Genomic DNA, 105,395 nt, shown 5'->3' with positions numbered 1-105,395 from the left:
TTCAAAAAATGCGCAAACATACCTTTATCTTGCCATTTTTTTCTGCTCTTCCTCTTTCTTTCCTCTGGTACGAGGGATATGTCCTTTTTTGCAACATTGTTTTGCCTCCAACTACCTGCACTTTGGATGAGCAGTGCACACCGGAGCTTTGACATTAAATAGAGGCAGTAAGAATCACTAGGCTTACATCAGCAGCAGCAATCTGTTGACATACAAATTTGTTTTTGTACAATAATATATATTTGATCATATAGAAAGCATTAATCAAAATATTAAACAAAAATATATACATATTTTTTGTTAATTGCTCTTGGGGGCCCCCTAGTGGCCACGGGGCCCTAAGCAGTTGCTTAGTTCGCTTATGCCTTGGGCCGGCTCTGCTTGTGATACATAATGGTGACAACTAGTGACAAAACATGAACACAGATGAAACACGTGTGTCATCCATTGAACACAACAATTCAAAATGAATCACACTTGTTTCTCATCATGTCAAGACAACATTTGGGATAATGTTAGTTTTCACCATGCTGTCAGAGTGAGACAATGGTTCAATATGAATCCAAATTTCTGTAACCTATATTAGCCACCATACTCTCCATTCCTCAATGTGATAGAGGAGTTTTTCTCCACTGCATTGTAGGCTTTTTTATGCAATCTTTCGTGTTTACTGGGGGTTTTTTGTGTGGTTTTTGGTGTGTTTTTTCTGTGTTTTTTGCTAAAAAATAAAATAAAAATAAGATCTGTGTGTGTGTGTGTTTATTTTTGTTTTTTGTAATTTTGTGTATGTTTTCGTTTCTTTACGTGTGTTTTTTGTATTGTGTGTGTGTGTGTGTGTGTGTGTGTGTGTGTGTGTGTGTTTATGTGTTTTTTTGTGTTTCAAAATGTTGATCCAGTAAGTCAAAATGACAAAATAATAATGAGGCGAGGTTGTGCTGAAAAAGATGATACCAGCATGGCATGGTAATTAGGGCTGGGCGATATGGCCCTAAAACAATATCACAATATTTTAGGGTATTTTTGCGATAACAATATTCTTGACGATATTACAAAGTACTGAAAAATACACAGAAAATATAATTTTTTCTTTAGTCTGTATAAATAAAAAACGAAAATCAATCATACATCTAAAAATGTGGTGTAAATTGCAAGTCTCAACAGTTGCCAAATACAATTTTTTTTTACTTTTGTCTCTTGAGTATTAGGAAATAATTAAGAATAACCATCTATCGGATAATTTGTTTTCATAAAAGCCCAATTTTGGTGCCTCTCACACATAATGCCACTATTCCATCATATACACTGATCTTAATCATTGCATATTTTAATTCATTATTTCAAAGGAGAATAAGGGTTTTAGTCTGTTTTATTTAAGGCGTCTTATTTTGACAGTCTGCTGAGCAACGGCAACACAACGCAAAATAACTTTATATTATGAATAGTGTAGATATACTTTCAGTAGGTTGAAATGTGACGTTAGTGCAGCACATGAGAATAATTAATAACCCCTTATGCCACTACATCAAGAAGTAGGAATGTTGCCAATATCATGATATATAATTTTTTTAATCATAAAAAAATATACCGATATTATCGTGAACGATACGATATGGCACACCCCTACTGGTGATCATTATTTAACTTGCATATACAGGCAGAATGAAAAAGAGTCAAAAACCAACAAAATAGCCCAAGACTCCATAGAGTTAAATTCATTGATTGATATCAGACTTTCTAGTTTAAGCCTTTTCTGTAGATTGTTCCATTCCCAGGGTGCTGAGTAAGAGAATGCAGTTTTTCCCAGTCCAGTTGAAACATGGGGGACATTTAAGCGTAACTCAGTAAGTAAGTAATTGTGACCATGGAAAACTTCCTCATAAACATGCTGATGGAGTCCAGCAGGCTCTGTGGGGTGTGATTCCTGGTTTCTACCACTGGGTGGTGCTGTAGTTCTGCTAAACAAATCAGACTTTGTGAAAGGAGCAGGCACAGAGGAGGCTGAATTTGATTTTGACTGAATTTTTTTCTGTACACTGGTCACAAAGTGGGATTACGTCATTTGCTCAGTCATCAGTGAGCGTGTTCAAGCATTTTGGAAAGAGCTTTTCTGGGTAAAAATAGACTGTTTTAATATTAGTATGTGATAATTGGACAGATGTAGAAACCTGTCAGTGGTGGAAGATAAACTCTACAAAAACTATACTACAAGCACTACATATTACATAATTACAATTGCTACCGATGGTTTTATTTTTAAAAATAAAGTCATGTAAAACTATTGTATTTTATATGTAGGTCCTCCAAATGTCCATAAAAAAAGTTTTAACATGCATTTTTTTTATGAAAAACGAGTGAATTATCCTCATTGAACCATGATCTGAGAGAGGTAAAGAACACCATTGCACTAGATATTGATTGAAATGGTTAGTAATTGAGTTATTAATGAAATAAACCCATTTTTATTGGGATTTTTTAGTTTCTGACACTTGAAAACTTAAACATGCAACATTATTGTTGTTCCTGAGAAACGAACGTAACAGGAGAACAGGTTTAAATACATCAAACCTCTAACAACAACTCAATGAACTTAAAAGTCTTCATAAATTCAACAAAACAGTAACAGAGAATGTTTCTGTGAGGTCATGACTTTTTTTTTGTCGTAATTTCTGTTTCTCGTTTTATTTTGGTACTCACTTCATTTCTCTCAACTTCCTGCCCTTATGTAACTTCCCGCCTTGTGTGATTGCTTGCCCCGCCCCTCATCGGGTTCACCTGCTCCCAATTACCAGCCTCCCAGTGTGTTAACTGTGTGTCTGTCTCAGCTGTTCCCTCATGTTTCTCTGTGTTTGGACTCACTCCATTTTGGGGATTTTGATTGTTTTTGTATTTTTGCCCTCATCTCCTGTTCTGCTGCAAACCAAGACTTTCTACTACGACTCTTTGTTCTGAGTCATGTTTCTCTGTCCATTTCCTCTGCTCTAAGCCAGCTATTCTCAACCTGGGGGTCCCGACCCCAATTGGGGTTGCGAGATGATTTCTGGGGGTCGCCAAATCATTTTTTAAGTCAGCTCTGTCTCCACTGTGTTAAAGTGATCATGTGTTAATGTGTTTTAGTCTTTTTGGTCATTTAATGTCTTTTTTTGCCCGTTTTGTGTTTGTTTTTTTAAGTAATTTTGTGTCTTTTTTTAGTCATTTTGTGTCTATTTTGGTCATTTTGTGGTCAATTTGTGTCTGTCTTTGGTCATTTTGTTTCTTTTTTGGGCCATTTTGTGTCTTTTTTTGATCAATTTGTGTTCATTTTGTGTCTTTTTGTCATTTTCTCTTTTTTTTAGTCATTTTGAGTCTTTTTTTTGGGTAATTTTGTGTCTTTTCTGACAAATCCCAAAGTATCAAGTTGTTACTTTCCAAGGAGTCTCTGGCTTGAAGCTGACTGTTACACACTCAGGAGGTCAGAATGGACCTTTAAACTTACAGCAAAGGACTTAGATTAAAAGTAACAATAAAAAATATATCTAAATGCACAGACAGAGAGATGTTTTAGTTGTTGTCTGCTTCATTATTTGTCCAAAATTCGTCGTATCAGCTGAGTTTGTATGATCTGAACTGTGAGATTGTGTTCAGTGAGACAACATGCATGTTAAATTGGGGGTCGCCACTCAAAAAGGTTGAGAACTTCTGCTCTAAGCAGTCAGTGTGATATAGAGGTGGGGGGGAAATCCATACAGCGTAGTATCACAATATTTTGCATGGCAATAATATATCAATTTATGGCAGCCAAGTATCAATTTTTGTTTTTTTTCGGAGGCCTTAGCGGGCTCACTTCTAGGAATATAGTGGAGATACTGGTATCATATGAAACTATAAGATCTAAGGAATCTATAGGCATCCATATAGTTTGAAATAATTTATATAGTCATTGGAAAAAATATTAGACCATTGTTTTCTTCAATTTCTTGTTCATTTTAATGCCCGGTACAACTAAAGGTACATTTGTTTGGACAAATATAATAACAGAAATAGCTGATAAGAGTTTAATTTAAGAGCTGATATCTAGACTATCTAGATTTTCCATGGTTTTCTTGATAAAAACCAAAATCATTTTCAAGAAAACCATGGAAAATGTCTAGATATCAGTCAAATATTCAATAGTGTCAGAAACAAAAAAAATACAAAAAATAGCTCATAGGAGTTTAATTTAAGAGCTGATATCTAGTCATTTTCAAAGTACAAATATTGGACTTTTACTATGGAATATGGCTAAAAAAACACAGTAAAAATTATTTATTTTTCGATTGTTTGAAGTCAGAGATATCTTCAATTCATAAATCCAAAATGAAGACACGCCTCTCACAATTAATTTTCTATTTTTTTTGTAAGTGATACAGGTAATGTTTTATATTTCTTGTGAATATAATTGAAACTTATTTCTATATACTTGTTTAGTACAGCTTTAGTTCAGCCAAACATTACACGTAATAAAAGTTTCTGTTTTTTTGTGATAATGGGTTTACAAGCTCGTTTTCACAAGATAACAACATATTAAACTTGTGATCTTGAAATAATGGTGTAAAATAAATAAATAAATAATAAATTCCAGCAAGCCACAGCCATTCTCCGCCTCCGTAGTATGACTCATTGATCCCAGCATCTGTAGAATGCTCAATAAACTGTATTCAGCTGCTGCAGAAAGAAAGCTACCGTATAGTTTCTCACCACGAGACCCTCATCAAGTCAAAGAACACACTCGGTCACCACAGCAACCGTTTCTACAGCGCAGAGCCAGGCCCAGGGCCTCAGGTATGTAATCACACTTTTATGGAGCGCTGGATTCAAGGTAGAAGACAAGTGTGTATGAGTCATATTTAATAAGAACTTACTCACACACACACCTACCCTTGAATATGCCTATCAGCCCTATAGATAGGCAAATAGATAGATTCCCTCAATATTATTATTGGTGTGAACAGATTGACCTGTGTGTAATCCACAAATACACAAATGGATTTTAACCCTCTGGAGTCTCCAAAAGCTCCAAATCCTGACTTGTTGCCTCCATCCAGACTAGAAAACAAAGCAGCGTGGAGCCCTACTGTAAATTTACCTCTAAAGTTCTGGCTGTAAACTCCATGAGGCCAGTTTCAGTTTGATGATGATATACCAAGTAGAACTGGAGACAAGCTCAAATATATTTAGTATAAAATGATAGGACTGGATGGAACCCTCTTATATGTTAGATTTGACACCTTTGTTCACATTTGCAACATTTCAAATTCTTTATTGAGCATGATAGTGTTTTGAAAGTTAAAGTTAAAGAAAGTTAAGAAAAAAGACACAAAATGACCAAAAAAGACACAAACAGACTAAAAAAGACACAAAATGACTAAAAAAAAGACTAAAAAAAGGCACAAAATGACCAAAAAAGACAATAAATGAGTAATAAAAACAAAAAAAGTAGCAGATATATGAGATAAAAGTGGCAAATCTAGGAGAAAGAAGTTGCAGATTTATGAGAAAAAAAAAGTGTCAAATCTAGGAGAAAAAAATAGCAGATTTATAAGAACAAAGTGTCAAATCTAGGGGAAAAAAGTTGCCGATTTATGAGATTAAAAGTGGCAAATCTAGGAGAAAAAAGTAGCAGATTTATGAAAAAAGTGGCAAATCTAGGAGAAAAAAGCAACAGATTTATGAGATTAAAAGTGGCAAATCTACGAGAAAAAAGTAGCAGATTTATGAGGAAAAAAGTGGCAAATCTAGGAGAAAAAAGTAACAGATTTATGAGATTAAAAGTGGCAAATCTAGGAGAAAAAAGTAGAAAATTTATGAAAAAAGTGGCAAATCTAGGAGAAAAAGTTGCAGATTTATAAGACAAATGTGGCAAATCTAGGAGAAAAAAGTAGCATATTTTTTTAGATTAAAAGTGGCCAATCTAGGAGAAAGAAGTTGCAGATTTATGAGATTAAAAGTGGCAAATCTAGGAGAAAAAAGTAGCAGATTTATGAGGAAAAAAGATGCAAATCTAGGAGAAAAAAGTTGCAGATTTATAAGAAAAAGTGTCATAGATGTAACCAGTGATATCCTTGCCTCTGTCCATTGCATTCTGAATAGGCCCAATTCACGACAATGTCTCTTCAAAGTCCGGATACTTATGAAAATATGGTGATTCTGGGCTGAAACCACCAGTATTTCCTAATTGCTAAATAGTTCACAGAATGCAGCAGCTTCTGTGGTGATAAAGTTCCTTGAAAAACAAAACAATAGACGATTTTTCAGACTTTTTTTTCTCATAAATCTGCTACTTTTTTCTCTTAGATTTGCCACTTTTTCTTCTAAAATATTTTTTTCTAATAATATACACACATTCTGAATTTGAAATCAAGGTTGTATTTTATAAAACTCTGCAGGATGCAGCCAGCCCTTAAACAATTTATTCTTACAGCTCATGGTGAAAAAAGACAGTTATATAAAACACTGCATGACTAAATTTGCTCCATTAAAGCAACAAAACAGCTGAACACCATCCCCTACAAAGTGTCTTTTAGTCAGTTTAAAATCATGTTTAAAAGACAACAGACAGTCCAGGTGCCACGTTAATATTTATTATGTAACAATAGTTACTGTACGCTGTCCCTGTTTAACATGAAGCAATAAATGGGAATAAAATGACGTCTCGGTTGGAGGCTTTACCAGAGTTGCTGGTGCTCATTTAGTGATGTAATCTTGTCACGTGTCTATGCTGTACTTGCATAATACCAGCAGATGGAAAGTCATTTGCATTTTATTTCGTCATCTTTTTTTTTTTTGGAAAAGACATTATGTTGGTCACATGACTTGACAGTCTTTAGGGGAAAGCACTTACACATTGGACACACAGCACTCTGCATTATCCTAATGCAGTTTATGTCACTGCTGTCCCACTGCAAATTTACACTGTTGATATGGACTCGCATGGATTATATGGCATTAGTTTGCCCAAACTAATGCCATATAATCTCTCTCTCTCTCTCTCTCTCTCTCTCTCTCTCTCTCTCTCTCTCTATACACATATCTAAATGTAAACAGTAGGATTTCTTCACACTGCAAAAAACAACTAACAAAAAATAAGAAATAAATAACTAGAATTAAGCAAATACATGCTCGAAACAGTGAGTAATTTTTTGTTGTATATATTTATATTATATAATGTTATTATTACTTATTTTATTCACTGTTTTTCTTATATTATCCTATATTGGGATTGTTTTTGTTATGATTTTGGAGGTTTTGGAGCAATCTGGAATCAGATTGATAATTAATATTATTATTAATAAAGTTCTATCTTATCTTATCTTATCTTATCTTATCTTATCTTACCTTACCTTACCTTAGCTTAGCTTAGCTTATCGTATCTTACCTTACCTTACCTTACCTTACCTTACCTTACTTTATCGTATCTTACCTTACCTTACCTTACTTTATCGTATCTTACCTTACCTTACCTTACCTTACCTTACTTTATCGTATCTTACCTTACCTTACCTTATCGTATCGTATCGTATCGTATCGTATCGTATCATATCGTATCTTACCTTACCGCAAGGTGTCTTTTTTTGGTAATTTTGTGTCTTTTTTTGTAATTTTGTGTCTTTTTTTGCTCATTTTGATACTGCCTCCAGCAGCCCCCAGGTAATATGAGTTTGAGACTGCTGATCTAGACTGAATCATGCAAAACGCTCCATGTTCATTTAGCATTCTGCAACCATGCTCCAATACAAACTGACCTACATTACCTCGGTGCATTGTTTCTGTTGTATTGTCAGTTTTACACCATGACTCAATGTGTTTGATGCAATTTTGACCTCAAATCAACTCCATTTGTTTGCATTCTGTTCTCTTCCCCTCTGTACTTTACCTCTCCTCCATCACACCCTCCTCTTCCATCCCCTCTTGCTCTTCGTCCCTGGAGTGACTTTGCAAGCTGATCTCCTCCAAATATAGAGAAAGGATTCAAACCCTGGCTACTGAAATAGTGCAGAGAGCAGAGACATAAGTGCTGTGGAGAATCCCCACAGGGAAAGCCTAGAAGGAGAACAGAGCTGGAGAGAGTGAAGCAGCGACCGACACTATTGATCCGACATCAGGACCAAATTACATCTCTTGTGTACACAAAGGAGCAGAGAGGAGCACGTCTTCTTCATGTGCAATACTGGAGAGAAAACATGTACAGCAGGGGTCTCAAACTTGCGGTCCGCGGGCCAATTGCGGCCCTCGTGATGATATTTTGTGGCCCTCACCTTGATATAAAAGTTTAATGTGAGTTTTATATGAATGGCACTTTACCGTGTTGTGTGTGGAAGGTCCCTTTATTTACTTTTTTTGTCTTTTTTTTTTTTGGTCTTTTTGTTTTGTCATTTTGTCATTTTGTGTCTTTTTTGTCATTTTGTGTCTTTTTTTAGTAATTTTGTTTCTTTTTTAAGTAATTTAGGTTTTTTTCTGTCATTTTGTGTCCTTTTTTGGTCATTTAGTTTCTTTTTAAAGTTTTTTTCCTGTCATTTTGTGTCTTTTTTGTGTCATTTTGTGTCTTTTTTTTTTAAATAATTTTGTGTCTTTTTTTTGGTAATTCTGTGTCTTTTTTGGTCATTTTGTGTCTTTTTTGGTCATTTTGTGTCTTTTTTAAAAATAATTTTGTTTCTTTTTTTGGTAATTCTGTGTAATTTTAAAGTAATTAAGTGTTTTTCCAGTCATTTTGTGTCTTTTGTCTTTTTGTAATTTTGTCTTCTTTTGTCATTTTGTGTCTTTTTTTGGTCATTTTGTGTCTTTTTTGAGTAATTTATTTGTTTTTTCTGTCATTTTGTGTCTTTTTTTAGTAATTCTGTGTCTTTTTTGGGTCATTTTGATACTGCCTCCAGCGGCCCCCAGGTAATTTGAGTTTGAGACCCCTGCTTTAGAGTGTGACATTCAAATTACGATTGTTTCGAGCCGCCACATTTATCAACAGCCAATCATTCTTATCTTATGCTGTGATTGGCGAGATACGATCGTTTGATAAATGAAAATAAATGATATACACTCAGATCTGCGCTCGTTTCTTCGCTTGTTTGATAAATGAGGACCAGTGTGTGTGTGTGTGTGTGTTGTTCTTAAAGGTGCATATCTATGAGCTACAAAGCCTAAACATGATAACTGTGGGAATACAAATCGTCTCAGGTCTGTGGGAAATACGAAAGCTACGGTGGGGAAATAAAATGACATAAAATATAACAAAACCGTTAAAGTTGTATTCCTAGCAGTAGCATATTGGGTACATTTCCACTTAAAACACCTGCCTGATCCTTCAGGTGTCTCCAGTTCACACTGAGGGTTTATCCAGTTGTTTAAATGGTAAAAAGTCATCCCGTTAACATGTTAGAGAAACAGTGAGAATATTTGGGCTTTTACAGCACTTAAATGACATCTGCTGACAAATCCATCCAGATGTAATCAATTCTCGAGGCTCACAGTTCATGGTTTACTGTGCAGTTGAAAAAATAATCTCCTCTTACTTGGTTTTTCCAACTCCACACGCACAGACAAACACACACTCAAAGAAAAAAAAATGACACTTATCTCCTTTGGTATCACACTGTCAGCAGCTTTCACTTTTTTTCTGTGAAGTTCCAGAAAAATGTGTTCACAACTAAAGTCTCCAGGACCGACAGGACAGATATGTTGATGTTGAGAATGATAAATAGAAATAACTTTTGATGGTGTAAGTCAGGGGTCTCAAACTCAAGTGACCTGGGGGCCACTGGAGGCAGTATCAAAATGACCAAAAAAAGACACAAAATTGCAACAAAAAAAAGAAACAAAATGACTGAAAAAACACTAAATTACTTTTATAAAAAGACACAAAATGACCAAAAAAGACACAAAATGACAGAAAAAGACACAAAATGACAGAAAAAAACAAAATTACTTAAAAAAGACACAAAATGACCAAAAAAGACACAAAATTATTTTTAAAAGACACAAAATGACCAAAAAATACACAAAATTACAAAAAAAAAAGACACTAAATTATTTTAAAAAGACACAAAATTACAAAAAAAGACACAGAATTACCAAAAAAGATACAGAATTACAAAAAATGACACAAAATTATTTTAAAAAAGACACAAAATGACCCCAAAAAGACACAACATTAAAAAAAAAGACACAAAATGACCCCAAAAAGACACAAAATGACCCAAAAAATATATTAAAGGGACCTTCCACACACAACACGGTAAAGTGCCATTCATATAAAACTGCTTGAAATCGCAATAATATCATGACTCAAGTATCAGGATAAAATAGTATCATGGGGCTGATACGCTGATTCACACCTCTAACTTCAGCCCATGGTTACATATAGTTATAGAATGCAGCTTAAGGCACTTCCTGGTTTGCCGCCCTGCTCAGATCAGGAGGTTGCCGCCTGGTTTGCCGCATGGACTACGAGCTGCATTAATATGTGGAGCAATTTTACATCCTAGGACATAAATAATTAAAAAAACAAGCTTCAACATTATATTAAAATAAAACCTGTGTCTGTACAAAAAGTGTCAAATTGTAGCTTTTCTAAACACTTAATTTTCTGATCTTAGCTTGTCTGATTTCATGATTAAATCTGATTTCAATAAATGGAAACATGTTTGCCTTATAGGTTTTACAGCATGAAGGGAAGTCTGATTTTACACTTGCATCATACCTGACCTGCCTCTCTGCAGACTCCACACACGTGCACACACACATGGACACACACATGTGTTTGTAGTGTGATATTACACCTGCCTTTGATGTGTTGTTAGTCCAGGCATTGTCCTGTAAATCATTCCAGGATTCCATGTTTATTCCTTTCTGCGTGGACCATTGAAGCTGCTCCTCGCCTCTTTTGATCATCAGGGATTTGGTTGGTTAACAGTTAAAAGGATTTTTTCCCTCATAGAAGAAGACTGATTAGGTGTGTTTGAAGTTCATTACGTGAGACACAGAAGACGGACTGAGACTCTGTCCATACAGCACACAAATGTTCATGATTCATTGAAACTTAAAAGCAATCTGTAAAAAAAAAAAAGAGAGAGAAAAAAACCTTCCTCCACTCTCCAAAGACCATCTGCTCCATCAATGAAAATCTGGACGGAGAAATAGTGGATGAACATCTCTCACTTTAATGTCGAGTTGTAGCAAAAGTTGAAGAACACGCAGTGAAATGTCTAATGAATACAGTTTACAAATTACTTTAACACTGAACAATCATATTGTAGTCTTTTCAAATAAGGTATTACAACACTCACTTCAAGAGAATATATCTAAAAACAATATATACCTCTCACATTCACACAAAAATGTGATAAAAATAGTGGTAAAATTGTGAGTGAGTGTGTGTGTGTGTGTGTGTGTGTGTGTGTGTGTGTGTGTGTGTGCACTATATTAAGTATGTGTGTATATTTATGTTATCTATGTAGGCTGTGTGTGTGTGTGTGTGTGTGTGTGTGTGTGTGTGTGTGTGTTTGTGTGTGTGTGCATGTGTGTTTGTGTATATGTGTGTTTGTTTGTATGTGTGTGTGTGTGTGTGTGTTTGTGTTTGTGTTCATGTATGTGTGTGTACTATATGAAGTATGTGTGAATATTTGTGTATATTTGTGAGAGCAGCTTATTCTCTGGAGCAGAGGATGCACAAAAAAACCCAAAAACGAACAGGTGTGTGTGTGTGTGTGTGTGTGTGTGTGTGTGTGTCTGTGTGTATTTTTTTATATTTTAATATGTTATCTGTATGCACCTGCCACCTAAAATCTCCCAAGTACATCATTGAGTGCACTCAGGTGTATCTCCATCCATGCCTTCTGCCTGTAAGCACTCGGCACAGCATATTTGTGTGTGTGTGTGTGTGTGTGTGTGATGTGTGAATATAAACAAGAAACCTGAACAAAACGCTGGGTAATCTTCTTACAGAGGACAGGATATCCATCCAGAGGACAGGAGGGATTTCTTTAATAAAACCTTTCCTGTCTGGACAAGCTGCAACTGCTGCACACTCACATATTTACATGTTTAAATGTGATCTCTGCCTCCTCGTACAGTTCCAGGGTGAACTGGACGTAAATGCAACAGCAATGCTAGAAAACTGACAATTTGTCCTGGGTCTTTACCAGTTGTTGGATTAAACATGTTAAGTCTGTTCCATAATGTCGTAAAGGTCCTAAAAAAATTTTTTTTAAAAGAGAGTAACCCTTTGGGAAAGCAAATGTCCTCATCAAACATCATGGCAATCTTATGGAATTCTCAAATTTGTATACACAATTGTACCTCTCACATTAACAATTGTACCTCTCACATTAACAATTTTACCTCTCACATTAACAATTTCACCTCTCACATTAACAATTTTACCTCTCACATTCACAATTTCACCTCTCACATTAACAATTTCACCTCTCACATTCACAATTTCACCTCTCACATTAACAATTTTACCTCTCACATTAACAATTTCACCTCCCACATTAACAATTTTACCTCTCACATTCACAATTTTACCTCTCACATTAACACTTTTACCTCTCACATTCACAATTTTACCTCTCACATTCACAATTTTACCTCTCACATGAACACTTTTACCTCTCACATTAACACTTTTACCTCTCACCTTAACAATTTTACCTCTCACATTAACACTTTTACCTCTCACATTAACACTTTTACCTCTCACATTCAGAATTACATACTTTACATAGTACACACACACACACACACACACACACACACACACACACACACACACACACACATATAGCCTACATAGATACATAAATATACACACATACTTTACATAGATATATACACACACAGACACACACAGACACAAAGACACACAGACACAGACACACACACACACACATACACACACACACACACACACACAAATAAAGATGTCTAATAATAATAATAAAATGTATTATGATCAGGAGAATGCGATGCTAAAGATGTGACTCTTGAGGTTCTTTCGGTATTAACAGATCTTGATGAGCTCATGATGCTCTAGCAGGAGACTCAGAGGAGCAGCTCAGACCCTAAACGCTGCTGTCTCCCTGCAGCTCTTTGTCCTCAGACAGGGAGAAACAACTACAAGCCCAGTGACCTGAGTGAGTTATAACGAGCTAAAACATACACGGTGTGGCCTGTCACACTGCAGCATTAGAAAACAAAGCAGCGTGGAGCCCTACTGTAAATTTACCTCTAAAGTTCTGGCTGTAAACTCCATGAGGCCAGTTTCAGTTTGATGATGATATACCAAGTAAAACTGGAGACAAGCTCAAATAGATTTAGTATCAAATGATAGAACTGGATGGAACCCTCTTATATGTTAAATTTGACACCTTTGGTCACATTTGCAACATTTGAAATTCTTTATTGAGCATGATAGTGTTTTCAAAGTTTAAAAAAAGATTCAAAGTCACATTTTATGTTGGACTAAAGGACTAAAAAAGACAGAAAATGACCAAAAAAAAAGACCCAAAATAACCAAAAAAGACTCAAAATGACAAAACAAAGACACAAAAGGACAAAAAAAGACACAAAATGATTTTAAAAAAATACACAAAATTACTAAAAAAAAGACACAAAATGACCATAAAAAGACACAAAATGACTAAAAAAGACACATAATCACCAAAAAGCACACAAAAATACACAAAATGACCAATAAAAGACACAAAATTACTAAAAAAAAGACACAAAATGACCAAAATTGTTACGCTTTTTTACGAGTCGCACTAGAATAAAAACCAGAGTTGATGACAGGATCACACACAATCACAAGATTGTGACACGCATTTATGTTGGTTTTTCTTTGTTTTTTTTTTGGTTCAAAATGTTTTAATCCAGTAAGTCAGAATAAAAAATCAATTATTATCAGGTCATATAGGTGGAAAAAAATAAACCAACATGGCATTTAAACATGTTTGAAGTGGTGAATCCAGGCAGGATGAAGAGGATTCAGACTCCATAGAGTTAATGTAGACGAGATGATCTCATGCAAAACATATTTTAATGCCCTGCTGCTGTCAGTTACAACAGTAAAACAACCAAGAGATAGGTGGAACAACAACAAATGACTGTTTTTTTAAAAGAGCAGATTTAAAAAAAACAACATGTAACTCTGTTTTTTTTTTTTTTTTTATTACCCGAAGGATGAAGAGTAAAAAATCCCTGGCTGCTTCCTAATCCAGCACCCTTGATGTCATTGTCATTGTCTCGAATCACGGCTGTCAGAGGCTATTGCTCAGGATGAGGATTATGCCCAATCCGTCATGAAGGAAATGTGTGTGTGTGTGTGTGTGTGTGTGTGTAAGCACGGGCCAAGAGGCTGTGGGTGTAATCTGGTAGCTCTGCCACACTGCCTTCTATCTCTCACGCGGCATTATGGGTCTCCAGTTTCTGTCCTCGCCGCGATGACATCATCACACACATTATCAGTGGGAGAAACCAAACAAAGAACCTACAGAGTGATTTTTTTTTTGCACTTTACACGTGAAAGTTGTAATGGAAAGGTAAATGTGAGGGCTCGATTTCAAGTGTCTTTAAGTGATTTTTCTCTCCTTCTGGAATCATATCCATCGACTGTTTCATTACAGGGGGGTCAGGGGGTGTGACCTTTGACCCCGATCAGCTGATTGAGTGCCTTTGAGAGTGTGTGTTTATTTTGAGGGGGAAAAATCATTATTTTTAACGATAATGTTTATAATAGCTGTCCTCTTCAGAAGAGCTTCCATTGAGCCATTGTTACAACACACTTTTATTACTAATACTATTATTTTTTTCTAGAGACTTTCTATAATATAACTGCTGTATTTATTTATTTATTTAATTTAACTGATTTTTTTTTGTTTAACTATAAATATTATAAACACTGTGAGTGATTAAATACATTTAAATGAGACCTGATAATCTTTTCTTTGTATTAAAGCGTTTTGCTAAATGTCTTTCTAGTTCCTGCTTTTCACACTTAATAAATAATATGAGGTATAAATGATTTATTATTGTATCATGTTCCTCTTTTAGTTTATTTTATTCTCTGTAGTACTTTCGAATTGTTGAAATGTTAAGTGCAATACAATTTTTTAAAATAATATATAATAACAGTAATAATACATTTTAGATAAATAAATAAATAAATAAAATATATATTTTTACATAAAGACCATTCTAGATTTATGCCGATATTATAAGTGGAATTAAAATAAAATATATAACAATAATAATAATAATAATAATAAATAAAAACATTTTTACATATTCTAAATTAGCTATTTAATCTCAAATGCAATAAAAAAATAAAATATATGATCATCATAAAAATAAATAAATAAATAAAAATAATAATAATAAATAAATAAATAAATACATCTTTTCACATAAAGGTCCATTATAGATTTATGCTATACTGTCATAAATAAGGAAATAGGCAGGTCCATTTAAATGCTATTTTTTTGTTATTTTGTATAGTGTAAAATGTGAAATAAAAAGAATTGCATTGAACATTTGAAATTGGGATTACAATATTATAGCATAATAATAATAATAATAATAATAATAATAATAATACATTTTATTTATAGGCGTCTTTCTTATCACTCAAGGTCACCAAAAAACAACAAAGAATAAATAACAAATAATAATTGAACAATTTAGTAAACAGAATTCGGATGTAATATGAGATTTTAAGTCCAAAATACCACTTTATATATAAATATATACATATACATATTATTTACATTATTTCGTATGTGGACTATTCCGGTTACTTCAATTCTCTACAATCCAGTGTACACATGCACTAACACGCCTCCCTGTGATTTCTGTCTGCAGCTCTGAGGCGGAACATCCTGAAGCCTCAAGTTCTGCGGCGCTTCTCTGCGACCATCAACGCTAAAAAATAATAATTAATAAATCAACGCTGATGTAGCGGATCGTTGATCCAGGAAGCCCGCCCTCTGGCTTCAAACACGGAGAGAAGAAGGACCTGTGGGCTTCCAGCTTCACCAACCACTGAAGCCCGTCAAACGCTTCAGAGTTATCTAATAACAGGAAGCTGTCCCTTCAAAGTAAAAGCATATAGCTGTTATAACGTGGTTTTGGTGTTATGAAACGTACACTATAAAAATGTCTGTCTAAAATGTAGATTTTACGGTGAAAAACTGCTAAACCATGACAGTAAAAGACCGTAAAATGATAAATGGGTTAATTCAGTTTGAGTAACAATGAAACACCGTTCAGTATTTTTTTTTAACATTGTTTATTTTAAAAAATAATTTAAAAAAACACATTATAACATTTTTTGTACTATATTAACAAATACTTGATATGGTATTTAAAATATTAAATTGATTACCAAATGAAGAAATTGTTGTTAACGTTTGTAAAAAAAAAAAAAAAAGTACTGTTATACAAGCCATGACTTTAAATTTGCATTTATTTTTTTGCAAAAATACTTTTTTCTCACTGTTAAATGTACTAAACTCCATATCTCTAACAAAAATATACTGTAGTTTTTAATGGTAAAATCTTTAATTTATGTGGCATTTATAAAGTATTTTCTTGTCAATCATGTGGCAGAACAGCGTTTCTTTTGATGGAAAAACTTTTTATTTTTTACAGTAAAATATTGAATAAAATGGCAATCTTCAATGTGAAATCAACAGTGCTAATATAATTTTACCGTAATATTAGAAAAAGTTGCACCGTAGTTATTATGGTAAAGTTCTGGCAACCAAAGCTGCCTCTTTTTTTTTTACCGTAAAAACAACAGTTTGTTTTTTTACAGTGTACATGTATAAACAAGTAAATAAATAAATGTTTTTTTCACAACGTTATGAACAAGACATTGAAGTAAAACCATGGAAAATGTCTAGATATCAGCTCTTAAATTAAGCTCTTATGAGCTATTTTTGTTGGTATCATTATATTTGTCCAAACAAATGTATCTTTAGTTATATCAGGCATTAAAAGTGAACAATAAAGTGAAGAAAATGGAAAAGAATGGTGGTCTTATGCTCCATTAATATGTCTTCAATAGCCTACAGCCAATCATATCCTCATTGAACAGGCTGTCAATGATAAAAATAAAAAAAACCCAATATAGATCCAAATTATATATGTATGTATATATACAGATATATCAGATTACATTATTTGTCTTTATGGTGCAGCCACTGTAATCAACAAAACAAAAATAATAACAATCTGTGTACCCACAATTTCACAAATGTTATGAACAAGAAATTGAAGTAAAACCATGTTAAATGTCTAGATATCAGCTCTTAAATTAAACTCTTATGAGCTTTTGTTGTTATTATTATATTTATCCAAACAAATGTAGGCTACCTTTAGTTGTATCAGGCATTAAAAGTGGACAATAAAGTGAAGAAAATGGAAAAGAATGGTGGTCTCATGCTCCATTAATGTCTTCAATAGTCAATCATTTCCTCACTGAACAGGCTGTCAATGATAAAAAAAAAAAAAAAAACCTGATATAGATCCAAATTATGTATGTACACAGATATATCAGATTGCATTCTTTGTCTTTATGGTGCAGCTTTTTGCATATCAGTGCACTAATGTAGAGCCACTGTAAAGAACAAAAAAGAGCTATTTTTGTTGTTATCATTATATTTGTCCAAACAAATGTACCTTTAGTTGTACCAGGTGTTAAAAGTGAACAATAAAGTGAAGAAAATGGAAAAGACTGGCGGTCTTATTTTGTTTTTTCCATGACTGTAGATGTAAACATGTGTCATTAATATGTCTTCAATAGCCTACAGTCAATCATTTCCTCACTGAACAGGCTGTCAATGATAAAATAAATAAATAAAAATAAAACAATATAGATCCAAATTATATGTATGTATGTATGTATGTATGTAGCTTTTGGCATATCAGTGCACATATGAAGAGCCACTGTAAAGAACAAAACAAAATAATAATAATCTTTGTACCCACAATTTCTCACAATTTCCCAAACGTTATAGCTTTTATTTTGAAATTCTGAGACCGGACAGGGCCAGCTGTGCAATGTGGTTCACTTTACAAATGCATCCACACAAGCCAGTCATATCTTTTCTCATCGAGGAACTTGAGTGCCCATACAGCCCTCCTCTCCGTCTCTCCTCCTGCTCGCTCCACGCTCCCCCCCGTAGCTCTGCGCCACCACCGGAGCTTCCGCCGGATCGCTCGCCGACAGAGGAGCGCCATGGCCCGCGTGGTGGTTGAAGGGATGCCGGAGACGGCCGCCGGAGGAGAAGTAGTGATGCTGCTGAGGAGCAAAGGCAGGCGGAGAAAGCGAAAGGAGTTGTTCGCCATCCAGATGTGCTTTGCGGGGGTACTGCTCGGGCTCGTCGTGGGGCTCAAGTCCGTGGCACAGAAAGCAGGTGAGGTGCAATTTAAGACGTCTCTTTTTGTCGTTTTCTGTCATGAATCGCGTAAAATGTTTGTGAAGAAGAAGAAGCGTGCAGCATGCATGCAAGTTTGTGGCATGCAAGAACAACAGGCAGTTTGGAGGCAGATAAACATACTGTCCATGGGTATATTTGTGTTGTTTTTGCATTTAACCCTCTGGAGTCCATGAAAGCAGCTGCACATGACTTCTTCATGACGCGAAGACATAAAAATTAAGCAACATTGAGTCTCTCCATCAGCTTCCTTCTAAAGTTCTGGCTTGAAACTCCATACCAGATTTTTTTTTGGTATGATATTCGGCCAAGTAAATTGGAGATAATGTCAAATATATTTAGTATAAAAATATAGAACTACATATTATCCTCATTGTACCTGTGATATGTTATATTTGCCACCTGTGTTCATGTTTGCAACATTTACATTTCTGTGTGCGAATCATAATTTTCAAGGTCAGATTTTATGGTTTCCTTTGTTTCTTTTGGGTTCAAAATTTGAACAAGTAAGTCAAAGTTAAAAAATTAATTATCAGGACATATAGGCGAGGTTGTGTTAAAAAAACTGATACCAACATGGCATGGTAGCATATTTTTTCAAAGATTTTTTAACGGACATAATAGCCCAAGATTTCAGAGGGTTAAAATAAAAAAAATAAAAGCCCTATTAGACAGCTAATAGATCTTAGACTGCAAAATATACAGCCAGTGTATCATATGGAATAACATCATTATTGTCTAGATACAGTAGATCAATATAACATAAACACTTACATAGCTACAATAAAATATAGTCATGGAAACAATTATTAGACCACCCTTTTACTTTAATTTCTTGTTCATTTTAATGCCTGGTACAACTAAAGGTACATTTGTTTGGAGAAATGTAATGGTAACAACAAAAATATCTCATAAGAGTTTAATTTAAGAGCTGATATCTAGACATTTTCCATGGTTTTCTTGATAATAACCAAAATCATTATCAAGAAAACCATGAAAAATGTCTAGATATCAGCTCTTAAATTAAACTCTTATGAGATATTTGTGTTGTTGTCATTATATTGGTTGTACCAGGCATTAAAAATGAACAATAAAGTGAAGAAAACAATGGTGGTCCAATCATTTTTTCCATGACTGTATGTTGTTTTTACATTTTATTAAAAATAAAACAAAAAGAATAGCCCTATTAGACAGGTAATAGATGTTAGACTGGAAAATATACAGAAAAGGTATAGGCAATGCATCATATGGGATAAAAATAATAATGATTATTGTCTAGGTAGCCTACAGTTGGATCAATATTGACTAATAACACAAACGCTTACATAGCTACAATAAGATAGATGTAAAAACGTGCCAATAATATGTCCAAATATACAGTCATGGAAAAAAATTTTACATTATCTAGACATTTTCCATGGTTTTCTTGATAATAACCAAAATCATTAACAAGAAAACCATGGAAAATGTCTTGATATCAGCTCTTAAATTAAACTCTTATCAGCTTTTTGTTGTTATCATTATATTTGTCCAAACAAATGTACCTTTAGTTGTACTAGTAACTTAGTGTTAAAAGTGAACAATAAAGTGAAGAAAATGGAAAAGAATGGTGGTCTAATATTTTTTTCCATGCCTGTAGATGCAAACACTTGTATATTTTTATATTTTATTTATATTTTATTTATTGTCACACTGCTTTTTGGAGTCAGCTTTCAAATGTCATTGTACATGCGTATAGTGACAATAAAGGCATTCTATTCTATTCTATTCTATTAAATACATAAAATAAAATGTGGAAAGGCTGATTAGTATCTTTGAAAAAATAATAATCTTTGTACCCACAATTTCCCATAATTTCACAAACGTTCTGAACAAGAGATTGAAATAAAACCATGGAAAATGTCTAGAAATCAGCTCTTAAATTAAACTCTTATGAGCTATTTTTGTTGTTATCATTATATTTATCCAAACAAATGTACCTTTAGTTGTACCAGACGTTAAAAGTGAACAATAAAGTGAAGAAAATGGAAAAGAATGGTGGTCTTATGCGCCATTAATATGTCTTCAATAGCCTACAGTCAATCATTTCCTCATTGAACAGGCTGTCAATGATAAAAATAAAAAAAAAACAATATAGATCCAAATTATATATGTATGTATATATACAGATATATCAGATTACATTATCTGTCTTTATGGTGCAGCCACTGTAATCAACAAAACAAAATAATAACAATCTTTGTACCCACAATTTCCCACAATTCCACAAATGTTATGAACAAGAAATTGAAGTAAAACCATGGAAAATGTTTGATATCAGCTCTTAAATTAAACTCTTATGAGCTTTTTTTGTTGTTATTATTATATTTATTTATCCAAACAAATGTACCTTTAGTTGTATCAGGCGTTTAAAAGTGAACAATAAAATGAAGAAAATGGAAAAGAATGGTGGTCTTATGCGCCATTAATATGTCTTCAATAGCCTACAGTCAATCATTTCCTCACTAAACAGGCTGTCAATGATAAAAATAAAAAACCCCAATATAGATCCAAATTATATATATATGGATGTATACAAATATATCAGATTACATTCTTTGTCATTTTGGTGCAGCTTTTTGCATATCATTGCACTAATGTAGAGCCACTGTAAAGAACAAAACAAAATAATAATAATCTTTGTACCCACAATTTCACAAACATTATGAACAAGAAATTGAAGTAAAACCATGGAAAATGTCTAGATATCAGCTCTTAAATTAAACTCTTATGAGCTATTTTTGTTGTTATCGTTATATTTATCCAAACAAATGTACATTTAGTTGTACCAGGCGTTAAAAGTGAACAATAAAGTGACGAAAATGGAAAAGAATGGTGGTCTTATGCGCCATTAATTTGTCTTCAATAGCCTACAGTCAATCATTTCCTCACTAAACAGGCTGTCAATCACAAAAAAAACCCAATATAGATCCAAATTATATATGCATGTATGCATCAGATTACATTATTTGTCTTTATGGTGCAGCTTTTTGCATATCAGTGCACTAATGTAGAGCCACTGTAAAGAACAAAACAACAACAAGCCTCCTTGTGGCTCAACATCTGTAACTAATAATCCCCTGGAAGTGGTGGTGGTGGTGACTGTGCTGCTGCTCTATGTTGCTTGAATTACTTAACAGATTGTAGCTGCACTGGATGAGCCGGGCAGAGCAGAGAGGTGTGAATTTGTTGTAGATATGTGGCGGTGTGTTGTGACACCGGGGACACTGACTAACTGACAAGCTTCAGGGCAGCATTCTTTAGTTGGGAGTAGCATTTAAATAGTGAGAGCTAAGCTAACAGGGATTTTCCGTTTTTATCCAGTGCGGATCAATGGGCCGTGTTAGCAGCTCCAGACTTCTGAACAGCTTTATTTATCACCACCTCAGAGCTCAGCCAATGTTTTGGTGGCTGTTGCCAAGTAGATCTTGTAAATTATCAAGTCAGCAGCCCAGTTAATGTTACTGGATACTACTCATTCTCTGTCAATTTTATTTTAAGAGCCCAGAATAGGGCTGGGCGATATGGACCGAAAGTCATATCCCGATATATTTAGGCTGAATAACGATATACGATTCACACACAAATATACTTTTATAACATGTTCATTTTTGTTTTTTATTGTTTTATTGTTGTTGTTATTATAACTTGTTGATGTTATACATATGTTTTTTTCTATTATCAGTTTATGACTTTCTAATAACTATTAAATTTTAGGTGGAGGCTTTAAATAAGCCCATCTGGGTTTTCTGCCTCTCCGTGCACTCTACACTATATGTTATCTTTGTCATCTTATGTAATTCTAACTGTGCAAATAAAATAAACCTAAACCTAAATAATATATATCCCGATATTTTTATCGCAAAGTGAGAGCAAATGTTCAGTCAGAGTCAAATATGACATGTCACAAGTAGTTTTATTGTAACTGTTTATTTAAGCGACAAAAAAATACTGTATAACAGGAGAACCTTTTTTTTTAATTAAAGCTCCATAAAGTGCATATTTGAATAAAAGAATATCCTAAATAAAAAATAGCCTATGAAATAAAATATGCTAATATTTTTCTGAAATAAATATATTTATATGAGAAAAGAATAATGGACATTACAAAAGAACTAAATATGACAAACCCTAGTACGGGCAGCATTTATATATAAAGAAAGGAAAAAACTATATAAATATATGCAATATGGTCTAATTCCATATCTAATTCTATATAATTAAAAATATATCAATATATTTTTTATATCTATATATCGCCCAGCCCTAGCCCAGAATCATAAATCACAAATTTGCCTCAAAGGGGCTTTATATATTCTGCACAGGTTGTTGTCATCAGGATGTAAACAAATCAACTGTTGCAGCTGTATAGAACACACAGGGACTGAAATACCTTGAGATGTTTGTGTTTTAATATCTATATATTAATATTTTGCGTATCAATATTATATAGATTCATGGCCGCCAAGTATCGATATTTAGCGTTCTGGCGACTGGCAGTATTTTTCGCCTAACAAGCATCACCCTGCAAAATGCTTTTATTTTGAAATACAAGCACCACCCTGCACTTTATTTTAAGATAGCGTTGCTTTAGGGCTTTTATTTTGAAAAACTAGGTCTGTACCTAAGTCCTTCTAAGAATATGGTATCAAATAAGGGGATTTATTTTGAAAAACAAACAAACAAGTCCTTCATTTTTAAGATTATAATGATCTACTGGGGCTTTTATTTTAACCGTACAATGACATACCATACATACTGCTATGATGATATCAGTTTTATGAATATACTGGAGATACCGGATACCGGATCAAAAATATTGTGGGCAAAATCAACCCACTGCTTGGTCCACTAATATTCCAGCACCATGTTGTTATTTAATTTCATGGTAGTTGTCTTGGATGAGCTTCTCTTATGCATTATTATATGTGCATTAATGTCAGTTGAGCTGAAATAACAAAGACTACTGTCCTTCAGGAGGAACAGTATTCATGTCACAAAGCCTGAGTGCCACAGCTGAGCAAACAGAGAGTCATCCAAATTTAAAGGTCTCATCAGTGCCCAGACCTGAGACATTTCATTAAAGTGAAAAGTGCCAATGATGATCATTTCTTGCTTTCTCAATTCAGCATTGGAAACATCTGGCGTTCTCCATGTTAATATCATCTTCTCACCTCCTCTAGAAGCTTTAGCATATCAGAGGAAAACTCAGTGAGTCGGTCAGCTGCCAATTAAGTGAACAATTAGTACCAAATGTAGAAAAATGTACTCTCTATGCTAGGGCTGGCCGATATATCGATATAAAAATATATATATCGATATATTTTTAAATATGATATGGAATTAGACCATAGATCGATGTAGTTCAATTTTGGTTATTTATTTATAGTATATAAATTCTGCCCTTACTAGAGTTTGTCTTATTTAGTTCTTTTGTAATGTTCGTTATTGCTCCCGATGCTGCGTTCATCGGTGTGAGAATGAATTCCCAATGGTGGCAGGTGGCACCGTTTAGAGTAGCCTCTGCCACCAGTATGAATGTGTGAGTGAATGGGAGAATGAGCGCAGTCTGTAGTGTAAAGAGCTTTGAGTGGCCGCAAAGCGCCTCGAAAATCGATATATAAGTGCAGGTCCATTTACCATTTACCATCATTGTGTCATTTTTATCATGTAAATGGAGGGAGAAAAGGCAATATCGGCTTCAAGAATCGGCCCAAAAAAATCGGCCCCAAAAAATCGGCAGCACATATCGGGGATCGATTAAAACTGATGTTAAAATTATCGTTATCGGCATCTGCTTTAAAAAACCTGTATCGGTCGACCACTACTGAGATGTGGATCAAGTGAACCTTGAGTCAAAAAAAATTCCGTCAAATCCGATCTTTATTTTCTTATTTACCTTGGTCCAGAGGTTTTAAAAGGTTTTTAAAATAACGATTAAGCTACTCACCTCAGTCCCATAATCCACAATCAGAATCGGTATCGGTATCTATACTGAGCTGTTCTGATGGAGGAACGAGTTCAGAGTTTGGTGCTAATTGACAGCGTTTTCACATGGAGGACCGGGACCTCTTCTCATGTCAGTAATAGTTGCCCCGGGGGCCACACCAAGGCTCTCAAGGTCTTGGACACACAAACACACGTGTTAGGTGTGTGTGTGTGTGTGTGTGTGTGTGTGTGTGTGTGTGTGTGTGTGTGTGTGCATTCCCTCATGTCTTTGCCCTGCGGACCGACACATGGTGGTGCACACACACACACACACACACACACACACCTCTCCTCACATCCCCTTGTCCTCCATCTGTCCTTATTTTCACAACCATGTGTCTAAGCTCATCCGTCCATCTCTCACCTCTTAAAAACACAAAGTAATGGCCGGAGCCAGGACAAAAGCACTATAGATGGAGGATTATCCATATGAGCAAACACATGCCACTGCCATCATCTATGAGGTTTTAATATCATTGAGCCTTGCTACTCAAGTCGATAATCCATCTGTGACAAACCTAAAAGATGTATGCACCGGCCAGACAAAAGGTCATGCTATAGAGGAGGCCCTAATGGCTGCTTGGTATATCTGGTGTACATCATTAGTCTCCAGATGATCTCATTACATAATATAAAGCTCCAGTCTTATGGTCGGTGGTTTTGCTTCTCTTTGCACGCTAGCAGAGAACAGGACGGGACGGGAGAGCAGCACAGAAGGAGCACTTTGCACTCACAAAGCCTTGGGACTCGGAGCGGAATCAGACAAAAAGGAAAAGAGACAAGAGTGGAGGGGAAATGAGGAGGAGGAGGAGGGGAGGTGGAGGGGAAAAGTGGGAGCAAGCCAGGACAGCAGTGGCAGTGATGGAGGAGAGCGGACGGAGAGAAGGAGTGAAGTAGAAAGTGGGAGGACGAGGCAGACAGAAGGGAGAGGAGGCTGTTGGTGTTGGTGTTGATGTATTGGAGATGACAGTAAAGGTAGTAATGAGTCGGAGAATTGAGAGATGTCAGGTTATGTAATCAATGTCTGTTTGAAAAAATGAGCAATAAATACACAAAATGACCAAAAAAAAGACACAAAATGATCACAAAAAAGACATGAAATGATCACGAAATTATCACAAAAAGACACAAAATTACCAAAAAAGACACAAAATTACCAAAAGCACACACGAAATGACCCAAAAAAGACATAAATGACCACAAAAGACCAAAATGACCAATAAAGACATGAAATTATCACAAAATGATCACAAAAAGACAAGAAATGACACAAAAAAGACACAAAATGACAAAAAAATAGACAAAATGACTTAAAAAAGACACAAATTACCAAAAAAAACATAAAATGACCAATAAAGACATGAAATGTTCACGGAATGATGACAAAAAGACAAGAAATGACCCAAAAAAAGACATAAAATGACCAAAAAAGACACAAAATGACCAAAAATACACACAAAATGACCCCAAAAAGACATAATTGACTAAAAAAAGACATAAAATGACCAAAAAATACACAAAATGCGGACGGAGAGAAGGAGTGAAGTAGAAAGTGGGAGGAAGAGGCAGACAGAAGGGGAGAGGAGGCTGTTGGTGTTGGTTTGGATGTATTGGAGATGACAGTAAAGGTAGTAATGAGTTGGAGAATTGAGAGATGTCAGGTTATGTAATCAATGTCTGTTTCGCTTCTGCTCTGCTAAACATCAACCGCACAAGGCCTTTTTTTTAAAAAAACTTCAAATGGAAGAAACATGGGATGGGCGTTTGGTAGAAACCTGCCAACTCAGCATCTATAATGTTAACGATCAATCGATTATTCGCTGTTTTTATAATAGTCCAGTATGGATAGATAAAATTAAACTCAGTAATTCATGCTAGCAAGGTTTGATACAGTAAGCTAGTTTTGCTCAAATTCTTACTATATTTCTGTTTGTTTTATAATTGTTATTGCAACTTTCAAAATGACCCAAAAGATATTAAAAATGACCAAAAAATAGACAAAATGACAAAAGTTGACACAAAATGATCACAAAAAGACAAGAAATTACCCAAAATAGACAAAATGACTAAAAAAAGACACAAAATTACCCAAAAAATACATAAAATGGCCAAAAAGACCTTAAATTACCAAAAAATTACACAAATTACCAAATTCCAAATTACTGTTTGTTGACTTATTTATTCGCTGCTTTGCCTCACCGTCCCATATCTGCATCCCTGGGCCTCGTGCAGCAGGAGATATACAAAAAGACACAAATGACCCAAAAAAATCAAGCAGTTTGCAAACTGTAGCTTTACTTAAACTTCATTCTCATCTCTTTGGCTTATTGACGTACGGCCGCAGAACTGCAACATACTGATACACAGTCAGAGATAAAATTAAAATGAAGCAATACACAGATCCATTAAAAATTCCACGTGATCGACCGAATCTTTAATGACCATTATCCCATCCCCTGGAAGAAAAACCAAATAAAAGAATTGTAGTTTAGTAGTTCTAGCTAGATGTTGAGTTGTGCCGTGAACGAGGATCAAACCTGCTCACTGACTTTCAGCAAACAAGAGATAAAGAACGGTGAAACAGAACGTCCTCAGGGTCTCGCTTATATAAATGCTCCATGGGAAAACTCCAATAAAGTAATGAATATTACATTAAAAAATCCTGTGCATAAACCCATATACATGCAGAGAAACAAACATTTCACAGGGTCTGTCCTGTGTAAATGCACTAAATGCTGCACACCAGGTAGCACCGTCTCACTAGCGCACACAAAACTCTGAGCTATAGTCACTCTTCAATAAACTTCTCTTCCATTAAAGCAGATATGTGGCTGAAAATGTTTTTACATTTACATTTACATTTTTTACACAAGGTTTTTTTTAACTATATCGATATATGCGATATGGTCTAATTCCATATCACTTTTAAAAATGTATCGATATATTTTTATATCAATATATATCGCCCAGCCCTAGCTTATAGTACCTGACAGTTTTCTTTAGACACTTTTGGCCTTTATCAAGAAAAATTAGGGTTTGATACCAAGCTCCAAAATAAAAGCGTTAATGATGACAAAGTGCTACATGCAGCACCTTTTAATTTTCTGATTCTCTCAGCTTATTTTGGGCCTGTGACCCTAAAAAAGAGAGAGTCATCTGTTGGGAACACTCTGTCACCCTTCTTCTCTTTAGCTCTCATACCTCGGCTGTCATCAACAAACAAACACACACACACACACACACACACACACACACACCTCCAGACACAGGAGTGTGTCTAATTCAGCTGCATCTGGGTCAGCCTGTGTGAACAGAAAGCAACACTCCTGCAGCCTCACACACACACATTCTTGTACTTCTATCTTTGTGAGGACCCTCATTGGAACAGTGAATTCCCTTGCAAGGTAATATTACTTTTGGATTTTTCATTAGTTTTACTTTTAATTGGGTTGTGAATTTTTGTTTTCAATTTCAGTTAGTTTTAATGAGTTTTTAGAATGAGTTTACTCGTTTTAGTTTTGTATTTTTTTTAAAATGCTTTAGTTTTAGTTTTGTTGTTATTAGTTTTAGTTTTTTGTAATGGGGTATTTGTTGGGTGGGAGATTAAAAGAGGTCACAGTAAATTTTGCCTTTATTTCCTTTGTCTTATCCATCTTCTTTATGGATGAAAAAAGTTGACAAAGACGAAAACGGAGGACATTTTCACTATAATATTAGTTAGTTTTCTAACCACACAATACAGTTTCAGTTAATTATCATTATCATGTAACCTTTAACCCTTAAAACAAAGTCTGAAATCTCAAAAAAGCCTTTAAAGAAGTGAGGACCGGCTAAAATGTCCTCACTTTGCAAAAATGTCCTCGCTCTGTTGGTTAAAAAACGTGTCCTGGTCCTCACTATGTAGGAAGTACAAGAACACACACACACACACACACACACACACACACACACCAACAACAACCTCCCTCTCCTCTCTCCATCCATCTAGTGGTCACTGTGCACCTCTTATCTTGTCCTCCTCTGCCTCCATTTGGGTGGCACTCAGCTGTCATTTCGGTGTGTCCCCGCTGTAGCAGCGACCCTCGGAGCGCCCCGGCTCTGCAGCAGCTTCGGTTTTTTCCTTCTCTTCCCCTCTTTCACCCCTTGCTGCTCTCTCCTCGGCACACAGTCTTCAGAAGCCTGTTCACAGGGTTGCTCAAGCGCAGATCGCCTGTTTGTTGACTTATTTATTCTGTGCTTTTTTTGTGTGTTTTGTAATTGTTATTGCAACTTTCAAAATGACGCAAAAGACATAAAATGACCAAAAAAAGACATAATATGACAAAAAAGACACAAAATTACCCAAAAATACATAAAATGACTAAAAAAAGACACAAAAGGACCAAAAAGACCTTAAATGACCAAAAAAAGACACAAAATGATCACGAAATGATCACAAAAAGACAAGAAATGACCCAAAATAGACAAAATGACTAATAAAAGACACAAATTACCACAAAAAAGATACAAAATGACCCAAAGAATACATAAAATGACCAAAAAAAGACACAAAATGACCAAAAAAAAGACACAAAATGATCATGAAATGATCACAAAAAGAGAAGAAATGACCCAAAATAGACAAAATGACTAATGAAAGACACAAAATGACCCAAAAGATACATAAAATGACAAAAAAAAGACCCTTAATGACCAAAAAAGGACACAAATTACCAATTTCTCTTCCCCTCTTCCACCCCTTGCTGCTCTCTCGGCTCTCAGTCTTCAGAAGCCTGTTCACAGGGTTGTTCAGGCGCAGCTCGCCTGTTTGTTGACTTATTTATTCGCTGCTTTGCCTCACCGTCCCATATCTGCATCCCTGGGCCTCGTGCAGCAGGAGATAGACAAACAGATTACCTCTTATTTTGGTTTTTATAGCCACGATGTTGTTCATTGTTGCTCTTCTCTTAGGTAAGAGAGAGATTTTACGCTGGCTGAGCACTCCTAACCTAGATCACAAGAAACCTTATTAAACTTATTAAGAATCTTATTTTCACTGTGCACAAACTATGAAATCAACATATAGAGCAGGGGTCTCATACTCGCGGCCCTTGTGACGATATTTTGTGGCCCCCACCCTTGATATGAAAGTTTAATGTGAGTTTTATATGAATGGCACTTTACCGTGTTGTGTGTGGAAGGTCCCTTTAATTACTGTTTTTGGTAATTTTGTTTCTTTTTTTAGTAATTTTGTGTCTTTTTTTGGTAACTTTGTGTCTTTTTTAAATAATTTTGTGTCTTTTTTGGTCATTTTGTGTCTTTTTTAAGTCAATTTATGTCTTTCCAGTCATTTTGTGTCTTTTTTTTGGTCATTTTGTGTCTTTTTTTAATAATTTTGTGTCTTGTTTGGTCATTTTGTGTTTTTTTTTTAGTAATTTTGTGACGTTTTTTTGGTCATTTTGTGTCTTTTTGGGTCATTTTGTGTTTTAATTTGGGTCATTTTGTGTCTTTTTAAAAAAATATTTTTTGTCTTTTTTTGGTCATTTTTTTGTCTTTTTTAGTAATTTTGTGTCTTTTTTTGGTCATTTTGATACTGCCTCCTGCGGCTCCCAGGTACTTTGAGCTTGAGACCCCTGTTTTAGGGGGTTATTTTAAAATCGCCCAGAGGTTTTCCAGGCATTTTAGGCCTAAATGGGTTAATAATGGTGGGTCATTTTTATGTATGCAGAATGTTAAAAAAAAACAACAGAATTTGTAAGAGACTATTGCTGCATGAGGCACATTTTTCCCCATTTGCAGTTTATTAATAGCAGATTTTTACAATATGTACACAAGGTACCGACGCTTAGACAGTCAGTCAGGTCTGCAGCACCAACTTTAACTCTGCCAGACCGGAGAGAATTCATCCTCGGGATTATTCCTCCTCCTGACAACAGGCTCCTCCGCTATAATGGCTCGGACTAAACAATGTGCTGTGATAAGGTAAAGCTGGAGCTTCTCTCCCATACTGGCAACTCGTAGACACATTAAGAGATTTCCTGGGCCTTGTTCCATCAAGCAGCTTTACCACATAAGCCAGGCTTATTTTGGTCACTCTGTTTCATTTTCACTGGTACAAATATGTTTATAAAGTGTATGATTCAGCTTTTTCACATGGTTTCATGGTGTCTAGTGGTGTCCAGGAAAGCTCTGCTGCATTACGTCTTCATGAAGTCACAATGTACAGACGAAGCAACTGTGATAATGATAATAATCCAAGTAGAACTGAATTTAAGGTTAAATATATTTAGTGTAAAAATGTAGAACTAGATGTTCTCCTCATTTTACATCTTATGTGTTATATAAAACACATATATTTATATATATATATATATATATATATATATATATATATATATATATATATATATATATATATATATATATATATATATAAAGTTTCAGACATTTCAGACAGTTTTTAACTTCTTCACTTCTGGCATTTATTTACTGTTTAAATCATAGGTCTCAAACTCGCGGCCCAATTGTGGCCCTCGTGGCGATATTTTGTGTCTTTTTTTTAATAATTTTGTCTTTTTTGGTCATTTTGTGTCTTTTTTTTAAAAGTCATTTAGTGTCTTTTCAGTCATTTTGTGTCCTTTTTTGTAATTTTGTGTCTTTTTAAAAATAATAATTTTGTGTCTTTTTTTGGTCATTTTGCGTCTTTTTCTAATAATTGTGTCTTTTTTTTTTTTTTTTTTTGCAATTTTGTGTCTTTTTTTTGTCTTTTTTTGTGTCTTTTTTAAGTCATTTTGTGTCTTTTCAGTAATTTTGTGTCTTTTTGTAGTAATTTTGTGTCTTTTTTGGGTCATTTTGTGTCTTTATTGTCATTTTGTGTCTTTTTTTAGTAATTTTGTGTCTTTTTTTGGTCATTTTGATCCTGCCTCCAGCGGCCTCCAGGTAATTTGAGTTTGAGACCCCTGCTCTAGTAGGTTTATCAAATCCTGATCTCAGTGTGACTAAATCAGTACAGTCCCAGGTCGTAGAACCAAAACACAGAGCTTAAAGATGCTAAAATGCTTCAGAGAGCTAAAGTGGAAAGTTCTCTCAGTGTTTGACATAAGAGCAACAGCTTCCACAGTGCACATCGTCATTTGATCCGTTGTGAATGTGAATGTGTGAACAGGCTCCTGTCAGGTAGCCTCAGATTAACCTCTGACTGTGCTAAACATGGATAAAGTGACCTTCTTCTGCACTTGTGCACAATATAATAGATGCAAAGATTACAGGAGCATGCAGACTCTGCTGTGCACTGTACTGCTGTGAACTGAAGAGCACACTGTGGCTGCATGACACAAAGGAAGTGTGTGTGAGTGTGTGTGTGATGAATGAAAGAGTCAGAACATGAGGTGCAAACGGCCAGCTGGTGTTCATCAGGGATTACAATATATGGATTTCTCTCTGTCTATCTTTCTCTTTCTCTCTTTTTTTCCCTCTCTCTGCCTGTTCTCTGTTCTACAGCCTCTTGATCCGATGGCCATGTAGCACTTTATTATAGGAGCAGCTTTGTGCAGGCTTTGTGACAGCCAGTGCAGGTTTTGATAAATGGCTTTGTGTTATTGTAACAAGGTGAGCACCTAATGAGCTCCTCTCTCTTCTCTCAGTTAGAGATGGCTGGGAGTCATATTGTCCTCTTCCCCGGCTCAACATGGCCTCACTACGCTGCTTTTGTTTTTCACTCCATTCATGTCCATGCTGTGATGCTGTTCAAGGCAGTGATGCAATCTGACTGGACAGAGATGATTAAGTGTTACTCACGTTAAACTGCATTAAGGAAATTGCTGATTTAAACAGAAAATTAAATGGCTTTCTGCAGGCAGCGCTGGTCGAATGTGAATCAAGATTCTTATTGCTCTCTAAAAACTAATTCAGAGGACCTTTAATCATTACATTATTTATATATATGTGTGCATGTGTATATATATATATATATATTTTTTTTTTTAAAGTAATGACTATATATATATGTGTGTGTGTGTGTGTGTGTGTGTGTGTGTGTGTATATATATATAGATATATATATACATATATATACACATGCGTGTATATATGTATATATGTGTATATATATAGTAATTACTTTAAAAAAAAATATATATGTATATATACATATATATATACATATATATATACACATATAAATATATATACATATATACACATATATATACATATATATACAAATATATACATGTGTGTATATATGTATATAAATATATATATATGTACATATATATAAATATATATATGTGTATATATATGTGTGTGTATATGTATATATATGTGTGTATATGTATATATATGTGTGTATATGTATATATATGTGTGTATATGTATATATATGTGTGTATATGTATATGTGTGTGTATGTGTATATATATATATGAATATATATATATATATATATATATATATATATATATTGTGTATGTGTGTATAGGATATTTCCAAGTAAAATTGAATTGAGGGACATTAGTGAATCTACAATTTACTCTGATTTACTTAGAAACAGCCTGAGTAAATATTACAAACACTTTCTGTGTTGAAAATCTTGCCTAGCTTTTTTAAAGTAAATGTCACTCCAATTTTTTTCAGTGTTCTGATCCTTGTAGATTTCCCAGTGAGGCAATAACTTTGCTTTCCTCTAATTGACTTGGGAAGCCGGAGAGAGATAAAAGATATATCCCAACTTTGGCTATTATTTTCCTCCATAATCTTATTCATCATTGCCAGCAACAGGATTTCCCTATTAAAGCTGTAATTTGAGCAGATATCTGTTAGTGATTGCTTAAAAATTTCAATTTAAATCCACTCTGTCTGTCACTGATTTGGACCTGCAAAGCCAAATCCAAACTCCTTTTTCCATCTGTTCTTTTTTTATCTTCTATAAAGTTCTTTCTTTCTGTGTCACAGCAGCAGGTTGGATGCAGCATTGAGCGAGTCATCTTAGATGTCATGGCTGAGCAGTTCTGCATTACATAGGATAGGTGTTTTCTCTATATCTGGATTCTGCTTGCAAATTAGTTTCAGCAACTTTGATGAGCTCTGCTGCTTTCATGTTGATAACAAGCTGTATTCATGTGTTTCCAATCCTCATATCCATGACTTCTTAATGTCTCTAACCTGCCTATCTCACCCAAATGCAGACACATTTGACTAATTACTGCGTCCTCGCTAATGTTGTACTCTAAAAATACGAACTTCTCATGCCAAAGTGAGGAGAAACTCCTTGCCTTGAGTCCAAAAACTGAGACAGGGTGCTGTTTGAGTTTGAGCTGGCAGGTCCTCAGAAGTCAACAAGGTGCTGGATGATGAAGAGAAGACAGAGAAAGACAAACATCTTTGAGAACAGGCCTGAAACTATTCCTCAAGAAGGGCTTAACTGGAGATGATCCCAGCTAACACTGGGCAAGAGCAGTGGCGGTTCTACACAGGGGCCTCCAGGGGCCACTGCCCCTGTGAAGGAGCCCTTGGCCCCTGCTGTGGCCCCTGTGTCAAGTTAACCCTTTATCAGGCAAAGAACTGTATTTGGTAACTTCAGGCAATATTTCGAGAAAAAAATAGCAAATTTACTAGATTAAAGTGACAAATCTGCGTGAAAAAAGTCGCAGATTTGCGAGAAAAAAGTGGGAGAAAAGCAACTTTTTTCTCCCAGTTTCACCACTTTAACCCTTAATAGGGCACTCATTAAAATACTTGCAAATTCCAAATTTCAACCCTAGAGAATATTACATACTGCCAGAATGTGTAAAAAAAAAAACATACGAAAATAATATTTTGAGAAAAAAGTTTATGAGATTAAAGTGGCAAATCTACGAGAAAAAAACTGCGCAGATTTATGAGATTTAAAGTGGTGAATCTGGGGGGAAAAAAGTTGCTTTTTTCTCGTAAATCTGCGACTTTTTTCGCGCAGATTTGCCACTTTAAATCTCTTAAATCTGCGACTTTTTTTCTTGTAGATTTGCCACTTTAATCTAGTAAATTTGCAACTTTTTTCTTGAAATATTGCCTGAAGTTACCAAATATAGTTCTTTGCCTGATAAAGGGTTAACTTGACACAACCATGAAACCAAACCATGTAGGGGGGTCTGGGGTCATGCCCCCCCGGGAGGAAATCTGTACATTTTGAAGTAAAATGCATCTGTTTTGTGCACTATGAGAGCTAAATGAGAGCAAACATCTCACATGACATTATTCACAGTTGGGTGATACCGTATTATAGAATCTCTAGAGTGCACATCATCATAAATTATTGTATAAGGGGCTCCCAAGAGGGCAATCAATACGTTTTTTCATGTGTAAAGGGCAGCCAATAAGGCACTTTCTCTCATTTTCACCACTCTAGAGGGCACTTTCGCGCGCTTTTTCAACCACGGAGGCACCAAACAGGAAAAAGGGCACTAGAAGGGCTCTCATTAAGGCACGTTATCGAATTTTCTTGCACTAGAGGGCACATCATCATAATTTATTGTATGAAGGGGCACCCTAGAGGGCACCAAATCATTTTTTGCATGTGTAAAGGGCAGCCAATAAGGCACTTCCTCTCGTTTTCACCACTCTTAGGTGAAAACGAGAGGCACTTTAGCACGATTTTCCAACCACGGAGGCATGCAATCTCTTGTGTTTACTGTTTTTTTGTTGTTGTTTTTTGTAATTTCTTTGTGTTTTTGTGTGTTTTTTGCAATTTTTGTGTTTTTTTGTTGTTGTTTTTTTATAATTTCTGTGTGTTTTTTGTAATTTTTATGTTTTTTATGTGTGTTTTTTGTAATTTTTTTGTGTTTTTTTTGTATTTTTATTGTGTTTTTGGTGTGTTTTGAGTGTGTTTTTGGTTTTTTTTTCATGTTTTATGTGTTTTATGTGTGTTCAAAATGTTGATCCAGTAAGTCAAAATGAAAAAATAACCAGGTCATATAGGTGAGGTTGTGCTGAAAACAATGATATCAACACATAAAGATTTTTAAGTGGTTCATACAGACAGAATATCTCCATTACTTAACTCCAAAGGGTTAAGTAATGTGAATGCTGAGACTTCTAAGGATTAACCTCATCTGGATAATTTGTGTGTGTGTTTAAACTGTGTGTGTATGTGTGTCCTTGTCTCCTGATTGTCCCACAGCCTTTTCTTTTTCCCTCAGGAGTGTGTTGGTTTTTTTTTTTTCACGTGTTCGCACTCAAATCATATTGAAACACACACACAAACACACAAACACAGTGCGAGCTCGGTTATGATGGATGAACAAATCTAAGCGAGGGTCACTGAGTTTGTCTGTGGGCCATGTTCTGTATTAGATCTAGCTGTGATTAAACATTAGGAGCTATTTTCTATCTCTCACTCTCTCTCTCTCTAATCTCTCTCTCTCTGTCGCTCCCTTGCTCCCCAAATACGCCCCGGCTAATTCATCACCCAGCCCAAAGCCTATTTTAGCACCCGCCATTTGTATTCTGGGATCTTCGCTCAGCTCAGAGAGACGGATGAAGAGAGAGAGAGAGAGAGAGAGAGAGAGAGAGGGGTCCATCCCTGAGGAGGAGTGTGACCACTGAATAAGACTCTGTAGACCCACTGTTGTCTTTATCTGTTTCTCTTCTTTTATTACTTCATGTTCCTCTCACTCGCTTCCTTCAGCATCTGATCTCCTCATTGTTCATGCGGCTCATTGTTGTACAGTGTGTTGGTGATCACAGTTGACACGAGGCTCTGTTTACGGCTTAGCGCTATCAGCCACATTTCCAGGAGTTTGGGGTGTTTGGATTTCATAATCCAGAACACAGCCTAGTGTTTCCTCTAGGATTCTTTTCAGCAGTGGGGGTAAAGGGTTATTTGTTCCCTGGATGTTGTGCACGTGTAAATATCAATCAGCAATTTATCCAATCCACTTTATTTGTAAAGCACATTTAAACAACAAAAATGTCTCCAAAGTGCTGTACATAGAATCAACAATAAAACAAACATTTCCATATACCAATCAGCAATAAATAATAAGTGTATAAATCTAAAATGATGCTATAAATAAAACAATACAATCAAACAGATAAACATAGTAAAATAAATAAAAGACGTAGTTAAAAGTAGTCAAATAAATAAAAGAAATAAAAGACACAGAGGACCACAAAACTCACGCAAAGTTAAAAAGCCAAGGAATAAAAATGGGTCTTAAGACGAGACCATTTCTTTTAGAAAGTATAAAAAATGACACTCAACTGCAAATCAAGCTTTAAAACCAGTGTGGGTCCAGGGCCATGGTCCCCTGTGGAATTTTTTTGCCGTTAAAGCCTAAATTTGGTGGCCTCTCACACATTCTAATGCCACTATTCTATATTATATGATATCCATCACTGTGGTGGATTCTGTTAACACATCCATGTGCTCTTATTTTGAAAACTACATGTGTTTTTGCGACCGGAAGTCATTCATAGGTTTGTAATTAATATTAACAGTTATTAAAAATTATGCCCCAGTCTAGGGGGCCTAGAGCACAACATGAAAAGGCCCCATCTCCCAAGTAGCCACAAACAAAAATTAGTTTGAAGAATAGGTAATATTCATTTACAATGAGAACTTACAATGTATGTAAATACAAATATATTCTTCAACATAGGGGTGGACTAAAGCCAAAATAACAAACAAAACAATCCTGTCTTAATAATAAGAAATTTACCTGAGAAAACAAAAGTTACAAAATCTTACCTCCCTTAAACAGGAGAAACCCAGAAACAAAACCTGGCAACCCACCCTTACTGCTCAAACAAGGGAATTATATCCAAAACCACAAGTTAAATCAAACGAAAGTGTGAACCAGTTGGGAGACGAGGAGGATGAGGAAATGCCTGCTGCCACCAACGGCCGCCATCTTGGCTCCCTTTAAACCAGCTGGTTCCGGCTGCGGCCAATCCCGGCCCAGGCGTGGAACCTCTCCACCAATCACACCGCGGCTATAGCACACTCCAATCTGCATATAAAAAAGGAAAACAAAGACACAGGGCACACATACAAACGCAGCTTAAGGCACTTTCTGGTTTGCCTCCCTGCTCAGACCCGGAGGTTGTCGCTTGTTCAGAACCAGTGTTTCCCACAGTATTGTACAAGACTATGTGGCAGGGACCCGAACTAAAAGGGGGTACCGTAGAAAATGTTTGCTGTAAAAGCCTAAATTTGGTGGCCTCTTGCACATTCTAATGCCATGTCATATACGCTGATCTTCAGTATTGCATATTTTATTCATGCTGTGGTGGATTCTGTTAACACATCCATGTGCTCTTATTTTGAAAGCTACATGTGTTTAGCGACAGGAGAGTTTAACTTTTGGGGATTAATCAAAACAACTTTTTATTGACACTCTAAGGAGGTAAATGTCAAAAGTCTCGACCATCAAGAGGCTTGAGTTTTCTCCTATTAGTCCTATTATTTATTAAGTTTTACTTGTTTATGTTTTTTTTTAAATATAGAATAGAATAGCCTTCGTGTGTTCACATTCCATTCATGTATTCATAAGTGACTTTTCTGATTGTGAAAATGCTGTAAAATAATGTTTACCAGAACATTGCTTTTATTTTGAAGGCGGGTCTATCATGTTCTTATCATGACGCTTAGTAAATACATGCACCGGGAAAACAAGTGGGGGCCACCGCTACTAAATGAATGTAGTGGAAACCCTGCAGTAACAAATTAACAAAAAAACATTTGAAATGGTTTCTCCCCAGATTTCCATCAAATAACAGCAACATTTTAGTCTGTCTTTGTCTTTCAAAATAAAGGGCCCTGCCTTAGGGAGGCTGCCTCTCTCCGGTGTACCGTCCTGCAGGACTTGTTGTGCTGCTGCTGTAGTTTTTCTGCTGTCACTTCTGTAAATTTTCCTTTAGTCTGGTGGCCCTCCACTCAGGCTGCCTGACTCCATGTTTGCCTGTCATCATTAGTGTCCTCATCACTCCTCAGGCGTGCAGGGACGTCTTTCAAAAACGTGCACTCCAACCCTCATAAGGCTCAGCTTTGCATGCATTAAGAAGGGCAACAGAGCATTACTTTTTAAGGGATTTTCCCCGACTTTGTGATTGCTGGTGGTTGGCAATAATTGTTAGTTGGAGGGTGATTACTATGTTTGCTGGAAGCAGTGTCAGATTAGGAGAGTTTCTGGTTTTAACTTGCTACTGTACTTGTAGTAGTAGTCGTTCTAATGATAGAATTTGTGAAGTACGACTCAAAGAAGTGACATTACCTACATTAGGACAGTAGTTCTCAACCTTTTTGAGTCGCGACCGCCAATTTAACATGCATGTTGTCTGTGACCCCCGCTCACTGAACACAGTGTCACGGTTCAGATCAGACAAACTCAGTTGATACGATGAATTTTGGACAAATAATTAAGCAGACAACAACTAAAACATCTCTCTGTCTGTGCATTTATATATTTTTTATATTTTATTGTTACTTTTAATCTAAGTCCTTTGCTATCAGTTTAAAGGTCCATTCTGACCTCCTGAGTGTGTAACAGTCAGCTTCAAGCCAGAGACTCCTTGGAAAGTAATAACTGGATACTTTGGGATTTGTCAGAAAAGACACAAAATTACCCAAAAAAGAATCAAATTAACCACAAAATGATCAAAAAAAGACACAATGACCCAAAAATGACATAAAATTAAGCAAAAAAGGACTCAAATTGACCACAAAATGACCAAAAAAGACACAAATTTACCACAAATTGACCACAGAATGACCAAAAAAGACACAAAATGACCAGAAAAGACACAAAATGACCAAAAAAAGACACACAATTACCAAAAGAAGACACAAAATGATCAAAAAAAGACACAATGACCCAAATATTACATTAAATTAAGCAAAAAAGGACTCAAATTGACCACAAAATGACCAAAAAAGACACAAATTGACCACAAAATGATCAAAAAAGACACAAAATGACCAGAAAAGACACAAAATGACCAAAAAAGACACACAATTACCAAAAGAAGACACTAAATGACCAAAAAAACCCACTTAATTACCGGGGAAAAAAGACATTAAATGACCAAAAAGACTAAAACACATTAACACATGAACACTCTAACACAGTGGAGACAGAGCTGACTTCCAAAATGATTTGGCGACCCCCAGAAATCATCTCGCGACCCCAATTGGGGTCGGGACCCCAAGGTTGAGAATAGCTGCATTAGGAGACACAGGTATTTATAAGGACTTACAAGCTATTTTTTGTAAATGTGAACCACTGGAGCTTTCAGAATAGCCTCCATAGCATGTTCTATCCAATATGAGCCTATAGGCTACCTAACCTTGCATCCCAACAGATTAGAGCTACAATCAGCATCTATGGGATCCATCCCTCGTAGAATCGTCTGAATAGTGCAGTAGAAGGACAAAAAGTCCTCATGAAGTATTTAATTGAAGAGGCTGGCAGAGATGTGCCATAGCTCTCACTGGCCCTCTACATTCTGTCGTTCTATACAGAGCAGTTCCTCCCTCTGCTTCAGAACTGGAGCAGGCTGCTGTTTCCACAAGGCCCTATACGATTTCACCACTGAGAATTATTCTGCAGTAAAGTGTAGATTAGTGACTCTAGATTGAAATCAAGGTTTTGTATTCTCATGCTGTAATATAAACACTTGAGCAGTTATTGGAACAACGCAAGCCAGGGAGTTTAATTGTTAAAAGGTTTCCAGAATGAGACACGCAGATGAAAAAAATGATATTATGACATATAATTCATATTTTTTTACCCTTTGAGATCACATCTCTGTATTGTGCACCTAATTATCCTAATTAATAATGAATGCCAAACAAATGACAAAAATGTCTTTGTTTGTTTTTGTTATATCAAAATGAATACATGAACGGGGTCATAGAGTCGTCCAACTGTAACAGAATTATAAATGATCAAATTAATTTGTTTTCCTGAGCACTTTAACTGCTTTCTGTCCACATTAATAGGATTACAATTACCATAAAAAACTATGAAGTCGTGGTGTAAACATATATTTTAGCATGCTATTTTTGGCTCACTTTGATCCATGGAGTTTATTGAATTGTCTCTAAGCCACTAGCTGTCAATGAAGCAGTTCTCTTAGTAAAAATAAGCAGCGGCTCCCTCAGTCAGACTTACTTTCACAGCAACCAGGAAGTCAAGTTTTTCAAACTTTTATACACCTTTTATATAAACATCTCAAAGGTCTTATCAGTTCAATGCTTTTCAACTTTGACTTGACTTGAGTTTATATAGATGCTTCCTCTTAACTCTATGGAGTCTGGAGCTGTTTTGTCCATTTTGAATCCTTTTCATCCTGCCTGTATACACCACTAAAAAAATGTTTAAATGCCATGTTGGTCTATTTTTTCAGCACAACCTCACCTATATGACCTGATAATAATTTATTTTTTTATTCTGACTTACTGGATTAAAAGATTTTGAACCAAAAAGAAACAAAGAAAAACCAACATAAATGTGATCTTGTGATTGTGTGTGATCCTGTCATCAACTCTGGTTTTTATTCTAGTCGGACTCTATTTTCTTTGTGTCTTGTTTAGCGTAACAATTTGGGTAATTTTGTGTCTTTTTTAGTCCTTTAGTCCAACATAAAATGTGATTTTAAATCTTATTTTTACTTTCAAAATACTATCATGCTCAATAAAACTTTTTAAATGTTGCAAATGTGAACAAATGTTGCAAATATAACATATAAGAAGGTTACATCCAGTTCTATCTTGCTTTTGGAGACTCCAGAGGGTTAATATCATTTTGTGTTGTAAACTTACCTCAGAATGGCAGCATTTACTAGTGGTGGGGGAAAAGCGGGCTCACTTTTAAGAATATCCTGGAGATACCAGGTTCATGGTGTTTTTCAAAGCAGTCATGTGACCTCTGAAGTCATGCTGTCTCAATGAAAACAGGCTCTCTGGGTTCCCACAAGTTGCCTCTCATTGTGGAGAAATAAAAAGACTGAAGTGAGATGAATAGACTGAGAATTTTCTCTTATTGGACAAAACAATTCTTGATTGAATTTCATGTTTTGACACAAAATGCAGTTAAACAGTTAAATCTCAATATATTGTATCAATACTCACCATATCACAAAATGCTTAAAATCGCAATAATATCGTATCGTGACTCGAGTATCGGGATGAAATTGTATCGTGGGGCCGATACGCTGATTCACACCTCTAATATTTTCCATATTATCTTTGGAAATTTTGGTCTTTCTACAACTAGGGTGTTTGAATAATGTTACCAAGTTCATACATTTGGTCTGTAACTTCTTCAGGACATTGTGCTTATGAACAATCCTAAACCAATAAAAAATTGTATTTTTCCTCACTCAAGAATATAATAATAAACCCTACAATGCACAGGTTGGTATCATAGACTGTATATAAATAATGGACGTAGTCACCGTGACGTCACCCATTGGAAGCCTCGAGTTCAGCGATATACTCGTCGCCATCTTGTTTCCGATACGGGGAGCAGACCATATCTGGACTGTGGAGGAGGAGAGGGATCTGATCACTGACTACAGCCTCTCTACACCTCAACCTGACTGAGAGAAGTCGCTGCTAATTCATGTTAGCATTAACTGGGATGTTAGTTTTGGCTAGCAAAAAAACAAAAACAAAATGTATCTTTCTTACCTCAGAAAACTGAGCAGCGAGTCCTTGGAGTGTCTGTTAGTCCAACCAAACACTGAACAAGACATTTACTGAACAAAACGTTCAATTAAACTGTCATTAAGTGAAAATACAGTGAAAGGGTCAAAGTTATGAGACCAAATCGGTAAACGTCCTCTTTTCTATCTATATAACGTTATATATAACTTTATTGACACGTTTCCATGGATACGCATTGTTCTGCTTCTCTCCTGGTGACGGCTCGCCTTGTCAGTGACCTGTCAATCAAAGGTAGCCACACCCTAAATCATACGATTCTTTATCTTCTATTTTCTTCTAAATGGGGCCATTATTAGAACTATTAACATCAAATTGTCTTGAAGAAGATTTTTTACTAGCAATTGAGACCATAATGTTGTCCCTGAAATTTTTTTCTGAGGTAATAAATCAAGTGAGAAGTTTTCAAATTTAGCACTGAAATGAATGGGCAGATTTATTTTGCAGCCAAACTTAGCACCCCCTACTGGAATTTTCTGTGAATTGCAGGCTTTATGCACTTCCTGGTGGCTTCCATGCTCAGGCACGGAGATTGCCGCCTGGTTGGTACATTACCCCCATCAGACTAAAGAAAAGGAATTGCTGACTTTAACCAATACTTTAAACTGTGCTTTATTTCTGAATCCTCTGACTGGCTCTTGTTCAGGATGGAGTGGGATGTGTGATTGAGCTCTCCTACATCAATTAGCCTGCTGGAGCCTTTTGTTCCCCTGACCAATGCAAACACAATCACCGCGCTGTTTACCTGCTCTTAGCAGGGCCAGAGGATCCCACTACAACTTTTAATTACTCCAGTCAGATTAATCATACTCTCAGATGACTCTGAATAGCATTAAACAGACTCGGTGTGTATGTGTTTGTATGTGTGTATGTGTGATATGAGCCAGTTGGAGAAGAGCTTATTATGCTAGAGATTAGAAAAAAAACCCTTCCTATTGAAAAGACAAATATGCAGAGGATATTCATCTCCTCACTGGAGAGATAACAAGTGAAACTGTCCTTATCTGCTGCCTGCTCTTCGTTCAGAGGACTCAGCCTGGCTCAAGTCTGGCTTGATTACAAGTTTGTTTCCAGGAGGCATAGATATTGTGTATTATGTTCTGAAAACAAAAGTAAATTATTTTTAGCGTAAATTACGTTCACGTTTTACGTAACCTGTGGTAGTCACTTGACCTTGTAACTACTTCAGTTCCGGCCTTTATGTACATTTATATACTGTTTAAACTGTCTTTTGGAACACTTTACCTGGACGTTTTTTGCCCTAAACATAGCTCAGTTGTTTTATAACATAAATCCACAGAAACTGCCACCATTTTTGCAACCGCGATGGTGCGATGTGTGTGCTATTTTTAGAACGCGGCGATGTACCGCGAGCCGCGGTACGTAATTTGCGGTACTGACACACAACCTCTTCTATCTGTTTGGTTGGAGAACTTGTTGGTATGATAACATGCTAACATGTGGTTCTATGTTCCATGAATACCTGCGTTGTCCTCTAACGTCTTTGTTGTTAATTGATTTCATATAATAACTCCACATACATTTGATAAAGGCAAGCATATTACTCCAATGTTAATAAGAGTTATAAATGTTCTATAAATGTCACTTTATGGTACATTTTAAACAGAAAACTATGGACAATAATGATTGGCCTCACAGCAAGAGGGTCCGCGACTCTTCTATGTGGAGTTTGCATGTTCTCCCCATGTTAGCGCAGGTTCTCACCGGGTTCCCCGACTTCCTCTCACAGTCCAAAAACATGCAGTTTAGGTTAACGTGCACTGTAAACAATTGTCTTGTAAATTAACAGTAAAATACTGGCAGCAGGGTTGCAGCATTCTACTGTTAATTTTACAGTTCCTCTACTGTTATCTACTTTACAGTATATTACTGTGATAAAATCATACTGATTTAAAGTAAAATCCTGCATTTCATTGATTTTTACAGTAGATTAAAACACAGTATAGTGCTGAAGCTAGTTGCAATATTTTTGCAGTAAACAATGCAGTCACTTTTTGTAAATAGAGCTTTTTACTGTCTGAAAGCCAATTACTATGAATTAAACGCTGTCTTCACTGTCACCTCAGTACTTTTAATATACCATATACTGAATGAGTTATTTAAGTAAAATACAGCCATTAAAAATGTGTAGAAGAAGAGACTTAGAAAATATCATAGATATATATCATATATTTTTATGGGAAACGGCAAGCTACCTACAAATATTGCCCAGAATGCATTGTTTTCTACAGTATAATACCTTTTTAATGAAAAAAAAAGTATGTTACTGTCACAATTTGGCTGTTTTCTTACAGCAATTTGTTACAGTGTGGTGACTCTAAATTGCCCGTAGGAGTAAATGAGAGCCTGAGTGGTCTGTCTCTATGTGTCAGCCCTGTGATAGTCTTGAGACCTGTCCAGGGTGAACCCGCCTCTCGCCCAATGTCGGTTGGGATCGGCTCCAGCCCCCCATGACCCGAGTTAGGGTAAGCGTTTCAGGATAATGAATGAATGAATTTTAATTTTAATCAACTGAGAACCCCACTGAGGACAGTGACCAGCCCGTGGCTTTAGCTGTGTGTCTGTGATGGACTTTGACATGTAAAATCTCACCGGTGCCAAATGGCAAACAGTCTTGACAGTGCTGACCCTCGAGGGAATACAGAGTAGGAGTGACCAACTGAAGAAGCTGCCATGTTGCTTATATAACTCAGCTTAGCTGGAGTAAACTGTTCCACGGAAGACTTTTTGGTTACAGAAGCACAAAACAGACGGCACAGTATTCTTTAATTTATATTAAAGATATATTAAAGTACGTATTGATATTGGTCTATAAACACACTGACAGAACATGTTATTATGAGACTGCCTTTTAGTCACTGAGATCATTTTTTTGTTTGGTTTATCTGAAAATTCTTGTGGAGTATGCAGCATTCACTTCATCCAGTTCATTCTAGGACAATTTAGCCAAATACACTGTGATAACATAATTATCTTGTCTGGGGTCGTTTCTGCATTGGGTGAAGAACTCGTACTGAAATGTGTGTGTCTGTGTCTGTGTATGTGTGTGAAAGGGAGACGAGAGGAGAGGAAACAAGGAAAGGAGAGTAGTGGGAATTTAAGATGCCTCTTTTATGAATAAATGATACCTTGCATGGGGCGTCAAATATGTAAATAAAAGGGCGTTATCATAAATGCTATCCCTCCCATTAGGATATCAGATATGTAAGAATGAACCTAAGCAACACTTGTGTGGATGTTATGGTTCAAAGTGCGGTTAGATGGCTATCAGAATTATTAATAATTAATAATTATAATAAATGATGACTTGATTTACTCTCAGTCATCACTTGTTGGGGAACCATCAGTAAAACAGAAAATATAGCCAATTCACCTAAATCCGTCTCATAAAGTTACTAAACCATCAATTTGGAACACTGATTAATAATTATAAATATAATTATAATCAAATAACCATATTCATATTTAGTAGTGTTTGAAGGAATTTTGAATTCTTTCATAGAAGAGGTTGATATATCGTTCACAGTGTACAAGAATAGACAATAGACAGCATTTGTATATTCCAAAAATATATTTATTTTAAATAATCAAGTAAAAGCAAATAGAAGCACACAACTATGGAGTATAGTGGTCTCCAAAGTCTAATCTAATGTAGGCTTACAAGAGAGAAAGAAAGGTTTGTGTGTGTGAGCGGTTGTGTCGGGATGAAGCCCTTCAAACAAAAACGTCATAAAGTTCCCTGCTGTCAGGGGATGACTGGCCCTTTTCTTGCTTTGGAGGACAAATGCCCATGTGCTGCTCTGCACCTTCTACAAAGTTGTGTTTTGTTAAAAGCCAATTTAGAGTATATTGTATGTGAATCAGTGTGTAAGCCAGTCAAGGGAGTTAGTAGTTAGTTTGCATGTACGACTAGCCTGGCTAACACCAGACTAATCTCAAATGAGATTTAGTCTGGAAACCAGCCGTTCATTTCTCCGTAGAGGAGGTGTGGTTTAGGATCCTCCAGAGCCGTTTATTGGACACTTAGAATGTCTATCAAAGCGTCTGTAGGTAGCTCTTAGCCAATCAGATCAGTTATACCAGATGACGTAGTAGAGCAACAGAAATGGATGATTGTTGTGTGTGTGTCTGTGAGAGAGTGTTGTTTGCTGCGTTGCTTCTCCAGTTCTCGCTTTCTGCAAGACTATTTATTTTCACGCTTTATTCCCCCTCATGTCATTCAGCCACACACATCCGAGAGACCTTTCGCCTTTCAACTTTCGCTCTAAACTATTTAAAACGCCGTCTACAGCTAAAGAGAGTTTCGCGTCTGCAGCAGCCATGTTGGATCCGTAAGAAAACTACAAGCTTCCAAGTGCCGAGTAGTACGCGTCATCGTCTTTCCGTCCCTCCCCGCTCTGTGATTGGTTCCCTAAAACAGGGCTAAGAAACGGTCCTGGTTGCCAGACTGGATGGAGGTTCGAAATGAAATTCGAGCACGCAAGGCAGTATGGGTATACCCAGGCTAATGTACGACTGTTTAAAGCAAGGTTAACATACAACTTCAAATAATTTAGCTCTACCAATATCACAACAGATATACTTACAAACACACATAAAAACCAAATCATTGATTACAAGTAATATAATTTATCATAATTAATAATTATTTATGATAATTAGGAAACGAGGAGAGGAGAGGAGAGGAAACAAGGAGAGGAGAGGCAGTGAGTGAGTGTGTGTTTTGTCAGGTTTCTACATATAAAACATTTCCAAAATGATAATCTTCCTCTCGTCACACACGCTGCTGTGGAGCTCATACATTATTTGGTATTCCTGCAGCAGAGTGAGAGGCAGTGAGTGGAAATCTCTTCAGGTTTTCAGACCTGGCTGTTTCTTGTGCATCATGTGTGCTTTGATTGACACGAGGAACATGACACCTATATAATGCATTCACACACTGTTACATAAGCGACATCACAGTGACATGTTGGTTATTGTATGTGACATGTGTGCTGGATGAGCTGCTCCTCCAGAGAGACATGGATCAGCTGTAAGCCAGAGAGAACGGACAGATTCAGCTCATCTGTCTGCAGGAAAGGTCAGAAAAGTCAAATTATATATGCTTTATATATAATATTAGCTATCCCTCAGTTCTCTTTTTAGCGTTTCCTAAATATTAAACTGGATTTTCCCTTGAAATTGTCATCACCCTTTAGGATAATGAACCCCTGTTTCTATCTGTTTTGCTTCTTTGGTGGTTTTCTCTTGGCTCTACTGAAGATGATGTCATGATTCATTCCTCCTACCAAGAATAAAGAAAGTTTTGTGTCCAAAACACTTTAGATAGTTGCTCAAACTAACATCCTTTAAGAACAGTATTAAAATTTGACAATTTCAAGAGCCACCGATTTTTATTCGATTATATATACATACATGTTGAGTTCAGTTTGACTGAATACTTTGTTGGTCAGTCTGTGGGTTTGACTCTCATTGTGGAGAAATAAGAAGACTGAAGTGAGATGAATACACTGCGAATTTTCTCTTATTGGACAAAATAATTCTTGATTGGATTTAATTGTGTGGACACAAAATACAGTTAAACAGTTAAATCACAATATATTGTATCGCAATACTCACCGTATGGCAAAAAAATGCTTAAAATCACAATAATATCGTATCATGACTCAAGTATCGGGATAAAGTAGTATCGTGGGGCCGATACGCTGATTCACACCTCTAGTATATAACCTCCTGCCACACACTCACTCCTGTCCAGATCGTTCGACATAGTATGCAGAACGATATATGGGTAAGACTTTCCCGTGCTTACCCATGAGCTCTTACCCGTTGCCGACCCTTCCTGCCTTTGACATTGACTCTGTTTCGTCTTTACTCCAGGAAACCCCACAGCCTTCTGTCGCTGCGTTTTTAGTTAGCTTGATATCACTTGCTTGTTATGCTAGCTTGAAGTCTGAATTGTTGATGTGTTTAGAATATAGACTCACCTAGTTACCTAAATAAGTATCAACCTGGCGGGTTATGCAGTTAAATCACAATATATTGTATCGTAATACTCACCGTATCGCAAAATGCTTAAAATTGCAATTATATCGTATTGTGACTCAAGTATTGGGATAAAATCGTATCGTGGGGCCTCTGGTGCTCCCTTTAGTCACTCACTTCATCATTCCTGCTCTAAATGTTCTGCAGACAAAGACCTTTATGTGTTTGTATGAACGTCCTCCTTAACCCTTTGATACACAACATATTGACACCTCTTCTAATGCACAACAGGGGGCACATTCATTTCCCATATTATTTAATGATTGCTGTGTGTGTCTGTGCTCTATCTTTTGATATCAACTTATTTTATGAATGAATATTCCAAGTATTCTTTAAATATCTTGTTTTTGATAACAGATCATTATTTCCATTTTGTCTCATACTTTATGGAGAAAAAAGTTTTTGTATAATTACATAGCTAACTACTTGGCTAAGTAGCTTGCTAAGCTAAATGCTTAGCCAAGAAGTTAGCTAAATAGTTAGCTTAGCAAGCTACTTAGCTAAATACTTAGCCAAGAAGTAAGCTAAGTACTTAGCTTAGCAAGCTACTCAGCTAAATACTTAGCCAAGAAGTTAGCTTAATAGTTAGCTTAGCAAGCTACTTAGCTAAAAAATGGATATGGGTCAGTTTTGACCCATATTGTGCATTAGAAGGGTAGTGACACAAAAAAGGATTTTATTCAAAAATTAATAAAGGAAAATGATCAAAAACAAACTAATAGAGAAAAAACTGGAAAACTGAATGATGAAAATAATTTATTGCAAAGATATAGAACATAAAAACTCTGTCGCGTCTCTTTAGACCCATGTTGTGCATCAAAGGGTTAAGGAAACTAAACAAACGATAGGTATCTAAAGTTGAATGTCCGCAGCAGGGGAGGGGGATCGTTCCCCACTCGGTCCCCTGATGTGACCCCTCTTCTCTGGGCTGAGACGCTCCTATGAGCCCCCCGCCTGGGTCTCATCTCCTGACAGAAAGAGAGATGAGAGTGATCCAGTAGAAGTGGTCTGAGATGACAGCACTCTTCAGCGTTCACAGCAGGAGTGGCATCTGACTGTGTCAGCTAATGAGACTATTAGCGAGCTGTCATGTTCAGCAGCAATCAAGTGCATCTTTTTTACTCATATAAATGGTTTTATGAAATCCACGGCATATATATTAATAGACAGTATGTATGCCCTTTGATATCATCCAGTGTTTCTTTCCAACACAAGGTACCAGCCTCAGTCTAACCACCGTAGTCGTATTGATTTATTGATGGGCAATCACACGGCAAGGCTTAGCTCGTGTGTGTGTGTGTGTGTGTGTGTGTGAGAGAGAGAGTGAAGTGTGTGACATGCAGTTCGCAGCAGTGCCTAGTGAATTTTACACAGCTCTTGCTCTGAGTTATTGAGTGGCTGTAGCTGAGAGCTTCGCAGACTCTGTGTTTGTGAATTGCAGTTGGCAGTGTGACAGTCAGGATTTGCAACAGCGCATTGACTGCTCGACTGTCTGAAAAAGTGAATTCTGGGTGGAAAAGGTGCCGAGTCTTTTTGTTGGCGAGAACAAACTTTAGTTCACTTTTATTCAGCTCTGCAAGTAAAAAGAAGAAAGTCATGTTTTATAGTTTAAACCAGAGGTCAATTAGGTAATAGATAACAGGGAGGATCTGAACTCAAATTGGCATGAAATGCACTAATTTACTTACTTTAAACACTAATTTTCTTTCAAATTTGAAACAGGCCAAATTCTACAAAAGCAACAATAAAAAACTGTTTACTTTTTAAGTTTTATAATGAGAGTGGTGGTCTTGCTCGCTTTTCTTGAGTACAATATTCCTGTATTATTTCCACCTCTGCAATTTACTCAGACAAGTCCATTATTAATTTCCTTTTACCATCAAGATTAAATAAAATATTCAAAATATCATACTGTCGCGAGACAGTTAAAAATCTAAACAAATTGTTGACAAAACTGAAAATAAGTGCATTTCAAATTTCTAAACACAGTTTAAGAATTGTATTGTTATTCTTTCTTTCACAAATATGCTCAAGTGACAATTTTTCCAGAAAAAGACCAGAAACTGTCATTTTGTTTTTAAAAAAATCAAACATTAATGTGTATACTACATTATTGTAAGTCAGTGAACTCCCTAAAACCTAAGAATCTGTGCTACTGTACCAAAAACTATTTCCACAGACTCCAGTTCATTAATAAACGATTCTGTCCAGCTCTCATATAAGCTCAACATTCAACATGACTGAAACTGTGTTCTGAGTTTGCAGCAGTGAAGTTTCACACACAGCTGCAACATGTGGCACATCATCTTCTCACATGCACTCTAATAGACATGAAACACATCTTATTCCCCTGTGACATTAGCAGTAGACAGTGCAACACTGTCATTTTCATTGAATTAGATCAGTGCTACTCAATTAAAAGTTAAAAAAGTAAATTGCATTCTATAGTCTAAAAATTTAAATCAACAACATATATTTCCATATAATTTTAAGGTTTTTTATTGTCAATTTCAAAGTAACATACAGATATGTTTAACTTGTGCAACATTTTTGTGTGGAAAATGAATAAAAGGAATAACGGATGCTTTTATTTTGAAAGGACGAAAAGAGACTTGATCCTGTCAATTGTAAAACTAACTCAACTGAGATTAAATTGTAAAGATAATGTCAAGGAGTTCAATGTTTATGTTTTAGCCCCCAAAGAGGCTTGAGGTTAGTTTCCACAGTAATCTTCATATTTAAGTGTGTTTTGTGTTTTTGTGTGTAAAAACGTTTTGGATAAAATTAAACTCAGTAATTCATGCTAGCAAGGTTTTATGAAGTAAGCTAGTTTTGCTCAAATTAACAATCTTGTATTTCTGTGTTTTATAATTGTTATTGCAACTTTCAAAATGACCCAAAAAGACATAAAATGACAAAAAAGACACAATTGACTCAAAAAAAGGCGCAAAATTACCTCAAAAGAGACTCAAAATGACAAAAAAAGACACAAAATGACCACAAAATGACACAAATTACCAAAAGTAGACACAAATTGATCACAAAAAGACAAAAAGTGATACTGATACGCAGTCATAGATAAAATTATAATTTAAAAATACACAGATCAATTAAATATACCACGTGATCGACCAGATTCTTAACGACCATTAATCCATCATTGATTAATTATTCCCATCCCTAGTAGGAACAATCACAAGACATTATCAGATACACAGAAAGTAAAATGAGTTTTTTTTTAAATGAAGTAGTTTAACATAGTGTTGCTAGGAAACAGTTGTTGCTGCACACAAATGGTGCTTGTAGAACTGTTTTATAATGATTACAGTAGATCACTCCTTCTGTTGTAATATTGCTTAACTGCTCTCCATCCAGCTTTTGAGCTGCTACACGTAATTTCTTTATTTTTAACATATTGTCTCTTGCTGTATGCCATATGTGCATTTTGTAGTATTGTACTGTAACTCCCACACACAACAGAAATGATCATTTGATGTGATGATTTATGCAGTCACGTATGTATATTTATGTATATCCATGTATGTATAATGTATAATAAGACGTAAAAAACAGTAAACTCATTTTTTGAGGCTTTATAATTTTCGAAAAAAACTAACCAAAATTGGAAAATACGTCAATCCTGGTGAAAAATTACATATTTCATTGGTCTCAGAAATGGACATTGCAAAATGACTCAATAGAATTGAGCCCCTCGCACAGGTTTGTCATAGAGACATGAAAATTGCTACATACATGTAGCATGGGAAGACGCACCAAAAAGTCTCAGGAACCCATACCCAAAAACGAACAGGAAGTCGGCCATCTTGAATCGAATGTCCATTTTTTTCGCCATTTCTACGTCGCATACTTTAACAAATATCTCCTACAGATTTAATCCAATCCACTTCAACCTTGGGCAGTACCATCATAAGGCCTTTGGGATCAAAAGTTATTAAAATCTTTACTGATCGTTACACTATATGGGCGTGGCATGGCGGCAAAATATGGCGTTTCGCCAAAACACGAGATTGTGATAACTTTGCCATACTTTGTCCAATCTGGTCCAATATAGTGTTGCTAGGAAACAGTTCTTGCTTTTAACTAACAAATGGTGCTTGTAGAACTGTTTCATAATGATTACAGTACATCACTCCTTCTGGTGTCGTATTGCTTAATTGCTATCCATCCAGCATCAGAGCTGCTTCGTGTTATTTTTAACGTATTGTCTCTTGCTGTATGCCATATATGCATTTTGTAGTATTGTACCGTAACTCCAAACACACAACAGAAATGATCGCTGGCTGTGATAATTAATGCAGTCACGTATGTATATTTATGTACATCCATGTATGTATAATGTATAATAAGACATAAAAAACAGTAACCTAGTTATTGGACGTCCTCTGATGGGGAGCCAAGGATGTTGGCATCACGTGTTTCATGTTATAGCAGCGTATAGACAGAGCCATGTGCTCATGGCCTGATTCTTTTCTCTCCAGGGACGAGGCTGGAGGTTGCACACACACGCACACACATGCACACACACACACACACATATGCACACACACATAAAAACATACATACAGGACTTTAATAGACTCGTGATGGCCCTGCACAACATTATACAATGTGCAAAATACACATTCTACGCATTAAAAACTGTCACACAGGACTCAGGGTAGAGAAATATGTGCACACACACATGCACACACACAAGCCTGCCAATGGACCCTAATGAAGATAAAGTAGCTAATTAAACGTGACAGTGAGGAGCGTTGGGCGCCCATGTTACATGACATTATGGGGTCGGCTTGGACGTATAGACTTTAGCCAATATAGGACACTGTGTCATTGAGAGAAGGAGAGCTGAAAGGGTGAATTGGATGAGGGGAAAAATACGTCAAAATATGTCAAGACGTATCCAATCCAATGCAATCCACTTTATGTGTATAGCACAATTAAACAACAAAAACGTCTCCAAAGTGCTGTACATAGAATCAACAATAAAACAAACATTTCCATATATCAGTCCGCAATTAATAATAGGTGTATAAATCTAAAATGATGCTATAAATAAAACAATACAATCAGACAGATAAACATAGTAAAATAAATAAAAGACGTAGTTAAAAGTAGTAAAATAAATAAAAGACACAGAGGACCACAAAATTCACACAAAGTTAAAAGCGAGGGAATAAAAATGGGTCTTAAAACGTAGATGTCTTGGTGCTGATGCCCCTCAAGTTTTCTTTCTATACATGCATACACTGCTGACCTAGATCTATGCTGAGGGGAATTCCTGCAGGTAAAGCACATCTGGGCTGACTTCATACTGGCTGAAGTCTTGAGGGAACTACAGAAATACACATACATTTATTCACCTTTGGCTCTCTTTCTCTTGATGTTTTATCTGTTTCTGTCTCTGTGTTTCTCTAGCTGTCTTTAAAGGTGCATACAGTTGCAAGAAAAAGTATCTGAACCCTTTGAAATTACCTAGTTTTCCACCAACATGAAATATCATTATTGTTTGTGTGGTATTAGGTTAACCCTCTGGAGTCTCCAAAAGCTCCAAATCCAGACTTCTTCTTCACATCCAGACTAGAAAACAAAGCAGCGTGGAGCCCTACTGTAAATTTACCTCTAAAGTTCTGGCTGTAAACTCCATGAGGCCAGTTTCAGTTTGATGATGATATACCAAGTAAAACTGGAGACGAGCGCAAATATATTTAGTATAAAATGATAGAACTGGATGGAACCCTCTTATATGTTAGATTTGACACCTTTGTTAACATTTGCAACATTTAAAATTCTTTATTGAGCATGATAGTGTTTTGAGAGTAAAAAAAAGATTCAAAATCACATTTTATGTTGGACTAAAGGACCAAAAAAATACACAAAATCACACAAAATGACCAATAAAAGACACAGAATGACGCAAAATGACTAAAAAGACACAAAATGACCAATAAAAGACCCAAAATGACGCAAAATGACTAAAAAGACACAAAATGACCAATAAAAGACACAAAATGACTAAAAAAAGACACAACAACAAACAAAACGTGACGTATATACCATGACGTATATATATATATATATATATATATATATATATATATATACATATATATATGTATATATATATATATACATATATATATGTATATATATATACATATATATGTATATATATATGTATATATATATATATATACATATATATATATGTATATATATATATATATACATATATATATGTATGTATATATATGTATATATATATATACACAAATGCTGTCTAATGTCTATTGTTGTACACTATGCATCATATATCAACCTCTTCTATGAAAGAATCATATATATATATATATATATATATATATATTACTTGGGGATGCATCAGCTGAAAAATATGATTATCTAAATGATAAAATTGATGATTTTTTTCTATTAGTTATGCTGAAGATGTGCATATTTGTCCCGAGGTGTTGCTGAGGATTTGTCCTTGACTGTGCATGTTGCCAGCAAAATTCATGCAAACACGACATCTGCTGATTAAATGTGACAATTCCTTGTGGAAAAATGGAAATTTGTAATCAAACTGGCTTAAGAGGAAAAGGTCATGGGGTCACCAAAAAGGGTGCATTTTAATGCCACAAGTGTTGCTCGAGTTTAAGACAATTTCCTTTTTTCCATGCACAGTGGAAGTAAGTGACCTAAAACATTAAAATTCATACATTGGGACCATGAATATCCAAAGCAAATTTCAGGACGATCACGATATTAGATTTTAAAAAACCTTGACATGGAGCACAGAGTTTGTCAAGTGGAAAGTTTGGGCACAAGACAAAAGGTCATGAGGTGAGCAAACTCATTAGGTGGCACTCTCTGGGGATCACAAATAGTAGCAGATACACTGTAAAAAAAAAAAAATCTGTTGCTTTTACAGGGAAAAAATGGCAGCTGTGGTTACCAGAATAATTCTGCAAAAAATACAGTACAAATGTAAACAGCTTTACAGAACAACTTTTTACTGGTATTTTACTGGTATTCAGTGTAAAATAAATAATAACTGAATTTGAATTTACTGGTATTCAATGCACAATACGCAAAATCTGCATATTTTGCATAAATAATTAGTATAAAAGCAGCATCATCCTGTTAAATTAGCAGTAAAGGACGGTATAATCTGCAACTTTAAAACTCCTGACCAATTATAATATTTATAGGGAAAATATAGAGCGACTTCTGCCAACATACTCAGATCTTTTTTGCACTATGTTCCGGTCATCTTTGCAAATGTTTAATTTATCTGAAAATTATTTAATTTCCCGCAAATGTTTAATTTCCCAGTAAAGACAAATTTCTCTGCAATGCTTAATATTTTAGCAAAGGTTTTTATTTAAATTCAGATTAATCATAGGTTCATTATTTATAGGTTAAGTTTAATTTTAATGTATGTATAGTGTATGTTCAATGTATGTTTTAGGGATGGGCGTTTGGAAGAAACCTGCAAACTCAATCATCGATAACGTTAAGGATCAATTAATCGATTAATCGCTATGTTTTAATACTCCAGTATGTATAAAAACATGCAGACAAGGTCAAAATAAAAGATATATATACAGTACTGTACAGAAGCCTGTTTTGATAACGGATGCTTTATTTTGAAAGGACAAAAAAAGAGACTTCCTGTCGATTGTAAATTAACTCATGTGGTGATACTGTAAAGATAATGTCAAGGAGTTCAATGTTTTATGTTTTAGCCCCCGGTTAGTTTTCACAGTAATCTTGCATATTTAAGTGTGTTTAAATAAGTTTTTGGATCAAATTAAACTCAGTAATTCATGCTAGCAAGGTTTGATACAGTAAGCTAGTTCTGCTCAAATTAATACTCTTGTATTTCTCTGTGTTTTATAATTGTTATTGCAACTTTCAAAATGACCCAAAAAGAGATAAAATGATAAAACAGACACAGTTGGCCAAACAAATGGCACAAATTACCCAAAGAAAGACACAAAATGACCAAAAAACTCTTGTATTTCTGTGTGTAATTGGTATTGCAACTTTCAGTTTTAAACTCTAGCTTCATCCAACTTAATTCTCAGCTCATTGTACAGTTCAGTGAGTACTGATACACAGTCATAGATCAAATTAAACTTGAATCTTAAATCCATCCATCCATCCAACCATCCATCCATCCATCCATCCATCTGCAGTGTTAGTGTTCATACCATCCTACTTGATTCTGAAAACTGTGTTCTAGTATGCAATGTAGCTTTTCACAGGCAGACATGCATGTGAATATGTGACTTTGACATGAATAAATATTGATATGCAAATTAAAAAAAGATATCTTATTCACATGGCTCAAACTCCTATCTTCCATGTGGAACTGCTACAACAAAGATCCTGTGGCTGCTGATACTGTCGAGTGTGTTCACCTGTGTGACAGACTCTGTTGCACATCACATCTGATAACATGTGCTTGTGGTTTGGTTAGTCACTGTGTGTGTGTGTGTGTGTGTGTGTGTGTGTGTGTGTGTGTGTGTGTGTGTGTGTGTGTGTGTGTGCACGAGTTACTCAGTGTTATGTCATGCACCTCCCACCCCCTCTGCATCTTATCAATTACGTCACATCACCATAGTGACCTTAGAAGCAGTGATGCATTCTGCTTCACTGGACCACCAGACACCTAAAACACTCAGCGAGCTCTGTCTGTGTTTGCATACTGTGCATCTCACAGTGTGTGTTTGTGTGTGTGTGTGTGCTGTCCTATGGAGCACTGATTCATGTTCAACACAGAGAGTCCTTAGGAGTATGTTTCAAGCTGTAAACTCAATTTCTTAACCCATAAGAACCCATGGTGACACCCGGGTAACAAACACTTTAAATCTTCTATAATCTCCCATATTCAGCTTTTTTTGCTTCACATCAACTCATTAAATCCCTCAGCAACGTATACTCAACACCCTGGTGTGGTGGTCATGTGACTTTAACAAGAAGTGACTTCTCCAAAATGTGGCTGTTACTGGAAACAGAAATGTGAAAAAGTAGCTAATTTCTAAAAGCTTATTTTTTGTTACTAGGCTACGTTTAAACCCCATTTAACAATTCTAATCTGTTAACAGGATGTCCTGTATTACATTTAACGTTTTCTGACCATATTCCCTGAACAAATTAAAGTCACAATTTTGATATATGTTATGGAAGAGCAAACAAAAAGGCAAATATTTATTTGTTTTTATCATTGATTTATTCTTATTTGTTACTTAAAAACAAATCTGAAAAATAATTTGTTGTTTAACAGCACTATTAATGTCACAATTTTGACATATGTTGTGGAGATGCAAAGAAAAAGGCAAATTTGTGTTTCTGTAAGCAGAAAATGTCAATTTTTTAAATTTTAAAATAAGAAATATCATAAACATAAATACCATAAACGCCGAATGTAACGTATGTCACATCACAGATCTTTGACATTTAGGGGTAGAATTAAAAAAAAACAAAAAACAAAAAAACGTTATAAATGTGTTCTATGTGGTCCACTTAGTCTGTGGTATATCCCCCACAATGTTCCTTCAAGGATAAATAGGTCTGGGTTCTTATGGGTTAATGTCATATACATGCAAACAAACACACATATCGTGCTGTTTTAACAAAAAATTATGGTTTTGGTTGGGATTTTTCAGGTTTTCAGTACAATGGTGGTGAATTAAATTTTGTTTGTGATGTTCACAGTACTGAAAAATAAAAGTAAAACGATAATAAAGTTGCAAGCAGTGGTTCAAGTCAACACAGGTTGTTAGAGGTTGAAAGCTTTTGATCTGGATTTGAACCAGTGTGGTCCAGACATTAGAGGTGGGGGAATCGATAAAGCATAGTATTCCATTAGTATATCAATTAATGGCTGACAAGTATTGATATTATTTTTGCCGGGTTTTTTTTCCAGAGGCAGTAGTGGGCTCACTCTTAGGAATATACTGGAGATACATGAATCACATGACAGTAGAAGATCTAAGGAATCTATAGTCACCATGTGCATCAGGATATCATGTCGGGAAGTTAGCGCAAAGAATAATGGTGCAAAGTTTGACTTTTTGTATGTTTCATTCAAAAAAAACTCAGAGCAGTGAAGTTGTCGTTTGTGAAAGTTTGATAAAATGCTGCAGTTGTTGTCGTCCAACATGTTTGATATCAGTTCAGTTCAGTTTGACTGAATACTTTGTTGGTCAGTCTGTGGGTTTGACTCTCATTGTGGAGAAATAAAAAGACTGAAGTGAGATGAATAGAATGAGAATTTTCTCTTATTGGACAAAACAATTCTTGATTACATTTACTTCTGTGGACACAAAATGCAGTTAAACAGTTAAATCACAATATATTGTATTACAATTCTCACCATATCGCAAAATGCTTAAGATTGCAATTATACAGGGAGCTGGGTGCTTTTCACCCTCTCCCCAGTCAGAGCCGTTGGTGGCAAGTGGAAGATGATGGTTTGGGGCCTTTCTGAAATCAACAATGACCTCTTTGGTTATTTCTCAGTGTTGCAGGTATAGGATTGTGTGTTTTGCAGCAGGCTGAGAGCTGCTCCACCTCCAGACAATCTGCAGGCTCATCCCTGTTGCTGATGAGGCCAACTGCTGCAGTATCTGCTGCCAAACTTTATTATGTGATCGTTATTAAATCTGGCAGAGCTGCCAGGAGTTAGCAAGGTGAACAATAAGGGACCTGAGGCCATCCTGTGCTCACCTGGCTAGATCTGTATACTGCTGTCTCTGTGTTAGAGAAACCCAACTTATATGGACTTATGCTACAAGTTGGTGATTGTGATGATTGTCCTAATGGTTGTGGAGTTAGGTCTTGACCCTTAATTATAGTATGGACAGCATTTGTACACAAGTTATAATCAATGGTGAAAATTTCACTTGTCTACAATTTACTATCTCAAGGAAATGTTTGTATTTATGAAGAAAAGTAGTAAATAATCACAACAAAAGGGTTTCAGTCACTAATTTAACTTCCATTTTAACCCTTTGGAGTCCTGGGCTATTTTGTCCATTTTTTATACTTTCCATTCTGCCACTTGGGGAAAAATAGTGTAACATGCATATTTAACATATTTAACATCGCTATCATACTTTAATATTTTTGCATAATCTCATTTATGTAACCTGATAATTATTTTTTCACTTTGACTTACTGGATTAACATTTTGTTCCTAAAAGAAACCAATAAACAACAAACATTAAAATCTGATTTAAAAAAATTATGTTTATGTTTTTCCCCCCTTTGGAAACAATAACGCTCAATGAGTTTTAAATGTTGCAAATGTGTTTACAGGTTGCAAATATAACATATAAGATCTATATTTTTATGTTAAATATATTTGACCTTTTATCTGTTTTACTTGGGTTATCATCATGAAACAAAACCTGTAGTTCCAAGCCAGAACTTTAGAGGGAAGGTGGCGTCGCCGCCACATTTTTTATGTCTTAACGTCATGAAGAAGTAATGCGTCCATGATTTCACTGACTCAAGAGGATTAAGGGTCATCATTTTAGTTTAGAGTGTACAAGGGCTTATAACATTAAGATCAAAGTATGTGAAGGCTATTACCATGTCAATAATGTCTCATAAGTTGTGACAGCAATATTTGGGTTGATACCATTTCTTACACAGATTTGAACCCGCAGGACTCAGAGGGTTACGGGATAATGCCTGCTCATGGACACCTCAAGGGGCCTTGTGCCGCTAAAACCATGGGCACTTACCAAAGAAACAAACTTCAGACCAGGGGAAGGCAACCTGAGGCGCCGGAAATACACATGGTTCTTCAGGCTATTTGCACTGGCTCCCTGTGACTGTGACAACAAAATTATACGAAAAGAAACTTTTCATTTAATTGCCATTTGTCATTGGTGTAGGCCCAAAGCAATTTGTATTCTTCAGTTGTAAAAATGTGTCACATATAAATGACATTAAGAAAGTGTTTTAGTCAACTAAAATGCTCACGAAAGTCTACAGCCCGGCGCCTTAAACTCTAAATATCTAAAAATCATATTAAGACACACATTATGACCTATTAGTGATGCTAGTCCATTTTGACTTAGTAGGGTGTTTTATCTTTATTTTAAGGCTGAAAATAAAGTTTGTGGCTCCATTACAACATTTTTTTCTCTGTTTTTTCGTTGCAGAACCCTGCTTTAGATGATTCATTTATATTTTTATGCATTTTGCATTCAAAATCAGGGCCAGTACAGTTCTAGTACACATCCACTTGGAAGTATATTTAGTTCTCCACCCCACACTGCCGACTCGTTAGCCTCTTGAGCACTTACCAGTTGCCACTTGGATAATTGCAATCATGTGTAAAAATGAGGGTAACTGCACTCAGTGCAAGACTTAATCTGCAGGTTTGCGCTGCAATATCATTAGCACAAAATCCTATTTGAATTAGTCGTTAAGATGGGGAAGGTAGTGTTTGCACAGATGCACAAGTCATGGTGATGTTAGTGCCTGCAAACCAGTATTCCTGAATCCACCTTAGCATCAGCCTTTCGATACAGGCTGATGCAGACAGTTTCACTGAAACTACTCAGTAGGTTTCCTTTATCACAAATTCATGGACCCCTGCAGTCACTCAGAATTGAGTATTTACCCAGACCATGGTATAATCTAGGGCTGGGCGATATGGACGAAAACTTATATCCCAGTATTTTTAGGCCGAATGGCGATATACAATATATAATGGTATCTTAAGCAAAACGTGCAAATTGTTTAGTTTTAACTCAACGTCATCACCAACCTGTTTTATTTAACTGACTTTATCAAATTCAAAACCTTCGCATTTTGAAGCAATTTCAAAACAACATCATATTGCTCTTCAGCTGCAGTGGAAAAAAATTATTAGACTACCTTTGTTTTCTTCAATTTCTTGTTAATTTTAATGCCTGGTACAACTAAAGGCACATTTGTTTGGTCAAATACAATGATAACAACAAGAATAGCTCCTAAGAGTTTAATTTAACAGCTGATATCTAGCCATTTTCCATGGTTTTCTTCATAATAACCAAAATCATTATTAAAAAAAACATGGAAAATGTATATCAGCTCTTAAATTAAACTCTTATGAGCTATTTTTGTTATCAATATATTTGTCCAAACAAATGTACCTTTAGCTGTACCAGGCATTACAATTAACAAGAAATTGAAGAAAACAAAGGTGATCTAATACTTTTTTCCATGACTGTAGGTATGGCGGTATCATCTCAACTACATATATCTTTCTGAAATACATCGGTATAACTTGTAATACTGCCCAGCCCTAGAATAATCATGGATATTTTACCCTAGATACTTGTGTGAAAGTGAAGGCAGGAAAAATAAAGAAAGAAAACATGGCTTTCAAAAAGGTAAGATGAAAATAATAATAATGATTTGGTTGTACTGACTGTGATGGAAATTTGGTGTTTCCTGCATGATGGGACATGAACTACTTGATATTCAAGACGCAAGGCATTGTGGGAACTCACTCTGTGAACTTAACTCTGATAACGCCACGAGAGAGGGGAACATGTAGACCAGTGGTGTCTGTCCTGATGTGATGTATAGGGCAGGAAGATAGGACCACATTGAGACTTGCTGAAGAATTAATGCTGGGAAATACAACAGATATGAGTCGAGCGGTGTATGGGACTTTGTTGTACTGTGAAAGAGCCATTCGGGATTGTGCGGTGTATGGAATACGAATGTGCTAATAAAACTTACTGAACAGAGTATTGACTGCTTTGTGTTTGGCCAGCTCACCCATTAACTTAGTGCAGTTGTCAAAATTGCCACGACATGACCCATTATAGTAAATGTCATGTTTTTAGCATTATACAACACAGCCTTCATTATGAAACAATCCTCACAAAATGAAAATACCAATTTGGGAAGTAACATGTTTTCCTCAAGGACTAACATTTTTGCATTGCACCTCTAAGACTTAGTTCTGTTTTTTGGCTTAGGGATGGTTGTTGATCTTCACAGTTATTAGCTAAACATATCCTTCCAAACACATATCCTCCATACTACGTCATACCACAGCAGCTACAACAACCACTCCAGAGCATCCTGTTCTAGCTCACTGCCTTTCTCTTTCCCCATCTGCCTGTGACATAACTGTCTGCAAAAATGTTGCAAACATGTCATGTTGTTGGCTTTTGATAAATATAGTCGAGCATATAGTCAGTGCTATTTATAGAAGCGTGCTGTGCACCTAAGTCAGGGTCTGTTGCATGGTGGGAGAGGAGATGGTTCGGAGGCGGGGCGCTTGAGGATACTGTGACTCAGATGACTGAGCTGGAATGATCGGCCTCGCGGCGCTCAGCGTGCCGCCGCACTAATGCTCCCGCAGGAATGTGGTGACACAAGATGCATGTCTCATCTGCCATTGTTCTGCGGGGAGAGGGAAGGTTTAGAGTATTCAGGAATGCCAATTAACTATGGAACTAAGAGCTTGTGCATCATGACCATTAGTTTGTGCATCACAAAATGCATCTGTTTACAGAAAATATAAGAGATCTCTCTGAGAATTATTGTGTTACGTAAAACGAAGTGAATGCAACGTGATGCATTCAGTGTCTTTCACCAAGCCAAGTGCCCTGGGATAGAGCTGCCACTAATGGTTTGTCTGGTGTGTTGTTTCTTTTTTGCAGCGAATAAGTTCTTCATAGAACCATTTTAACCATCTCTTTGTTTCTGTCTTTTCCTCTCAGGACTTCATGTTTCCAGTTCCGTGGGTGAGGAGGCAGGGAGGTGGGAGAGTCGTCACCTCCTTCAAGAAGTCTACGAAAACGAGTCAAAGCTCTACCCTGAACCTGCAAAGAACTGCACAGAACCAGGTAAGACTAGCTGAGATGCATGGTGGACTGGTTATATGCAAGGCCGGATCAACCATATGGGCAACTGGGCAATTGCCCAGTGGTCCAGGACCTCTAAAGCAGCTATTCTCAACCTTGGGGTCCCGACCCCAATTGGGGTTGCGAGATGATTTCTGGGGGTCGCCAAATCATTTTGGAAGTCAGCTCTGTCTCCAATGTGTTAAAGTGTTTGTGTGTTAATGTGGTCTTTTTTTGTCATTTTGTGTCTTTTTTATGTCATTTTGTGGGGGTTTTGTGTCTTTTTTTTTGGGTAATTTTGTGTCTCTTTTGGTAATTTCGGGTATTTTTTTGGTCAGTTTGTGTCTTTTTTTGGGCCATTTTGTGTCCTTTTTTGGTCATTTTGTGTCTTTTTTGTTCATTTTGTGTCTTTTTTTGATCATTTTGTGTCATTTTGTGGTCAATTTGATTCTTTTTTGGGTAATTTTGTGTCTTTTCTGACAAATGCCAAAAGTAGCTAGTTATTACTTTACAAGGAGTCTCTGGCTTGAAGCTGACTGTTTTTAGTTGTTGTCTGCTTCATTATTTCTCCAAATTACGTCGTATCAACTGAGTTTGTATGATCTGAACTGTGCATGGAGGTTGTGTTCAGTGAGCGGGGTTCACATGTTAAATTGGGGGTCGTGACTCAAAAAGGTTGAGAACCACTGCTCTAAAGGGCCCACGGTGGGCACAAGTTAAATATCTGGTTATCTCTCACTTATGTTAAACTGTCCGTTGGAGCCGTTGCTCAAAAATGAATTTTGAGGTGACGGTGATTTCTGTTTAAAATGAGCTGAGGACCAAAATGCTACTTAATTCTAGATTATTGATTTTTTTGTGTGTCTTGTCTTCCTCAGTGGTGGCTCTATCAATTCAATACATTTGTGCTGCTAGGAATAAGTATTGTTAAATATATATTGGATGCTGTGAAAGTGGTTGTTCACTTATTTTTTTGTGAAAATTGAGGACAATTCCTTCCCTATATTTTTCTATCTTTTTGTACGGTGTCCTTGAGTGCCAAGAAAGGTGCCTTCCAAATAAAATGTATCATTATTATTATTATTATCATTATCTATGTAGTGGGTCAGTTTTGCCAGATTATACTGATGCTGATGGGTTTTGTTTTCATAACATCATATGGGAGTGAGTGGCCTTGTGGTGCATTTGTAGTTCTATGAGCGTTTGCACATCTGTACATGAAAATGCACTTGATGACAGTTAGTTATTGATGTATTGAGTATATTGACTGTATATTACTGTAATTTATTTTATATTTTGCCAGTTTTTGGTGATTCTGGGGTCGTGATGATGGGGCCCTTGAATATTGTTGCCCAGGGTACAGCAAAGTGTTAATCTGGCCCTGCTCATATGGCCGACCTGGCACAGTCCTGGTGGGCTGACAACACTTTCCAAAGGCTTATCATGTTTCCTGTCTCTTCCTTGACTTGCTCATTACACAGTTTTCTTGTTAGAACGGCTCACATTAGGTGAGACTGATACACAGGCATGTAGGCTACCAACCACAGGAGAGCTCCTGCCTAATTAACCATTCAGAAGCACAGTGAGGAGAGAGGAAAGTTTCTACTGCTTTAGAACTCTTGTTCTGATTGTTTTCCCCTTCGACGAAGCTGTAAGTTTTGCACATCATTCGTCTGGAAAATGACTTTAATGGAGTTTGCCAGTTATGAACATGCTGACTACTTGGACAAAGACAGTTAATTGACAGGCGCCACAACAGCACTAGACTTGTTGCTGTAATTGTTCAGTTAGATTAGAAGTTTAACACACATTCTTGTGATGTGAGTGTTGAGAAGCTGATTTGCTGTTATCTGTTTCATAGTGACACATTGTTGATAGCTGTGGAGGTGATGAATAGACTGGTTTCTGAAGTCGACAGTGATGATGTTAGTGTGACAGTGTTATATGTGCTGACAGGCAATTTATAGTCATGAGGGGTATATTTTCTCATCTGAAGGTATATGTTTGCTTTGCTATATGTAACATTTACTTCCCACTTTCCACTAGATTGTTACTGTGAGTTCTTCAATATCTTCCTCCTGTACAGATAAAACACATGCATGTGGGCTTGCTTTGACTGACTTCTCTAGCAACACCAACAGCTCAAAAGTCTTACTTATCCTCCCATGAATTATTTCAACATCTCCTGAATGGATGGCCATCAGATTCATTGTTCCCAGATGATGTCCCCTTATGACTTTAGTTGTTAGCGCTACCATGAGGTTCACATTTGGTTTTGAAATGTTTCACCAACTCAAATCTTTAGTTTGTACAATACTTTGGCTTGTGACCAACAAACCTAATGGCATTTCCATCAGCTTGAGCTGTGTTTTGTGTTTTAAGCTAATTAGCAAATGCTGGGGCTCAGTTGGTAGAGCGTTCACCAATTGAGCGGAGGGTCTGTGGTTCAATGCCTGACCATGACAGCCTACATGTCGAAGTATCCTTGGGCAAGATACTGAACCCCAAATGGCTCCCGATGCGGCTGTATGAATTAATTCCCAATGGTGGCAGGTGGCACCATTGTGCCCTGGTAGCCTCGGCCACCAGTATGAATGTGTTTGTGAACGTGTGTACACAGTCTGTAGTGTAAAGCGAATTGGATAAAAACGTTATATAAGTGCAGTCCATTTACCATTTAGATCATAAAAACTAAGATTGTAAAAATGGTGATTGTTATGTTAGCATGTTGATGTTAGGATTTACAGCATACAGAAACCACATATGGCTGCAAGCATTACTGTAGACGAGGGTCACATCTTCTGTTCCATGCTCAGTTCATTTTTTCTTTCAGCACTGAAGGATAATCTTTTGTTAGACTACTCTTGAGTTGTAAAGCTAAACAAATTTCATTTACATTTTCAATTCTTCTTTAAAATGTGGCTAGATGGTGCCAAATGTGTTGTAACCACCATGTTTTCTGGGGACTGTAACTCACTCAGGCCTTGTTGTCAAAATAATTTATTTAAAATGTAATAACAATAACTGATTTCACCAGTCAGTTGGGAACAAACCACTAAACAACAAAAAGAAGAGCCATTAGATGGCAGAAAGGTACTTTACAACAACTTGTTGTAAAGCTTGTGTTTCTCAGAGTTTACATTTGGCTTCAATTGAAGAAAGTGTGGTTCTGAAACACAATATAATAGTACAATATACATTATTTACCGAATGAGAACATACGTGAAGCAAAGGTTGCATGCAAGGCATATGAATGAAAACAAACACATTATACTAATGTGACATGTAGGGCAGACAACTAAAAATGCATTCCAATTTAAGTAAGTAACTCCTTTACATCATAACCCAGATTATTAACAAGGATAAATATAAACCGCACAAACAATGCCAAATGTGGAGCACATGTCTAGCCTAGCTCGTACATGCTAGCATCTGTTAAGGCCCTAGACCTCTTCTATAAGGTGTATCTGAATGTACCATGAAGTCCCTGTTGGCACCCGACTGGGATACTTGGCAATCGTGAATTGATATAATATTGCCACACAAAATAGTAGATAGATACTATGCTGTATCGTTTTTTTCCCCTACCTCTTCTGGCTACTGAGAAGCTAAACTGAAGATGAAAAATGAACAACACTCCTTCTGGTAAGGAGCTAAAGACAGACAGAGAATGGGAGAAAGTGAGGGGGATGTTGACATTAGGATTAAAGCTGATGAAAAAAAACACAAACTTCTCCCAGGTAAAAATCCTCTCTGCTCTCCACTAGACTAAATGCTGCCAGCGTCACTGGGCTTGTATCTGTGTGTCTGCTAGTCTCTTCCTCGGTGTGTACTAAAAGCTCTCATGCCGTATGTTTGTTTTCTCTGTGGGCTTGTCGTGTGTGTGTGTGTGTGTGTTTCTGTGTGTGTTTTCCCCATGGCGCGTAGTGTGTGTTTTCCATGTGGAATCCTGGGGCTTTACAAGGCTGACATCCTGCCAAGCATTCTCTTGATCTCATTGTAAACATACCGCCCTCATCTAATGCCGGCATGCACACACACACATACACACTCTGCATTTTGGGGTGCAGAGACATTAGATCCTGCAGTCTGACTGAATTTGTACAGACGAGTTATATTTAGAGCGCATAGTTTATAGCCTGTTTCTGTTTAATTACGCTTTGTCTCCTGAAACACTAATGATCTTAATAGGGATTATTCCTGCTTTCCTGCACTAAAAGGGGCCTTCACAACGTGCTCCTTATGCCTCACTCACTCACTCGCTCCGTCTCTCGCTCCATTATCATCTCTCCTGCTTTTTCATCCCCCTGGAGCGCTTGCTGTCTCCTGCTTTGTCATTGTGTTTTTCTTTCTCTTTCTCTCCGTCTCTTTCTCATCTCTTTTGTTTTTTTTACATCATCAGTTAAATATCAAGACATGAAGCATTCTTGTCGTGCACAATTATAGATGCTGCATGCACATGCACAGAAGCACGGTGGGGAGATAGAGGCTCGAGCATCTTCGTGCATGCTGCTGTGCCAAGTGTGTTGTAACCACCATGTTTTCTGAGGACTGTGCCTCACTAAGGCCTTGTTGTCAAAATAATTTATTTAAAATGTAATAACAATAACTAATTTCACCAGTCAGTTGGGAACAAACCACTAAACAACAAAAAGAAGAAGAGCCATGAGATGGCAGAAGGGTACTTACTTGTTTCTCAGAGTTTACAAGGTGCATCTGAATGCACCATGAAGTCCCTGTCGGCACCCACAGCCTTTATTGTTCATTGTTTACATACAGTAACTCACCGAGTTGGCAAAATGTTCTACACCGCTGACTTAAATGACGCAGGGAGATTTTCCAGTTCTGTTTTTTTTTCTCTGTTATCTCTGTTTCCAGCAGTGGCCATGCCACATGCACATGCACAGAAGCATGGCGTGTAAATTCACTGAGGAGATTCAGGCTCGAGCATCTTTATGCAGGCTGCTGATCTGATAACGTGCATTCACATATTGTAAGCCTTATTGTTATACAACAATAACTTAATATTTGAGGGTTAAGTAGATTTGTTCTTGTTGGGATCTGGTAGGGGCAGGCTTGGGTAGGAGCAAATATGAAAAATAATTATGAATACCAATTCAGTTGTATGATACACAAAGAATGTATTTTAGCCAATGAATTGTGCATTACTTGCAACCGATATCTACCCCATCATAAGGTCTGCTTCACAAAAGATATGATATGATGACGCATACATGCTCAGAAGCTGAGTGCAATTTGATGATGATTGCAATTATCCAAGTGCATATGTGTATAAATGCACTAGAGGTTAAAGTGTGGGTTGTGAGGACTGCAGCCCTGAATAACTCCCAGTCTGACACATACTTAGGCTGGGTTGTGCTGCTTTTTGTTTTTTTTTTAGATCAAACTCGACTCATTTAACCGCAAAGATACAGTAAATGTGTCCTCAGAGATATGAGAGACACACAGCAGGTTTCCATTGATTATTGATTGACCATTGTCAGGACCTGATATGAATTAATGTTCTGTTTGTGCCTACACATCCAAAAGATAACACACAAACAGTCCATGTTCACACAGTGAGCATATGTGAGCGCATCAACTGTGGACATCACAAGAGTCAGACTGAGCCAGAAATCTATAAGTTTATTATCCTTATTAATTTCTCATGTTTTAAAAAATAATAATACATAGGGGAGCTGAGAGGAGCATCCTATCACTGAATCCAACAATAAAGGAGCTTGAGTCGATCTTATATTTGTCCTTATGAATGCTCTTCATTTACTTCCAGCTCTCTAATGATGCTAATAATTTCTCTTTAACTATGTGTGGCTATTAGTGCTGGTTTGTGAATTGGACTTTTTTTTGCAATGAGGCTCATTTGCATAATGGGCAGAATAATGTACATGCACCAAGTGTATGTATATTATTACCTCATTTAAGTACGTGCAAATAGAACCCAGGCACAGAGACACTATTTGCTTGGCAGCACGGTTAGGGTGCAATTCACCCTTTGCGGGAGTGTTGGGAATTACATGTTTTGTTTTGCCTGATTTGCACATGTTTATCAGCCGCAAAAGCTCCACAATCCTTTTTTGAATTCGCTCCTCAATGTACTGTGTAGAGCACAAGGACACAGCAGCAAATGCAGTGACTGATGTAGTTGAAACAACAGCGACCAACAGGACTCAGCTTTCCATTAATTTTACATCGATACAGTAACTTATCTAACAATAAAGCTTACATTTACACGCTATTACGAACTTATCCCTGCCCAGACAAAAGCCTTACTTACGTTTGTTTAGTTCGTCTATTGTGTCTGGCGGAGTTTCCTTCCAGAGGGGAAACTCTGAAGTTTTCATGCAATGTTTTTTATATTCTAAGTGATGTTTCCCAGTTCCACTGGGTCTTGTGCAATGGGAAGTCAGGATTTGAGTTTCTGGCAGACATGGAACCAAGATGCACTCATACACTGATGAGGCATCTCCACCCCCTCCCATTGTACAAAAGCAGATCTTGCATCAATGATATATGCAGATATGCAGTCTGTGAAGTCATGATACGACATCAACGTATTAAGTTACCACCCCAAATTTCCACCTGACCCAATCCCATAGCACAATGCAAGCTGTCAATCATGACTAATTTACTACCTGACTGCATTTAATCCAATTAGTTTCCAGTCAGGTTCATTTCCCCCTGTTATTTCCATGTCATTTATTGGTGTTTTTTCCATCATAAGAGATTAATATCTTTGCAACTTTGGCTTCCTGTCTGTCAAGATGACCCTACAACCCATTCAGACTGGAGTCTAGTTCAATACTTTTCCCAATACATTGACAACAAAGTCTTGAGATTTGACAGCATTGAATTCAAGGAAATTATGTTCATGTATATGTACAGTCATGAAAGAAAATATTAGACCACCCTTGTTTTCTTCAATTTCTTGTTCATTTTAATGCCTGTTACAACTAAAGGTACATTTGTTTGGACAAATGTAATGATAACAACAAAAATATCTCATAAGAGTTTAATTTAAGGGCTGATATCTAGACATTTTCCATGTTTTTCTTGATAATGATTTTGGTTATTATCAAGAAAACCATGGAAAATGGCTAGACCTTTACTTGTACCAGGCATTAAAATAAACAAGAAATTGAAGAAAAAGGGTGGTCTAACTTATATTCATGACTGTATATGTTCAATTGTTAATCCTTTACCTTTCCTGCAGCCATCCACCATCTTACGGGAAACTGAAAGGCTGTCCATCTTTATATACAGTCTATGGGCACAATCAGCTGAACGACCACAAAAGCTCCTTTCTCCAAGATTAGACTCAAATCCAAATGACAGTGCTTTAAAATATAGAAGATTAGCCCGTTCATTGGTGTTTCATGTTGAATTACTGAACTGACAAGTCAAATTATTTCACCCTCCTGCAAAAGGAAAAGTCTGAAGTAGAGGATTTATTGGGTGAGACTGGCAATTTGGTCAGTGTGGAATCCTTTCGTGAGCTGTGGGGGAATAAGGGAGCGAGTTTCTGTTGGGAAAATAAAATTCAGTTCTTGTTGAGCTTTCACAGCAACAGTTTGGGAGAAATAGCCTAAGTCCTATTTTTAGTGGCGTTCGCTTGACAGCCCCTCTGCAGATACACAACAATGGAGCTCGGACACGTGACGGCAAATTCCCCAAAATAACGTTGCTCCTTCTGCTGTTGGCTCGGGCCAGCTGGGGTCTGTGAGGCTCCATCAAGTGAGCAAATCAATTGAAATGTACTGAGCTGGATTCAGCTTCACAGGAATGATGTTGTTTGTGAGAGATACATGTGCATCACCAGGGATGCTGCAGAGGATTTGTTAATGGTTTAACATCGTCATGCTGGGTCAGATGACATATAAAAAGATATTATGGCTCTGATATCTAATTTATCTGGTATTAAACAACAATTAGGTGGTTGGCATCTGCTCTACTCACACTTGGTTTTGTGACTTTGAGTGTGATTGACTTCTCCTGCCATTGTTCCAGTTGCTCATCCTCAAAGTGGAGAGAGTGCTGCACTGAACTCAAACACATGGTCAGCTAGAGTGTAACTGCAACTTCATCACATTTCATTGAATAATTAAACAGCAGTGGTTTTACCTGCATAAAGGAGATTACACTGAGGTTCATTTAGAGCCACCAGAGAGTCCGCGTTCACACAGTGAGCATATGTGAGCGCATCAACTGTGGACACCACAAGAGTCAGACTGAGCCAGAAATCTATTTGTTTATTAACCTTATTAATTGCTCATGTTTTTTTTTCAAAAATAACACATAGGGGATCTGAGAGGAGTGTGCAATAGAGAGTGCAATAAAAATCCAGATATTTTCCCTAACATGATGAATAATCGTGATTACAATATTGATCAAAATAACCGTGATTATCATTTTGGCCATAATCGTGCAGCCCGAGCACAAATGCATCCATACTCATCCATACAGAGGAGCACATTTGCACAGACAGGCTACGACTGGAAATACAAACACTGACTCACATGTATGGAAGCGAAGTACATAATTGTGCATGTATTGTTGTTTTCCAGCTGTTTTCTAGCATGGCTGCAACTTTTTTTTTTGTCATTTTCCATCCTTCTAAGGTCAAATACCAACACAAACACACGTTGAGCTATGATTACGCATTATAACAGAGGAGTGTGTTGGATTAGAGATAATCGTGTTTACAAGAGCAGGCTTCCTCCTGTCTGCTCATGCACAGCAAACTACAACCTCTGCCTCATTTGAATGTGTGTGTGTGTGTGTGTGTGTGTGTGTGTGTGTCGTAGTAGCAATGACCTCTGTCTGTCATTTTCCTCCATGACTCACATCTCTTCTCATGTAATTTAATCTCGCTGCATCATAAACAGCAGCAGGATAGATGGGTAGATGTGTCCAGCAGACTCTTGACCAACATTATCAGTTACACTATGGCTCACATTGCTCTCTATTAAGTCTTAATTAACCGTGACAAATGATTCATTACAGTCTGATTATACTCCAGTTGCAGAAATGGGACATCATTTAAAGGGTTATGCTCTTTTTCTCTCTGCTTCCCATCACTGAGCTCTTTAAATTAATTAAGAATTATTACAAATTAAATAAAATAATTAATTTTGAGGAAAAAAATAGGTTGAATCTTTGACTCACAAAATACTTTGTTGGTCAGTCTGTGGGTTTGACTCTCATGGTGGAGAAATAAAAAGACTGAAGTGAGATGAATAGACTGAGAATTTTATCTTATTGGACAAAACAATTCTTGATTTGAATTTAATTTTGTGGACACAAAATGCAGTTAAACAGTTAAATCGCAATATATTGTATCGGACCTGTGGGTCTTGGATTGGGACTTGTTGATCTTGACTTGGGACTTGACTTTAGTATTTTGAAGTATGGGGATAAAATTGTATCGTATCGTGGGGCCTTCCCACCTCAATAGGTCATTATCAGCACATTAAATGGTCTGCTCCACCTTCTAGCAGGTCCAACAGGTAGTTTTCAATGACATCAATAATAACAAAGAGCAGGAAGAAGACAGATGACGATAAGGAACTAGCTTTGAATACAGTAGAGAGCTCCATGTCGTGATGAAGCTTATGCTCTGATGTGGCTCTGATAACATGTGCTTCCCCCAAATCACAGTGTGTATGTATATGTGTCTCTGTGCGCATGTGTGTGATTATATGAGTGTGTTTACAAAGCCATCTGTCACTCCAAGAAAGCCCACTAGTCATGTGAGTGACCGTGGGTCAGCTGGGAGCGTGTGTGTGTGTGTGTGTGTGTGTGTGTTGGGGGTGGGGGATCTCTGTCACTTCACATTGCATCATTTCCTGTTAAGGAGACCACCACCCACCAGCACAGAATGATCCAGAGACAGGGAATGAAAACAAAATTGTTCAGTTTTGTGGTTTACAGTCAAGTTGCTTCATCATATAGTGGAACAAAAAGAAAAAGAAGAGCAATTACTTCTATACAGTGGAATTCAAAATGTTTCCTTTATATTACTTATTTCTTAGTTCGACATCATTACCAACAGGTCAGAATGGAACACAAGTTTTCTCCTTATGTGTGAGCAAATAGAACAGCCTAGTTTACTGACAAGGGGGCAGAGTTGTGAATCCCCAGAGGCCCCACGATATGATTTTACTCGACCCTCAGACTATTAGCCTATATCCCTGTTTTTAAGGTCTCGGGGGTTGGCATGTATGATTTGGGATTTGTTGGTCTTGATTTGGGACTTGTTGGTCTTGATTTGGGATTTGTTGGTCTTGATTTGGGATTTGTTGGTCTTGATTTGGGATTTGTTGGTCTTGATTTGGGACTTGTTGGTCTTGATTTGGGATTTGTTGGTCTTGATTTGGGACTAGTTGGTCTTGATTTGGGACTAGTTGATATTGATTTGGGACTTGTCGGTCTTGATTTGGGACTTGACTTGGACTTTGTTGGTGTTTATGAGAACTTGACTTAGTCTTGTTGGTCTTGATTTGGGATTTGTTGGTCTTGATTTGGGACTTGTTGGTCTTGATTTGGGACTTGTTGGTCTTGATTTGGGACTAGTTGGTTTTGATTTGGGACTTGTTGGTCTTTAATGGGGAGGACCCTCAGACTATTCCCCTATTCCCCTATTTTTGAAGTCTGAGGGGTTGGCTGGTATGATGGTACAATACTTGGGTTGCAGTGTTTATTTTGGATCAATTACTCACAAGTACTCACTCAGATTGAAGAACCGTTGTAGCTGCTTCATATTGACTGTGATTGGAGAAAGTATCAAAACATTTTAGAAACCTCTAAAAACATCCCACGGTGTGAATGCTCAGATGGTTGAACTAGTTTGGTGCAGACTGAATGCACATATAACCAAACATGGAAGCACTGCATTTAGCCATATTTTGGCTGATTGGACCAATGTTACAGTGGCTGGGTGTATGATTTTGTTTAAGTACAGTTATTAGTAAATGAAAACACTTTAGTCTATTGGGACATCAAAGCACTGATGCTCAGAACTGCATCACTTCCACAAAGAGTTATTCAACAGGCATGGTATCTTTTTGAACAATCGTAAGAGATTCTTGCTTCGTCCTTGTTGGGCAGACTGACAGAGATGTGTGTATATTTGCATGCGGGACACCCACTGCTGTGTTTCTTCTCCTGTAAGAAGTTAAGCCACACTTTGCATAATGGTGTCATATTAGGCATAGTCTGCACTTACAGTATTTCTCCTCCGCATGGACACACACACACACACACACACACACACAGAGGCTGAAACACAGGAACCCAACCTCAGACACATATGGAGATTAAGGCTTAAATGTCATATTACTCAGCAGAGTAATGGCGATGCCAGCTACACATGAAGTGGAGGATTTCATCTGTGTCTGTGTGTGTTACTGCAGTCTGCATGGCTGGATTATGGTTTCAGCAGAACCTGCTGCTTTTCACCTTTTGCTGCCGTGTAGCACAAGAGGTGTGAAAGGAAATACAGTGACCAGTGATATGTGTGGATGTGAATTTGTGTGTGTGCATTACTGTCCATGCTTACTAGAGGTGGGGGGAAAATAAATACAGCATAGTATCATGATATTTTGCGTGGCAATATTAAATTGATTCATGGCCGCCAAGTATCAATATTTCGACTTTATAATAAATCCACATTTTTAAAATAATGTATTGTGTCAGTTAGTGTAGTTTATATATAATACAGTTGTACATCTGTATACTGTCTTTGTTAAGTCAGTTGGGACTTGTTGATCTTGATTTGGGACTTGTTGGTCTTAAACTGGTACTCGACTTTGGACTTAACTTGTTTGTCTTGACTTGGGACTTTACTTGGGATTTCTTAGTCTTGCATTGGGACTTGTTGGTCTTGATTTGGGATTTGTTGTTCTTGATTTGGGACTCGGTCCTGATTTGGGACTTGATGGTATTGATTTAGGATTTTTTGTCTTGATTTGGGACTTGTTGATCTTGATTTGGGACTTGGTCTTAATTTGGGACTTGTCAGTCTTGATTTGGGACTTCTTGGTCTTGATTTAGGACTTGTTGGTCTTGATTTGGGACTTAACTTGGACTTTGTTGGTGTTTACTTTGAACTTGACTTAGTCTTGTTGTTCTTGATTTGGGACTTAACTTGGACATTGTTAGTGTTTACTTTGAACTTGACTTAGTCTTGTTGTTCTTAATTTGGGAATTGTTGGTCTTAAATTGGAACTTGGCTTTGGGCTTAACTTGTTTGACTTGACTGGGGACTTTACTTGGGATTTCGTAGTCTTGGTATGGGACTTGTGGGTCTTGAATTGGGACTGATTGGGGCTTGTTGATCTTGACTTGGGACTTGACTTTGGTCTTTTTGGACACGAGTATTTGAGCTTTGATTTTGGACTTGACCCAGGACATGTTCGGGAATTGGGACTTCACTTTAGTCTTGTTGGTTTTATAATGTTCAAAACTTTTTTCTTCATAAAGTCTGCATCTTCATCTGAAGAGTTTAGCCACACAAACCAAAATCTTCACAATCAAACATGTTTTCAGTGGGAATCTGTTCTGAAATCTGGGAGAAATTAACATTTGCAAACAAGATTTCAGGTTTCCTGGGACACTGTTTGGCCACATAGTGCTCAAAGTAGTCTTGTGCTTTTGTATACTTAGACGCAACAGGAGATGGACAATGAATGAAACAAAACTAAAGTGCCTCAGGTTAAATTTATTTATGGTCTTATTTCTCTATCACATCATGTTGCATCACCTATAAGCCATTATAATTAAAAATGTGGAGCTCTAGGCAACATTTTGGCTGGCCTTGTTTAAAAGAAGATCATGCCTCCAGGCCAATGTTTTGGATGGAAACACCGGTGACAACCTGGCAGGACCTACCGGAGTTATAATTTACAATGAAAAAATTGTTGGAGCTTGGTGTGCTGATGTGCACGTAAGCAGGGGAATTCTGTCGTGACTTTAAGACCATTTAGTGCTGGTAGAATAACACGTAACCAGCGAATCTGGAGGGTAAGTGACTAATAATAATAGCAATAGCTTAGATTTATATAGGACTCTTTTCATGAGTCAAAACAAGGACAGAAAAATAAGCGAGAGTGAGCACCAATGGCTGAGGGTTGAGAGAGTTAACTGAGGGCCACGGCCTTGGAGAACAGATGGTGCTTGAGAAGTTTTTTGAAAATGACCAAAGATGCAGAATTGCAGATTTCAGCAGAGTTCTGGAGCCGGTACAGGGACCCCTGACAAGACTCCAGAGAGGTTTTTGAGATGGGAGCAGTTTTTTTGACTATTTTTTGTGATGGGGAGCATATGCACCATGAAAAATACGTCTAAAAGAAGAAGACCTAGTGTTGATGTCAGAGTTACGTCTCCATCGCTGAAGCTATTTTGCAAAAAAGGCCCAAATATAAAAAAGGCCCCAGACACTTTGACTGACAAATTAAAGCAGCTACATTGATGAGTTTTCACAGATAATCATCCAGCTGGTGCATCCCTTGCACAGAAACAGACTACAAGAGAAAAAGCAGTAATGTTCTTACAATGAAGCTTAAAATATAGCTCAACTAACTCCTGTACTGTCATTTCCAAACAGAAACATGGCAAAGGGGTCAGGTGCTGTTTAAAGGATAAAAAACAATGTTATGTAATCAATCCAAACATTAATCTTTGGGACTTCAATAAAAAATACAACAAATAGTCTTTGAGATGATTTAAAGATTGGTTTAAGCATCAGTGTTGCTCTGTCAATTAAAGTCATGAGTTGTGTCACCGCCAGCACTCAGATGCTTCACTTTAAATCTATTTAGTGTGCATAGATTTTGTTCTTACGTAAGCACACGTCCTAAATAAACCCAGAACGTTGGTGAATGTTAGAATCTTTGTGAAAGCTGCATGAGCGGGATGTGAGAAGATCTTTCTTCTTACGAACAGTTGGCGAATGAGGCCAGGTGTACCAAGACTTTGGCTGGAAATATACTTGCTGTTGAACCATGCATTCATATATACTAGATATGCATTGATACAGCGATATTTTGGTTGGCAATATTATATTGATTCTTGGCCGCAAAGTATGGTTATTTAGCGTTTGTAGCATATACTGGGATATATAGGCACCATGTGCGTCTGGATATTGTGTCGGGAAGTTGTTGAAATAACGCTGCAACGCTTACGATGGTTTTAGCTTCATGTTGAAGACACTGGAAGCAGGTATGTGACTATGTCGCAAGGTTATAATAGTTTGGGATTTTTCATTCGTTTTAGTTTTAATTTCGTTGTCAATTTTTGTTTTCAAATTCAGTTAGTTTTAATTAGTTTTTAGAGTGAGTTTGCTAGTTTTAATTAGTTTTTATTTTTTGAAAAATGCTTAGTTTTTATTAGTTTTAGTGTTTTTGTGTTTTTGTAATGGGGTATTTGTTGGGTGCCAGATTCAACAAAGTCACAATTAATGTTGCCTTTATTTCCTTTGTCTCTCTCCCTCTCTCTCTCTCCTCTTTCCTCTCTCTCTCTCTCTCTCTCTCTCTCTCTCCTCTTTTCTCTCTCCCTCTCTCTCTATCTCTCCCTCCCTCTCTCCTCTTTTCTCTCTCCTCTTTTCTCTCTCTCTCTCTCATCTTTTCTCTCTCTCCTCTCTCTCCTTCCTCTCTCTCTCTCCCTCTCTCTCTCTCTCTCTCCCTCCCCCCCTCTCTCCTCTTTTCCCTCTCTCTCTCTCTCCTTCCTCTCTCTCTCTCTCCTTCCTCTCTCTCTCTCTCTCTCCTCTTTTCTCTCTCTCTCTCCTCTTTTCTCTCTCTCTCTCCTCTTTTCTCTCTCCCTCTCTCCTCTCTCTCCTTCCTCTCTCCCTCTCCCTCCCTCTCTCCTCTTTTCTCTCTCTCTCTCTCTCCTCTTTTCTCTCTCTCTCTCTCTCTCCTCTTTTCTCTCTCCCTCCCTCTCCTCTCTCTCCTTCCTCTCTCTCTCTCCCTCTCTCTCTCTCTCTCTCCCTCTCCCCCCCCCTCTCTCCTCTTTTCTCTCTCTCTCTCTCTCCTTCCTCTCTCTCTCTCTCTCTCCCTCCTCTTTTCTCTCTCTCTCTCTCTCTCCCTCCTCTTTTCTCTCTCTCTCTCTCTCTCTCTCTCTCTCTCTCTCTCTCTCTCTCCATGCTGCTGTCAGTTCCTATGAGCAGACAGGCCTGTGTTGTGTGTGTTGTGTTTAGGCCACACAGGTCAGGCTGGAGCTGAAGCCGCCTGACTCACAGGCTCTCGGCTGTTGAGATAGAGAATGTCACTGCACATTGGGTTGCTTTCACGTTATACAAGCACATGCACAAACACACAGCAAACAAATATACACGCAGACAGTACACACACACACAGAGCAAGCCAAGCAAATCCCAAATACACACACAAACACACACAGAGTCACACTGGGCTATTTTTGGCCTGGTCACTCGTATGCAGACTCATATGCAACCAAAAATGCACATGATGGCTCTGAATGAATATGTGGCATATTTTGGCATGTTGTGATCAGCCACTGCTGAAAGACAGTGATTGGTGTCACCGCTGTCAAGTCGAGGACGGAGGGACAAAGTGGCGTCAAAAAGATTTCTCACTCAGAAACAACGTATGTGGATCACTGGATCCAAACTCATGGTTTTTATTTTGGTCTGAGCGCAGCATCACCTTGCACTCTTATCTTCAGTGACTGCAGTGAATTGCACCTGCGTGCCTTCAAATGCAGTTTTGGCTTCCCCTCCAAGTGAGCCGTGATGTAACTCAAAAGCAGCGAAAACATCAGGATCCTTTTCTGGTTACTGAGACAACACTCACACTAACCCTGTGTGTTTTTGTGACAACTCAGACAGAATGAGCCTAATTTTAGAATCACTTACATAAGCACATTTGTTCTTGAGTGACTCATGCAAGTCATTTATGAGACCTGCCATTTACCCACTTTCTTGTATTTAGAATTTTGTTGTTGTTAAAGGCCAGTTTCGGACATTATCACGTGACTGAATAGCTGTAATCATCTTTATTGGAGAAACAGGGCCTGCTTTACCTTCTTGAAGGTAGATGTCAGCACATTAAATTAGCCTCTATATTATTTTAGTCACTTGCTGACCCCTAGTGGCCGTTGTAAGTACTACAGGAGCGAAGGAAGAAGTGAAGTTGTATAAAGACAAGGAGGAAGTACAATGTGTTGGATGGCTCCTGTAATACTGGACTTTCAACAAGGAGACTAAAGTTTGCATCCCTTGACAGACTTAAAGTGTCATTTTTGAAAAAGATGAGTAAAATTGCACACCTTGTGTTAATCTTCTAATTTCAACTACTGGATTAATTTGAATTAATCTGGGACAACACTCACAGACCCTTTGTGTTTTTGTGACAACTCAGACAGAATGAGCCTAATTTTAGAATCACTTACATAAGCACATTTGTTCTTGAGTGACTCATGTAAGTCATTTATGAGACCTGCCATTTACCCGCTTTCTTGTATTTAGAATTTTGTCGTTGTTAAAGGCCAGTTTTGAACATTATCACGTGACTGAATAGCTGTTATCATCTTCATTGGTCAAACAGGGCCTGCTTTACCTGTCAGCACATTAAATTCGCTGCTATATTAATTTAGTCACTTGCTGACCCCTAGTGGCCGTTGTAAGTACTGCAGGAGTGAAGGAAGAAGTAAAGTTGTATAAGGACACGGAGGAAGTACAATGTGGTGGATGGCTCCTGAAATACTGGACTTTCAACAAGGAGACTGAAGTTTGCGTCCCTTGACAGACTTAAAGTGTGTTTTTAGAAAAATATAAGACAAATTGAACGCTTTGTTTGGCCTGTCACCATAATTACTATATCAACTTATCGTTCAGTATATAAAAATGGACACGATAGTTTTTTCTGGACTCAGTATATTGACTTTTTGTGCTTTTTTGTGTTGTGTTTAAAGTTATGCTGCAAATGTTTGACAGGAAGTATGAATTGCCAAAAAAACCTATATTTCCCAAGCAGCCATTCCATCTGTTTTTATGTTATTTATAATATAAAATAATAGAATACATAATTATTATCTCAATGCGTTTTTTTGTTAACAGAGCCTTAAAGACTATTTTATTTATTTTGGTTGTAGTTTATTTATTTGTTTTATTTATCTAGGGTATTTTGATATTTCTTTTCAACATTTCAATACCAATGTTTAATATTCTCGAGATTTGAAAATTGATTGCTGTGGAAAAGGAATAACTTATTATGCTCTAATATCATTATATATTTCAACGACTGGATTTATTTGAATTAATTTCAGTGCCAATACTTTTTATATGTATATTTATCGGACATTATACTGATTTTATTCATTTGTTCATTTTTCTTTTTTATGAGTTGATGAAACATTCCACATGAGTCCCTCAGGATCTTTTTTTCTAACCTGCAGCTGATATTTCATACATTTTCTCCTTTTAGTGTTTCAGCACGTGTATTTTTTTCTCTGCAGCGATCCATGAGTTCCCCAGGGATTACTTCACCAACCAGGAGCGTGTTGATGGAGCACTAGGCCTACATGTCCTATGTGTGAGTATATGTTTTCAAGAAGTGATTCAAAAATGATTAATTATTGCTGACTGCTGATATTTTCTACCAAGGCTTCATCATCAGGGCTTCATGTGTCTTTAAGACTCGTGCAGGCTGCAATGTTATCTAATAATGCAAAAGCCATATTGTGCACAGATACAGCACAAACTCAAAGGATTAAGCTATTGTTAAATCCAGGCTGCAGACAGAAGTAGACAAGCTGCTTGGCGTATTATTGCAGTGGTGCCTCACTTGGATCTCTGCATGCAACACAATGATGTATGGGAAGGATTTCCAAGTGATTTTGTCAAGAAAGTTCAGTCGACAGGCCCAGTTCTACGATGCATGCATGCATGCTTTGCACCCTCAGTTTAATATTTGCCCCAATTAGTCGAAATTTGGCCAATAAATAATTGACAATTGAGAATTTTGGGGTGAGTGTTGAAAGAAAAGTTGCAATGAAAAATCCAGCTGACTGCATGTTTTGCTCTTATTAAACCAACTTCAATCACTCACACGCCACTCCCACCTCATCAGCCCAACTCTTACCAATCACCTCAGTATATTATAGAAGTAGGGGAAAATCGGTACAGCATAGTATTGCGATATTTTGCGCGGCAATAATATATCGTTTCATGGCTGCCAAGTATCGATATTAAGTGTTCCGACTGTATCCGTCAGTGTTATTACTGTTTTTGTTTATTCCGGAGGCAGTAGCGGGCTCAGTTTTAGAAATATACTGTGAAATACACAGGAACAAGACTTTGTATCAAGTAACAAGTTTCGATTGAGCCTCAGAGTATATGCTGTGCAGAAGAACTAAAAATGTATTATAACCTTTTATACAGTCTATGATTACAACAGTGTTATAAAAGACAAGTAAAATACAGTATATAAATGTACGTAACTGAGTCACGGAAGTAATATTGAGGTTTTTGAGGGGAGATCAGTCTGCTTTGATGGTTGTGTATTGTTCCTCACAGGGTGTGTGTGTGTGTGTGTGTGTGTGTGTGTGTGTGTGTGTGTGTGTGTGTGTGTGTGTGTGTTTGTATTTGCCTTCTGCAGGCGGTCTACATGTTCTACGCCCTGGCCTTGGTGTGTGACGACTACTTCGTCCCGTCCCTTGAGAAGTTATGTGATGTAAGAAAACACTTCCACTCAGCTTACAGCTCTCTTTGTAACACTCTGTCATATATTCCTGTGAAAAACTTTTGTTCTTTATTTTTTTCCTCTCTTCACCAGCGTCTTCAGCTGAGCGAGGATGTTGCAGGAGCCACATTTATGGCAGCAGGCAGCTCGGCTCCTGAACTATTCACCTCTGTTATTGGTGAGAAATATTCTCCGTCTCACACACATATACATATACATATTCATATAGTACATAGTGTTTTGTGGTTGTTCCCTTTTGAGCAACCAATAAACTAGAATAAAGTTAAACTTCCTGTGGAAAGAAAAACCAAACACTTCCAACTTTTTTTCCCTCATAAATCTGCAACTTTTTTCACATAGATTTGCCACTTTTTTCTCATAAATCTGCAACTTTTTTTACATAGATTTGCCACTTTTAATCTCTTAAATCTGTTACTTTTTGCTCCTCGATTTCCACTTTTAATCTCTTAAATCTGCTACTTTTTCTCAAAGATTTGCCACTTTTTTATCATAAATCTGAATCTTTTTTCTCATAGATTTGCCACTTTAATCTCTTAAATCTTTTACTTTTTTCTCCTAGATTTGCCACTTTTTTCTCATAAATCTGCTACTTTTTTCTCCTAGATTTGCCACTTTAATCTCTTAAATCTTTTACTTTTTTCTCCTAGATTTGCCACTTTAATCTCTTAAATCTTTTACTTTTTTCTCCTAGATTTGCCACTTTTTTCTGTTAAATCTGCAACTTTTTTCTCAAAATATTACCCCTCTCCTCCTGGTCCGCATTTTTTTTTTTTTTTTCAAACTTGGCCCTAATACGCCGTCGTAATTAAGTCTCAGTTTATCTTGAACTGAATTATTATCCAGTTACCATTAGCAGGGCTTATATCATTGTGGATCAAATTACTACAGTCACACCACAGAAACCGTATCCGCATAAAAAAACACAAAACAAAAAGTTTTATCCGCAACATGTGAACAAACAGCTTGTATGATGTGGTAAATGCTGCTTGTGTTCCTGTTGTCCAGGTGTTTTCATCACTAAGGGGGACGTCGGGGTCGGTACCATAGTGGGCTCAGCCGTCTTCAACATCCTCTGCATTATCGGGGTGTGTGGGATATTTGCTGTACAGGTACGGTGCTAAGCACACACACATACCTGTCAGTGATGTTTCACTGCATCTAGAAGCTGACCTGTTTGTGCCCAGCCTCATGTGTCCTTAAAAAAAGACATTCATTTTGAATTTTCTGCAGGATTAAAGTAATTGTTCACAGTATTTAAACAGTTATATCCAGTTTACTTATGCACAAACAGAACTTTGAGAACTTTGTTTATCTTGTCTGCAAGTTTTTGCATCTCACTACTTCTGTCTGTCTGTCTGTCTGTCTGTCTGTCTGTCTGTCTGTCTGTCTGTCTGTCTCTTTCAGACGATACGTCTCTCCTGCTGGCCTCTGCTCAGAGACTCGACGTATTACACCCTGTCTATCTCTGCTCTTTTAGTGGTAAGAAACAGTTTGATATAAACCAAATCTTGTTGGATCCAGCAAAATGTTTTTTTTTTATTAAATGTCATCTTTGCTTAGAAGATGAGAGTAGCTCTTTATAGGGCACTCATTGAAATACTTTTTCAATTGGCAGCAGCTCTAAGCCGTCCACACGTTAATGGACCCTACACACACATATTCATGTATAAATAAATAAATAACTCTGGCTTGTTGGAGGATTTCACTGAAGCGGCTTCTTACTGTTATTATGAATATCGTCATTATTACTGTATCATGTAAATCAGATTAAATCTATTTTTAACTGTTGTGAAGTTATACAGCATACTCTTTCAAAAATAATAAAATAATATATAAATGCTTACCTCAAAGATATATTAATAAATATACGCAGAAATAAATTAACAAATAACAGTGAAACTAAATGAAAATTATTACTATTATAATTATTTCTTTATCTTTTGTGTTCTTGATTTTACTTTTATCATTTTATTTTACTGAATATTTATTATATATCTTTATTTTTCCTTTCCAATTATTTATTTTGGTTTATATTCAAGTATTTTTGTTTCTGAATTTTTTTTAAAACTGATTTACTCTTCTATTTATTTCTCTTATTTCTCCGTATTTATCATTTTATTTATTCATTTCCATTTGATTTATATACTGACTTATTCTTTTATTTATTCCTCATTATATTTTCAGGTTTTATTTACTTATTGATTATTGACTGATTCTTTATTTTTATTTCTCTTTACATACTGAGAGAAAATCTCAACCCAAGTGTTATTGGAGGATATTTATATTTATGTTGTAAATCAAAGTCAATTAATTCATAGATTTCATCATCTCACTTGAAATCCAGCTGGACTTCATGTATTTACAATATGTGTGATTTCAACAGCTGTGTGAATTATATATTCATATCTATGATTTTCCCTTTCTCACATGCTACAGTTTATACATGATGAAAAAGTGGTTTGGTAAGTATACTTTTAAACAAAGCAGCCTCAAACTGCACATTTACAACATACTTAATATGATTAATTGATCCAAACTGTGTCTTTTCAGGTGGGAAGCTCTCACGTTGATTCTGATGTATTTTGTCTACATTTTGATCATGAAGTAAGTTATATAGCGTCATTTTTACACACAGTTAGACCACCTCATGGTGTATTTTAACCTGTCCAAGCACATACGTTTAATGTTTATTTTCACCAGTCCACAGGCTCTCCAAGAGCCATATCAGGGCTTGTTTGGTTAGTGCTTCTTCAAAGGGATCACTTCTTGATGCAGACAAATCATATGGAGTTTTTATTGTAAAGCAACAATGTAGGAAATTGTCATATTCTTGTCCAGGTTCTGCAGGATCTCCATGAACTTGCCTTAACCATTTGATGCAAATCATGGGTCTAAAGTGACCCGACAGAGTTTTTATGTTCTATATCTTTACAATAAATTATTTTCATCATTCGGTATTCCAGGTTTTCCTCAGTTAGTTTGTTTTTGATCATCATACATCCTAATTTTATGTTTTCCTTTATTCATTTTTGAATAAAATCCCTTTTTGTGACACTACTCTTCTAATGCACAACATGCATAGCCATTTTTTTTAGCTAAGTAGCTTGCTAAGCTAATTACTTAGCTAACTTCTTGGCTAAGTAGTTAGCTAAGTTGCTTGCTAAACTAACTACTTAGCTAACTTCTTGGCTAAGTATTTAGCTAAGTTGCTTCCTAAGCTAACTACTTAGCTAACTTCTTGGCTAACTAGTTAGCTTAGCAAGCTACTTAGCCAAGTAGTTAGCTATGTAATAATACAAAAACTTTTTTTCTTCATAAAGTATGAGAGGCAAAATGGAAATAATTATCAGTTGTTATCAAAAACAAGATATTAAAAAAAAATCTCGGAATATTCTATCATAAAATAAGTTGATAACAAAAGATAGAGCACAGAAACACACAGCAACCATTAAATAACATGGGAAATTAATGCGGGTCATTTTTGACCCATGTTGTGCAAGGGTTAATGTCGTGCATTATTTTTTGATAACCACACAGGTGTGATTGGATTATTCCACTTATATATGGCTGAAATGTAACTTTGATCAACATGGACTTTTGGATCAATATTTATGCGATATATCAGATAAATATATAATTATTGAAACAAAAAAGCGCACAAAAAATGAACTGGTGAATAACAGCAGTATGTTGTGATTAAAGGGCAGCTTCACATATAAATAACTGTTAACTGGATGTGACCTGACCCTTGTTTGTTTCAGGATGAATTCCCATGTTGTTCGTTTTCTGGAGAGGCGGAAGAAGAACTCATCCAAGTTAAGGAACGGAGCGGCCAATAACGCCGAGCTGGACGACGGCTGTGATGCGACCGCCGTTCTACTGAAGAAAGGTACGATTTGTATTTAATAAGGAGCAGGTAGATAAACTGATGTGTATCAAGAGACAATCCAACTCCATCTGAAACCACAGTTTTTTTCATGTTTTACATTTCTGTCACTTACGAGATAGTTATGATAATTATTAAGCTTTACAGGTTTTGAACTTGGGACGGAGGCTAGCTATTTCCCTCTGCTTCCAGTCTTTATGCTAAGCTATGCTAATCCATGTCTATAATTGATAATGAAGATCTCCCAAGGTAGAGAATATAGTAGATGGTAGAGGTGGGGGAAAAAATCGATACAGCATAGTATCGCAAAATTTTGCGTGGCAATAATATATCGATTCATGGCCGTCAAGAATTGATATTTACCGTTCTGATGGCCAGCAGTATTTTCACCGTAGCGGGCTCACTGCTGGGAATATACTGGAGATACTGGTATCATATGAAACTATCTAAAGAATCTATAGGCACCATGCTCCAGGATAAAGCCTGATTTCCACCGGGCGCGTTACTGCAGCGTCACGTCAGCGTCGCGTATGCCGTTGCAAATAGGTAACACTCTAATCAATGAGAGCATTTCCACCGGGCGCGTAGCGTAACGTTACAGCAGCGTCTCTACGCGAGCATTAGGTAGGACTTCTATTTCTCCGCGAGACGCTGCCAAATCGCGTAAATCTCAACAGAGCAGATCGCACCAGACAGGAAGTCTGACTCAGAGTCAGCGTAAAACACTTCCGCCCCTTTCAAAATAAAACACAATACGCATTTCATGCAGCCTAAAACTACTTCACATCAACATTGGGCACCAGATCAGCAATCAATCAATCAATCAATCAATCAATCAATCAATCAATCAAAGGGTCTCAGAGGATCGGCGAAACGGACGACAAGAGACTGATTGTTGAAGTGGAACATCATACAATCATTTATGACATAACACATTGTTTTTATAAGGATAGATGGTCAGATCAACATATCTTTCACCTCAGAGAAGCAAAGTAAGTTGGTTGTTGTTGTTGTTCTTGTTTACTTTATACACACAGTTTATCCATGGACTGTATAAATAGAGTTTAGAGTTTATCACGGGATCTTGCGGTCTCCCGTATGGTCAGGATTATCGCGTGATCTCGTTATCTCGCGTGTATACGACCGGCTCGCTAAGATGACGTAACACGCCCGGTGTGAATTGACGCCGGGCAGAAGACGCAGCAAAACCGCGGTGGAGACGTGCTGCTGCTGTAACGCGCCCGGTGGAAATCCCCAGTAACATTAACGGATTAACTGTCGAAATAGCTAAAAGTTGTGAAGAATTGTAGAAATATATCTCTAAATTATTGGATAAACTGTTGAAATTTACTCAATTTGTGTGTGTGTCTGCATGTATTCTGCAGCAAACCAGCACAGGAAGCCGTCGGTGCTGATGGTGGACGAGCTGCTCTTGGCGTACCCTCACCAGCTGTCCTTCTTCGAGGCCGGCATGAGAATCATGATCACCAGCCACTTCTCCCCGAGAACTCGGCTCACCATGGCGTCACGCATGCTCATCACTGAGGTCAGGACACCCACAGGCACACCATTTCCAATTTAAGTTCCAGTGTTTTAGACAGGTTCTTTAACTAGGTGATATAGTGCTGCGTGGAGGAGTTATGTACCTTTGTACACCTTTCAAGGACCAGTCAAGATCATTAAGATGTGACATAAAATGATGTAGAAACCTGGTAAAATAACCTGTAAAACACTTTTATCCTTCACGTCTTTGTAGCAAATCAAGTTAACTCGTTCCTCTTTAAGAGTTGTTGAAAAAGAGCAAATAGTTGCAAGTCTAACACCACTAGTCTTAACTGAAAACTTTGAGGTTACAAGCTCAAAACAATATGATGTCATTAAAAACTTCAAAGCCTAAACAGGGTTAACTTTCTTTCTATAATGAGCCTTGTCTCCATTAAAGTCAAACTGAATTTGAAGAGAAATTTTGAAATGGTGCATTAAAGATTATGCCAATTATGGAAGTTTCAATCAGCTGGTTTTGATTGAATAAACAAAGCTGCAGTAATGTACTTTGACCAGTGTAATGTGTTGCTTTTGCTTTAGAAGAAGAGATTAAACAAGAGAGAAAAATTAATTAAAAAAATAGGTTGCTAATCGGACAACTTTGGCCGCCCAGGAGAGGAAATGTGTCTTCAGGATTTATTCATTTGGCAACTTGTAACTATTCTTTCATCAGCTCAGAAACAGCTGATCAGTGATGTGATTTAACTGGTTGCTACGTCAGAACTTATTAAAAAGAAGCGTTTCCATCTCCCGTTCAGCACATTAATACAATGGCGAATTAGGGCCAAGTATGAAAAATAAATAAATGGGGACCTGGGGGAGGGGGTTAATATTTAGAGAAAAAAGTGGCAAATCTAGGAGCAAAAAGTTGGAGATTTGCCACTTTTAATCTCTAAATATTAACCCCCTCCCCTGAATTCGTATATATATCTATTTAATTTTTTCATACTTGGCCCTAATACGCCATCGTAGAATTTATAACTTCAAAATCAAAACTTTCCATTTTATCTGAACGCATTTTTTAAAAATTTTGACTGTAAAAAAATAATAGGAATTCCCAAATATATAAATTAGCTCAGCTTTTGAGGTAGAATTAGTGTACTTGTATAACTGTGTGTGTGTGTGTGTGTGATACAGAGGCAGCGTCTGATCAACACACGGACCATGACCAACGGGGACTCCGATATTCCAGTGAAGGGAGGGGCCAGACGGGGCATAGAGAACGGGCTGTCCGGGGCTGAGAGGGGCGTCAGTGGTTGCCATGACGACCGAGAGGTGGGCAACGAGACGGAGAACGAGGACAACGAGAACAACGAGAACGATGATGAGGAAGAAGAGGAGGATGGAGAGGGCCCCCTAGTGCCATTCAAATGCCCAGGTACTTACTGGAGATGGATCTGTTATTGAAAATTATTCATTTTGAGTTGTTTAAAGACACCAGGGAGCTGCATACAGTCACTACAAAAAATGGCGTCAATGTATAAATGCCACCAAAACCAAAATGATATCTATGTTTATCTTTACTTAATAAAAGAATAGTGTTCATCAGTGGGCTTTATGCCGAGTCCACAATAAACAGGTATTTATGAAAACAAAACTTTCTGTTATAGCCTTTTTACAGTTAAGATCACTGAAAGCTTTTTGCATTATCTCCTTTTATGAGGCACAATTAAGGCATTTTACACATTTACACGCATTTATGAGATTAAAAGTGGCAAATCTAGGAAAAAGTTCGCAGAAATACAAGATTAAAAGTGGTAAATCTACGAGAAAAAAGTGGCAGATTTATGAGTGAAAAGTGGAAAATTTATGAGAAAAAAAGTCGCAAATTTATCAGAAAAAGTGGCAAATCTAGAGAAAAAAGTTGCAGATTAATGAGAAAAAAGTGGCAAATCTAGAGAAAAAAGTCAGAAATGTATCAGAAAAATGGCAAATCTAGGAGAAAAAAAGTTGCAGATTTGCCACTTTTTTTCTCTAAACATTAGTCCATGTATCTCAGTCTTGACGCTGTTCTTTAATCCGTGTGTTTGCAGCCGGTGTGTGTAACAAGCTGAAGTGGCTGCTGGCCTGGCCTCTGTGCCTGCTGCTGTACTTCACCGTTCCCAACTGCTCCACGCCTCGCTGGGACAACTACTTCATGCTGTCCTTCCTCTGCTCCACCCTGTGGATCGCCGGGTTCTCCTACATCATGGTCTGGATGGTGAGAGACTGGAATGGTCATTTGCAATCATGTTAAATGTCTATGACTTGTGTTATTTACTTGTGAAATTAATCAAGTTGGCAGTATAAAAAAAGTGATATTGTTGAAAACTGGCTGGAATAGAATGAAGAAGAAAACCAAACTGGAGAAGTACATTCGAGAAAACATGGGAAAAGGGCAATTTAATAGCGCATTGACAAGTGCAGGCAGAAAATCAATACAAGCTTTATTCTTTTAATTTGCAGAACTGAGGAATACTTCAAAAAAAGATTAAAATGGAGCAGAATTAATAGTTACTGAATTGTTTATCATGGCTGATTCTATATTGTCAGAGTCTGCCTGCTGGTTTAGATGGTATGTTTTTAAGACAAAGAAATCATATAACTTTCAATATCTATCAATATATTTATATGTAATGTGGGTCAGCTGATTAAGTAAGTGAGTAATGTGAATGTTGAGCATTTTAGTCTCAAGGTAGAGATGGGCTAGTCCGGCTATGTAAACATCAATTTCTGTCGATGATAACAGATACGATTGACTAAGAGCTACTAGAGTACAGACGCTTATGATAGACATTCGTATCGCCCAATAAACGGCTCTGGAGGATCGTAAACCACGCCTCCTCTACGGAAAATTTGCATTTGTGATATAGTCTGGCGTTAGCCAGGCTAATACTCTTCCCTCCTTGCCTGAGGGCAACGCTGTACCATAGAGGGTTAAATCTGACTTGTTGAAACCTGCAGAGACACTTTATTTTGAAGAAAGTCCATCTTTTTATCTCTCCAAGAGTTTAAAATATACACAGTAATAGTCTCTCTCTGTCTGTCTGTCTGTCTCTCTGTCTGTCTGTCTGTCTGTCTGTCTGTCTGTCTGTCTGTCTGTCTGTCAGGTCACAGTGATCGGCTTCACACTGGGTATCCCTGATGTCATCATGGGCATCACCTTCCTGGCAGCCGGCACCAGCGTCCCTGATTGCATGGCCAGCCTCATAGTGGCACGACAAGGTAATCACACACACACACACACACACACACAAACACAATGACACAAGGGTTTGTTTTTTTTGTCATCGTTCTCTGTTTCTGCCGTCCCTCTTCCATCCTCCATCCTTCCTGTGGTGAGGCTGTAAGAGGACGGGGGTTGATGGGAGAAGGCAGCTCGACAGGGTCCCTTTCTCCATCCTTTCATCTGTGTTTATTCTTGCTCCTGTCATGAAATATTTAAACTGCTCTGTCTGTCTGTGTGTGTGTGTGTGTGTGTGTGTGTGTGTGTGTGTGTGTGTGTGTGTGTGTGTGTGTGTTCTTGTACTTCCAACATAGTGAGGACCAGAACACGTTTTAAACCAACATAGTGAGGACATTGTTGTAAAGTGAGGACATTTCGGGCCGGTCCTCACTTCTTTAAGGGCTTTTTTGAAGTTTTCTTTGTTTTAAGGGTTAAAGGTTGCATGATAACGATAACTAACTGAAACTGTATAGTGTGGTTAAAAAACTAACTAAAATTATAGTGAAAATGTCCTTCGTTTTCGTCTTTGTCAACTTTTTTCATACATAATGAAGATGGATAAGACAAAGGAAATAAAGGCAAAATTTACTGTGATCTCTTTTAATCTCCCACCCAACAAATACCCCATTACAAGAAACTAAAACTAATATAAACTAACACTAAAACTAAAGCATTTCAAAAAAATAAATACTAAACTAAAACTAGTAAACTCACTCTAAAAACTAATTAAAACGAACTGAATCTGAAAACAAAAAATCACAACAAAATTAAAACTAAAACTGATGAAAAATTCAAAACTATTATAACCTTGCAAGGGAATTCAGTATTCCAATGAGGGTCCTCACAAAGCTAGAAGTACAAGAATATGTGTGCGTGTGTGTGTGTGTGTGTGTGTGTGTGTGTACTCGCCACTGCAGTTTAGTCGTCCATCCTTGGCTTTGTAGCTGCTGTCGCTTCATTGCTTTGTTGTTGCTGTGGGATGTCACTCCCACAGCAACACGGAGGTGAAGATAGCGCCGCTGATCTCGGCTGTAGTAACCGTAGTAACCGACCTCCGTCCCAACCTGTCCCCCCACATCCCCCACTGTCACTTCTGTCACAGCCCACTCACTTTTCTTTTCTCACTGTCTCTTTGTACTCTCTTTTCTTACCTCACACAACTTTTTTTCCTGTGTCCTGTCCAGGAATGGGAGACATGGCGGTGTCCAACTCCATCGGCAGTAACGTGTTTGACATCCTGGTGGGGCTGGGCCTCCCCTGGGCCCTGCAGACCCTCGCCATTAACTACGGCTCCGACGTGAGTAGCACTCTGCTCGCTGTACTTTACGTCACTTCTCGTCAGGGTCGACCTGAGATGTCTGACACGTCTCTATGAAATCAGCGTGGCGCACTCTTTCCAGCTAAAGTGATGTTTATAGCAGCTTTTTTTTTTTTTTTTGAAGGGATCATATCCCGTAAAAGAATGGCTGCTTATTATAACTTTAATAATCATCAAAATTATGTCATATACTTGTATTGTGAATGTGAGTAAAATAGCTGCTTATTACAACTTTAATAATCATCAAATATTTGTGACATACATGAAAAAAAAAATGTGAATGTGAGAGGTAAAATTGTGTATGTGAGAGGAAAAATGTTAATGTGAGAGGTAAAATTGGGAGTGTGAGAGGAAAAATTGTGAATGTTAGAGGTAAAATTGTGTATGTGAGAGGTCTTTTTTGTGTATGTGAGGGATAAAAATGTGAATGTGAGATGTAAAATTGTAAATGTGAGAGGTAAAATTGTTAATGTGAGGGGTAAAATTGTTAATGTGAGGGGTAAAATTGTGTATGTGAGAGGTATTCTTTGTGAATGTGAGAGGTAAAATTGTGAATGTGAGAGGTAAAATTGTTGATGTGAGAGGTGAAATTGTGTATGTGAGAGGAAAAATTGTGAATGTGAGAGGTAAAAAAGTTAATGTGAGGAGTAAAATTATGAAAAGTTAAATTGTGAATGTGAGAGGTAAAACTGTGAATGTAAGAGGTAAAATTGTGAATATGAGGTGAAATTGTCAATGTGAGAGGTAAAAATGTGAATGTAAGAGGTAAAATTGTTGATGTGAGAGGTGAAATTGTGTACGTGAGAGGGGAAATTGTAAATGTGAGAGGTAAAATTGTTAATGTGAGAGGTAAAATTGTGAATGTGAGAGGTAAAATTGTGAATGTGAGAGTTAAAATTGTTAATGTGAGAGGTATTCTTTGTTAATGTGAGAGGTAAAATTGTGTACGTGAGAACTTATTTTTCCACATTGTGATGTAATATCACTTATTTCTCACACACAGATCAAATTAAACAGCAAAGGATTGATCTTCTCTGTGGGGCTCCTGCTGGCGTCTGTGTTTATCACTGTGAGTATTTGACATCATGTGTTCAGGATCATAAGTCCCTCTGACAAATCTCTCTCCGTGTGTTTGAATCAATTTGTCCATTGATCTGCTCCTGTCTGTTCAGGTCCTGGGAGTTCACTTAAACAAGTGGACGTTGGACAAGCGCCTGGGTTTCATGTGTCTCTTCCTCTACTCCATCTTCCTGTGTTTCTCCTGCCTCATCGAGTACAACATCTTCACCTTTGTCAACCTGCCAACCTGCCGGGACGACTGAGACACACACACACACACACACAGACACACACATACAAACAAACACGCACACACAAACTTCTACACACACCCACCCTGGATGTGGTGTTTCCAAGTGAAGTTTTTGAACGACGGCGGTGTCCGACAAAAGAATGAGAAGTTTAATTTAATAGTATATGTTTGAGAGTGCGGGAGCAAAGATCGAAACTCGTTACAAGACCCCACAAAGGACAGCACTGAGGACAACAGCCCCAACAACAACAACAACAACAACTAGAAAACTGTCCGACTACTGCCCGCTTCTGACGTGAGAACCTTTATTTTGAAAATCCCTGTATTTAGGTGTAAAATTAGTCCATTTTGAGTAGCTGCTAACCTTTTCTTGAGAGGAAAAAGGTGGATCTTTTAGTTACACCAGTGCAGAGTAATAATAATTATAAAAGCAATGATATAAACGGGTGGGAGGGTGTAGGTAAATAATATTGTTTAACAGTCTTCAGGCTGGATTTGTTATGCAGATAAGCACATTTAGATTTCTATTATGTGACCACAATCAAGTCTGTTGAACATTTTAAGACATAGAAGTACAGATCTTGGGGAGGGGGATAATACCTGAAACACAAACAACCAGAGAGCCAGGGCATTATTATTATACCTTCATTAACTTTAATAGAATCACAGCTGTAGCTTCTGTTTTCTATTGGAATTTAATAAGCTTTATGGGGAGTTGTTTTTTTTTCCTTTTCATTCTGTAAATAGCACACCTCACCTCTGTAAATACCCCCAGATGTCATATTCATTATTTATTCATGTCATACACACACACACACACACAGAGAGAGACACAGACTATCCTCTGGAGGTCAGGCAGGTTTTTATTTATGGTCTTTTTCTGAAAAACAAAAGACCAAAGATATTTTCAGAAGACCATTCGTGTAGAAAAAACAAGCACAATTTTCTCTGAAGTATTGTTGATTTAATTTATTCACTTTTGTGTGTGTGCGTGCGTGTGTGTGGTGTGTGTGCGTGTGTGTGTGTGGAATTCAAACTGGCACTGTAAACCGACACTGTAAGTGTTTTTTCTCCTCCTGATGCATGCTGATTATAAGGATGGCATCCTTGTAAAATGAAGCAGGTTTTTGTATGAATTGTCATGTGGAGGTTGTTGGGAAGTTGTGTGGAGAGTTTCAAAGCCTGTGCTGCCACCTAAGGACAGAAAATAATGCTTTTTCTCTGACGAAATAGACTCAAACACTGCGTTTGGTTGAGGTATTCCCCCTGTGGTGGATGGAAGTCCTTCTTCACTTCTCTGTGGTCCCAAAAAAGAAGTGGGGTGTCATAATAAAGTGGTAGTGTCATATAGGAGTAGAGTAAATATATAGAGCATCAGGGCTTTTTCTCCCAGCTCTAATACTTTAAGGTTGGGGTTTTAACTTTATTTTTATTCAGGAGTTCTTTGTATTTTGTAATGCCTAATGTCTAGATTTGTCCAGATATGGTAGGTAGGTTTGTGGTAAATTGAGATAAATATTTATACTACTTTTTAGAGCATGTGCAATGTGTCCGTGGAACCCTATGGGGGATTTTTTTTATTTCAATAAAGGAGTCAAAGGCACACCAGCGAAGTTACGCTCAAAGACTTCTCCCTGAGCCTGTCGATCCTCACAAATATCCATCAAAATGTTTTCTCCACATTTTAAATTTATAGCACTCGACTAATTTTTTATTTTTTTTTGTGATTTAAGACAATTGCGAAAACACACGACTAAGTCCGATTTGTTTCAGGGATGTTTTTATTTATTTATTTTTATCAGTAATATCAAATATCAAAAATCTGAGAAATATCTGTACAAATAATTAATGTTTTTTTTTTAAATAATATATATATATAATAGATATTTATTTCTTTTTGAGACGCAGGCAGAGGACTCCGTGCTATGACCGGAAAACAGGGTTTAAATGTGTTTAGAATCTAATGTAATGCAATAACTATGAGATTACTAATATGTAAATATGCTGCTTTAATGATCAAAGACAAGAGTTTAATATTGAGATTTTCAGAATGTCTGTCGATATGTGACAGTGTTACAGCATTCACTATGAAATAATTTATCACTGGCTATAGGAACAATCAAAACAGGACTGTTAATAACACACCAAACATCATCACACACTAAAAATCAGATTATTGATAAACTGAAGTGTTTAAATTATATCAAATACTATAGATTCTGACTATAATGTCTACCTGATGGGAGACCCCCTATATTTAGAATCTGGGGTAAATATTTTCTCAAGTCCCATAATTTCCTAATAATAATAATAATTTATTTAACAGTTTCCATGAAATAATCATGTGGTGCTAATAAATATAAATATTCAGACAGAATGGAAAGTATAGAAGTAATTTATGAAAGAACCGGGGAATTGTTACATAGTTGTGTTGAGTTTAAAAGAAAAAAAAAGTTGCAGATTTCCAGAAGAATTATAATTACGGAATTCCATTTCCAGTCAAAAATAAAATAATTTGTAGTAATCAAAGTTGAAAATTTGAGAGCAAGTCAAAAGTATTAATAATAATTATAATAATTATAATAATAATGATGATGCATTTTATTTCCAATGCACTTTACACTAGAAATAAAATGTATTATTATTATTTTATTTTATTTTTTTATGGAATCCCATTTCCAGTACAAAATAAAATAATAATTTGTAGTAATCAGTCAAAAATGTTGAGAGCAAGTCAAAAGTATTAATAATGATAGTAATAATAATAATAATTGTACATTTTATTTCTAATGCACTTTACACTAGAAATAAAATGTATTATTATTATTGTTGTTATTATTATTATTATGTCTTGACACATATAATTCCATATAATTCTTTTGGAAATAACTAACTATAACAATAAATATAAAATACATTCTTATATTTCTGAACTTCCATATATTCTTAACGACAGAAGAGCCGACAGAAATCCATCAAACACAAGTATTATATATATAAAGTTAAAATCACCAAGTGTGTGTGATGCATTCTGGGATTTGATGTACACACACGCTCCAACACGTGGATCTTTAAGCATGTGTAGCATTTCTGGCTCAAACCAGTATCCATCACGAGCCCTGAGCTCGCTACTGCCGATGTTTAAAGAGTGACTAATGTATAGATAATTACTCTATATCACACTGACTGTTGAGTAAAAATCACTGGTTACGAGGCACCAATCATCATAAGTATCTTTATATCCCAGGGCATTTTTTTTGTTTCTCAGTTTATCATATATATGTCTATCATGCACTTAACCAGTTACTATGCTACAGATTATTTGGTTCACTACATTCTGTGCTACCTAACACCTAAACATATATGGTACCATGTCTTGAAACTAACCATCTACCACAAAGACACACATTTTGAAAAGAGGTGTCTTGTCGAAGAGATTTCTAAATAATTTGTGATATTCACATGGGTGATATTACTGCTGTACATATGTATATAGATAGGTGTAAATGTATTTATATATTTTTGTCTCAATCTGTATATCTGTTGAATATATTTTCATAGATCCTAGGTCTCCCTCGTACCCCCCTTTGATGTGTTTGAGACGTCTATGGCTATTGTCCTTTGTTTACTCGCATGGAGATATTTCAATATAATAAATTATTTATGGTAAATCTTAATGTACTTAGGGATGAGAGTCTAACAAGTTTTTAGATGGCACTGGATTTAGTTTTTTCAGGATATCCTAGATGACAGCATGCTGTTGCTCGTATAGGATATAAGATGGAGAGTGAGAGCGTTTGCAGATGATACATTTCTCTACGTAACTAAGCTTTACCTCTTCATACACAAGAAACTTTTCAACAGAATGGTTTGCTTTGTGTTTAGATGTTTGAAATGTAATTTTAGAGATCATTTTGCTACCTGAGCATTAATAAAGCTGTCTTTGCTGAAGGTAACACAAGCCGTGTCCTGAAGTTTGTTGAACATACATGTTTGAAGAAACTTAGAGGTTGAAGAAGTACTGAGATCCTTAACTTAAAGTTGTCATTCCAGCCAAAAAGCTGTGTTAAAATGGGTCAATTATAATCAGTTAATACATATTAGAGCATAATATGGCAAGAAATGACAGAAAAATAGCATATTATGGGATGTCCAAAAATGACCCCCTCAAAAAAAAGTCATACTATAGCATGTCGATTTTTGTCAAAAATGGTCAAATTCTAAAATGCCTAAAAATGCTTACAATGGGTCAAGACTATATCTGTTGATACATATTGGAGCATAATATGGCCAGAAATTACAGGAAAAAAAGCTTATTTTGTGATGTCCAAAAATGACACCCTCAAAAAAAAGTCATACGATAGCATGTCGATTTTTGTCAAAATTGGTCAAATTTGAAAATGGCTAAAAATGCTTGAAATGGGTCGATTTTTCTCTGTTGATACATATTAGGGATTATATAGTCAGAAATTAGAGAAGACAGAAGAGACAGTCTCTTGCTGGTAGTATTTTAAAAAATCTTTAAAATGTGCATATCCAGGCTGGTAGTGTAGCCATCCGTTTAAAAATGACCAGCAGTTTCAGAAGAGATTAAATATTTAATAAAAGCTACATCGTGGACTATTCAAGTTGATGCAGCCAGGTGTGTAAGCTAAGAATAAATACGAGCCATCCCAAAGCAGAGATAAAACCTGCCAGTGGATGGATTGGAGGTGACACGTGAGCTATAGGAGCTACATGAAGGAGGCCAGGAGTCCCCAGCCACAGGAGGGAAGTCATGCAGGTTCAAGGACGATGCATCTGTTTTTCAGCTGGATGGCACAGGTAGGAGGTGTATGAGAGAAACACTGACCAGGGACCAGGGCTCGGGGTAGGAGGGAGCTGACCGGGGCTTTAGGTCTGGCCCCAAGCTGGTCCCAGGAGGGACAGTAGCTGGAGGCATCAGACTCTGGAGCACAATTTGTGTTGGTGTGTGCGAGGTTGTTATAGTTAACGAAAACTTAGAAATAACAAATGGATATGGATATCTTTGGTATCTTTAGTGTCTTTAGCAGCAGTAGATGCTCTCTTTTGGGCCCTTTCCAGCTGTGTGTTGTTGAACATAAGTTTACAGCTTGAATTATATTTTGCTCTGTTTCTTGTCAATGTGCTTTCTATGCCATCACCTTCATCTAGTCGGGTTGGACTACGTAAGATAGGCAGAGCATTTATTTTATGAAATAATGGAACATTTCTTGCAATGGTATTATAACCAGTATGATCTTGGTGTCCTGCTGTTTGTTTTCTCAACTGTTATGATGGCTTCTGCAATGTCTGCAGCAAATTCAAAGGCAGAGGCCGAGGGTTTATCCTTTTACCACCTTTTAATACGCACTTTGATGTATGGGATACAACTAAGTTCATGCCTTAACCCTACACTTAGTCCAATCGTTCATCCAATGCCATTTTTACCCTGTACGATCTGTACACCACCCGATTAACTCAAACTACTCAGAGAGTTGTCGTCTCTTCTTTGACTAACTTTACAATTGGCTGACATTGAACCCCACTCTGAGTTTAACAGCAGTCATATATCACCAGTGTGCCCTGGTAGTGCAGATACTCACTCTTGTCTAATCTGTCTACGACCAACAACTCAACACAACTGTATTATGATGTTTTAAAACTTGTTTTCCAGAATAATCCCAATTCTAATCCCAATTCTTCCAAATCCCAATACATTTCTATGAGAAAATTGATCTTTTGAGGATCCAGGGGGCGGCCATCTTGAAAATAGAAATTTCAAGTGGCTGGGAGTGTTTTTTTGTCAACCCAAGTAACTGTGGGTGGCTTATTGTCAAGTGACCCATGGAGACTGCTCATGGCAATTTTTATGCTTGTATCACCAAATAAACCATTATATAATTTAATTGCTCCACTAAGGTGTCGGCCATCTTGAAAAATGGCCGCCATCTTGGAATTTCAAGTAACTGTGGGTGGGCTATTGTCAAGTGACCCACAGATACTGCTCATGCCAATTTGTATGCTTGTATCACAAAATAAACCATTATATCATTCAATTGCTCCACTAAGGTGTCGGCCATCTTGAAAAATGGCCGCCATCTTGGAATTTGCGATGGCCTAATATACAGACTTGTTTGAAACAAATCCACCAACACATCCACCAAATTGTGTGCTTCTATCACAAAATAAACAATTCTTGTGATTTATTGAGCTAATCCGCCCAACAGGGGATGCACATTTTTGGGGGTTGCTACCCACACGTTTAGCCCCGTTGCTCATTCCATGAATGCACTATCCTTACAAGCTGTACCTCGTTGTAAAGGTGACTAATCAGGCTTTCCAAAAATATACAATTCATCACCATTTGGTATTGTTAAAAGGGCAGTTTTTATTCATCATTGATTTATTCGTATAACAAATGCCTGCCACGGCCACTAGGGGGCGCTTTTGAGGTGGCCCAATATCCAGATTTGTTTGAAACATATTCACCAACACATCTACCAAATTTCATGCTTTTATCACAAAGTGAACGATTGTTGTAAAATATTGAGCTAATCCGCCCCACTAGAAATAACAAAAACTATAATTGAAAAAACATTTTCGTTAACTGAAATAAAAATAAAAGCGAGAGTTTTTAAAAAACGATAACTAACTGAAACTGTATTTTGTGGTTACAAAACTAACTAAAATTAGAGTGAAAATGTCCTTAGTTTTCGTCTTTGTCAACTTTTTCCATACGTAAACCTTTTTGGTTGATATTAAATCTATTTCATCTATCTGATTTTATGACTTAGAAAACTTAGACAAAGGAAATAAAGGCAACATTTATTGTGACCTTATTGAATCTCGCACCCAACAAATACCCCATTACAAAAAAACTTAAACTAATAAAAACTAAACTAAAACTAAGCATTTTCCCCAAAATAAAAACTAATTAAAACTAGCAAACTCACTCTAAGAACTCATTAAAACTAACTGAATTTGTAAACAAAAAACTAATGAAAAATCTAAAAATATTATAACCTTGGCTGTGTGTTGGGCCTTCTCAGCATCCTGATCTGGTAAAGTGGATGCAGCTGACAGCTGCCAGACAGGTAGGTGGAGCCATGGTAAAAATGCAAGAAAAGGCCCAATTATACTCTGTTGATAGGTGTGGCTGTCCAAAAATAGCAACAAAAAAACAAAAACATCATATTATGGGATGTCCAAAAAAAAGTCATACTAGATATAATGTCGATTTTTGTCAAAAAAGGTACAATTTTAAAATGCCTAAAAATGGGTGAAATGGGTCAGTTTTGCTCTGTTGATACATGTGGTAGTATAGTTTGTCCAAAAATAGCGAAAAACATCATATTATGGGATGTCCAAAAATGACCCCCTCAAAAAAAGTCATACTATAGCATGTCAATTTTTGTCGAAAATTGATCAAATTTTAAAATGCCTAAGAAATGCAATAAATGGCCCAACTATAGTCTGTTGATACATATTAGAGCATAATGTGGCCAGAAATGAGAGAAAAACACCATATAAATGAATCCATCAAAAAAAAAGTCATACTATAGCATGTCGATTTTTTCAAAAATTATCAGATTTTAAAAAGTCTAAAAATGCAATAAATGGGTCAATTATGGTTTATAGTCAGAAAAAAGAAAGAACCACAACAGCCTAAATTATCGACGCCTCTGGCAGACCAATAACAAATTACATAAATGAAGCAACTTACCTTGAGGTCCAGTTTATCCAATCTAGTTGACTTTTTGGTCTAAAATACATTAATATTTTCATAACTACCCACAGACTGTTGTTTAGTCTTTTCAGAAATTCTGTAGATAAGTCTAATTTACCAGCTATAATGATCAGCAGGCCTGAATTTACCAAAAATATAGATTCAGGCGGACAATAAAAAAAAATCAGTTTTCACTGTTTCAACTTCCATCACTCAACAATAGTTACATTTACAGTTATTTTGACTAAATAAACTCCAGTGTTACCTTTCAAATGTGACCAAAACCACAGATTTACTCCAAACTATTCAAGAACAGCTTTCAATTTACTTTGGGTCTTTGTCTTTTACAGGCGTTTTAAGGTCAATTTTAAGGGGTTAAAAGTCTGACCAGTAGCTGAATTACACATGAAATGACGGCTGAACAACCAGCACTGTGGACCTCTGACACAGTGGAAATGTGAGGTGTGAGCACCAACTAGTGGTGAGGAACTGGTACTACAATGCATTTGAGAATCACAGTGTGTGGTGCAGTGGTTGCCTCACAGTTTGGATAAGGGCTGACAGACAATTTAAGCACAAAGCGAGTCATGTATTAAGTGAAAAATAATATTTATGCACCATATTATGGGATGTCCAAAAATGACCCCTCAAAAAAAGCATGTCGATTTTTGTCAAAAATGGTCAAATTTGAAAATGGCTAAAAATGCTCAAAATTCAATATAGTCTCTTGATACATATTAGAACACAATATGGCAAGAAATGACAGATAAACACCATATTATGGGATGTCATACTATAGCATGTCGATTTTTGTAAAAATTGGTCAAATCTTAAAAATGCCTAAAAATGCAAGAAATGGCCCAATTATACGTAATTAATGCATGTTAGTATAGTTTCTCCAAAAAAAGCGAAAAAACAACAAATATGACCCCCTCAAAAAAAGTCATACTATAGCATGTCGATTTTTGTCAAAAATGGTCAAATTTTAAAATGCCTAAAAATGCTAGAAATGGGTCAATTATAGTCTGTTGATACATATTAGAGCATAATATGGCCAGAAATGACAGAAAAACACCATACAACGGGATGTCCAAAAATGACCCCCTCAAAAAAAAGTCATACTATAGCGTGTCGATTTTGGTCAAAAATGGTCAAATTTAAAATGGCTAAAATTGCTCAAAATTGGTCCAATATAGTCTGTTGATACAGTTAGAGCATAAAATGACAATAAATGACAGAAAAACAGCAAAATATGGCATGCTTGAAAAATCACCCCTCAAAAAAAGTCATACTATAGCATGTCGATTTTTGTCAAAAATGGTCACATTTTAAAATGCCTAAAAATGCACAAAATGGGTCAATTATAGTCTGTTGATACATATTAGAGCATAATATGGCCAGAAATGACAGAAAAACACCATATTATGGGATGTCCAAAAATGACCCCATCAAAAAAAAGTCATACTATAACATGTCGATTTTTGTCAAAAATGCTCAAGATTTTAAAATGCCAAAAAATGCTTAATTTGGGTCAGTTATAATCTGTTGATTCATGTGGTAGCATATTTTTTCCAAGAGCAACAGAAAAACCCCATCATATTATGGCATGCTTGAAAATTGACCCCTCAAAAGAAAGTCATACTATAGCATGTCGATTTTTGTCAAAAATGGTCAGATTTTAAAATGCCTAAAAATGCAAGAAATGGGTCAACACTAGTCTGTTGATACATATTAGAGCATAATATGGCCAGAAAAAACACCATATTAGTAACTTATTTATTTCACTAGGCTCAGCAAAGATTTTATTATCTGCCATATGTCTAGTGTTGGCTGATGGTGTGTGTGTGTGTGTGTGGGTGGGTGTGTACATGCGAGTGTTTGTGTGTTTTATTGTATGTATTGTTGTATTGTTGCTGCTCCTCCACATGTGAAGTTCCTAAAGGAAAAATAAAGTTCTTTGAACTGAATTGAATTGAATTGAATATAACGGGACGTCCAAAAATGAATTCACAAAGCGAGTCATGTATTAGGTGAAAAAGAATATTTATGATATCATTTAATGATGATCTCCTGGATGTATTACAGACATGGAAAAAAAAAAGCCATCTGTGAAAAATCCCAGCACAGACACCTGTACAGACAGACTCATTCTGCTGAATCAAAGCAGTGACGTTAGATTATCAATAACACAGTCAGATACAGACCCAGAGATGAAACAGTTACAGGTTATATACATGTGACCAGCCTCGCACAGTTACCTCTGTATGAATAGATTGTCACAGTTCCATACACTCAGTAATCAAACAGCATAGCAATGAGATTTTCCAACTAAATTCAAACTTTCAAGTATTTTTTTTTTTTGACAGACCACAACCAAACTCAATACTGATGCAGACTTTTGCAGAGCGAGTATTCTGTATCCTCACATACAGGATCTTTGTCTTTCCAAATATCTACAAGAGCCTCAGACCAGCTTTGAGGGCCATATATTTATTCTCTTCACCTGGATAAAAATGTGGCAGTTCCTGGTCCCATATTGTCTGAATCTGAATGAAAAAGTTACCCTTTAAACAAATAACAAACCCGGTATGAGACAGTATTTTTCATATCACCAGCATAATCAGGAAACAGAAATTAACGTTTTATTTTTAAACACCGGCACAACTGCCTGTTTCTAACAATACACTTAAACTACATGCATATTTTACACATTTTAACATGTTGATCCTTAAGATTATTTTATATAAAAACTCAATATTATTTTACATTTCACCTTCCATTGTTAATGTTGGGATCTATCTGCAAAAATGCTACTTTATGAAACCTGGCTAATGAGCTCCGGCCTCGTAGAAATACAACGTTTTCTTTCCATGTCAAGTCAGAACAAAAAAAAAATGGCTCGTACGTCACATTTTTGGCACTATAGATTAGCCTATATGTCACTTTATCTCATTTTCTCCACTGGAAGTTTACCAAAAAAGGTACTTTATGATGTTTTCTCCATTTAAGGGCACCATTTAGTGCACTGCATCTTGTTTTCTCCACTTAAATTGCACCCTAGAGGACATTTTTACCTTGTTTTTTTTTCCACTGGTAGGGCATTTAATCACATTTTCTCCACTGGTAGTGCCCCCTAGAGGGCACTGTTTTAGGTTTTATCCATGTAAGGGCAACAATTAATGCAATGTATCTAATTTCTCCACTAGAAGGGCACCCTAAAAGATCCAAGTATAGACAAACACAACGTGCTTAACCTAATACCACGCAAACAATTGTAATATTTCATGTTTTTATTGAACACATCCATTAAATTCTTAGTATCTTAGGATTCTTAGGATGTCTAGTTTGTCTATACTTGGGACTTTGATGCAGATCAGATCACATTTTATGACAAATTAATGCAGAAAACTAGGTCATTTCAAAGGGTTTAAATACTTTTTCTTGCAACTATATATATATATATATATATGCAGAATGGGCTAAGTAGTTTAGTAGTATATTCCTAATATTAGTGTTTAAATGTGTCTGTTCGGATATGGTTACTTCTATTGCTAATTGTCTTCATTTATAGGTTTATAGTTTTAACCATAAATTAAGTGGCTGTTTCAGTTTTCTTCAATTTGTTGTTCATTTTAATGCCTGGTACAACTAAAGGTACAAATATAATGATAACAACAAAAATAGCTCATAGGAGTTTAATTTAAGAGCTGATATCTAGACAATTTCCATGGTTTTCTTTGACAATGATTTTGGTTATTATCAAGAAAACCATGCAAAATGGCATTAAAATGAACAATAAATTGAAGAAAACAAGGGTGGTCTAATCATTTTTTTCAGGAAAGTATAATAGACAATATCGGTCTATATAACCTATATAACTGCCCGACTGACATATCGGTCGGGCTCTAGTTGCAGCACTACGGTTGAATTTCTCTTCTCTTTTCTACACATTATTTTGTTGCAGTAAGGTTTAAATGTTCTGTCTCTTGCTATGTGCACGAGTCGCCACTAGGTGTCGCCAAACCCTTCAAAAACATACAAACAATCTTAAAGGATTAACAGTTTTAAAACACACAAAAAAACAACATTATAACAGTTTACCAGCAACTGTTTACCTGTCACCTAAAATAAATCATCTGTTGTACATTTAAAATTATTGTGTAAAGATTAGTCTCACATGAGATTTCTCTCCAAAGGAAAGCAGCTGACACTGCAGCGCCAGCATTAACACAAGACTGTGAACACATTTTATTGCCTACTTAATGTTTAGACCAGGGATGGGCAACTTAAATGCTGCAGGGAGCCACCGTTTTTCATGTTCACTACCACAGGGCCACATATAGGACCGTGCACTTAACCAGATATGATGAAACTGCAATTTTAAATATCTTTACAGTGCAGTAACTTAACATATTTCATGCTCAAATGCATGTACACTGCAAAAAAGGTGTGTCTAAAAACAAGATAACACTAAATCTGAGGGAAATGATCTTGCTGCACACTGTAATAAATTATTCTGTAGTCATTTTATTTTACTTAATATGTTTGATAAAATGTAT

At 36.6% G+C, this 105,395-nt stretch overlaps 1 protein-coding gene across 1 annotated transcript; it reads left to right on the top strand.

Moving 5' to 3' along the window:
* The first annotated feature begins 18,125 nt into the window (after positions 1-18,125).
* slc24a3 (solute carrier family 24 member 3) lies at positions 18,126-94,966 on the top strand. Its single transcript, XM_059359774.1, has 17 exons — positions 18,126-18,425; positions 62,985-63,110; positions 80,595-80,671; positions 81,737-81,811; positions 81,914-81,998; positions 82,847-82,950; positions 83,246-83,320; positions 84,278-84,303; positions 84,392-84,445; positions 85,603-85,730; positions 87,113-87,273; positions 88,410-88,650; positions 89,306-89,472; positions 90,362-90,476; positions 91,662-91,774; positions 92,799-92,864; positions 92,968-94,966. The coding sequence occupies exons 1-17, from the start codon at positions 18,248-18,250 to the stop codon at positions 93,115-93,117; spliced, it is 1,941 nt and encodes a 646-aa protein (XP_059215757.1). The 5' UTR covers positions 18,126-18,247; the 3' UTR covers positions 93,118-94,966.
* The last annotated feature ends 10,429 nt before the right edge of the window (positions 94,967-105,395 follow it).

This window comes from Centropristis striata, chromosome 20 (assembly GCF_030273125.1).
Source record: "Centropristis striata isolate RG_2023a ecotype Rhode Island chromosome 20, C.striata_1.0, whole genome shotgun sequence".
Lineage (NCBI taxonomy): Eukaryota > Metazoa > Chordata > Actinopteri > Perciformes > Serranidae > Centropristis > Centropristis striata.
The sequence above is the reverse complement of the archived record's forward strand: the minus strand, read 5'-3'. Positions and strand labels throughout refer to the sequence as shown.

Excerpts from the sequence above, each read along its gene's own strand:
- slc24a3 (XM_059359774.1), top strand. The coding sequence starts at position 18,248 with ATGGCCCGCGTGGTGGTTGAAGGGATGCCGGAGACGGCCGCCGGAGGA. Across the intron at positions 81,812-81,913 it reads CCCTTGAGAAGTTATGTGAT|CGTCTTCAGCTGAGCGAGGA; the intron begins GTAAGAAAACAC and ends TCTCTTCACCAG. Across the intron at positions 92,865-92,967 it reads TGGCGTCTGTGTTTATCACT|GTCCTGGGAGTTCACTTAAA; the intron begins GTGAGTATTTGA and ends CTGTCTGTTCAG.